Source organism: Puma concolor, chromosome A3, assembly GCF_028749965.1.
Source record: "Puma concolor isolate L17-30 chromosome A3, mPumCon1.1.hap2, whole genome shotgun sequence".
NCBI lineage: Eukaryota > Metazoa > Chordata > Mammalia > Carnivora > Felidae > Puma > Puma concolor.
Genome location: NC_141669.1, coordinates 38,769,857 through 38,891,752, shown reverse-complemented (window position 1 = coordinate 38,891,752; position 121,896 = coordinate 38,769,857). Strand labels below are relative to the sequence as shown.

Sequence of the window (121,896 nt, the reverse complement as noted above, 5' to 3'; positions counted from 1 at the left end):
AGAGAGAGAGAATCCCAAGCAGGCTCTGTGCTGTCAGCACAGTGCCTGATGCGTGGCTCGAACCCACAAAACCATGAGATCATGCCCTCAGCCCAAACCCAAGAATGGAATGCCCAACCGACTGAGCCAGCCAGGTGCACCTTAGAACTTGCCCAACATTTTAATGAACATTTTTAACCTTGCAGTAAAGTAAGGTTTAAATTAGGTTGTGGAAAGCACTCAGTATGGTTTTTGGCAGATAGAGAGATCACATTCCATTAAGTTAAAGTGCCATAATGGACTTTACCATTTCCCTGTTGCGTGTTCATTTAGATCATTTTCATTGTCTTGTTATTTTATGTAATGTCACAGTGAATGACTCTTTATAGATGTTTCTTTCTTTTGAAAAATTTGCTTTGAGTAAATTCTTAGGTAAGTTCAACTGGATCAGAAGATATGTGACTGTAGAAACTGTCACCCTTAAAAGGACTCTGAGGGTCTGCTGAGGAGGGGAACATGAGGAAGCAAGCCTCTTACACCATGGCCCTGGGAGTGGGCAGGATATGAAGACAGGTCGCTTATGGCTTTCATGGAGTGTCTCGTAGAGGACAAGAAGGTCAGGTAGAATGTGGGATGATGATTTTTATACGTGGTGGTGATTTTATAGCAACTGGGTGTTTAGTTGCTTAGAAATAAACTGGGTAATTGGAAAAAAAACAAACAAACTATACCAACCATTAACAGAGGAGGAAGAGGGAAATCACTGGTGCAAAGATTCACTTTATTTATTCATTTCCCCCCAAATATTATTAGCATGATTAAAGCCAAAGAGGGGGAGGCAGTAAGGTGGGGACAAGGGCCTGCAATAGGTGTGGGTCTCCGATGGGGAAAGGTCCGGAGGCCTGAGGAGGGAGACAGAGAGTCTGGGACTGAGGCGCAGGTGATGAGGCCTGCTAGGCTACTCTCTCTGACACTCGCTCCTGTTGAAACTCTTGACGAGGGTGGAGGCCAGGCTCTTGTGAGTGACCTCGCAGGAGTACTTTTCATGACTTTGGTACTCCGTACTGGACATCGTCAGGGTGCTGCTGAGGCTGTAGGTGCTGTCCTTGCTGTTCTGCTCTGTGGTGCTCTCCTGGATGCCTTTGTTTTGGACAACGCCATCCACTTTCCACTTGACATTGACCTCTTTGGGGTAGAAGTCATTCAACATGCACACGATAGAGGCACTTCCTGTATGTAACTCGTCCAGAGATGGTTGGAAGAGAAAGACAGATGGCTGAGCATCACTCCCTGAGGAAGGAAGCACAGAGAATGGTTGTTAAGTAACAGGGAAGTTCTCCATTTGGGCATATTGTTTGTGGGCAATCCTGGAGCCCGTAAGGGAGACAGAGCAATTTATTCTGTGTAGCAATGAGGGACACCAGGAAGCAGATTTATAATCTCCATGATTTGGAGTGTTTCTGTAGCCCCTATCTCTTAAGAAAGTTTTACACTGTTTTGTTTGAACTCTTTGCAGCCATTTTAAGGGCTTTTTTGCTTTTCTGACCTCACCTTCTTTCCTTCAGCTGTGTTCCCTGCCCCCTGCCTTACACCCAGTACTTTAGGCAAAGAAACAAAGGCCATTTAGTCTGACTCCCTCAAAGTTAAGAAGAGAAAACAGGTCTTGGACCCCCTTACAGAGATCATTCCTCTGTGCCTCTCCCAGAACTGTGTAGCAATATCGGGCTGCTTTTTCCTTCCTGGGTTTTCTTTGAGTGTGTGAGAGCCAGACCCCCCCCTATAGAGTGACTTTGAGCCCCGAGTCTGTGCCTGGGCTGAGGCACAGCCCTGTTACCTTCTGTGATCAGGCTAACAACTGTCCCACCTCCTTACAAAGGCCTTGAAGGAAGACTGAGCCCTCGTCTGACAGCTGTCATGATATGGGGCGATAACAGACCAGACAATGGGGGTCAACTGTAATTTTGGCCACCTGCCTACAAGGAACTAGCTAGCTTCGGTTCTGACCATGAGCAGCTGCCAGATGGCGTCTGGGAAATCCCCCCCTGTGGGCATTCAAGCTGTCTGGTCAGAGAGCAAGGGCTAAAATAACAAATCAAGAATCCTCTGCTGGGAGAAGACTGCAGATAAGTGAACAGGTTTTTATAAAGCTAACCTCCATTAACGAAGCATTTCAAAGTAAGATACTGAACTTTCTATGTTTTGATTTTTTTTTCTCTTTTCACCTTCATCACTAATTTTTTTCTGAGAATTTTATAAAATAGCATTGGCCGCAAAATAGTGTGAATTCTAGAAAAAAAGGAAGGGAAGTATTCTAGAAAGATACTCCTAGCCGGGTGACTCCTTGATGCCTTTAAAATATCCATCCTGCATTCAAATATTAAACGATTAGCACATTGATATGGAAAGTCTTACAAGACATTTTATTAGCTTTTAATGGAGTTTAAACTTCTAAAATAGGTTTTTAAAAGGCCCTAAAATAGTTTTAAAAAGCTACATAGATTAAATAGTTCTAAAATAGTTCTCAGAGTTTTAAAACAGCTCTAAAATAGTCCTATAAAACTGTTGCAGACCAAAAATAATCTTTCATAAGCATCACTTTTGAAATCAGCTGAAGTAAACAACAAAAAATTACTAAACTATTTTAGAGGGTATGGAATTAAAATACTCAGATTAAAAATTTTCTACTACAGAATGAAAGTATTGGAAAATATATTTATATCAAGTTTTTATTAATGGCATTTGTCTATGATTAGATATTTCATACAACTGAAAAATAGTCCTTCCCAAGCCATTAATTTTTTGAAAATTAAAAACATATCACAAATTTATTTTTTTATCTGATGGTATTTAATGTGAACTCAGTAAAAGTTAATTGACTAAAACTGGAATGGCCAGACGGCCTTAAATTCAGTTTTTGCTGGTAAGGATTTTACTCGGAAAGAATGATATATATTTCTTTCTTTAGGATTGTACTTTTATTATTTAAATATATTTGATGAGAGGATATTGAAATCATTACATGTCACTGAAAACAAAAGTAGCTGTAACTTTTTTACAGTCCTCTAATGGAAATTTTCGTATAAAAATGACTGAATTTTATTTCTGAAATTTCTAATAAATCAGACTTCTCCCTGTTTCTTCTACGTTAGCTCAGTGCCCACTACATTTCTATTCTTTTTCGTTAGTGCCATTATTCGTATCACTGTGTCGGGAGAGCCACCACAGTAGAGTTGAACAGGCGAACGAACGTGGAGTGGCCGTGGCCTTTAGTGGCTAGGCGCACTGCCACACGAGTGCTGTGGCCTGATCACGAAAGTTATTCAGTCATGACAAAAGACCGCCATGAGGTCTATAGACCACGCAAGATGTGCCATGGCTTCCTTGACGGTATAAAGTGGCCAAGTAGTAACGGAGGGAAATAAAAGAACACACTCACTAAAAATATTTACTATTTTTCTACAAGTCCATGGGCATTCAAACATGCAATTATTTTATTTTACTTAATTTAAACGAATGTTTTCAAAACTGAGATTTTCGCGATAACCATCTTTTCACCATTACAATAAGAAATCATCTCACGTTTAGTCTAATATAGAAATTGGATTTTTACAAAGAAGGTAGCTATCAGGATATAGAGCTTCTGTAGAATTTTTGAATATTAACAGTTTATCACTCGTCTTAGGCTCCAAAGATAGCATTGCAGCTGATTCTCAATTAAGCTGCAGGTTTTACATGGCAAACAACTACGCTTTTCTAACTTCTTACCAATTTTTCATGCATTCTATGGATTTTAATTGTTATCTTATAAAATTATTTATCAGGAGAGAAAACAGACTAAGAAATAAATTTCTGTATCACAGAACAAGCAAAACTCGCTATAACATCTGGTAAAACTCAGCGAAAATTAGTTCACTTTTTCTCTCGAGCTTCAAAGATTCCTTTTCATCTACACTAATTTTTTTTTTTCCTTTTGAACAATGAAATTTAGATTAAATTAATCTTTTTGTCTAGAAATCCATTTTTGGAGCTGAGTTTAACTTTTGAAATTGATGACAAATCTGAAATGGTCTCATGTACCCGTCCGCACAAAATTCATACTTCAGTCTCTGAAAGTCATCACTGATATTTAGACCCAAATTTCAACAGGCAACAGAGAAAAATTGATTTTCAGTCCCTTACTCATCTGATTTTCAGAAGAATCCCGGGCTCTTCAGAATTGACCTCAATTCACACTTCACACATGAAAACCCCCAAATTTCACAACGCTACCAGAAAAAGGACTAAAAAGTGTACTTACGTTTGATCTCCAGCTTGGTACCTGGGCCGAAAGTGAGCCACACTGAGGGCTTTGACACTTTAGCCCTCAACAAAAACCTCCTTCTGACGCTGATCATATAAGAAAGTCCAATTCAGAGAAAAATCCAGCTGTCTTTCCCCTTCTCCCCACAAAGCCTACTCTCATCACAAACTCAACGATTTGTTTGCTTAGCTGAAAAGTTGGCTCTTTTCTCATTTTCTGCTATTTTCTTTTGGGGCACCAGGAGTGGCTCATTTTACCAAAATGTCACAAACTTGAACAAATATTACAACAGGACGAAAACCTCACACATAATTGAACAAAAAGGTACTTACGTTTCATCTCCAGTTTGGTCCCCTGGCCGAAAGTGAACCACAGTGATTTCCCTTAACCTCCACCTCTATGAAAACCCGCCCTGAAACGGTAGTCTGTCTCCCCAGTGACCCTATTTTGATTTGGAAATCTTAAAAACCAGCGGTCAGCTAGCCTCCAGTGGAATGATTTTCCCTCCTCTGTACCTGGTCTGGGAGTGAGATTTGTTTTATACCTGACATGTAATTAATTAGAACACGTGAAAAGGCAGGGGGGTGGGGAGAGAAAAAGCAAACCAATTAGACAAAAACAGTGAAGAATTAGTTGAAAAAAATACTTACGTTTTATCTCCAGCTTCGTCCCCTGGCCGAAATTGTACACACAGTAGTTCCTCCTAATCTCCTTCCTATACAAAAACTGAATTTCCTTTTCTGACAACTGAGCGAGGCTCTGTGTAGAACATATAATTACACTCCCCCATAGATTTCTGAAACTATCACTTAGACAAGTTATTCTCACCCAATGACTGAATCCCATTCCTCACAGAAAGTGTGTAATCCACTTTTGAGTTTGTTTATAGACTTTATCTTTGCCTTAGAGGATGTCAGATCCTGGTTGCAAAACGTCAGCTTATACAGATCGCTTCATAGACCCGGGAATCACGAGACACGAACAACCGAAGAAGGAAGGTTTGGGTTTTACTCACGTTTGATTTCCAGCTTGGTTCCTTGGCCAAACGTCCACCACAGTGATAGCTCCCCATTGTGTCAATGTACAAAAACCCTTCTCACTAAAGGGGGCCAGAGGCCCTGGGTCAGCTGCTGAAGCTTTACTCTGTTTTCCAGCAGGTGTCGAACCCTCAGGGCTTCCCTGATAGAGAATGTTTTTTAGGTAAGATCTAAAATCTTGAAAGAGGATATATTTGTGTCTACGGGCTGATGATCCCTCTCTTTAGCCATCTACCCTATCTGGACTGCCTATGTATTTATTTGAAGGTAGGCTGAATGGAAATGACAAAGAAAACAAGTAAGTTTTAAAATTTTCACTCTTTTATACCTTCTCCTGGGGCAGGGGGCTTTTGCAAGTGATAAAGCTCATTCAGTAGAATTATGGGATTCTAGTTTCTCTCAGTTAAGGATAATTAAAGAGTGTCTTCGTATTTGACCTCTCCTTTGCCATGATGTTTCAAAAACGGTAGGCTAAATGCATATCAGATCAGATCAAGGCCCATGTTTTACTTTGAAACATACTTTGGCATCAAGCTGTAGAGGACATCTGAGCCCAAAACAAAGATCAAAGATCAATAGAGTAGAAAGTAGACTTTACTTAGTTGATCGTCTGTTGTCAGAGGGGTACCCACCACGTTCAATGAGATGAACCATGTACAGAATGTCTTTGGAGCTGCCGGGGAATTGTGCCATGCCATGGTGTTTCCGTGGTAACCCCATCAAAGTGTGTGTGTGTGTGTGTGTGTGTGTGTGTGTGTGATTTTGAGAGACAGCGTGAGGGAGGGGCAGAGAGAGAGGGAGAGAGAGAATTCCAAGCAGGCTCTGTACTGTCAGTGCAGAGTCCAATGAATTTTTTCAAAACTCAGTTCAAGAGAGACCTTCTCTTGGATTATCCCCCAGCCAAGTGACTCTGCTTTGCAGAGTACAGAGACAGATCTAGAACACCTAGTTGTTCTTATCTGCTGTCAGATTCTTTCTACCCTACTGGATTGTAAATTGTTTGATGTTTCATTGTCTTGTATCTGGAAGGCCCAGTCTAGTACCTTCACTTGGCAAATGTTCAACAAACATTTGCAGAATGAATGAATGAAAAAAAAAAAAAGACATTCCACAATGAAGAGTTGAAAATCAATAATGAACCAGAGCTAATAAATTATAATAAACCAAAGACTAATACTAACCACTGAAATAGTATGTTTCAGGGGCACCTGGGTGGCTCAGTTGGCCAAGCGTCTGACTTTAGCTCAGGTCATGATCTCAAGGTTCATGGGTTCGAGCCCCATGTGGGGCTCTGTGCTGGCAGCTCAGAGCCTGGAGCCTGCTTCGGATTCTGTGTCTCCCACCCCCCCTGCCCCTCCCCCGCTTGCACTCTGTCTCTCAAAAGTAACTAAACATTAATTAAAAAAAAAAAAAAAGAAAAGAAAATATTTGGAGCTCCCGGCTGGCTCAGTCAGTTAAGTGTCCAACTTTGGCTCAGGTCCTGATCCCATGTTTCATGAGTTCCAGCCCCACATCAGGCTCTGTGCTGACAGCTCAGAGCCCCCGGAGCCTGCTTCAGATTCTGTATCTTCTTCTTTCTCTACCCCTCCCCTTCCCTCTCTCACACTCTGTCTCTGTCTCTCAAAAATAAATAAATGTTAAAAAAATTAAAGAAATAGTAAGTTTCATAAGAGAAATTGTAACTGTAATTCTGAAAGGTAGGGGTAGGTTTCCTTGATTCTGTCAGCAAGAGCTTTGCCATTGTCTTTAATAGCAAAATCAGCAGTGGATCTCACCAGAAGATGAGGAAAGAGAGGAATCATGGAGGTAGACAGAAGAGAGAAACTGCCCAGTGGACATTTAGTGTGCAAAATAGTTGACTGAGGACATAGTCAACATAGATCCTAAAGAGGACAGAGTGATTTTTCTCTGCAGAGATACAAGCAATACTAGCCATATTACTTGACATTTATTGAGCACTTACAAAGTGTCAGACATTTTACATGAATCATCCACATTTCATTATTCCCCCAGAATCTAGGAACAAGAAGCTGATATTACCCCTGTTCTATAGATGAGGAAAATTGAGTTCAGAGATGTTAAGTAACTTCACCCTAATAGTGAGTGGCAGCGCTGGGAGCTCATGCACTTAATTGGCCCTGGGAGTAGAAACACCCAATGGAAGCAGCATGGATGGCCGATGACATTGGGGTGGGAGAAGGAAAAGGGATCTCCTTAGACTGTCCTAGGGATGGAAGTGAGTAGATGACTGTGCTCAAATGTATATACAAGACTGATCATTGAAATGTTTAGAAGTTGAAGAAATGGAAAATAACTGAAATTTTCACCAATAGGAGTTTGGTTAAATGGATTATGATAGAACTTTGCAATGGTGCACTAAGCAACCAATAAGAGGATGAGGTCGGTTTCTATATAGTCACAAGGAAGGTGTTTGTGAAAACACAGGCCATGGAATGATATGTTTTTGTGTGATATTGATTCCATTTTAATGGATATATATGGATATAAATACAGGATAATTCCTGAAAGAAATACAACAAGTTTTACTCAGTAGTTATCTCCTGGGCTTACAGAGGTATGTTGTTTGGGAAGAGGAGAGCAATGACGCTTCCTTTTCCCCCTTCTGTATGTTGTAGATTATCTGATTTTTAAAAATTAGGTGAATACATTCATTTTGTGGTGTTCAGAAACAATAAGGCTGCAGCAATTTTGATAAAAAGTAAACTCTGACATTGCCTACTAGGATTCTCAATATTCATGTACAATGTATAAATATAATTTTAAATGATATATACACGTGCATGAGGGTTTTTTGGTCAATTAGTGTTTTTCTGTAATCTTTAAATCAAGAATTAATCTGGTTCTGTATAGGAGATACAAATGTAGGATATGTGGGCGTGATGTAGGCGCTGGAAAGTGGGAATGATAAAGATGATATGGCTCTACTGGGGATTATGTTCCTCGGTGAATAATGTGAAATTGGGAACTAATGTGAAGTTGGGATCTACTGTGAAGAGTGCGTCTAAATTATTGTACTAATATAGCATTTGCTACAGTATTTGCTTATCATAAGAACTATCGTGACAGAAACTATTTTACCGATCCCATATAGTCGTGATCAGTAAGAATGGCTGCTGTGATGTTGTAACATAACACAGATCACTGAGAAATGGTTGAGATCCTTAATATGTGTATGGTTCATCATTTGAAGGTAAAGGTTGTCTTCAAAGCATCTGTGAGGTTCTGCCAGGGTCTACCATTCTACAAAACGCCCATGATGGACCTTGATAATACTGATTTACTGAGGAAAGGCACACTGTCAGTACACTAGTCTGACAGGTTCTTGGATTTGTGTATAAGAGTGATGGAAATAAAAATTTGGGGAGAGCATTCCAACAAACTCATCACTGAAGCTGTTTCCCATTTGACCCCCAGCAAAGTTAGATTCTTAGAATAAATTCTAAACTGCTTGTGGAAGAGAGAGAGAAAGCAAGGGAAAGAGAGTGAAACGAGAGAGACCAAATGCCCACCTGTAAGTCATCCTGAAAACTATTGCTAAACTGTCTAATCAATGTTTTTCACATCTACCATTTCAAGAAACACTACTTTTGGGGCGCCTGGGTGGCGCAGTCGGTTAAGCGTCCGACTTCAGCCAGGTCACGATCTCGCGGTCCGTGAGTTCGAGCCCCGCGTCAGGCTCTGGGCTGATGGCTCAGAGCCTGGAGCCTGTTTCCGATTCTGTGTCTCCCTCTCTCTCTGCCCCTCCCCCGTTCATGCTCTGTCTCTCTCTCTGTCCCAAAAATAAATAAATAAATTTAAAAAAAAAAAAAAAGAAACACTACTTTTGCCCTTTAGTTGGCATAATTGACCAGGCTATTTGGAGACATCCGCTTCACTCACACCGGTAACATACAGTAAATCAGCTAACTTGTCCGGGACACTATGGCATAGTTTTGCTTTTTGCAAGGTTTGAGGATGGTGGTTTCCTTACCTGGCTCTGGAATATTTGTGTCTGATAATCCATCTTGAAGTCTGTGGTTCAGTATTTTTTTCTAGCTCATCAATCACAGTGGAGTCCAAGATAGGTGCTTCTTTTTACATCAGCTTTACTCCTCCTTAGGATTGTAATGGCTATCATTTATACTTGATTCAAGTTGATATCCCATAAGGTAAGGATGAAATTCTTGAGTCCACATTCACTGGTGCCTAGAACTTGATCAATTGGTGGTCTTCCAGCTAGAGTGCCACAAATTGACACCTATCCTGAATTCCTAAGGGCAAGGTGGCCCCATAGTGAGAAGAAGGGAGGCAGAGGAGGTTACTTGAGAAATTGCTGCTTCCTTAGTCCTTTGGAGCTGTATCTGTTTCCACTCATCTCTGAAGGAAGAGGTGCTGAAAGAAGCAAAATCCTTTGTTCTAACATGTGCACATGCTTGTGCCGTAAACATGACCCAAGATTTTGGACCTGCTCTGGAAAATGTAGATGTTCATCATGTTTCCAAGAAGACATTAAGGCTGCGGGTATTTTCTGACTTCCTAGAGTGAAAAAGAAAACAGCAGTAACAGTGCAGGGTTTATTACCCTTGGAGAGGCTTGCCACCCAGATTTACATGTCAAGTGTTGTGGTTTCTGGTTGGTTATACACAAGCGATGAGTCCCTCGAACTCTGCTCTGGAGTTCCCTGCCCCCCTTTGTTTGTCCTCTTGGCATCTAGCCCTAGCCCTGTGTCCTCTTTTATCCTACTACTGAGAAACCTATCATGGACAACTACTTTGATTGGGCTAGCTCTGGACGCAGTTGTGAAATTGATGATTTCAGGCTTGATTCTTCATACTTGTTTTCTTCCCCACTGTCAGATCTTCAGGTCCCTCATGGGCACTCTGCTTTGCTCCCTGCTGGCTCAGGACCCAGCCCGGAGTGCCCTCCACCCCCCACCTAGTCTTGCTCATCTTGGGTAAGGACCTGGGCTCTGGATCTTTTCTGCCCACAGTCCCAAACTGCCTTATACCTTCAATGTGTATAATCCCGATCCCATGCAGAAGGATTCTGATCTGTCACTGCTTTCTGTTCCCATTAGCTTTTCTTTTCAGCTCTGTGGGTCTTGGTTACCACTTGACCTAATATTGTATTGTTTTTGCCTCTTGCCCTATTCTTCCTGTTCTTGTGGGTTTATTTCTTTAAAATAATATTCTTAAAAATCTTTTTTTTTTTTTTTGTATTTTAGGGTGTTTTTTTTTTTTAATTTTTTAATGTTTATTCATTTTTTGATAGAGAGAGACAGTGTGAGTGGGGGAGGGGCAGAGAGAGGGAGACACAGAATCCCAAGTAGGCTCCAGGCTCCGAACAGGAACAGCACAGAGCCTGACACGGGGCTCGAACTCAGGGACTGTGAGATCATGACCTGAACCGAAGTCTGTCAGAAGCCCAACCGACTGAGCCACCCAGGTGCCCTTGTTTGTTTGTTTTTAACAAGCAGGTATTGTGATGGAATGTATGTGTTTAATCCATCATCTTAACCTGGATCCTCTCTTAATTGACTCCTTTGAGTTCTAAATGGGGTTACTAGGCCAGGTCCTGGCTCTCTCTCCCACCCTAATCAGCATACACATTCTAGGGCTATTAGTCTATTGTTGGTGAAAGAGGAAGCACAGATTACTCCTTTCTCCATCACTGCCACCCCCCCAACACCCCAAGTATCCTGATTATCCTGGCTGATAACACAGAGTTACAAACAAGGCAGAAGGATGGGAAGAGGGCAGGCCTACAGGAAAACGAATGCACTTACACACAAAAGCAAAACCGAAACCCAACAGATTGAAACAAGGAATAATTTGGACTTAAAAAAAAAAAAAAAGTTTATTTATTTATTTTGAGAGGGAGTTGGGGAGGAGAGGAGGGAAAGGGGGAGAGAGAATCCTAAGCAGGCAGGCTCTGCATTGTCAGAGCAGAGCCCAATATGCTGGTGCTCAATCTCACGAATCTTGAGACAATCTCACAAACCTTGAGATCATGACCTGAGCCAAAACAAGAGTCAGATGCTTAACCAACTGAGCCACACAGGTGCTCCTGATTTGGACTTTTAAGTCGAGTATAATGGACCTGTCCACCACTTGTTCAAAATCCCCCTTGCAATGACAGAAGGAATATCAAAATGAGAATAAAGTTATTTTGTGACTGGAGAATCATGCAGGATCCCATTAGCAGAAAAAAAGTTGTGGAAAATCACAAAGATTTAAATTTTGTGATTCAATCGATGGAGAAACTGAAATCTAGAATCTTCCATTCCATTGCAAAAATAGAAGGGGTCTTTGAGTAGCCAGTACTAATTTTCCCTCAGAAAATCGTGGAAAACACGTACCTCAGAGTTATTAGGGACTGGGCCTGTGTGTGGGATGGGAATAACACCTGGGCTGCCTCCATTGAGTTTGCACTCACCCACCCTTCAGGCTATGGTGATAGTGATAGAAAGAAAAAGAGGCCAAGTTACAGGCATTCAAAAGCAATGGGATAAAAATCTTCCAGGCCACTAGAAGAAACAAAATATGGACAAAGCAAATTAATCCAGTCTGGCAAAATTCAGGAAAAGGAAATAAAAAATCAAGAGAAAAATGTTAGGTAAATAGAATTACAAAATAAGATGGAGAGACTAAGTCCAAACAGAACAGTCATAAACTGTAATAAATGCTGTTAAGTTATTCAAAACTTGAAAATGAGGCACAAAGATGACTGTCAGTGAAGACTCTTTCCTTGACCAAACTGTACTCTGGCTCCTCTGAGCTCTCTTCTCAAGTGGACCCCGAATTTTGGGCTTCTGTGTTCATCTTTGCATTGTCCAATTTTAGCAAGAACCCTGTTAAGTCAGTTTAACCAGAACCCGCCTCCTTGATATCTGATCACTGATGAGAAAGCATAAGGCAAGCTGAGGACAAAGCACAAGCTTACAACAGCCCCCCAACCCTGCCCTCCCTCCCCCCCCCACCTCCCACCCCAGGTAGGATATGTGTGGTATTCCTCAGGTACCCTGGCCCCTGACTGCCCACCAACAAAGGAAAGGACAGAAAACAAATGGTTAAAGGATAGAGTCTCCATCAGTTTACAAATATCTCATCCCGAGGGCCTAATCTCCAGGAACTCCCTACTGGTTTAATGATAATGCTTTGCTAGAGGGAAAACCACTTTAGCTTGACAATAGCTAGGCCTCCAGTAATCCTGAATCTTCTTCAGCATATGGAAATCCCTTCAAGAAACTTCCTCTTGACTTTATCTCCCCCAACTCCACTGTGTATAAGCAGTCACTCTTCACAACCCCAGTGCAGCTCTTTTCTGCCCACTGGTCCTGTCCCCGTGCTTTAACAAAATCATCTTTTTACACTAAAAGATGTCTTCAAGAATTCTTAATTGGCCGTAGGCTCCGAACCCCACCAACACTCCAAAACCCAATCGATCACCATCAACATCTGATGGGCTCCTCACCTTCACTGTTCCCAGGCGATGTCTGATCACCCCGGCACGCCTTCAGCAAGAGTCCCATTAGGTCGATTTTACCAGATCCTCCCTTGAACTGGATGTTTTCTCTTAGTCATTTTTCCATCCGCTGACCCCCACTCTGCTCCTTGGCTATAAACTCCCACTTTTCCTTGTAGATGGAGTGGGGCCCAATCTCTCCTTCCCACCGTGCGGTGTTTCCTACACATTATCTTGATGATCCTAAGCCTGCCTTACTTTTCTTCAACAAATGTCTTGAGTAATTGTTTCTTTAACACTATGTGTCCTTTCAGGGTCATTTGACTTGCTAGAGAAATGAAGTTTTTAAAAATTTCTAATTATACCTAATTAAAAACTAGATTTCAAAGAGTTGCATGTTAACCTAGAGAAAACTGATATCATGAAAATGATAAATTATTTTTGTCTGGGGAGACAAAAGCATCTGACTCTTGGTTTCAGCTCAGGTCATGATCTCATGATCTTAACGATCTCATGGTTCATGAGTCTGAGCCCACATCGGGCTGTGCTGCCAGTGTGAGCCTGCTTGGGATTCCCTGTCTCTTGTCTGCCTCTCTCTCTGTTCTTCCTCGCTCATACTCTCTTTCCAAAAAAAAAAAAAAAAAAAAAATTGTATCCAATCAGAAAGGAGAAATTCCTTAAAAGGTGAGGTCAGTGTGTTCTTAGAAAATGTAGGGATGCAGTTAGGAAATGGAACGTCCATAGTTCTCTGTTCCTTCTATGTATTTTGAACCCAAAGTCTGTGAATTATGGTATTTTGATGATAGATCAGAGTTCTTACTCACCATTGTGCTTTCAGTGACTAACAAGTGTCTGGCCTCCAGTTGGTGCCCAATACATATTTATTGAATAAATGAATGAAATGAACAAGTATTGTTGAGGAGTCACGGGAAATCCTTGTTGTTTTCTCTTTGTTTGCTATGGTCCCCTCTGGTGTTTGTCTTTGGTAGTTTCTGAAGCCCTGGAAACTGGACAGTGGTGCCTTAAACCAGGATTGTCTTCATGACAGCAGACCCAGAAACCATGTTAGACTGAATAGAAAATAGACTGGGTGCCTCCTTGGAGGGGTTTTGTAGGTTTGTGGACTGCTTGAACTGGCAGAGACAAACTGTGTCTCTCCCCATTGGTAACAAATAGGAGGAGGCTAGGTGTCTAAGAGAGGAAGTGATTCACTCAAGGCTACACAGGTAGGGAAGGACTGGGGGAAGAACCAGATGTTTTGCCTCCCAGTTAAAGCACTTCTATTACATTTCCTGAGGCACTTGGAAAAATATTTGCAGACCAGGAAAATTCTCTGCACAGTTGCCACCTGGTCCAAGTCTGACGGGACATTTTTAATGCACTTTCTGAAATCCAGTGAAAGAATGAAAAATGACCCTGAGCAACATGAATGTATGTGTCTTTCTTCAGCATGCCGGCTGCTGTAGGACTCAGGATACCAAACAGTTTTTAAAACTGGAAAGAGCTGCAAAGTTATATTGCAAAAAGCATGGGTAGAGGGAGGGGTAAAGATTTTGGTCTCAAGGCTATCCTCGTCCCGTGACATGATTTATATTTCTAAATAATGGTGGTCCGCACTCTTTTACTATTTCCTGGACAGGTTTTGTAAAATAGAGGGTTTTTTTTTTTTTTTTTTTTTTTTGAGGTTTTGGTAAAACTTAATTAACCATACATTTACCTGGACCTGGACCATGATTCAAACAAACTTACTGAAACAACAGTGTGTAGAGATGATCAAGGTGGTTTGAATAAAAACTGGGAATTAGATAATATTAGAGAATTATGTACCATAGTAGCATAGCACTTAATTTTTTTAAAGTCCTTTTCGGTGAGCGATGTACTAAAATTCTTAACAGATCAGCTTCAAAATACTCCAGTGTGTGTGTGTGTGTGTGTGTGTGTGTGTGTGTGTGTGCGCGCGCGCGCGTGCGCACGTGTGGACATGTATATGATCTATCTTTGTATATGATTGGCCATTGCTGTAAACATTAAAAATGAAAATAAAAAGAAAGTGTCACATTTCCTAGAGCGACTCACCACACACTAGTCAGGGTGCAGTTGTGAAGTTATGCCAGTAGATGGCAGTGTTGTATAAGCCAACAAACCTACATAGGTCTAATGGGATGATTGAGGTTTCTGGGTAACAAAACTATTACAAGCCAGGTCAGATTTTATTGTTTTTAAGCAAAAAGTCATGGAAATATTTGAAGAGAGAAAAAAAAAGGCAGGTATAGAGCAATCTTAAATTATTTTTAAAATAAGTGATTTATAAGTCTTACTGAGAATTTAGATAGGATAGTAAAATAAAACCCCCTGTAAACTTACTACCCCTGTATAAACATTTGGTCCACCCCCGTCCCCTCTTTCTGTTTCTCTACCTCCAGCTCTATTTCTTAGTGCATATTGATTTTCAGTGGTCAGCCCCACTTACAGGGGAAGCAAATTTACAGATAAGTGGTTGATGAGCAACAAGCCTTTTGGCTGATTCTCTTTTGGAACCAGCGTGATCCTTAAAAAAAAAAAAAAAAAAAGGAAACTAGATGTAATGATTTCCCTGTTTAAAACTCTTCAAAGGTTTCTCATTGCAGTTACAAACCCCTTGTCACATCCTCCTAGGCCTACACCCGTGGTTCTGGCTTTTGGCCGTTGTGATTGGGACCTCCTGGGGAACTTTAAAAACTACTGATGCCTGGTTTCCACCCCTGGAGATTCTGATGGAACCAGTCTTGGTGGTCACTGGCCACCGGGATTTTCTTGAACTCTCCAGATCATTCCAGGGTGACTTGACCTGACCCCTGGCTACTGTCTAACTGTGTTTCTTACTCCGCCCCCTCTCCTTTTGCTCCATTCCCCAGGCCTTCTTTCTGATCTTTGGGTTGAGTTCTTTCTCCCCTCAGGGGGACCCAGAGCCTCCTCACTGCTGAGCCCGATGCCAGGAGCCCTTCAAGGCCAACCCCAGATTCCATCTCTGTTATGGTCCTGGCCCCTGGGGTCCTCTTTCCTATCAAGAATCTGGAACTTTGGAGGGTGGGGAGTTTAGCAGCTAGAATCTTTCATCCCTGGTTGTACTTGGGAACGTGTGCATCTTTAGGTATCAATTACAATATTCACAAGGCTAATTTTGTCTTCACAGTGAAGATGTGTAAGTCTGAGGTGTTGAAAGTCATCCAGGCTCTTTGGAGTCCTTTATGCAGGATCAGAACCAGAGTGAGGCAGGAGACGTACTCGCCTCAGGCACAAAACTTAGGGAGATACACACACACACACACACACACACACACACACACACACTGCTCAGTAATTCAGATAAAATAATCTTTTAATGCAATATTTAAAGATCAAAATTTATGCAAAAATCCATGATAAAAAATATGAGAATTGGAAGTAAAGACTGGATCTAGCTTGTGAATAAAGAAATATCAATGGAGGGGGCACCTGGGTGGCTCATTCAGTTAAGCCTCCAATTCGGCTCAGGTCATGATCTCATGGTTTGTGGGTTCGAGCCCCACTTCAGGCTCTGTGCTGACAGTTCAGAGCCTGGAGCCTGCTTCAGAGCCTGCTTCTCTCTCTGCCCCTCCCCTGCTCGCACTCTGTCTCTCAACAATAAGTAAATTTTTTTTTTTTTTTAAAAAACAGAAGTATCAGTGGGGACTGTTTAATTTGTGGCTGTAGTATACTTGAGAGAATTTGAATCTGTGCCCTTTCTTGGGCGTTGTGTCTCAAGCTAGGGTGATAGGGATTTTCAGAGGTATAACATTTGTGATGAGAATATTTTATAGTAAAACGCAAATGGACCAATCGTGGGAAAGAATGCAAAATTTCTCTGAAGGTTTAAAAGAAATAAATTTAAAAAAAAAGAACCGAAGGAATGTTTCCTCAGAAAGCTTTAGGGTAAGTCCTCAGAATCCTAGAAGATAGCCATTTTGTTTATTCTGCCACTAGGTGTGGTCAGCGAGTGTGAGAGGCAGTCATAAAGCTTGTAATTCCAGAACATCAGGGGGCACCTGGGTGGCTCAGTAGGTTAAGCATCTGACTTAGGCTCAGGTCATGATCTCAGGATTCCTGGGTTTGAGCCCCCTGTCAGGCTCTACACTGACAGTGTGGAGCCTGCTTGGTATTCTCCCTCTCCCTCCCTCTCTCTCTCTCTCTCTCTCTCTCTCTCTCTGCCCCTCCCCGGCTTGTGCTCTCTCTCAAAATAAATAAATAAACTTAAAAGAAAAGAAATACAATTGGATTTTCCCTTAAAAATTTTCCCCCCAGGGGGAGAGAATTGGAGAGTACAGACATGTCCCACACTGTCTTGCCTGGATTTCCCATATATACAGCCCAGCAGTTGAGTCCTACCCCGTGAGAGCTTTGTAAAGTAAGAGAAGGAATAAGAATGGTCTATGGAAGGAACAGTGGGGAGGCAGAAACGAATGCTATGCCTGGCATTCTTACAGGTGGGACCTGAGGGATGTGAAGAGTGTTATCAGTCAGGGTTCTCCAGAGAAACGGAACCAATAAGATATCCATGGAGAGAGAGATTTTGAGAATTGAGAGTGTGGGGGTTGGTGAGTCCAGAATCTGTAGAGCAGGCTGGCAGCCTGGAAATTCAGGTCAGTGTTGATCTTGCAGCCTTGAGTTGGAAATCTGTAGGCAGGAAACTCAGGCTGAGTTTCTATGTTGCATCTTAAGGAAGAATCACTTCTCCTTTAGGAAACTTCAGTCTTGCTTCTTAAAGCCTTCAACTGATTGGATGAGGCCCCCACCCTCATTAGGGAGAGTGATCTGTGTTATGCAGGGTCTACTAATTTAAATGTTAATCACACCAAAAGCTACCTTCAATGAGAAAGATTGAAATATGGCCCTTTGTAGCAACATGGATGGAACTGCAGAGTGTGATGCTAAGTGAAATAAGCCATACTGAGACAGACAGATACCATATGTTTTCACTCTTATGTGGATCCTGAGAAACTTAACAGGAACCCATGGGGGAGGGGAAGAAAAAAAAAAGAGGTTAGAGTGGGAGAGAGCCAAAGCATAAGAGACTCTTAAAAACTGAGAACAAACTGAGGGTTGATGGGGGGTGGGAGGGAGGGGAGGGTGGGCGATGGGCATTGAGGAGGGCACCTTTTGGGATGAGCACTGGGTGTTGTATGGAAACCAATTTGACAATAAATTTCATATATTGAAAAAAAAAAAAAAAGCTACCTTCAGGACCACATCTAAACTGGCAATTAACCAAACAACTGGGCACCATAGCCTAGCTAAGTTGACACGTAAAATCAACCATCACTAGGGGCGGATTGGGGGGCTGAATGATGGGAGAATTGACCCTTTGTCAGGGTGAGGTATGGATCCCCAGCTTGGATTACTTGATACAGAGTATAGCTGGGTCTTAGGAAATTTCTCACGTCAAGGAGCAGTGCAGAGGCCACGTGGATGCCCACAGAACAGCCAACGGACCACCTCACGGAGTGGGCACCAGGCATCTGCCGCACTCAGAGACAAGATTGGAAGAGTTTCAGGAGCTGGATACCTGAAGCCACAGAAACCTATGCCGTCCTTATGGGGATGCTCGCTCAGTTTCTTAAGGGAATTGCACACCCCCCACCCCCACTCTTCCCTCTGCTGGAGAATCAACAGCAGGACCAGGAACAGGCAACCGTGAACTGACTTCTCAAACCATTGGATGGAACTAAATTTTTCTTTTCTTTTCTTTTCTTTTCTTTTCTTTTCTTTTCTTTTCTTTTCTTTTCTTTTCTTTTCTTTTCTTTCCTTTCCTTTCCTTTCCTTTCCTTTCCTTTCCTTTCCTTTCCTTTCCTCTCCTTTCCTTTCCTTTTCAATGTTTATTTATTTTTGAAAGAGAGACAGAGACAGAGAGACAGAGAGACAGAGTGTGAACCTGGTAGGGCAGAGAGAGAGGAGGAGAGAGGATCCAAAGCAGGCTCTGTGCTGACAGCAGCAAGCCCACTGTGGGGCTGGAGACAGATACGGGACTGGAACTCATGAACTGCAGCATCATGATCTGAGCCAAAGTCAGATGCTCAACTGACTGAGCCACCCAGGCACCCTGGAACTAAATTTTCTTGAAAGAACCTAGATTTCATTAATTCGCTAATTTAACGCAAAGTGGAAATATTGAATTGAAAAAATAGAATAACTAAAATTCAGGATTCAGACTTCCCTTAGCTCAAATTAGGGTCCTGCTTTTCTCCTTAAGTGAGTAAGTTCTGATCCTGTCTTCCCATCTCTCTGGCCCTTTGTACAGCCCCAAAACTGAGCTCAGGTGTTTGTGGCATCCTTACAGATCTGCAGCATAAAAATGGCTTTAGAGTCCCAATATCTTTGGTCAGAGATTTTATAAAAAGTTGGGCCCAAAGTTCTCCATTTCCTTCTTGTGCCTTCCATTCCTTTCTCCCTCCCTCCCTTCCTTCCTCCCTCTCTCCCTGCCTCCCTTCTTCCCTCCCTTCCTTCCTTCCTTCCTTCCTTCCTTCCTTCCTTCCTTTCCCAGAATATTTTATAATTTTACCAGGATTATTGATATGAAGAGCCTAGCTCATCATTTCTGGAAACACAACCCATTTAAAAACATTCTTGAATTTAAAATAGAAGCTTGGGGCGCCTGGGTGGCTCAGTTGGTTGGCGTTCGGCTCAGATCATGATCTTGCGGTTCACTAGTTCAAGCCCCACATCGGGCTCTGTGCTTACAGCTCAGAGCCTGGAACCTGCTTTGGATTCTGTGTCTCCCTCTCTCTCTGACCCTCCCCAGCTCACACTCTGTCTCTCCCTTTCTCTCAAAAATAAATAAGCATTAAAATTTAAAAAATAAAATAAAATAGAAACTCATCATTAGATCTTGTAGCAGTTTGTCCTTTTAGAACTTCTGAGTTGTTCTAAGAGCTTCTAAGTTGACTTCTGTGTCTCTAGTCCTACAACTATATTTTTGGTGATATTTTTGGCTCTTTAGATTTACATTGGATACTTTCATAACCCACTGCTCATGCAGTTTGCTTCTTTACTCACCAGCTGCTTTGCATAGGCCCCTCCAGGCCCAGACCAGCTGCTCAGGTTTGATAAAAGGGGCCTTTGCCATGTGAGCTCATCTGCATCGGGCAGGCAGGGACAGCACGATGGTGACCCAGAGGCAGGTCCTCATATCCTTGTTGCTGTGGGTCTCAGGTGAGAAATTTAAAATTTGCCACAATCCTTTTGGAGTAGTATCAGTTTAGAGTTAAAAACATTTTTATAAGGTATAATGGGAAATACTGGCGATTTTCAAAATAGACCCAATTATGCACTGACACGTACAACGCTTTTCAGACGACGTATTTCAGTGTCACGATAAAGTGCGTATGTATCATCATTATCTACTGGTGCTTGCAGGTGCCTGTGGGGCGATCACGATGACGCAGTCTCCAGGCTCCCTGGCTGGGTCTCCAGGTCAGCAGGTCACCATGAACTGCAGGGCCAGTCAGAGTGTTAGCAGCTACTTAGCCTGGTACCAGCAGAAATCAGGGCAGCATCCTAAGCTGCTCATCTACTCAGCTTCCACCCGGGCATCTGGAGTCTCCGACCGATTCAGTGGCAGTGGGTCTGGGACGGATTTCACCCTCACCATCAGCAACCTCCAGGCTGAAGACCTGGCGAGTTACTACTGTCAGCAGTATTCTAGCTCTCCTCCCACAGTGCTTCAGCCTCGCACACAAACCTCTTCTCCTGGGGCCGAGGGTCAGGGAGGCTTGGCTGCACCTGCTGCTTCCTCCCTGCTCGGCCCTGAACATGCACATTCCTGTATCTGCCTGAGAAGCCACCTCTCCCGACTTATTCCTTGGAGGGTTGTTCAGGGCCCAGGGGAAAATTAAGGGGGTTGGCTTTTTCTGGATCCCTTTTGGGGGGAGATTAGTGAAGACAAATGCTGTAAAGATGTCTCAGAGAAGCTGTCAGGAGTTTTTGTGTCACAGGAACCTGTGCGTTTCCCACAGACGGACGGCATAATTGACCCAGTAAGGTTGTCTCTACCCTTTGGGGAAGGGTCCGGTGAATTTTACACCCTGATGGATGAATTCTCTCTTCCCTGTGCCTCCTTGACTCTGGAACATTTCTCTTTTATTTCCTTATTCTCTTGGTCTCCTTTCTTCACCCGCAATCACCTTCCAACTCAGGACCTTCCCAATATTAAACCTTTGACCTCTCCTATTCAGAACCTCCTACGTGGAAGGTAGCATCCCTCTCTCACTTTTTCCTTCCGTGGACCCTATTTTCCAGCTTTCCTGAGCAATGGCCCTGACGTCTGTTTCTGCTCTGTCTCCTTCCGTACCTCCCTTCTCTCTCCTCTCCATTTCTTCCAGGTGTGCTCTTTCTCACAAAGGCAATTCTCTAATTCTTTCACCCCGTCACTCTAGAAATATGAGCTAGTGTCCCTCAGCACCTCGTTCTCGTCATTTGTCACCTCTTTCTTTAAAGTCGTCCCTTAGGCATTCAGGTCGAACCTTGTGACTGAAGGAAATCATGGCTGTAAGTGTTGCATAACCTGAGTCCCTTGGAAAACATTTAATTGACATGCCCATTTCATTGTAAAAACAAAAAAATCCCAAGCCTTTTAAGTATGATTTCTTTACCTCCTTCTGAGATACATGGGTTCAGGAAAAGACCACAACAAACCTGATCAGGGTGCTCTGAACACTCTTACCTACAGAACAGCTTCTCATAATGATTAGAAATATTGTTAAAGTACCCATATTAAGGAATCCATATAATTCATTCCAGATGTGTTTTCTTTAAAAAAAAAATTTTTTTTAATGTTTGTTTTTGAGGGAGAATCAGAGTGTGAATGGGGGAGGGGCAGAGAGAGAGAGAGGGAGACACAGAATCCAAAGCAGGCTCCGGGCTCTGAGCTGTCAGCATGGAACCCGACCTGGGGCTCGAACACAAGAACTGTGAGATCATGATCTGAGCTGAAGTCGGACACTTAACCAACTGAGCCCCCCAGGTGCCCCCCCCCCCCAGGTATGTTTTCTGAGTGCTTACTATGTGTCAAGAGCAGAGATATTTGCTTTCACCCCAGCCAGGGGAGACAGACAATAAATAACCTGCATCAGTGAACACTTACTATGTTGTTTTGGAAGTGCTATAAAGAAAAATGAAGGGGATCAAAGCTTGCTGGGGTAAGAGTGAGTAGAAATTTAAGATCAGATGATGTATCGGTTAGCTATTCTCATGTAATAAATCACCCCTAAAATGTAGTGACTTAAAATGGTAGCATTTTTATTGCCAACATGTTTACTGGTTGGCTGAGTAGTTCAGTTGCTATGGGCCAGGCCTGATTGATCCTGATAGGTCTTGGCTGGCTTGCTCGTGTGTTTCAAGTTAGCTGACAGGTCAACTAGGTGCTCCGGTTATAGAAAGGCTCACATTTCTTTCCTGTCTTTCACATTGCCGTGGTTGGCTATCAGCTGGGGCTGTCTGGGCGACTGGGCGTCATGTCTCTCATCGTGCGGCGGATTAATCCCAACTTTCTGTGGCAGGTGGCAGGGTCTGAAGTGAGGAAGTAAAAGTACATGAGGCATCTTGATGCCTAACCTTAGTGCTGACACAATTCCCTGTCTGATGCGTTCTAAAGGTCGATACAGTTGATCCTGTTGAAGAAGAAGGTGAATAGTCCCCAGCTCTTGACAGGAGGAGCTGCAAAGTTATACTGCAAAAAAGCATGGGTAGAGGGAGGGGTAGAGAGTGGGGGATCTGTATTTGCAGTCAATCTACTATAGACGGTCATAGAAGGCTGCACTGAGAAGGTGTGACTTAATCAATGTTTCAATGTGGTGAGGAAAGGAACCATAGGAATACTCCAGGCATTAGAGTTGTAGTTGGTTCTAAGTAGAGGAAACAGCACATTTCCGAGGCAGGAACGTGATCAGAATGTTGGGGAAGTAGAAGGAAACCAATGTTGCCAAAGTGGAGTGTACAAGGGGGAGAGGAGTAGAAATGAGATCAAAGAAATCACAAGGAGGCCACCTGATACAGGTCTTTGTAGGCTCCTCTAAGGATTTGGCTTTTATTTTGAATGATGTGGTAAGTGGGAGAGTTTTGAATAGAACAGGGCATACTTTGGTACATAGTTTAACAGGATCTCTCTGGGAGGCAAGACTGGAAAGATAACAGTTGGGAGGCCGCTGAGATCTTCCAAGCTGGAGAGGATGACAGCTCGGGTCTGTGGCAGTGGCAGTGGAGGAGGTGAGAAGTGGTATATTTTGAAGACACAGATAACAATATGCTGATGGTTTTGACAGGGAGTGTGAGAGAAAGAGAGCTCTCAGGGTGACTCCAGAGTTTTTCTCTGAGTACTAGTAGGAGGGCGTTGCCATCTGTTCCAATAGAGAAGACTGTGGGAGAGTGGATTTGGGGAAGGAGATCAGGAATTTGGTGTTGGACATTTTAAGTTTGAGATGCGTATTAGATCTCCACGTGCAGCTGTCAAGTATCCATTGGATATACGAGTCTAGAGTTCAGGGAGAGAATCGGACCGGAGCTTGGAATATGATAAGCAATGGCATGAGTGTTGCCTAGATCAGAGGCCCAGCAAGATGGTGCAATGCTCTGGAGTCCAGAGCAAAAGGCGTATCAAGGAGGAAGGTGTTGTCAGTGTGTTAAATGCTGCTGATGGGTCTAGCGAGATGAGGACTGGCATGTGGCCATTGGACTTGGCAATATGGAGGTCACTGGGGACCTTGAGACGTTTCGATGAGATGGTGGAAGTAAGAACTTGAATGTGGAAAGCTCGAGAAAGAATGAGGGTAGAACATCTGGGGACGGCGGCTGTAGATAGCTCTGTCAGTGAGCTTTATAGTGAAGGAGAAGAGTGAAATAGGCCATAACTGGAGGGAGATGTGATGTCAGAGAGGTTTTTTTGTTTTTTGTTTTTTAATGTTTATTTATTTTTGAGACAGAGACAGAGCAGGAGCAGGGAAGGGGCAGAGAGAGAGGGAGACACAGAATGTGAAGCAGGCTCCAGGCTCCGAGCTGTCAGCACAGAGCCCGACGCGGGGCTCGAACTCATGAACTGTGAGATCATGACCTGGGCCGAAGTTGGACGCTTAACCGACTGAGCCACCCAGGCGCCCCCCCAGAGAGTTTTTTTTTCAACGTTTTTATTTTTATTTTTTTATTTTTGGGACAGAGAGAGACAGAGCATGAACGGGGGAGGGGCAGAGAGAGAGGGAGACACAGAATCGGAAGCAGGCTCCAGGCTCTGAGCCATCAGCCCAGAGCCTGACGCGGGGCTCGAACTCACGGACCGCGAGATCGTGACCTGGCTGAAGTCGGACGCTTAACCGACTACGCCACCCAGGCGCCCCCAGAGAGTTTTTTAAAAGATGTTCACATACTGAGGGGAATGATGCCAGAGAGGGGAGAACGCTGACAATTCAGGAAAGGAGAAGTGCCAAGCAATTCAGTCGAGGAGGCGAGGGATGTGGGTTCTGAGGGAGTGGCCTCAGATGGGAGGGCTGTCTGCCTCCCCACAGTGCTGGGAAGAAAGGCGGAGTGTGGCAACACCCAAACCAGCAGGTCAGAAGATGGACAGGCAGCCCATGGATGTTCTCCTTGGATCCCCTTCTTGACCTAGGAAATAGGAAATGGGGTATTTGGCTTTAAGATAGGATGGGGGAGGAGCTGTTAGGACTTGAAGAAAGAAGGAGAGAGAAAGAGTGGAGACCGAATAGATCAGGGAAATGAGATATGATTGTGGGGCAGGATCAAGGGCCCTCAGGAAGTGATTGGTCATGAATCTGAAGCTGGCAGAAGTCAGAATTTGCTGTGTGTTTTTCTCCAGCAGGCCTGTGGGATTTTGTTGCACGAAGTGAAAGAATGGAAGGCTGAGGAGGTTCTTGTGTATAAGGGAGTCGTTATAAAGAAGGATCGTGGAATTTAAGCTGAGTAAAGAGGGAAATGAGAATATGAAGGGCGTAGGGATAGAGAAAATGTAGAAAGGTCAATAGATATGTTAAAAGATAATTTTCAGAGAACAGTAAAATTATGACTCTCACGGAGATACAATATTATTGAACGAATGTTAAATTATTTTACTCACATGATGAATGTGGAACTACGAAGATGTTCTAACTGGGTCAAAGGAAAAATGGAGGCAAACTGGTTTTCCAAGGTGAGGTAAGAAGTCAATGAAATTACTACTAGACAGGACAGAATCATGCATCTATCAGTTACCAACAGTTTACAAAGAGTTGCAGGATAGCTCAAAGACAACGAATAGGGGTAGAATCTGATAACCCGGACAGGTACACCACAGACACGCCGAATTTTCCATGGAAAGACAACATATGTTTTCCTAGAGATGTCAGGTCTCAGTCTAATGAAAGCGAGAAATTATTGGCTATGGCCACGCCAGGTGGAGTGAGCTGCAGAGCCCTTAGAAGTGGGCAAGCCTTGGGGTGCCTGGGTGGCGCAGTCGGTTAAGCGTCTGACTTCAGCCAGGTCACGATCTTGCGGTCCGTGAGTTCGAGCCCCGCGTCAGGCTCTGGGCTGATGGCTCAGAGCCTGGAGCCTGTTTCCGATTCTGTGTCTTCCTCTCTCTCTGTCTCTCTCTGTCCCAAAAATACACATGATCTTAGCCAAAAGGCCGAGAAGCGATCTCTCTGTCCCAAAAATAAATAAATGTTGAAAAAAAAAAATTTAAAAAAAAAAAAAAAAAAAAGAAGTGGGCAAGCCTGAGATGCTTAACATTTTAATGATGGAGAAGCTGCTGTTGTTTTCTAACGATGTGTCTGAGGTGGGGCCATGAGAGTGAGTGATCAAGATTGGGTGGGGAAGAGCCAATTGGAAGAGAATCAGTCAAACAACTGAGAGAGCAGGATAATGGAAGGCTCATACACGAATGTATTGAAACCAGCAGGCACGTGACAGGGTCTATGAGCCAGGAACTAAAACACCGCAGAAGTGAAGACAGACTTTGGGCCTGGTGTTTGCGTGCACTAAGGAGTGATACTGGGTGACATAGTCTACCTATATTGGTTTCAAAGACTGTGTTTTCACTTTTTAGGTAGGAGGTCTAGAAGTGGCAAATGAAGGGGGCAATAGGAGCTCCTGAGACGTCTGCCGAGGAAGCACAAAAGCTGAGGGAGCTTTTAGAAGAGACAGAGGCTACGGAGCATGTCAGCGGTTCAGAGGGTGTGAGTTGGGAGAAGGTTTTAAAGCATCAAGTCCTGGTGGCTCAGTTGGTTAAGCGTCCAACTCTTGATCTCGGCTCAGGTCATGATTTCATGGCTCATGAGATCGAGCCCCATGTCAGGCTCCGTGCTGAACCTGCTAGGCATTCTCTCTCCCACTCTCCCTCTCTCTCACTTTTGAGCACATACTCGGTCTCTCTAAGTAAATAAATAAAACAAAAAACCAACAACCACTCTTCTTCAGGAGCACAAGGACTTGTCTCCACTTGGGGACGTTCTTTCACCTGGAATGCAGGAGCAGGGGCCCGAGGGTCTGGGATGGTGGCACCACCTTGCTACCTCTCACCTTCCCCAGGCTGCTCAGACCCTGTCCCTGGAAAAGACCCATTTATCAGCATCTGGCTACAGGGCCGGACCTGTGGCAGAGGCATTTGGGCCGAGGTTGATGCAAATCCCTACGGAGGACGAAGGTAGAGAGGTGGAGCTACCAGAGTCAAGGCTTGTGGTGGCCCCTGTGCTGCTGCCTTCCAGCCCCTCCCCTGGGCTGCCTGCCCTTGCCTGGCCCAACCCCTGACAGATGACAAGCAGCTAGAATTATGGGTTAGGAGATGATGAATCACGTGTGGTTGAGCCCGCTCCTGTTTGTGGGAAGGTACTTGGGAGGGCATCTTGCAGAAGACAAAGAATTAGCCCATGGGAGAGAAAGCATTTAGGTGGTAGGTAGAGCCTGTCCTCTTGACCTGTGAGCTTGAGTTCGCATGGGTTTTTCTTCTGTGCTTGGTCCCAGTGCCTGTACATGACAACATTAATGTTAGATACGGGGTGAACAGGAAGTTGGGGACTGGTTGTTCTCCACTCTGAGTAGGAGTGACCCGTCCACCTGTGAGGGCTTGCGGGGGACATGACATTGGTTTTCAGGACTGAGCAACTGGAGAGTCCCAGTCTTACCCAATGGAAGCAAGTTCACTGATTAGTGTAGGTCTCTAGCCTTCACCAAGCTTCCATGCTCACCCCTCCCACCCTTTCCAGGTCCTCATGACATTTCAGGACTTGGTTTCAAGGCCATCTACTCAGTGGAGTGGACTTCCCCTCCCCATCTGAAAGAGGCCCCCCTGTTTCCATCTTTTATAATCCCACAGCTTCCTCTTCCTGATAATAATCACAACTTGAAATACATCATTGTGCTTATATGAACTTTTAATTGTAGGGATTAAGAGAAACAACTTCTATCCTAACGTTAAGACAGCCGCAGGTCACTCCCACACAGGGTTTCTCAGACAGACTAGAAGACAGAGATTCAGGAAACTGGTCACAGAGTCCCTTGGGACATGCTTGAGCTCCACTTGGAAATTTCTGGTGACCCCAAGTCCCACAGGGTGCTGTGAGAGCAGGTGTCCCCCTTGAGCACAACCTCAAGGTCTTCTGAGCTGATTTGCATGTTGTGTCAGTAGACAAAGCTCCAGGCTGCTCTCGACATCCTTAAAGGCAGAGCTGGTCAGGGACCTTGAGGAGCAGCCTCTAGTCCAGCTGTCAGAGACGGGGTCCGGGGCTCCCCTGATCTTCATCCTGCAGTTCTGTGTTCCAGGTGAGAAGGGGCACATGGAGAAATGTTGGGCAAACTTACTGTGGCCATGATGCTTTCGGTGTCTTTGGGCTCCTGCTGGCTAGAGCATGAAAGCTGCATACACACACACACACACACACACACACACACACGAGCATGAAAGCTGCATACACACACACACACACACACACACACACACACACACACACACACACTACATCTTCCTTATCCATTCATCTATCAATGGACATTTAGTTTTTTTGCCTATCTTGGCTATTGTAAATAATGCTGCAGTAAACATAGGGGTGTATATATCTTTTAAAATTAGTTTTTGTTTCTTTGGAATAAATAGAATTTATTTGTGGAATTATTGGACCATATACTATTTGGATTTTTAATTTTTTTTTGAGGAAACTCCATACTGTTTTCCATAGTGGTTGTGCCCATTTGTATTCCCACCAACAGTGTTAGAGCATTAATTTGGGGGTAGATTATTTTTTTAAATTATTATTATTTTTTAATTATTTGTAATTAAATTCAAATGGGTGTAATTGGCTGCACAGCATCCTTCCCATTAAAGGAATATGACTGGGGGCAGGCAGAACACAGGTCCTAGGTCTTTTGTGTTATTTGATTGGAATGATGTGTTCACCTATGAAGGATTAATGAATGAAAACCAATGCCTCTTCTTCTTCTCCTATTATGAATGTCATATTGAAATTATTTTTGGAATACTTGATTAAATCCTAACTCCTGTAGTAGCTGACAGAGTTAGACAGAAAATTATGATGTTACAAAATGTCCAGACTAACGAATTTCTTATAATATTATGTCTGGTTTATTTTTCTTTTTTTTTATTAAAAAAATTTTTTTTAAGTTTATTTATTTTTGAGACAGAGAGAGACAGAGCATGAACGGGGGAGGGTCAGAGAGAGAGGGAGACACAGAATTGGAAGCAGGCTCCAGGCTCTGAGCCATCAGCCCAGAGCCCGACGCGGGGCTTGAACTCACAGACCGCGAGATCGTGACCTGAGCCGAAGTTGGACGCTCAACCGACTGAGCCACCCAGGCGCCCCATGTCTGGTTTATTTTTCATGCCTCCTTCTGAGATGATAAAATCCAGTGATAGCAAGTGGGGTAACATTCATTGACTATGGACCCTTTGGTTTGGTCTAATCAAGATCTGGCTGTCTGTCTCCAGTGTGTTCTTTAAGCATAAGACTAGAATACAAGTGTCCCCTCTGAACATTTTTTACTATCCTTGGTAATGAGGTGCAGTAGATTAGGTGGATAGGTAGCTAGCTAGATGCTATTCTTTTTTTTTTTTTTTAATTTTTTAAAAACGTTTTTATTTTGATTTTTATTAAAAACATTTTTTAATGTTTTATTTACTTTTAAGACAGAGAGACAGAGCATGAGTGGGGAGGGGCAGAGAGAGGGAGACACAGATTCCGAAGCAGGCTCCAGGCTCTGAGCTGTCAGTAACCAACTGAGCCACCCAGGTGCCCCCAAAAATGTTTTTATTTTTGAGAGAGAGAGAGAGAGAGAGAGAACGAATGTGAGCAGGGGAGGGGCAGAAAGAGAGGGAGGTACAGATCTGAAACAGACTCTGGGCTCTGAGCTGTCAGCACAGAGCCCAATGCAGGGCTCAAACTCACGGACCACAAGATCATGACCTGAGCCAAAGTCGGATGCTTAACCGACTGGGCCACCCAGGTGCCCCTAGCTGCTATTCGTATAATGCTACTGTAGTAACAGTGTGGGAGACCCAGGGGATGTCTGACAGATACATACACTTGCCCACATAAACAACCTCATCTGTGCTATCTACTTTAATAGCTACCTCTCATCAGAAACCACTGGTGGTTGTGTATATGGTGCAAGGCAGTGATTCAGTGAGGAGACAGCTTGCAGGCATGCACTAGATGAATCTATATAAAGAAACACTAACCAAGGTTTCCTATGCATTCCCCTGAGGTAGAAATGCATTTATGTGTCCCCTGTGTGAGCACATGTATACGGGAGCACAGACTCACAAAAATTGGTAGTTTTATTTTGATCTAAATACTTCATAATCCCCACCCTGACATGTGTATTTGTATATATGTATATAGATATATGTATAGTTTATATATATACCACCTTTGAGATGAACCATACTATTTATTGGTCTTATTGATGTTAATTCCAGAAAGAGGAAGAGAGATTACTTTAGGCAAGAGAGGCTTAAGTCATTTCTAAAAACTGACAAACACCAACGTTTCTACTTACTCCTCAAGGGTAGAAATTAATATTTATGTCACCTTTATATTGTGTTGACTGCTGTTATCAATGAATGTCTTCAGAAGAGGATGAGAAATTACTGTAGAAAAGAGCTGTCAGAGAAAATGAGATCCCAACTTGGGTTTTTTGGTTTCTGCTCTTTAAAAAAAAAAAAAAAAAAAGGAAACATTTCTTTCTTTCTTTTTTTTTGGAAAGTTTTATTAAAATTTTTTTAGTGTTTATTTTTGAGAGAGAGAGAGAGAGAGAGAGAATGAGCGGGGGAGGGGCAGAGAGAGAGGGAAACACAGAATCCAAAGCAGGCTCTAGGCTCTGAGCTGCTAGCACAGAGCCCAACGTGGGGCTTGAACTGGTGAACCATGAGATCATGACCTGAGCTAAAGTTGGTCGCTCATCAGACTGAGCCACCCAGGTGCCCCAAGTTTTATTTATTTTGAGAGAGAGAGCATGTGCAGGAGCATGCGAGTGGGGGAGGGGCAGAGAGAGAGAGAGAGATTGAGAATGAATGAGAATCCCAAGCAGGCTCCATACTGTCAGTGCAAAGCCTGATGCAGGGCTCGAACTCACGAATCGTGAGATCGTCCCTCGTGAGATCATCCCTCTACCGTTGGCCTCCAGGATTTCAGCCCCGTTGAATGGTGGTTAATTTAGGAATGTGCTTTTACTTTGGAGCTTATTATGGAGCACATCATTACTGGGTACAGTGGCTCTTGCTGGCCTTCAGCACACCACGAACATAAACGAAATCATCATTATTATCTACCGAGTTCCTTCCTGGGCAATATTGTTGCCACCACTGCTTTCCTTGTTTGGTGGTTATGAACTACTAAGCTGAGTACTCAGTAAACAGTCGCAGAGTCGGGTGTAACTTCAGCAGTATAAAGTCCAGCAGTAAACGCAATCTCCCCTCTCTCTCGAAGCACACTCACACTTAGCCACACGCTCATTTAAACTCTTCCCTCACTGGGGCACCTGGGTGGCTCGGTCGGTTGAGCGTCCATGAGCTCCATGAGGAGCCATAAGCTTCATAGTCACACGCGAAGCTTTTCCTGGTAGTGGCCTGTAATGGTACGATAGCATGAAAGCCGCCATAGGCTGGGAATGATGGGGTCAACACATGGGTATTACTTTGGTGCCGTTATTGCTTTCTCATCAGATCCAAGCAAAGTGCCTTTAAGCAACCGATACTCGATGAAATAGCATTGTCCCCATGCTAGAGGGAGAAGGTACACAGATCTGTGGCTCCCAGGTACTCGGAGTTCACAAATTTAAGGTAATCTCTTTGATGTTTATGTATGTAGTCTTTGGTTTGGAAAAGTATTTGGGATTTCAGATGAAATTTAGGCAGCGGCACAAAGGCGTTAAGCCCAAAGTCAGCAGATGATACTATTCGGGGAGGATGTAGGGGACAGCTGTTCAATCTTGGAATTATGGAACTGAGCTGTTTCCAAAAGGAACAAAGATCTAAGAAATAATAATAATTGACATTCTAGTGGTCATCATAGCAAGAGCAAACCAAGAGAGAGAGAGAGAGAGAGAGAAAGAGAGAGGGATAAGGGGCAGAGAGAGGGAGACAGAAGATCTGAAGCAGGCTCTGCACTGACAGCGGAGAGTGCGATGTGGGGCTCAAACTCACCAACTATGAGATCATGACCTGAGCGGAAGCCGGACGCTCAACCGACTGGACACCCAGGCACCCGTTAGGGAAGAGTTTAAATGAGCGTGTGGATGAGTGTGAGTGTGCTTAGAGAGAGAGGGAAGATTGCATTCACTGCCGCAATTCGGAACCTAACCTGGATCCATTGGTGCCTTTGACTTTTTGCGGGGTGGAAACGATAGGTATGGCAGAAGACAGGGACGCAGCCACGTGAATTTGTCTCTGCTTCAACATGAGATCATCGGCTCAGCTGGACAATGTCGTGGAAAGTTGTAATAGTCTCTCCCTTATCGAGTGTGTCAGGTCCAGCCTGGCAAACAGAGAAAGGAGGCGAATGTGCATTCACACACCGGAACTTTGCAGGTACCAATGGGTCACAGAGTTCCACGTACTGAACATTCTCACTGGCAGCCAAGGCCGTCCCACTGATGGCTTCGGAGGTTTTTGTAACAGAGTATATCACCGTGAGAGGTGCGTGATCATCTCGTTGACAGAAATAATATGCAGCATCTTCAGATTTCACCTTATCAGCTCTCAGGATAAGTCTGTTCTATACCCACTGCCACTGAACCAGGATGAAATCCCAGAGACAAGAGTGGAAACACATTTAAGAATAAGTGTAGGAGCTTGTCCTGGTTTGTGTTGATGCCCATGTACATCATCATCAATGTTTTGGCTCGGCCGGCTTTGCCGTTGATGGTGACTCTGTTTCCTGGAGCCATTGACAAACGTGGGAGACCACGGGGCACCTGGGTGGCTCAGTCGGTGAAGCGTCTGATTCTTGATTTCGGCTCAGGTCGATTGAGCCCTGTGTCCAGCTCCATGCTGAGCATGAAGCCTGCTTGGGATATTCTCTCTCTCTCTCTCTCTCTCTTTCTGCCCTCCCCCCCCCCCACTTGTGCTCTCTCTCTCTCTCTTTCAAAAATAAACAAACTAACTAAAAAGTTGTTGGAGACTGTGTGAGTATTGTGTCTGCCCTGATGTCCGTTTAGGGAAGAAAATAAGAAAGATACACTGAAAGCGTCATGCTTGGAGAAAATGACAAAGATCAGTTTCTTTCTTTTTTTTGAATTATTACTTTTTTTTGGAGAGAGAGAGAGTGCATGAGCGGGGGAGAAGGGCAGAGGGAGGGAGGGAGGGAGAGAGAGAGAGAGGAAGAAAAAGAGAAAGAGAAAAAGAGAAAGGGAGGAGAATCCCAAGCAGCCTTCATGCTCAGCCTGGAGCTGGACAGGGGCTCAATCCCACAACTTAGAATCATGACCTGACCTGAGATCAAGAGTTGGACACTCAACCATCAGAGCAACCCAGGCACCCCAGGCAAATCAGTTTCTTATGAAGATGTAATATTTTTTATAATTTTTTAAAGTTTTTACTTAATTTTGAGAGAGAGAGACAGAGCACGAGCAGGAGAGGGGCAGAGAGGGAGGGAGACAATCTGAAGCAGGCTCCAGGCTCCGAGCTGTCAGCACAGAGCCCGATGCAGGGCCCAAGCTCATGGACCGTGAGATTATGACCTGAGCCGAAGTCAACACTTAACCACCTGAGCCACCCAGGTGTCCCTCTGATAACCAACTGGCTTTTATGAAAATTCATATTGACACTTAAATATTAGACAAACTTGGAGACCTTACATGGCTGGGAAAATGTGGGTATTTTCCTTTCTCTAGTTCACATTTGCTTTGAGGAAGTTATCCTGAGTTCCTCTCAGAAAATATTGAAGCAAATGTTCTCCAAACATCTGTGGCTAAATTTCAGGGTCGTTTCTCAAGAGGATGTGGCCTCAGCTTCAAGCAGTGCTCTCTGGCACATGAACTGGCTTAGATCCAGGGACTGAGTCAGAAGATGTGAGTGCGGGCTTCAGCTCACCTGACCTAGAGTTTTCCAGTCATATGCATGAAATTCTCCAAGGGTCTGCACATCAATTTAATCCCCAATAACCCATGGTTGATTAGTCACTGCTACAGATCCCTATGTCTGACGTCACTCGGCACCTGCTGTCCCTTTTGGTAATTATACACACGCCACCTGTGAAGGTTATCACTACAACCTGGCCTGTGCTGCTCCCTGATTCCATTTGTCACAGGGTGACAATGGGAAATCCATTCCCCATAGGAATCCCAAGATTCCCTGAGAAACCAACTCTGAGAGAGAGTTTAGACTGTTTATTAAAGAGTGTTCTTGAGATGAGCATCCCTGGAGAGACAGGAAGCAGGATTGGACAGAGTGAAATTGAGCTGTGAGTCTTGAGAAAAGCCACGGCCAACGCCATAGGGAGGTCTAGAGAGGCAGTGGCTCTACAGAATTGATTTGGATTGGCGTAAGAGGGCTGGGCCTTTGTACCCTTGCATCGAGTAGTTATTGTCTTTCCTGGAAAAGAAGTGTAACCTTAGGCTAGGCGGTCTTCTTCCGCCAAGGTGATCTCCTCGGAGGGCGAACAATGGAGGGTGGCCTGCAGGAAGGCCTCACAGCACCTGCAGCAATCCTTTATCTTGAAGGGGAATCTAAGCAACACACCACAGGCCCGCCTCTCTGTCCATTCCCATTAAATCAGTGAACACATGTCATTGGAGGCATCTCATGCCAATATCCCCTGGGTAAATGGACCAATGTCAATCCAGGCGTGCACAACTAAGAAATTATTATCATTTGTGGTTATATCCATAGGCACCGAGAGGTATGTTGGTGAGGATAAGCTACCTCCCCTCAATCTGATGACCAGAAAACAGCGCAAGCAAGTTTCAGACATTCTGAGCCCGCATAAAGCCGCTTGCTAACAAGAGGGAGCAAAATAGACATCAGATCTGTTACACAGACCCACCTGCCCCCACACCAAATGGCAGGAGAAAGAAATGAGAAAAGATTAGGTCTCATTAGAGTTAATAATTCCTTTTCAAATGTGTCATTAAGGAAGTAAATAGAGAAACCGTAAGATGGGAGAAGATATTCTCATGCACATTTCTGGCAAAAGATTCATTTTCAGAACATAAAGTACTCTCCAAAAAAGACCCAACTATGTGTGTGTCTGACTAGAACAGGCACTGCCCAAGAAACAAACTGTCTAAATAGCAACTCAGTAGTAAATATGGTAAGTTACTTAAAATCATTAGTCATCAAGGAGATGTAAATTTTAACAATACTCCTTCAGGATCCACCAATATGGGTATAATAAAAAGTCTGACAATAGCAACTATTGGGAAAGGATCTACAGCAAGTGGAAATGTTATACATGGTCGGTGGAGCGTGAAGACGTTCCCCGTTTCAGAAAGTTGTTTCATACTATCTACCAAAACCAACCTTAGGCTAACGCTGTGACTCAGCACTTCCGTGCCTAGGAACACACCCATGGGAAGTGAGTGCATAAATCCACCAGACTTTGAAAGAGTGTTCTTCACAACTGTATTGATAACCCATTGAAATCTGAAACAATTCATTAATTGAAAAATGCAGCCGTCGTGACGTATTCTTGTAACAACAAACTATTCTGCAGTGAGAAGGAACAAGTTACTGCCCCGCTGACAACATAGAGGAAGTTCAAAGAACGTGTTGGGGCCAATGAAGCAAGGCACCAGAAAGGACATACCTTACGATTCCGTTTGTATGAAGTACAAGAACAGGGAAAGTCTGCTCTACACGGTTAGGAAACAGAAAGGTGGTGGTGGCCTCTGGTGGCGGGGGGGGGGGGGGGGGGGGGGGGGGGAGGGGGGAACGGAGCATGGAATTGACCGGACGGAGCATGAGGGAAGAGTGTGACGCTGGAGACCGTCTCTGTCTGAGTCCTCGTGCGAGGGGGGATGCATATGGTCACGTTCATCCAGGTGTACGCTTTAAATTCACGTTATACACAGCAAATGCACTTTCTTTTTTAAATGAATGAGTTCACCAATGAGTAGGCATTACAGACTCAAGGATCAGATTGTTTTTTCCATCTTCTTCCCTACAAGCACTGGTACCTGAGCCCTGAGCCCTGAGCCCCTCTGATTTCTCATCTCTAGAGGATTATTGTGCGACTGATTACTCGAGATGGGTAAGGCCTTAGTGCATCGTTGAACGCGTAGCAGGTCTTCAAGACTTCGGCAAATGGCAATAGACTGTGTAGTTATTGCTGTTTAGTAGTGGTAGTAACATTTTCTTGGATATAGGCTCCCTTCCCCCCCCCCCCCCCCGCCTCGTTCTCAGAGTGGATCTCAGAGATGGGATTCAAAGACCATGGACCATGGACAAATTTCTTTGCAGGCTCCCCTAGAGATCTCAATATTAGATTAATTGAAGGTTTGAGGGTTTGGGGTTGTCAAGAAAGAAAGCTTTGGAAGGACAAAGTCCCTTGCAGGCCATCACCCTTGAGCCCCGCAAGCCCTTCCCCAGAGCACACCCCGCCCCGACCAACAGACCGCAGGGCACAGTGCAGCTGCTGGAACCCCGGCCACCTGACAACCGTCGCCGCAGGAGCAGCCCCAGCCCGGGAGGAGGGTTTATGCTCGGGGCTGCAGCACGGTGGGAGGAAGCGCATAACCCTGCTGGCAGTAATAAACGGCGGCGTCATCAGCCTCGACTGTGCTGATTTTGAGGATGAATTCTGTGCCAGACTGAATCCCAGAGAAGCGGTCTGAGACTCCAGACTCTAGGTTATCGGCATCATAGATGATAAGCTTGGGAGGCTGGCCTGGTTTCTGCTGATACCAGCTTAAGTGATCACTAACGTTCTCATTGGCCCTGCAGATGACGGACACGCTGTCTCTCAGGGACACAGAGAGATGGGTGGGAGACTGGGTCAACTCAGCGGTCCCGCCGGCAGCTGGCAAGGAAACAAAACACAAAGTCACCGTTGTTTACGAGATCCCACTCCCTTTCCTCCCAGAAGGTTCTGGCGTCCTGGTCTCCTAAGCTGAGAGCACCTGGGTCTCCGAGGGGAGGGGAGACCCCGGGTCAGAGATCCACGGAGCCCTGGGGAGACCCCCCAGTCAGGAGGAGAGAACGGCCACCATCTCGGGGATGTCCCCTGCGCCGCCCTCCTCACCTGGGAGGCAGGCCAGCAGAAGGCAGAGGAGCTGGGTCAGGACCTCCATGTTCAATCCAGGGCCTGCCTCAGGTTCTTTTTTTGCCCCGAATCACTGAGCAGCCTATTTATGGGGATCCCGAAGAGCAGAAATGTGGATTCTCTGGGGGAAACATGCAAATCAGTGAGGGGTTGGGCGGGTCTGGCTGCAGCCGCAGAACCAGGGCCCCTGTAGGGCCCAGTGCCAACTGGGGGTTCTCATCGGACGCAGGATTCACATCCAGTCCCAGAGGAGTTCCTCCAGCGTGTTTGTAAGAAGAAAGCATCTCTAATTTTTCTGATCCTCTTTTGTCCACAAGGTTTAAGAGTTTGTAACTGGAAGCAAGGAGGTACCTTCTTCTTCTTCTTTTTTTTTTTTAATATAATTTCTTGTCAAGCTGGCTCACATACAATGTATATGGTGTGCTCTTGGTTTTGGGGGTAGATTCCCGTGATTCATCGCTTAGACACAACACCCAGTGCACATCCCAACAAGTGCCCTCCTCAGTGCCCATCCATCACCCACTTTCAAGGATGCACCTTCCAAGAATGAGAAGAAAAGTTAGATGGCCATTCTAAGTTTTAAGCTTTAATATGAATATATTAAAACCATCTTCTGGAGATGGGTGTGAAATACCAGTTCTGGTTCGATACGTTCCCTAGAATAGATACCATGAGCTATGGGGGAAAAGAAGAAGGGAGACAGCTGACGTGTTTGGAGGAAGCCTGGGCTCTGCCTCTGGAGGCCTGCACAGTGAAGCAGGCTCACAGCCTCCTAGCACTTATTTCCATGGACGCTATCATTCTTTAGTGTGGAGGTGAATTTATTTCGTATATTACCTTTTTCTCATTTTGTGTATTAACTTTCTCTCTTTGCATAATCATGGCTGAGGTAATTGTGTCTTCTTTTTTGCCTGATACAGCTCCAGAGTTCTCATCCGGAGCATCTTCTCTTTATTTTCATAAATGAGTCCGTTTGAAAAGGTATATGCATTCTAACTCTTGCTATTCCTAGTATACTAAGAGACTTCGGAATTAAAAATTAGAAATATATGTGAAAGTTTATCAGCTATCTTCCGATCATTTATCCATATGATTGAATTAGTTTTTTTATGTAACTCATTATTGTGTTCAATTACATTGACAAATCATCTGGGCTCACTGGAGCTCCAGGATCATCGTCCTGCTTAAACATACAATGCTTTGGAGATGCCCTTCTTCTTCTTCTTTTTTTTTTTTTAATTTATTTATCTATTTTGAGAGAGAGAGTGAGTAGGGGAGGGGCAGAGAGAGCGTGAGAGAGAGAGCATCCCAAGCAAGCTCGGTGCTCGAACTCATGAACCAGGAGGTCATGACCTGAGCGGAAACCAAGAGTTGGGCCCTTAACCCACTGAGTCACCCAGACAAATTTCTTACAATACCGTGCCTGATATATGCTTCCTACTTCCTCTCCTGAGATGATAAAACTCATTGATAGCAGGGGGGGTAGTATCCTGGACTGTGGACCCTTTGGTTTGGTCTAATTAAGGCCTGGCTGTCCCTGGCGTCTTTTCTAGGCACAAGGCCTGAACACGAGTGTCCCCTCTGAGCGATTTTCACTTTCCTTGGCAAGAGGTGCCTGAATCTAAGGGAAGGCTGCCAGAAAGTATGTGATTCAGACAGCTCTATGCGTCATTTTGAGTCACTATATGTGATAGAGGACCTAGGACCACCAACGATGAGAATGCAGTGGTAGAAACAGAAAAAAGAGAATGATTACGGAACAGTTATAGCCTACATTGTACCATTATTGTGCTCGTGAATGCCTGACAACCAGATCTCCAGAAAAATAAAATTCTGGTTTGTAGCATTTGCCGATTTCCATAAAAGTAGTCAAATACCTGACACACTTCTTTCAGCTCATGATAGAACAAGACTAAAACTATTAGGGAAGAGAAGATGTAAGCAACATTACCAACCAACTTGAAATAATTGCTAAAGAACGGTCTAGCACAAGTGGAAAAATGTGTATCCTGGTGTAGAGTGCATGGAGCGTGCACCAAGATGAAAAACTAAGTAAACGTAAAAGTGTGGAGAGCAGACAGAAAATGTTCTTTGGCAACAAAATAATTAAGTTAGAAGCAGTTACAATAAATTATTCAGAAAATCCTCAAATATGAAGCAATACCTTTCTATATCACTTACGTGTAAAAGCATAAATTGTAGTAATGGTAAGTGAGTATTAGATGATACTAAGTATCCCTAAATGATGAGAAAAGCACAGCACATCAAAATTAGCGGGATGTTGTTAAACAATACCTAGAAGGAAATTAATAGCACTAAATTCCTGTATTTAGAAACAGGAAATGTTTATTTACTTATACTTACTTATTTAATATTTTTGCAGCATAAAGCATATAGTCAGTGATATTGTAATAGCATTGTATGGTGACAGCTGTGAGCATAGCATAATGTATAAACTTGTTGAATCAGTATGTTGTACACCTGAAATAGTATAACGTTGTGCGTCACGTATGCTCAGAGAAAAAAGAGGAAACATTGAATATCAATGATCCAAACTTCTACCTTGAACATGCAGAGAGAAAGAAGTTCTGGTCCAAGACAGTGGTGTAGGAGGCTCCTGAACTCACCTTCTCCCAGGGACACCGGGAATCTACAGCTACACGTGGGACAACTCCCACTGCAAGAAATCCAGAAACGAGCGGAGGGACTCCTACACATGGGGTTAAGCAGGAAACACCCAGATTGAAACAGGTGCACAAAGCTGGGACACATTCTTGCCATAAACTCCACCCTCAATACAATAACATACGATCGGGAGGGGACTTGTAACTTCCTGCTTTTCCCTGAAGAGTTAAGAGTTTGGACCCAACGTCTAGGTCCCCAATTTGTTAGACTTCTACCTGAGGAAACCCCCCTCCCCCCCACACCACCAAAACACTGTGATCTGGAAGCCAGCGGGGCTTGCAGGAGACCCACAAGACAACAGTAAACAAAGAAACCGATCTCAGGGCTCAGCACAGAGGGAGCAGACAGAAATGCCCACCTGCCAGCTTTACCCTCAGAGAAGCCTATTTCATATCTTAAAAGCTGCTGCCCGAAGGTTAGGCTTTCTAATATAGAACACGTCTAGGGGCTGACTGCATTCCTCGCTGGAAATCAGGGAAACCCTTGTTTGCACTGTCTTCCCATTCTCTCCCTGCCCAGCTCCAGGTGCCTGGGGTCTCCCTGGAAAGAGCCTCTGCACTTGTCTGGCGCCTCTGCTTATACAGCGGTCATCCAGGGGATGTGCCCCTTGATCTCCTGGCTCTGGTGGCCAGCGAGGACATACAGGACTGCAGCAAACAAAGACAAATAAATATTAGCAAAAATAATATTCGTGTGTTATAACTTGCAAAATAATACTGGGAATAAACTCGCAAATATTACAATAAACCTGCAGTAAGTTTACAGATAAACTTGCAAAAATAATATTTGTGTTATAATTTTATAAATACAACAAATATGTACATATAATAGGTGATAATACTTGATTAATGTGACATTTTGACTGGTTATAAGATTTTTCTGGATTGCTTTTCTGCAATTTCATTTATTATGGCATCAAAATTTGTACTTTTAGCAAATTCAATTTCCATATATGATTGAAAATGACATGAGTCTTTCTTGGCAAATACAAGACCACAATTGTCTTTTGATCATTTTTAATTCTGATAGGGAATATTTTTTGCTGTTGCAACTGTCACTTGAACTTTGAGGAATACTTTATAGTTTATGACAACATTACAATACATTTCTGATGAATCATTTTGAAATATAAATTTTAATATATCTAGACCTGATGATGCTTATAGAACCATGTTTAAAAATGATTTAGCTCTTCACACAAATAGTTTTGTGTAAATCTGAGTTTAATTAAAAAAATTTTTAATGTTTATTTATTTTGAGAGAGAGAGAGAGCAGGGGAGGGACAGAGAGAGAGGGAGAGAGGGAGATTCCCAAGCAGTCTCCAAAGGTCAGCACAGAGCCTGATGCAGGGCTCGATCTCCTGAACCCTGAGGTCATGACCTGAGCCCCAACCAAGTGTCGGATGGTTAACCGAATGTGCCACCCAGGCGTCCTGATCTATACATTTTCAACGGAATATACAATTCAGATTCATTTTCAGATAAGACCATGTCCTATAAAACTAATGCCATTGTCTATTGCATGAAACCTTTGTTGGCATTATAGTACCAAATTTGTTGCTTCAAAAATAATATTTAGGCTAAATGGTCTTAAAATGTTACTTTTTGGGAAAAAAATTTCGTATCATTTTGCATCCTTTTTGTGTTATATGAAGTACATTCTCTGCTCTGCCTCTTTTAGGTTATTTTGAATGCTTAGAACCCACTCTGAAATTCCAAGAACTCCATTTTTCTCTCGGAAAAAGGGAATTGAGACACAAATAAAAACTTCTAGGATTAGGTTCTTTTGTGTGTGCGCCCATGCGTGTGTGTGTGTGTGTAGTTGTTGTTTTACTGCAGTATAGTTGATACTCAGTGTTCTAGTGGTTTCTGATGTACAACATAGAGATGTGACAAGTCCATATGCAACGCTAAGCTCACCCCGAGTGTAGCTACCGTCTGTTTCCCTACACTGCTATTACGATATCAATGACTATATTCTCTGTGAAACTTATTCATCCCATGATTGGAAGCCTGTACCTTCCACTCCCATTCGGCCATTTTGCCCTTCCCTCCTGTCTCCTTCCCCTGTGGCAACGACCAGATTGTTCTCTGTATTCATGGGTCGGTTCCGCTTTTGTTTGGTTGGTTTGTGGGTTTTGTTTTTTAGATGTCACATATAAATGAAATCCCATGGTGTTTGTTAGTCTCTGTCTGGCTTATTTCACATCGCATAAAACCCTCATGGTCCATCCATGCTGTCACAGATGGCAAGATTCCATTCTTCTTTGTTGCTTAGTAAAATCCCATCGTATACACAGACCGCATCTTGTTTATCGGATTAGGGGCGTATATGCGCTAGGAGTTTACAAAAGTCTATTTTGATGCTTGAACATCAAATCCTTTTTTTTTTTTTAATTTTTTTAAATGTTTATTTATTTTTGAGACAGACAGAGACAGAGCATGAACGGGGGAGGGTCAGAGAGAGAGAGGGAGACACAGAATAGGAAGCAGGCTCCAGGCTCTGAGCCATCAGCCCAGAGTCCGACGTGGGGCTCGAACTCACGGACCGTGAGATCGTGACCTGAGCTGAAGTCAGAGGCTTAACTGACTGAGCCACCCAGGTGCCCCTCAAATCCTTTTATTAATCATTCTCAGCCACGTTTGCTGTGGGGATAGTGTGTATGTAATGCTGTCTAAGGAACACAGTAAAAGAGGGGTTAGTGTAACTTGTAAAGTAGAAGTTCAGAAAGTGGGAAAATAAAAATAATGCTGAACAATACCAAATATTATTGTATCCTAATATATCCAAATATGGCAAAATTTATTATCTCCAAAATGTACTCAACTTGTGTTGTCACCAATATGCCTCCATTGCTGACCCTTCAGTGATGAAATGTACTTGACCCAGGCACACAGCGGGGAGCGTCTGGATGGGGTGCAGGTCTGCTCTCCCTTTCGTCTTACTGCTCAGAGGGCACTGTGATCACCTCCGTTCCCGTGCGGGTCATGCCGCACTGGGCTGTCGCAGCTGAGGGGCCACGGCATGGTCCAGAGCCCGCAGCTGCACGTTATGCCCTGACTTCTCCAGCGTCTGCCTCGTAGGGCCACTGAGAGCCTCTGCTGTGTCTGCTCCCCACTCAGGCCACACATGTGGAGGGAGGTGACGCACCAGACAGGAGGTTTGTGTTCGGGGCTGAACCACTGTGCGAGGAGCATGTGTACCTTGGTAGCAGTAATAAACTCCAAAGTCGTCAGCCTCCATCCTGCTGATTCTCAGGGTGAAATCTGTCCCTGACCCGCTGCCACTGAACCTGTCTGGGACCCCAGAGGCCCGGTTGGAAACCTTATAGATCAGGAGCCGTGGAGACTGGCCTGGCTTCTGCAGGTACCAATGTAAATAGGTGTTTCCATTACTGTGCAGGAGGCTCTGACTGGCCCTGCAGGAGATTGAGGCCGGCTCTCCAGGGGTGACGGGCAGGGACAGAGGGGTCTGCGTCATCACGACATCCCCACTGGATCCTAAAATAATGAGAGAGAAGCACAACGTTATGCAGAAACCTTAGAAGCCACTTTTATGATTTAAAATGTTTTTGTATTTAAGGCTAAGTCATATTTTGTGATTTGATTCATCCTCTAAATGTATCCAGTTTCCAAAGAATTGCAGGCACAAAGTGGCCTCTTCCTTTCCAGCATCTCACTAAAGCACTGTTCTTTGTTCCTTTCAGTTTCTTCTTGATTTCCCAGGCCCCCAAATTAAATTCCCCTGCCGGAGGGCAGTCCCACCCGTGGGCAGAACACACGTGGGGAGCAGTAGCGCCCCCAGAGCTCTCCCTCCACACCCCGCTCTCCTTTCTCATCCCCCCTCTGCCCTCACCTGGGATCCAGAGCATCAGCAGCCCCAGCAGCTGAGCAGGGAACCTCATTTTGAGAAGCTGAACTGATGAGTCCTAACAGGTAAAGAGAAGGTCAGAGCTGGCCTTTATGTCAGAGGGAAGGTCCTCCCCAGGGCACAAGATGCAAATTCCCTGGTGGGTGTGGCAGAGTGGAAAGAGCCAAAGGCAGGGGGCACAGGTGCCTCTCCTGTGAGCAAAATAACTTCAAATGTCTTCTGTGTTGGGAGGAAAACCAACAGACAAATTCCTTACTGCCTGACTGGAGAGAAGGCTCTAACTGTGAAGGTCAGGATCTCTGGGAGGACACGGTGCCCATAGCCCCACGGCTCTGAGAAAGCTCCAGATACCCTGAAGATGGAGACTTGAGTGTCCAGAGGCAGTTGCTGGCAGATGAATGGCCGTCCTGCTTGGATTCCTCTCAGCTAATGTCCGGGACAAAACAGTGTCACCCCAATCCAGCTGACTGGCAGAGTATCTCCAAACCACAGGATGAGCTGGAGAGCGTTCTAGAGCCTCTGGTATCTGGTGTTTCCAGGTTAATGGTTTAAGATAATTTAATCATGATTAAATAATGATTTAAACTCACCCTGGGACCTCGGGAATTATACTGTATGAGAAGATGAAAGTGAAAAGAACTTGACATATAGACAAGAATCTCTCACTCACAGGTAGAAAACTAATAGCCCTACCTAGGAGACTAGGAAAGGAGAAAGAATTTTATGCTTCAGGCAGTGAGTATGCAATTTGTGGTAACCATTTGTTACAACATGGTGTGTATCCTGTCATTCTTCTCTCTTTCCCCCTAGATATTTAAGTAGACAGATAGTATAGACAGATAACACACAAACCATATGGTATATATGAAATATTTACACCCAAATCAAAGAGATTTCTTAAGGTAAGCACTTTCTAAGTGGATTGGACAGAGTGAACAATGTTTCATTTTGAAATATTTTACTATATTGTCATTTTCTTTTTTAAAAATATTTATCTACTTTTGAGAGAGAGAGAGAGAGAGACAGAATCCGAAGCAGACTCCAGGCTGTGAGCTCTCAGCACAGAGCCCGACGTGGGGTTCGAACTTGGGAATGGCAAGATCATGACCTGAGCTGAAGTCAGACGCTTAACCGACTGAGCCACCCAGGCACCCCTTCATTTTCGTTTTGATGCTTATAAAATCCCTTCCTATACAGAGACTTTCTCATCATGTATAACCAGTTTCTGTCAGAGGCTCTGGTCTCTTGTTAGTGCTGTCTGAGAAGCTAAGTCTCGCACTGGTTTATGTCAGGCAGCAACAACCATGAGTCAATGAGTTCAAAAAGAGATTCTGTATGTGAGAATAGCAAAACGTGGGATAATTATTTAATGTCTGGGTATAACTTGTATCCATGACTGACATTTTCTTGAATCTTCATTTCAGGACAGTCACAGTGGAATCGGGCACGGTTCAGAGCCACTGGGGGGCATCAGTTTACCAACCACCCTTCGTTAAATAGGGACATGATCTGATGTTTCTAACTGTGTCAGCCTGACTTATGGCATATTGACTCGTTTGTGAGAATTGTGTCAGCCTCAAATGATCTGACAACAAAAGTCACTGTCCTATAAACAAAATCCTGGAGAAACTGAAAGTATAGAGTTTGTGGTTTTATTAGATCTCAGGCAAATTAACCCCAAATCATACTGAACTGAAAAAAAAAGCTGAATACGTACAATTGTGGACATGATTACACAACGTAGGTCAGTGTGAATACCTTCTAGAAATCCTCCAGGAATAAGATTTTCAAACCAAGGTTTGAAGAGATACTGTGTAACAGTGATATTCAGAGTGAACCCTGGGGCCCTTGGGTGACGCAGTCAGTTAAGTGCTGGAGTCTTGACTTTGGCTCAGGTCATGATCCCAGGGTTGTGGGCTTGAGTCCTGCGGCGGGCTCTGCACTGAGTGTGGATCCTGCTTGGGATTCCCTATCTCTCCTTATGCCTCTCCCCCACTCGCGTGTGCTCTCTCTCTCTCTCTCTCAAAAAAAAAAAAAAAAAAAAGGAAAGCCTGAACTCCGTGGAGGGACCCAGTTGCTGATGACATATTGTGATAGAAGTAAGAGTATAATAGACCGTGTCCCATATTATACTAGTTGACATTTTATTTACCCTTTTGTGTGTTTTCTTCATTGATCTTTATAGTGGTACCCAATACAATCCTGAATTTTATTCTTGACAATTCTAGCCCTCTTAATCAATCCTGCTAGTGAATGAATTAGAAAGCTAAGCAATTGAAAATGAAAAGAATAAAGACAAAAAAAAGGAAAATTACAACACAAGATTATAAACCTTAAGATGAGTTTGAAGAACTACTCATTATGGGTGTTAGATTATGAATCCCATTATATAACACTGTCAATATACAAAAAAAAAAAGAATCACATTACACATTATCATATATGAAACCTCAAAGTGTGGAAAATCGCTGAAACTTATTCATGTATCATGTTTCTTTTTTGTGTGTTTCAGTTTTGAAAATGTTTGTTTTACAAAGTAGTCTTTAGAATGCTTGAATTTCAAAGAGTATCACTATTTCCTACACAACTGAACATGAAAACTTTAAAGGTTTCCTTTCCCGTTTGGTTTTGGTTATCTCAAAATGTCTTGCCTGAAAATATCCAGGAAATGTGAAATCTGATAAAAATTCTTTCTTGATCAGGAAAAGGCTTTGAAATTTTCCTATACTACCTGTAGACTGAGGGAAGAGGGCTCCTAATTCCAAAGAAGAATCTTTCTGTCCTGTGTGTTTATAAACTACGTCGTACCCTGGGCAATAAAACGGACCCCATCAAACCTTGTCACTGCACATTCGTGCAAAGAAGAAGCATTTGTAAGTGGTGTAAGAAGAATCTCCGTGGGGTCTGGGTAGGGAACAGGGCTCCAGGCGTCTCAGTCTTGGCCACCATCCACCAAACGAGCAAGGACTTACCCAGGTGGCTTTCACTGCAGTTTTGTTTCTGTGCCGCAGGGTGTTCACTGGGACCCGTGACACTGGAAGCCAGGGTGGGATTTGTGTACCTCGGGAAGATGTCTTGTGGGTGTAACCATGTGCGTTCATTATCCCCGGGGCCAGAGTGTGGGGGGTGGGGAGTGTGATGCTGTTGTACGTCCTGTCGACTTGGATCTATACATTTTATCTACCCGAACAGCTCAAACTCATCCTGCCTTGGCTAAGATGAGAGACAGAAGCCTGTGTTCTGAGTTCCAGTGCAAGTTCTTTCTGATAAAAGGGGAGCTTTCTTGCCTGAGAACTGATGCAAACCATCCAGCAGAGGGAGCTTCTGCAGTTTCAGGCCTGTTGAGTAGATTCTTGGGACCTGCGTGAAACTGGTCACCTTTTCTAAGTAACTGCAAATTGTCACCCACTAGAGGACAAACTCACGGATAAATATTCTGGTCACAGGCAGCTCACATACACCTACGAATGCGTCGATCTTCTGACTTTATACGTGACGTCTCGGCCATGTGAAGCAGGTCACTTAGGAGCTTCAGTGATCTAGAACCTTCACTTCCCTGGCTCTACCTGCGTAATCTGAATTACTTCCCAATATGGTAATTTCTTTTTTTTTTTTTCCTTGGAATAAATAAATAAGGAAATACATGTTGTCGAGATACCTGAGATTCATCTGGGTCCTGTGGAGAAATGGTTGCAATGTCTTACGTCGCCTGTGAAGGTTATTCTTATAAGGATGCTACTCCCTCGGGAGGCCCAAATCACCACAGTCTAATAGGGAAAAGTGAGACAGAAGTTTCCTTTGACCATATGCCACCTCGTCATCTCTCTACTTTTATGAACTCTTTACTCTCTGTAGAAATTTTTATTCTGAACCCCAAAGCCTCTCCCGTGAGGGCTGGAACTTCTGCTCTGAGAAGTCTGATGAAATCCCACAACTTTCTTGTCATTTAAAAAATATTCTTCCACTGTTTTTTTTTTTGTTTTTTGTTTTTGTTTTTTATTTTTTTCAACATATGAAATTTATTGTCAAATTGGTTTCCATCCAACACCCAGTGCTCATCCCAACAGGTGCCCTCCTCAATACCCATCACCCACCCTCCCCTCCCTCCTACCCCCCATCAACCCTCAGTTTGTTCTCAGTTTTTAAGAGTCTCTTATGCTTTGGCTCTCTCCCACTCTAACCTCTTTTTTTTTTTCCTTCCCCTCCTCCATGGGTTTCTGTTAAGTTTCTCAGGATCCACATAAGAGTGAAAACATATGGTATCTGTCTGTCTCAATATGGCTTATTTCACTTAGCATCACACTGTCCAGTTCCATCCACGTTGCTGCAAAGGGCCATATTTCATTCTTTCTCATTGCCACGTAGTATCCCATTGTGTATATAAACCACAATTTCTTTATCCATTCATCAGTTGATGGACATTTAGGCTCTTTCCATAATTTGGCTATTGTTGGCTGTAAACATTAGGGTACAAGTGCCCCTATGCATCAGTACTCCTGTATACCTTGGGTAAATTCCTAGCAGTGCTACTGCTGGGTCATAGGGTAGATCTATTTTTAATTTTTTGAGGAACCTCCACACTGTTTTCCAGAGTGGCTGCACCAATTTGCATTCCCACCAACAGTGCAAGAGGGTTCCCGTTTCTCCACATCCTCTCCAGCATCTATAGTCTCCTGATTTGTTCATTTTGGCCACTCTGACTGGCGTGAGGTGATATCTGAGTGTGGTTTTGATTTGTATTTCCCTGATGAGGAGCGACGTTGAGCATCTTTTCATGTGCCTGTTGGCCATCTGGATGTCTTCTTTAGAGAAGTGTCTATTCATGTCTTCTGCCCATTTCTTCACTGGGTTATTTGTTTTTCGGGTGTGGAGTTTGGTGAGCTCTTTCTAGATTTTGGGTACTAGCCCTTTGTCCGATATGTCATTTGCAAATATCTTTTCCCATTCCGTTGGTTGCCTTTTAGTTTTGTTGGTTGTTTCCTTTGCTGTGCAGAAGCTTTTTATCTTCGTGAGGTCCCAGTAGTTCATTTTTGCTTTTAATTCCCTTGCCTTTGGGGATGTGTCAAGTAAGAAATTGCTACGACTGAGGTCAGAGAGGTCTTTTCCTGCTTTCTCTTCTAGGGTTTGGATGGTTTCCTGTCTCACATTCAGGTCCTTTATCCATTTTGAGTTTATTTTTGTGAATGGTGTCAGAAAGTTTCTGACATTCTAGTTTCAACCTTCTTCATGTTGCTGTCCAGTTCTCCCAGCACCATTTGTTAAAGAGACTGTCTTTTTTCCATTGGAAAAGACTGTCTTCTTTCCTGCTTTGTCAAAGATTGGTTGGCCATACTTTTGTGGGTCTAGTTCTGGGGTTTCTATTCTATTCCATTGGTCTATGTGTCTGTTTTGGTGCCATCTTCCACTGTTTGAATGTGAGATACATAGATTTTTTTTTTATTTGTATGCTCGCTTTTTGTCTCCAGGAAAGTTTGATTCAACGGAGAGAGCATGAGCGAGAGAGAGGAAAGAATACTTGAAGAGGACACTAATCTGTTTGATCTTTATGTGATTTATTGAAACTGTCTATTCTGTAAATAAGAGAGGTATGATTTGAGTGCAGAATGCCACAGCAGTAGCATATCCTGTCAATGCAACACTCCAGAAGAAAATTCTGGCACCATTAAGACAACTATTTACATTAGAACCGTCAGTTTTGTCCCTTCTAATTTCTCAAACACTAAACACTAAACACTAAGCACAGAGGAATGTTTCCTTCTCCACCCACTGGAGCATGGCCTTCCCCCTTGTCTCCTCCGAGCAGAGAGCTCCCTCATCAGTGCAGAGAAAGAACATTCTGAGCTCAGCCCTGAGCTCTTAGTTCCTTAGAGAAAATAAGGAAACAAAATTTGCTCAATATATCTCTCTCAGCACTTCAGGGTCCTTCTTCCAAGACCTGGCCTTGCCCTCAATCAGTGAGCTTGAGACGTTGAACTGGCTGAGGTCGAGGACCTGAGTCAGAAGCAGTGACTTTTTAGGCTTCAGCCCACCTGACCTAGAGTTTTCCAGTAAGAGAGACAAAATTCTCTAAGTGTCTGCACATTGATTTAATATCCTAGAATATGTGATCAATTGTCTATTGCCACAGATCCCTATTTCTGCCATATTCTGCCCCTGCTCATTTTGGAAAATGAACACCTTTTGTGTATGAAGGTCATTATGACAATCTGGCCTGTGTCACTCTCTGACGTCCTTGGTCACGGGCATTATTCCCTGGACAGCAGACTCACATCGAATTTAGCACATGGGACGCTGATTGGGGAATATTCTTGGGATGAACATCTCCGGAGGGAGGAAGGAGGACTGGGGAGAGGAGGAAGTTGGGCTGTGATGCAGGTGGACAAAAGCCGAAGCCGTCTCCACAGGCAGGTGCAGAGCTATGATGGCTCTCCAGAGTTGACGTGAATTGGAACCCATGGGCCAGACCCTTGTCTGTGGTATCATCTCTTTCTCTTCATCCTGTACCTTTTTTATGCCTCTTTGATCCACTTGTCAGAGAAGCAGGCCCTTTAATATTGGTTCCTAATTTCCTCTCAGGTTGCCTCATATTCACTTTTATTTTTGCTTTTTATTGAAAGCAAGAAGAGTTTATACTATTATTTTTGCCATCACTCTAGCATTTTGTTTATATATTAGGGCAAGTTTTGAACTTTGTGATGGGAAAGAAAAATGACTTTCAACTTGGTTTCAGGGAAGACCTCAAATTTGGTTCCAGGTCCATCCTATGTGAATATTTAGGGAGGAGGCAGAGTGCCCCTGCACATTGTGGGGAAGGTGTCACAACTCACAGACACAGGGCACTGATAACCACCCGGTGGTGGAGACGCTCCAGTCCATAAAAGCCAGGTGGCTGTGTGTGACCTGCTGTGTAGACGACACCAAGCACATACATGATGAAGTCTCGCAAGGAGCACAGGCTCCCGGGTCCGGGTCTGCTCTTGGGCGGCTTGTGTGTCCGTACTTCACCTGCTACAGCAGCTGCCTGTGGCTCCTCAAGGCGGGTTAGAGACCAGCTTGAGAAGGACCAGCCCATAAGGAGTCTCAGCGTCTACCAGTAGGTGAAGAAGAAACTCCTGCCGCTCACCAGCCGTGGATGGGGGCGGGGGCGGTTCCACCATCTCTCCCTGAGGTGATTAATTTGCTAGAGCAGCTCACGGAACTCAGAGAACACCTACCTATGTTTCCAAGTTTAGTAAAGGATATGATAAAGGTTACAGATGAACAGCTAGATGGAGAGACACACAGGTGAGCTCTAGGCAGGTCCTGCGGGCAGCAGCTTCTGTCCCCATGGTTTGGGTACATCACCCTCCAGGGTGGATGCGTTCACCAACCTGGGATCTCTTGGAGCCCCGCACTGTTGGGATTTTATGGAGGCTTTGCTCACATTGACAGGATCCGTTATTATCTCTGTGTCCCGCCCCTCTCTCCTCTCTAGAGGATGGGGGAGGGTGCTGTAAATTCCATGCTTCTAATCATGGCTCGGTGTTTCTGATGAGCAGCACCCATCTAGGAGCCCACTCAGGGTCATCTTCCCAGAATAAGACGTGCTCCTAGTGCCCTTATCACTTAGGAAATTAGAAGGGGGTTAGGACCTCTGTGCCAGGGATGGGGCACAGAGACAAATACATGTATGTTCCATTATCTCTCAGGCATAAGTCAGGAATTCTGTAAGGTCACCATCATTTCAGAGGTCGGGTGGCCTCACCTGGCTGCTCTACCACAGTCTCCAGGGCACCAGAGCAGAGATCCGGACTGTGGTTCTTTAGCCCTCCTTCCTTGTGCACTGCCGGGAGGGACAGCGCTGCCTGAGGTCCTTTCCTCACTTGGAGCGCTTTTTGGTAGCACAGATGTATTTGTGTATTAAAAAAATGAAATATGGAATACAGGTATTGTATCTAAAAGAAAGTATGCTAAGTAAACAAAAAAGGTTCTCGTTAGGAAAGGAATGAGTTCTGCTTGGAAGAGAACTCCAAGTCCCCTTTCCCTCTAAAACTTCTGCTTATGAAGTCCAATTAAGAGAGAGAAAAGGGAGGATCAAAAGTTATTTGTATGCTCTCTTTTGTGGGAGAGCAGAGAAACTTTACACGGGTTTCTGCTTTTATGGGGTTCAACTAAAAACAGCAACAATCATTTAGAAGATTTTGTCCTTTTACTCCAGTTTCCGTTGCTTTTACCTAATGACCCATGGCAAGGCATTCTCCGAACCCCAGATATTTTTTTCCCGTGTGAAATGTTGGAGCATCCCCACCTGAAGCTGGAGGGAGCAGGAGAACAAACAGAGGTGGAAGGGACAGAGAGGTGATTGGCGGAAAGAGTTTGTAATCTTTACTAGGTAATGTAGGTGACTGATCATTAAGGGAATTCCAGATGGAATGGAGTCAAATGGAGACAAACTGGAGCACCTTAAAGGGTCCGCAGCCCAGCTCTCCCTTCCACTCCTATTCCAGCAAGTAAGTTGGATAAAAGACTCATGAATCACAAGCTATGAGCAAACTTAGGCTCCATTCTGGGTGGTAATTGGGGGAAGGTAATGATACAATGTACCCAGATAGGTTGAGAGAAATCGAGAAGAACTCAACTATTCAATGTGTTGGCAAATGAAAGACTTAGTTGATCACCTCCATCAAAAATAAATAACCTTGGGGCTCCTGTGTGGCTCAGTCGGTCAGGCCTCAGACTCGGTTTCGGCTCAGGTCATGATCTCAGGGTTTTGTGAGTTCGAGCCCCACATCACGTCTGAACTACCAGCACAGAGCCTCTTGGGATTCTCTCTCTCTCTCTCTCTCTCTCTCTCCCTCCCTCCCTCCCTCCCTCTCTGTCTCTGTTCCTCCCCCACTCACACTGTCTCTTTTGCTCTCAAAATAAATAAATGAATAAACTTTAAAAATAAGTAAATAAATAACCTCTAAGGAAATGGCATTTCAATGAATTGCTGTGTTTACTGACAATAGCCAAGGAGAAGAGGCAGCAATCTGCAACACACTAGGGTTTTATAGAAGTGACTTCTGTCAGGTGATCCAGCCAGCAACCTTCTGTTTTTCATGTGTCCCAACCTTTTTGGGAGAGTGTCTTCTCTTCACTATTTAGTCACACACGAAGTGAGATCTCCCTCTGTGTAGTCAGATTTAATCTATGATGCCTACTCACAAAAAAAAGGTTTTTTGGGGCGCCTGGGTGGCGCAGTCGGTTAAGCGTCCGACTTCAGCCAGGTCACGATCTCTCGGTCCGTGAGTTCGAGCCCCGCGTCAGGCTCTGGGCTGATGGCTCAGAGCCTGGAGCCAGTTTCCGATTCTGTGTCTCCCTCTCTCTCTGCCCCTCCCCCGTTCATGCTCTGTCTCTCTCTGTCCCAAAAATAAATAAACGTTGAAAAAAAAAATTAAAAAAAAAAAAAAAAAAAGGTTTTTTTAAAAAAATGTTTGTGTATTTTGAGACAGAGAGAGAGAGAGAGACAAAGGTGAGGAGGGGCAGAGAGAGAAAGAGCAAGATAGAGAATCCCAAGTAGGCTCCACCCCCATTAGCACAGAGCCCAATTTGGAACCGATCTCACAGACCACACGATCATGACCTGAGCTGAAATCAAGAGTTGCATCCTTAACCGACCTAGTCACATCGGTGCCCTTCACAGAAATGTTTTTAAAAGCAAAAGCAAAAACAAAACAAAACGAAACAAAAAACGCATAAGATTACAAAGAAACTAATTATATTTAAATACTGATATCAAAATGTTTCAAAAATTAGCAATGTAGTGATATATTCTTTATCAATGTATGAAATAACAAGGTCCAGTTGCAATAAGAAAAATTACTCTGTAAAAGGCATTCTCCAGAGTATAAGGAAACAAGTCACAGACTGGGAGAATATACTTGCAAAAACACATCTGGCAAAGAATTGTTATCTAAATTTACAAAGAATACTTAAAACAACAAAAAGAAACAATCCAATTCAAAAAGGGGGAAAAGGTCTGAACACATACCTCACGCAAAAAGATATACAGATATCAAACAGTAATCGGAAAGATAACCAACATTATGTGTCATTAGGAAATGTAATTAGAGACGCTACTATACACCCATTTATTTTTATTTGCATATATATTTTAAATAATTTATTGTCAAGTTAGCTAACATACAATGGAGTCTTGGCTTCAGGAGGAGATTCTTGTGATTCATCACTTGCACACAATACCCAGTGCTTATCCCAACAAGACTATACGCCTATTTAAATATCCAAAATCTAGAACACAGACAGCTCCAAATGCTGGTGAGAATGAGGAGAAGCAGACTAGCATTCATTGCTGGTGGAAATGCACAAATGGAACAGCCATTTTGGAACACAGTTTGGCAGGTTCTTACAGAGTAAACATACTCTTACCAAACAATTTGGCAGTCAAATTTTTTGGTATTTACCCAAAGGAGCTGAACACTTATGGCCACAGAAAAACCTGTACACCGATGTATATAGGAGATTTGGTCATAATTCCAAAACTCGTATGCAACCAAGGTGTCTTTCCAAAGGTGAATGGATAAATAAACTATGGTGCGTTAAGCAATGAAACGTGATTCAGCTGAAAAGGCATAATCTGCTGTCCATGGAAACAGTAAAAAGTTCAGCGGTTGCCAAAGCTTAGAGGGGAGTGAGGGGTGAATAAGCAGAGTACAGAGGAGTTTTAGGGCAGTGAGATTATTCTGTGTGATACTGTATTGGATACACAACATGGTACATTTGTCCAAATCCTTCAAATTGTCAACATCAAGAGTGAACTCTAATGGGAACTGTACATTTGAGGTGATAATGATGTGTCAGTGTAGCTTCATTGACAGTAACGAATGTGTCACTCTGGAAAGGGATATTGATGGCGTTGGGGCTGTGCATATGTGGAGGCAGGGAGTATATGCGAATCCCTGAATGTTAATTACATAGGCCATGGAGTCCAGTATCTTGGAATAGGCAGTTATAGGCAATAGAGAAGCTTTATTTACTCACCCAGAATCAGGATCATGTTATTGTGGTGATTTAATCGTTCTTTTACTTCTAGTGCACCGTGCTATGACAGGAAATTGACATGAGCCCAACTTAGGTCAGATAGAATTTTTGAGCACTGTTTTAATTGAGATCTACTCAAAGCATATAATTTATATATTTTTTTCAATGGAACATACAATACGGGTTCATTTTTAGGTAAGACCATGTTCTGGAAAACTAATGTATTTATCTATTGCACGAAATCTTTTTTGGCAATATCGCACCAAATTTGTCATCTCCAAAATAATATTTAGGCTAGGTGATCTTAAAATGGTCCCTTTTGGGAAACAAAGTTCGTATCATTCTGTACACTTCCTGTGGTATACAAGGGACATTCTCTGCTCTACATCTTCCCGATTGTTTTGTTTTCTCAGAACTTACTTTGGAATTCCAAGAACTCCCTTTTTCTCTCAGAGAAAGGTCATTGAGACAAATACAGTCTTTTAGAATAGGTTCTTCTGTGTGTGCGCACAGGCATGCGTGCATGTGCGTGTTGTTGTTGTTGTTGTTTTATTCAACTATGGAGATACACAATGCTACATTGGTTTCCGGTGTACGACATAGAGACTAGACAAGTCTGTACGCTACGCTGTGGTCACCACAAGAGTAGCTCCCGTCTGTCCCCACAGACACCATGACAAGAGCACTGACTGTATTCCCTATGCTTTCATCATAGTGACTTATTCGTTCCTTAACTGGGAACCTGTCCCTCTCATTCCTCTTCGCCTGTTTTTTCCATCCCCTTTGCCCACCTCCTGCCTGGCGACCACCAGTTTGTTCTCTGCATTCACGTGTCTGTTTATGCTTTTGTTGTTTGTTGTTTGTTTTGTTTTTCAGGTTCCATACATAAATGAAGTCCTCGTCATATGGCCTTGGTCTTTCTGCGTCTGACTTAGTTCACCTACACAATACCATCACGGTTCACCCATGTTGTTGCAAATGGCAATATTTCCTTCTCTTCAATGGCTGAGTAAAATTTCATTGTATATGTAGACCACATCTTCTTTACAGAATTAGAAGCTCATATGTGCTGTGAATTTACAAAAGTCTATTTGGTGCTCGAACCCCAGACACTTTTAAGAATTCTTCTCAGTCATATTTGCTGTGGGGGTAGGGCGTATGTAATGCCATCTAGAGAATATTGTACAAGAGGGATTAGTGTAACTGGTAATGAAGAAGTTCAGAAAGTACAAAAACAAAAAATATTTCTACACGATACCAAATATTACCGTATTGAAAAACAGCAAAATTTGTTGGCTCCAAAATGTATTCAACTTGTGTTGTCACCAATATGCCTCCATTGCTGACCCTTCAGTGACGAAATGTACTTGACCCAGGCACACAGCGGGGAGTGTCTGGACGGGGTGCAGGTCTGCTCTCCCTTTCGTCTTACTGCTCAGAGGGCACTGTGATCACCTCCGTTCCCGTGCGGGTCATGCCGCGCTGGGCTGTCGCAGCTGAGGGGCCACGGCATGGTCCAGAGCCCGCAGCTGCACGTTATGCCCTGACTTCTCCAGCATCTGCCTCGTAGGGCCACTGAGAGCCTCTGCTGTGTCTGCTCCCCACTCAGGCCACACATGTGGAGGGAGGTGACGCGCCAGACAGAAGGTTTGTGTTCGGGGCTGAACCACTGTGCGAGGAGCATGTGTACCTTGCTGGCAGTAATAAACTCCGAAGTCGTCAGCCTCCATCCTGCTGATTCTCAGGGTGAAATCTGTCCCTGACCCGCTGCCACTGAACCTGTCTGGGACCCCAGAGGCCCGGTTGGAAACCTTATAGATCAGGAGCCGTGGAGACTGGCCTGGCTTCTGCAGGTACCAATGTAAATAGGTGTTTCCATTACTGTGCAGGAGGCTCTGACTGGCCCTGCAGGAGATTGAGGCCGGCTCTCCAGGGGTGACGGGCAGGGACAGAGGGGTCTGCGTCATCACGACATCCCCACTGGATCCTAAAATAATGAGAGAGAAGCACAACGTTATGCAGAAACCTTAGAAGCCACTTTTATGATTTAAAATGTTTTTGTATTTAAGGCTAAATCACTTTTGGTGATTTGATTCCTACTCTAGAGATATCCAGTTTCCAAAGATAACCCAAGAATTGCAGGCACAAAGTGGCCTCTTCCTTTCCAGCATCTCACTAAATGTCTCACTTCTTTGTTCCTTTCAGTTTCTTCTTGATTTCCCAGGCCCCCAAATTAAATTCCCCTGCCGGAGGGCAGTCCCACCCGTGGGCAGAACACACGTGGGGAGCAGTAGCGCCCCCAGAGCTCTCCCTCCACACCCCGCTCTCCTTTCTCATCCCCCCTCTGCCCTCACCTGGGATCCAGAGCATCAGCAGCCCCAGCAGCTGAGCAGGGAACCTCATTTTGAGAAGCTGAACTGATGAGTCCTAACAGGTAAAGAGAAGGTCAGAGCTGGCCTTTATGTCAGAGGGAAGGTCCTCCCCAGGGCACAAGATGCAAATTCCCTGGTGGGTGTGGCAGAGTGGAAAGAGCCAAAGGCAGGGGGCACAGGTGCCTCTCCTGTGAGCAAAATAACTTCAAATGTCTTCTGTGTTGGGAGGAAAACCAACAGACAAATTCCTTACTGCCTGAGTGGGCAGAAGGCTCTAACTGTGAAGGTCAGGATCTCTGGGAGGACACGGTGCCCATAGCCCCACGGCTCTGAGAAAGCTCCAGATACCCTGAAGATGGAGACTTGAGTGTCCAGAGGCAGTTGCTGGCAGGTGAATGGCCGTCCTGCTTGGATTCCTCTCAGCTAATGTCCGGGACAAAACAGTGTCACCCCAATCCAGCTGATTGGCAGAGTATCTCCAAACCACAGGATGAGCTGGAGAGCGTTCTAGAGCCTCTGGTATCTGGTGTTTCCAGGTTAATGGTTTAAGATAATTTAATCATGATTAAATAATGATTTAAACTCACCCTGGGACCTCGGCAATTATACTGTATGAGAAGACGAAAGTGAAAAGAACTTGACATATAGACAAGAATCTCTCACTCACAGGTAGAAAACTAATAGCCCTACCTAGGAGACTAGGAAAGGAGAAAGAATTTTATGCTTCAGGCAGTGAGTATGCAATTTGTGGTAACCATTTGTTACAACATGGTGTGTATCCTGTCATTCTTCTCTCTTTCCCCCTAGATATTTAGGTAGGTAGGTAGATAGATAGATAGACAGAAAGACCGACAACACACACACCATATGGTATATGTGAGATATGGATACACACACAGAAACACACAAACCCCAAATCAAAGAGATTTCTTTTATTTAAAAAAATGTTTTTTAACGTTTATTTATTTTTGAGACAGAGACAGAGCATGAATGGGAGAGGGTCAGAGAGAGAGGGAGACACAGAATCAGAAGCAGGCTCTGGGCTCTGAGCTGTCAGCACAGAGCCTGACATGGGGATTGAACCCATGAACTGCGAGATGATGACCTGAGCCGAAGTCGGACGCTTAACCGACAGAGCCACCCAGGAGCCCCTCAAAGAGATTTCTTAAGGGAAGTAAAATCTAAGTAGATTGGACAGAATGAACAATGTTTTGTTTTGTAATGTATCATTTTCTTCATTTGATGCTTAGAAAATCCCTTCCTATATGGAGGCTTCTCATCACACATAACCAGTTTCTGTCAGAGGCTCTGGTTTCTTGTTAGCACTGTCTGAGAAGCTGAGTCTCACACGGGTATGTTAGGCAGCAAAAACCATGAGTCAATGAGTTCAAAAAGAGATTGTGTATGTGAGAATAGCAAAACCTGGGATAACTATTTAATGTCCGGGTGTCACCTGTACCTATGACTGACATTTCCTGGGTCTTCATTTAAGGACAGTCACTGTGGAATCGGGTGCATGTTCAGAGCTGCTGGGGGGCATCGGTTTACCAACCATCCTTCATTAAATAGGGACACGACCTGATGATTCTTCCTGTGTCAGCCGGACGTATGTCATATTGAATTGTGACAATTGTGGCAGCTTCAAGTGACGTCACAATGAGAGTCACTGTCCTATGACCAAAATGCTGGAGCTACAGGAAGAATAGATTTGTTGTTTTATTAGATCACAGGTAATTTAAACTTAAAGTCATACTGAACTGAAAAAAACACAAATACATACAATCGTAGGCATGATTACAGAAATAAGGTCAGTGTGAATATCTTCCAGAAATCCTCCAGGAAAAAGATTTTGTACCAAGGTTTGAGAGATATTGTGTAAAAGTGATATGGAGAGTGAACCCTGGGACACATGGGTGGCTCAGTCCATTAAGTGTTGGAGTCTTGAATTGGGCTCAGGTCATGATCCCAGGGTCGTGGGATTGAGCCCCATGTCCAGTTCTGTGCTGAGTGTAAAACCTGCTTAGGATTCTCTGTCCTCCTGCTCTCCCCTTGTTGAGTGTGCTTTGTCATTTCTCTCTCTCTCTCTCTCTCTCTCTCTCTCTCTGCCTCTCTCTCTTCTCTCCACCAAAAAAAAAAAAAAGTAAACTCTGTGGAGGGAGTTGGTTGCTGATGACATATTGTGATAGAAATAAGAGTATAATATCCCATGTTCCATATTTTGCTGGTTGACATTTTTTTTACCCTTTTGTGTGTTTCCTTCCTTGATCTTATTTACAGCCCTAGCCAAGGCATGCTGAATTTTATTCTTGGCAGTTCTAGCGCTCCTAAAGAATCCTGGTAGTGAATTCGTTCAGAAAGTTATGCAGTTGAAAATGGAAAAAAACAAAGACAAAAACAGAGAGGAAAGATACAAGACCATCTTAGACATCCTAGCTGAGTTGGAAGAACTATCCAGTACAGATGTTAGATTACGAGTCACATTATAGAACAGTGTGTCAACTATACCGAGAGAAAAATCACACTCCACATTATTGTGTGTGAAACCTCCAAGCGTGGAAATATGGCTGAGAATTATTCATCTGTCGAGTTTCTTTTACTGTGTATCCATTTGGAAATGTTATTTTTACAAAGTATTCTTCAGAATGCTTGATTTTTCTTTTTTTTTTAATGTTTATTTATTTTTGAGACCGAGAAAGAGCATGAATGGGGGAGGGTCAGAGAGAGGGAGACACAGAATCTGAAACAGGCTCCAGGCTCCGAGCTGTCAGCACAGAGCCCGACGCGGGGCTCGAACTCATGAGATCATGACCTGAGCTGAAGTCGGATGCTTAACCGACTGAGCTACCCAGGCGCCCCAAGAATGCTTGATTTTTCAAAGAGTATTACTATTGCCTATGAAACTTAACATGAAAACTTTAAAAGTCTCCTGTGTGGTGGCTTATCTCTAATTTTCTTGCCTGAACACATCCAGGAAATATATAATCTTTTAAAAATTCTTTCTTGATCAGGAAAAGGCTTTGTAATTTTCCTACACTACCTGTAGACTGAAGAAGAGGGCTCCTAATCCCAAAAAAGAACCCTTCTCTCCTGCGTGTTTACAAACTCTGTTGTACCCTGGACAATAAAATGGATGCCATCAAAGCGGGTCGCTGCACATTACACTCAAATAATAAACATTCGTGAGCCGTGTAAGAAGAACTTCCATGAGATCCAAGTAGGGAGCAGGACTCCAGGGATCTCTAATCTTGATGACCATCTACTGAGACCAAGGACTTAGGCAGGTGACTTTTATTGCAGTCTTGCTTCTGTGTCACAGGCTGTTCATTGGGATCCGTGAAACTGGAAGCCAAGGTGTGATTTGTGTTCTGTGGGAAGAGGTCTTTTTAGTGAAAGTGTGTGAGTCCGTTATCTGGGAGCCAGAGTGCGAGGGGTGAGTGTGTGAGGCTGGTATACATCCTGTAGACTTTGACCTATAAATTTTATCAGCCTGAACGGCTCAAACTCATTCTGCTTTGGCCAGGATGAGAGACACACAGAAGCCTGTGTCCTGACTGAGCCCAAATGCAAGGTCTTTCTGATAAAAGGTGAGCTTTCCTGCATGAGAACTGAGATCAAGCCATCCAGCAGAGGGAGCTTCCCCAACTTTAGGTCTATTAAGTAGATTGTTGGGACCAATGATTGAAACTGTTCAACCTTTCTAAGTAATTGCAAATTGTCACCCACTAGAGGATAAACTCACGGGTAAATATTCTGGTCACAGGTTACATACACCTACGAAACTCTGAATCCAGCGGTGGAACCAGGACGCCCAACACTTAAAGCTGGAAAATTGTCACCAGTAGAGTTTTTTTAACCCTCATGAGAAAACCCAGCTAATCCCATAGTGACCCATGATTCCTTATGAGAAATGCCTAGATCCAGGTTTCTCTGCTGTTCCAGAAATTCATGCAGTGGTTTCTAACTGAGGCAGAGATTGCAGGAGTCTCCAAACAGCTAACAGTGGTTAGTATATCAATGGTTTCAAAAGGCCAACCTGAATTTCCTCATACTGATGACAAACCTGTAATCAACAGAGTTGCAAAATATCTAAGTTTCTTTGTTTTATTTGGAATTCTATTTATTTATTTATTTATTTATTTATTATTTTTTTTTTTTTAAAGAAACTTTTTTTTTTTTTTTTTTAATTTTTTTTTTTTCAACGTTTATTTATTTTTGGGACAGAGAGAGACAGAGCATGAACGGGGGAGGGGCAGAGAGAGAGGGAGACACAGAATCGGAAACAGGCTCCAGGCTCCGAGCCATCAGCCCAGAGCCCGACGCGGGGCTCGAACTCACGGACCGCGAGATCGTGACCTGGCTGAAGTCGGACGCTTAACCGACTGCGCCACCCAGGCGCCCCGATGGAATTCTATTTAAAGAGTGTCATGATTTACATTTTTTTTTTTAATTAAAAAAAAATGTTTATTATTGAGAGACACAGACAGAGACAGAGCATGAGCACGGGAGGGGCAGAGACAGGAGGAGACACGAATCCGAAGCAGGCTCCAGGCTCTGACCTGTCAGCACAGAGCCCGATGCGGGGCTCAAACTCGCAAAGTGTGAGATCATGACCTGAGCCGAGTGGACTGCTTAACTGACTGAGCCACCCAGGCGCCCCTCGTGATTCACATTTCTGATGCAAGGCATAGGCCATTTGTTGACAAGGGAATAAGGGAATGAGAAAGTGTTCTGTAAAGAAAATCATTAGAACATGTAGTTCAACAGGAAAAATCATAACTGAGGTAACCTTTGAGGGAGAAAGCATCTGGGACCACGAAGCGGCCTTCAGGAGTGGAAGCGAGGCGTGCCTCGGGGAAACACGGCCTGTTCCGAGCGCCCTACACGACAGGTGCCAGAAGAAAGAAGTGGGCTGTGTTCAGGTTCAACTGATGAGCTTCACACTCCTTCACTCACGCTTTACACTCTCATTTCTTTCAAATGAGGCACAAAGGCACGAGATGCTGCGTGAATCTTGTGTTCTGACGCCTCTTTAGGGACATTCCTTGTTCACTGTGCCCTCACGCCTCTAGGGTTTTCCCCCTCTGGCCCCTAGGACAGCTGTGGCTTCGTGTGCAGCACGAATAGGGCAGGGGAGGCATCGTGTCCGTGTCCCGCTCAGGTTGGCCTCGGTAGTCCCTGCACAGGGCACCACTACACGTGTTTTCAACCACCTCCAATACTATGGCTGACGTGTAAGAATGGGAAAAGAGCATCTCTGCGTGGTGACTGCGGTTTCTGCTCTAACTGAGTCTATCTGCACAGTCACCCTGAGTTCTCATCTTGCTGAGCTGCTATTAATGGATCCCCGAGGGAGGAGACAGCCGGAGTCCGTCAGATCTCAGAGCCAGATGGCATCTCTGTCCCTGCTCTTGTATTTCCTGCTGCTCTGTGTCCCCGCTGAGAAGAGGAAGAGGACAGCGGAAATGTTACTCTGAGTATCCTTGCCATGGGAGCTGGGATTGGGAGTCCCGGAGGGTCTCATCACATTAGGTATGTGCCTGAGAGAATTTTTCTCCAAGGAAACGGATCCTTCGTCCAAAAGTGTGTCCTTTGAGAATTCAAATATATGCGCGTATTCATATGGACCAAGTCAGGGTCTGTATTTGTGTTGAGTTGTGGATATCTTAGAAATTGCAGCTTTAAAAATAGGCAATAGTATGATGCATTCTCCAGCCGCCCAATTACACATCCCAATTACAAAAGCAAGGTTGCTTGGTACCCATAGAAACGAGGCAGGATTCCTCAGGTCCTGCTATATGACACTTCCACAGGGGCCTCAGGTGTCCCAACACCCTTGAGTGGTTGTAGCTCCTTTACTCTCACTCTCAGCAGTGTGGGGACAGCTGATGCTGCTACCTATGACAGTCATGAGTGGCCAGGACCCCACAGTGTGACCTTCATAAACAAAAGTCTGCAGTGCTTCGGGGCACAGCAGTTTCCTGCATAATGCATGGGTCCCAGCTTCCTAGGTATGACTGCCATTCTCCTGCGGGACCTCCTTGGTCTTGCATCGGGGGATGAATTCCTTCCTTATCAATGAGGTTATAGTCCTTCTTTATCTAAAGACCTCACACTACTGTCACAGAGGAAAGATAGTAAAGCATAATGAGCTTCCTGAATAAGTCTAGTGATTCGGTCAATCATAGACTAGAAGAATACATATCGACCTACCACCTAATGTTCACAAGGAGACACTTTCTTACGGCCTGAGGCCACAACGATTATCAAGGCTGCAAGGTTCCTGTCCAAATGGAAAACTGAATTTTCGTAATGGAGACGGACATTCAAAGCAAAAGTTTTCAAGGATAATTGATTACGTTGGCAATTAGAAATAAACTGTAAGCTGAATGTACAATTTTTTTTTCAACGTTTATTTATTTTTGGGACAGAGAGAGACAGAGCATGAACGGGGGAGGGGCAGAGAGAGAGGGAGACACAGAATCGGAAACAGGCTCCAGGCTCTGAGCCATCAGCCCAGAGCCTGACGCGGGGCTCGAACTCCCGGACCGCGAGATCGTGACCTGGCTGAAGTCGGACGCTTAACCGACTGCGCCACCCAGGCGCCCCTGAATGTACAATTGAGAGGAAATGCATTCTTACGTGCCAGGGACCAGGCACCATACAGACCTGAGGGTAATAAAACTTTGCTAAGAGAGAGTCAAGGAGACCTGAATGAACAGAGAGATAAAACACATTCATGCATCTCAAGACCCAATATATCTATCTCAACAAAGTGATCTGTGGCTTCAACGTATTCCCAATAAAAACCCAGTTATTATGTATTCCGTACAGCAAATTCTAAAATGTATAGGGAATTCAGAGAACTAAAAAGAATCCAGGCAATTTTGAAGAGGAAGAAAGAATGTGGGGAGAATACTCTAGTGACTATTAAGACTGATTTAAAGACTCAGTAATGAGGACTCTATACTTGTCACAAAGATATTCAAAGAGACCAGGGGAATAAAACATAGTCCACAGATTTATATCTCTTGAGATACTTAATTTGCGATCAACGTGGCTCCTCAGGCAACTGGCAAAAGAACATTCTTCCTCACGTAGTGTGATGGCTCAAGTGGGTATTCATACCGAAAGAAAAATTAAATCTGACCCCCTACTTTATACCATATCAAACAATCCAGCCAGATTATAAATCTAAAGTACAGTAATAAAGCTTCATAAAAAAATAAGTAGTAATGTATTCATCAATTTGGTGTATGAAACGGCTTTTCAGATAAACCTTGAAGAGCACCACACATAAAAGACTGATAATTTGGGCTGCATTGAAATGGTCACAGGTTTCAAAACTATTGATAAGATTAAGTACAGAGAGGAGAAGGAAATTTGCAAGGATCATAATTTAGGTGTCCATTCCATGCTTTTCTTTGTGTTTATTTATTTATTTTGGGAGAGAGAGGGAGCTGGTGAGCAAACGAGGGAGGGGCAGAGAGAGAGAGAGAGAGAGGGAGAGAGAGAATCCCAGCAGTCTTCATGTCACCAGCGCAGAGCCCCGACGCAGGGCTCGATCTCACAAATGGCGAGATCATGACCTCAGCCAAAATCCAGAGTCAGTAGCTTATTGTTATTCTCTCTGTGAATTACAGGAGCTGTGACCTATGTCATGAGGGCATTAATAGATTTCGCCATAATGAAAAAAATGATTTGTTAATATCTCGTACCTGGAACTCATAGCATGAATGAGGACATAGAGACCATGGGACTTTCATAGGCTGTGATGTTTACTTTCTCACAGTAGGAAAAAAATACCTCCATTCATACCTCTTGGATCTCCACAGAGTTAGAAAACATATATTCAGGTAAGTATGCCAACTGGTGTATTATTTAGAAACAAAGATCACAAAGTTTCTTTTAAGTCAGGTTAGGTACTATTCCTAGTCCTAGTCAGTAACGAGGACTCTATACTTGTCACAAAGATATTCAAAGAGACCAGGGGAATAAAACATAGTCCACAGATTTATATCTCTTGAGATACTTAAGAGATTGGTGGAGATACTCCCCACCAATTTTTGACGGGGAGTTACTGGAGTCATATTAACCCATTTGATTCCTAAGATAACTGTATACACACATCAAAAATATGTATCCCCATGTGTGTATATTATATACAATTACACATACATGCATATGGACACGTGTTTGCATATGTAATTTTATTTATAAAATTTAGACTTAATCACTTAAGTCTGAATGATCTATAAAACTTGTCATTATTATTACTCTATGTAACCTTAGTTAGATGTTTCTACCAAGGGATAGATTTTACCCTTTTAATTCAAATATTTAATTTTATAAACATTTCTTTATGTTTTTATATCCTCTTATGAAGGGATTCACAAGTATTCATTTTTATGCCATTGGTTTCAATAAAACCTGTTGATCTCCATGCAAAGATGCGTAAAAATTGTATTAGTCAGATTTTACACAGGATTTTAACAAATCGGCCAAAAACTCAATGGCTTATAATACTAAGCATTTGTTTCAACAGTCACGGGTGTTCGTGTTAACAGTGGTTTGGATGATGGACACAGGGCTCAGTGTGTGGTTCTTCTGCAGGCAGACGAATTGTTCTTCAGCCTATAGATTGTGTTTGATCTGGCTAAGACGGAGGGTGTGGTGATTACCCATGGTACATCATTCTCATGGCAAGTTGTAGGAAGGTACAGAATCCCAAGCCCAGCAAATTTAAGTCCAATCATGGCCAACACAATCGCATATAATTTTGATTTATTCTTAAGTCTTCATAATTCTTTAAGTAGTTAAAACACATTATGCTATTTAATTTTTAAGTCATACGGTCATGCTATTTCCAAATAATTATATGTTTCAGTGCTTATGATCTAAATAGAAGCTTATGGGACACCTGGGTGGCTCAGTAGGTCAAGCTTCCGACTCTTGGTGTCAGCTCAGATCGTGATCTTGCTGTCGTGAGATTGAGTCCCACGTGGTCCCCGCAATAAGCAGGGAGCCAGCTTAAGATTCTCTCTCTCCCTCTTTCTCTCTCCCCTTCCTCTGCTTATGCATACTTGCTCTCTCTCAAAAATAAATAAGCATTAAAAAAATAAAATAAAAACAGGTGTGAGATTTAATTTTGTGTGAATTAGAAAATAAAATCGGATATGTTGTTAACATGTGGTTTTTAAAAAAAATTTTTTTTAACGTTTATTCATTTTTGAGACAGAGAGTGAAAGAGCATGAACGGGGGAAGGTCAGAGAGAGAGGGAGACACAGAATCTGAAACAGGCTCCAGGCTCTGAGCTGTCAGCACAGAGCCCGACGCGGGGCTCGAACTCACGGACCGCGAGATCATGACCTGAGCTGAAGTCGGACGCCCAACCTTCTGAGCCACCCACACGCCCCTAACATGTGGTTTTAAACAGAAACTTCATAAATGAAAATAGAAAAGACTGCTTAGCGGAAGGAAATGTGCTCTAAAGTGGGGCATCTTACACCTTATACACGTCTCCTGTATCTTGATAGATGAAGCTCCGTGTAAGTAGTGTCAGCCAGAGCCTGCTAGTTTGCATCTGTGACGGCTTCCACGGGTGTCCATGATGCTCTGGCTTCTGGAAAATTTTGAGCAAGGAGATATTTTCATATTAAGGAAACACAATGCTTCATCCACATTTAGTTTGCTTTTTAATCAAGAAAGTCTTTCACGGTGTGTCAAATTATTCTTATACCATGTGGTGCGATTTCCTCTTTTCTCTGTTTTCTGGGCCGCTTGACAAAATTTTCTTGTTATGAATTCACACCTGCTGATGGTAGCTAGAAGCATGTCCCAATGTATCTGGGCCCTTCCCCTGACTGGGAGAATGCTGAGGGGATGTGACAATGGCGGCCATCCAGGCTGTCTGCTGTCACCACCCACCCCTCCCCCTGCCCCCCATCACCACCATCACTTCCGGAAGCACGTTTCCCAGAGCCAGCCCCTTCCCTCCGTGGTTTCCTACGGGGCTGCTCGCGGAGAGGCCCTACCTTAGATGGACGTCAGCAGAGGAGGATTCAGGACCGTCCATCAGCACCTGCAGGCAGAGGCGAGGACAAGGGAGGGTCGGAGAATCACCTGGGGGGTGCTGCAGAGACTACGGCATCAGCACCCCCATCCCTGGCCTTCCTAGACAGTCCTGAGGACCACGTAGTTAGGCAGCCTCTTCCACCTCATACAGTGTATAAGGCAGTGGCATATGTTCTCTGGCTTATGGGGGACCACGGAGGAATCACCTATTTTTAGTATCTGCTTCCCTTATTATTATATACCCAGGCCTTTGAAAGAGTGAAGTTTAGCTATTACTTCCCTATATTAAGCAATTCCTGGTTGGAATATCTAGAGTGGCTTCTCTTTTGCCGTGTGAACCCTGATGGATGCCATTGCCCACATCTCCATCTGGATTACATCGGAAGAGACATTGTCGTGTCTGTGCCGCTGGACTGAGGAGGGGGAAGGGCAGTCAGGGGCCCGAGGCGCCTCCCTGCCCTTCTCCCAAGCCTCCCAGTGACCCCCCAGAGCGGGACTGCGTCTGACAAACTCTCTGAGCAGATGCAGCCACAGGAGGAGCGGCGGGGGCAGCCCGGCCTCTCGCATCTGCGTCCCTGGTGGTTTATGGTCTGGTGTGTAACACTGTGCGAGGGAGATTGTTACTTTGCTGGCAGTAGTAAGTGGCAGCGTCTTCAGGCTCCAGGCTGCTGATGGTGAGGGTGAAATCTGTCCCAGACCCACTGCCGCTGAACCGCGACGGCGCTCCCGAGACGGACTGGGAAGCATACTTCACAAGGAGCTTCGGAGCCTGATTTGGTTTCTGCTGATACCAGTGCAAGTTGGTGCTGATGCCCTGATTGGCTCGGCAGGTGATGGTGGCTTTTTCTTTTAGATTCCTGGACAGGAAGGCTGGGGACTGGGTCAGCACAACCTCACCACTGGAGGCTGAAACCACACATGAAAAACATTAGCAGAGCCTAGAAGCCCACATTCTCTAGTTAGGGAGGAGAAAGAATGCTATTTATTTCAAAATTTTTCAGACTTAGTCAGTACACCACATTCGTTGTCAAAAGAGTCTCAGGAAGAAAGAAAATTGGTGATTGAAAATAATCCCCCCACTTTTACCTCGGTCCGAATATTCTCACCTGGAACCCAGAGGAGCAGAAGCCCAAGAAGCTGTGATGGAGACACCATCTTGCTGTTTTCACTGGGTCTACTTTGCTCGGGCCACTTACCCAGAGAGAGACTCTCTCTCTTATAAGCTCCCGAGAGGCAGAAACACTTCATTCAGATCTAAGGGGAAGAGTATATGCAAATTATGGGCCTTTTGTATTGTTCCAAGGCTCAAAAGTTATGTTGGGTCCACAGAAGCCCTTGCCCTTCTCTGGCTGTATCAAGGCTCCCTCTTCTGGCCTGTGGGGGTTTTGAAAGAGCTTACCCCATGCTGGACCAAATGCAAGATCCCCCAGCAGGGTAATGACACCTCATCTAACGCAGTCCTCTGTTGGAGTCTCCATGCATCCGCGGTGAGCAGCAGGTCACATCCTGAGTCCTGGCCCGGGGCTATGTGAACTCTCTGCTCTCTGTCACAGTGCACTGTGTGAACACAACGTGAAGCGTCCCACCGTACCGCACTCTTTTGATAACATCATGGTCATTAGACCCGATGGGCAAGAAACGGCGAGGACGTAGATATCCTGCAAAAACACATGTGGGGTGCAGATCCTACAAAAACCCCTGGGCCCGCCTCGCTGGTGGCTGTGTCAGGGGTCCAGACGTCCGAGTGTGGCAGGCACATCCTCTTCAAGGTAAAGGAATAGAAATTGCATCTTGTACCTCCGGCCACTGAGAAGGAAGAACAATATTTTGTAGGCATCTCTGGAGTGTTGAAGCAACACATTGGGGAAACTACACCGTTCTGCATGTCAGCCAACTTTGAGGTCACCAGGTTAGAGTGGGCGCAGAGCCGGGAGGGAACCTCTGTCAGGTTTAGGTCACGATGCAGGTGGCTCTAGCATTTGGGCCCATTGCCTGGTGGCACGTGCATCTGTGTTAGATGAGGACACCGTGTGGACGCTCTGGCCGGCCCAGACAAAGAGTCGTAGCATAGACGTCAAGGGTTCTACAGCAGGACTTGGCCCTTCGCAAAATCAACTCTTCACTGTTCACAAAGCGGTTCCCAGAATGGCACGGGCCCCAGTGGACATGTCTGTGGTTCATCAAGTGACCGTGTGTCTCAGCTGCCCAGCATAAACTGGAAATGTCAGAGACCCCAAATGGATGGTAAGATTGGGTGGAGCTCAGCAGCAGTCAGTCCCAGGAAGGCGACAGCACTGTCTTTAGTTTTGGACCCAAGCCGGTTCAGTGGACACACTCAACTCACAGGACAGGAGTTTCAGCTCTCTACAGTACTTACCACTCTTGCCCCAACACCTCTGCCTCAGCTCATGGTTTTAGCCTCACGGGGGTTTATATCAAATGTATGTTCGTATTTCTGCATTCTTGGTGCCTCGGCCATGAAGGAACCGCCTCTCCCCAGGTTAGCGCATTCCCCCAAACAGTAAACGTCTTGCCCAAGCGCACACCTTTGATACGCAGGCCGGACAATCCCCACATCCTCCCGTGCCTCCTTTCAGTCAGACCTGCGGTCTGTGAAGTGTCCCCTGCCCTAATCGCCCCAGGTACCCGGCGGCAGGGGACACTCCTGTGGTGTGCAGCCTGCTGCAACTTTCAAACTGTCCAATCTTAGGCCTAAGAGGCTTGCTTACTTTGCGTCCCTATTTCTTCTCACGAAATACACAGTAAAGTACACGGCCTACGGTTCCTCTCTCTGCCCACCCCTCTCACCTCCGTGCTGCCGTGTCGCCTTGGGACCCTGCTGTGTGTTCCGTTTCTGTGCGTATAGTAAAAACTACTTACTGCATTATAGTAACCTTCCTGTCTTTGTTTCTTAAAATATCGGGTCAAAGACGCAGGGCTTCCCAACCGGCTGACGCCAGAGAAAGAACTCCAGGCTCCGTCCGGGTTGGCATCATACGCTGGTGTAAGTAAAATCGGACAGTTCCCATACCGGAGCTGTAACCACAGAGTGTGAAGTAAGATGCTGACGTAGTAGATACTCAAAGAGTGTGAAGAGTCGTCGACGTAATGGGGCTGGAGAAGTGGCCTGAAGGACGTGCACGCACTACTGGGCGGTGGCCAGTAAGGGCCTGGAAGGAGAAGGCTGGAATGATAAAGGAGGAAAGATCAGAGACAGGAAACTACCCGGTCTAAACGAAAAGGAGAAACTAAGCCAAAAAGAAAAGAAGAGACAAGACAAGAACAGAGTCTCTGGGATACACGGGACCAAACGGAAGATCTAACATTTGTGCCACTGGAATCCCAGAAGGAGGGGGGAGAGAGGATGGAGATGAAAAATATTTTGAACAAAAATCGCTGAAAGGTTTCCACATTTGGCGAGCCCTCGGCAAGATAAACCTGAAGAAATCTATGTGAAGACACATTACATTTTAATTTCTGAGCACCAAAGGAAAAGAAAAAAATCTGAAAGTCGGAAGGAGTGAGATCGCGCTTAGCCATAGGAGAAAACCAGTTGAATGACAGGAATTCAATTCAGAAACCATAGAGGCCAGGAGGAAATGATGCGGCATTTTTTTTTTTCTGGATTTAATTGACATACGACATTGTGTAAGTTTAAGTTTTACCAAATGTGATAATTTGATATACGTTTACATTGTGAAATGATCATCACAATAAGGATAGTTAATGCGACCATCTCCTCACATAGTTTTCCTTTTAACGTTTATTTATTTTTGGGACAGAGAGAGACAGAGCATGAACAGGGGAGGGGCAGAGAGAGAGAGGGAGACACAGAATCGGAAACAGGCTCCAGGCTCTGAGCCATCAGCCCAGAGCCCGACGCGGGGCTCGAACTCACGGACCGCGAGATCGTGACCTGGCTGAAGTCGGACGCTTAACCGGCTGCGCCACCCAGGCGTCCCCATAGTTTTCCTTTTAATTTTGTGTGCGTGTGTGTGTGTGTGTGTGTGTGCATGTGGTGAGAACATGTTCAGTTAGCCTCTTGTAACCTTCAAGTGCAATACAATACTATTAACTACAGTCACCATGCTGTCCATTAGATCCTCAGAAATTATTTATTTTATATATGGAAGTTTGTACTTTTTGATCAGCACTTAAACTTCCCCATTTATCTCACCAGCCAGCCCCTGGCCACCACAAATCTACTCTCTGTTTCCACGTACTTGGCTTTTTTAGATTCCACATCAATAAGTGATTATTATACAGGAATGTCTTTGTCTTGCTTATTTTGCTTGGCATATTACCGTCAAGTTTCATCCACGTTGTCACAAGTGGCAAGATTTGCTTCCCTTTCATAGCTGAGTAGTATTTCATTGTGTGTGTATGTGTGTGTATCACATCTCCTTTATCCATTTATCCATCGATGGACGCTTAGGTTGTTTCCATAGCATGGCTATTTTAAATAAGGTGGCAACGGACACGGTGATGCATATATCTTTTTGAATTACTGTTTTTGTTTTCTTCAGATAAATACCCAGAAATGGAATAGCTGGGTCACATGGTAGTTCTATTTTTAAGTTTTTGAGGAAACTCCATACTGTTTTCCATAGTGGCTGCACCCATTTACATTCCCACCAATTTACATTCTCCACCTCCCTCTCTAACGCTTGTTATTTCTTGTCTTTTTGATCAGTGGCTACTGAATTTTATCAAATGCTCTTTTTGCATCTATTGGGACAATCCTATGTTTTTACTCTTGATTTTGTTAATATGATACAACGTATTGATTGATTGATGGCTGGTGAGCCATCCTTGCATCCTGGAATAGTCCTACCTGATCGTGGTGTATGATCATTTTAATGTATTGTTGAATCTGGTTTGCTATTATTTTGTTGAGACTTTTTGTATCTATGTTCGTCCAGGATATTGGCATGTAATTTTTTTTTTCTTGCGGTATCCTTGTCTGGTTTTGGTATCAGGGAGATGCTGGCTTCATAAAACAAATTTGAAGCATTTTTCCTCTTCAACTTTTTGGAATTTTGAGAATAGATAAATTTTATTAAATGTTTATTTTTGAGAGAGATACAGAGACAGAGCATGAGCAGAGGAGGGGCAGAGAGAGAGAGGGAGACACAGAATCTGAAGCAGGCACCAGGCTCTCAGCACAGAGCCTGACACGGGGCTCGAACTCACAAACCATGAGGTCATGACCTGAACCAAATTCAGACACTTAACTGACTGAGCCACCCAGGCGCCTTAAGAAGAACAGATCTTAAATCTTTGAATGTTTGGTAGAATTTACCAGTGAATCTGTCTGGTCCTGGACTTTTGTTTACTTGGAGGTTTTTGATTACTGATTTAAAAGATGGTATAATTTATGATGAGGAATAGTTCATGGAATGCATGTGAACATATACAGCTAGTATAAATGGATAAACCATACCTTCTATCAAGTTGGCTATGATTATTTTATGACAACGTGTAGATATGTGTGTGTGCAGGTGAGCGCATGTGTGTATATGGTCCGATCCTTCCCATGTGCTGTGCTCATTCCTGAAGGAGATCATGCTCTCTTTCAGGATTGTAACTACGATAAAAATAACTGAATTTATACTTTAAGTAAAGGATTTTTAATGGCTTAAAAAACAAGTTTTGACAATCTAAAGAAAATAACGATCTTTTCCCTGGAAAAGGCTGATATCACCATATTGGCTTGCATTTTTCATGGTTTTCCAGGTTAGGAACAGACCATTGGAAACAATGCTTCTTTCGTATTTTCTGTGGTGACACTTTGCAGGCCAAAAAGTAAAATGGAGATATTTCCAATTTCATTACCTTATTAGGTTGGTCCCGAGTACAAAATCGTTTGGCAAATTTTCAGTTGCAATTAGCAGGAACCTCAAATTGCACTGTATTAAATAGTAAAGGGAATCTGGGCACTTAAGCTAATGAAAAGTCCAGAGTGGAAGGCTTCAGGAAAGGTTTGATCCTGTCACTTATTTATGTCACTACCAGCTCCCTCCTACCATTCCACGTTCACTGCCGTGGTGCTAGTTCCATACTAAGGGAAGCTTTAGCATGGATGCCAACGGATTCTGGTGTTGTATGCTTCTTCTACATACAATATTCATTCCTCACATCCTATCGGGAATTCTGAGATTCTCTGCAGATGGGCAAGCTTCAGTAATGACCATTCTTGACAGATTTCTACAGACCACTGCAGTCAAGGAGGAGAACTTGCTGAAAGAAAAATCTACTGTCCTGCATTTCATCCTTGGAATCAGGTTGGAATCAGCATTACCCAAACCAAGCTTACCAAAGAGTCACAGGGAGTCTTGAGCAGAGAAGCTAGACGGTTTGGAGGAAAGAATACAAATGTCCACTCTTCTATCTGTACCCAATGCTCTGAATTAAGGATTATAGGAAGAAACAGTGAGCGCTTCAAAGGGGAAGTCACTATAACCGGAGGCAAATTAAGAATCAATGCTTACTTCTTCTATGCAGATAAAGTTCATGTTTCAAGAAAAAATGGAAAAGATGAAAGGTAGTTCTCTTCGCTAGAAATGAGTATTAACCATACCAAGTGCTCTGATGAAACCGGGTCTAGTTCATTTTTCTATACAGTGTTAGGGTATTGATTTTTGTCATTGGCCTGTGTCCGGGGTAGTTTCAGGCTGTAGGGAAGTGGTGAATTGAAAGACTACTGTCCGTGATCAAGAGATGATTTAGATACGTGACAATATGTGAGACTACAGTTGACTTTATTTTTCCAGAACAAAAGTGTTAGCTTGCACAGACGCGTCCTCTCTTCTTCTGACTCTGTTCATGCTGAAGGATGAGGTTACACCAAATGGACTTGGACATCCACTGCCCCATTCACCCTGAGTGATGACACTGCTCCAAGGCAGGGACCTCATAGGGTAGGAGAGGCAGCAGCAGACATGGTATCTGTTTCTTTGTTATCTGTCCCTCCCACTGAAAGGAGAGAGCTAGGAGGTCGGAGGTTCTATTTGATTTGTTCTAACTGCTCTATGCCCAGGAGAGTTCCTGATGCTGTTCCTCATGCAATTCTGGAAGTATTGTTGATCTGGAGTCTGAATAAATGAAAACTGCCCCACAGAACTGGGAGCTGAAGCTATTTCACCTACCGCCCCCAGAGGAGCGATGACCCCATAGGTCAGTCAGTGAATGGGGGGTGGGGAGGATCTGAGATGTTGTTTCAGACACTGGTTGACCTGCGGAGCAGCGACAGGGGTGATTCATAAGTATGTGGTGACACATTTTCTGAGATGGTGTTTGTGCAGAGGGACCTATAAGAGGTCTGCTTTGGATGAACCGAGGCGCCTTTGAGTTGTCCAAAAGCAACTTCAAATATGTATTTAAAATTTGGAAGAGAGCCAGAGATAGAGACATAAACGTGTGTGCTGTATCGTGTGTGCTGTATCTTCATCGTATCCAACAGCATGAGTATATTCCATGTCCTGACATCGTATTTACATTGTTTCCATTAGGTTGTGAAAATTGTATACTCATAAACATACATTTTACTACAAAGAGTGATTTATGTTTTTAGGCTGACTTCAGCTGATTTGAAATAGAACAGTTGGTGCTGACAAGCATTTACATTTGGGGATTTGGCTGGATACCACTGCGAATCATAGTTTGAGGTGATTTCTGGACCTCTTGTGGCAGACAGTCACATTCCCTCCGGTCGTGGTATTTTGTCTCTTTCTTTCCATTCTGTGCTTCACAAGTCACCGAGCAGACCCTTTCATACTCTCTGATGCTTTGCATAGGCTCCTGACGCCCTAGGCTGGCTGCTCTGAGCTCTATTAATAGGGTTTCCTGGGGATGGGGCCTGGGTGCATCAGATGGGTGACCAACAGCAAGATGACGCCACAGCCCAACTGCTCCTCTTCCTGGTGCTCTGCGTCTCAGGTGAGAGGCCGAGAGGAGAAAGATCTTTATAAAATTGGCCGATGACTTTCCCATGTGGCGTGGATAAAACATTTCATTAGAACGGTCTGATTTCCTATGAGAAATAAGAAAACGTACATTTTTCGAATACGTATTTTACTATATTAGTGATGCTGTGTACGGCCACTGTCCATTTGTGACTGCAGGTGTGTCTGGGGGCATCGTGATGACCCAGTCTCCCAGCTCCGTGACTACGTCTACAAGAGAGAACGTCACCATCAACTGTAAGTCGGAGCCAGAGCCTTCTATACAGCTCCAACCAGAAGAACTACTCAGCCTGGTACCAGCAGAAACTGGGACACGCTCCCAAACGGCTCATTTCCTGGGCTTCCACCCGGGCATCTGGAGTCCCCGACCGATTCAGTGGCAGTGGGTCCGGGACGGATTTCACCCTCACCATCAGCAACCTCCAGGCTGAAGACGTGGCGGGTTACCACTGTCAGCAGTATCCTAGCTCTCCTCCCACAGTGCTTCAGCCTCGCACACAACCCTCTTCTCCCGGGGCCAAGGGTCAGGGAGGCTTGGCTGCACCTGCTGCTTCCTCCCTGCTCAGCCCTGTTTCTCCCTAAGCTGTATGAGTTGCAGGTCTTCTGGCTTCATCGTGGAAGAACGTGCAAGGCTCGAGGGAAGATTGAGTAGCCTCTTCTATGTCTCTTGGGCAAGGAAGTCATTCTGTGAAGGCTGTAATGACTTCCCATGGACCCTTGTCTACCTTTCCCAAGAGTTTTTGTATCTCCTGAATCTGAGTTGTTCTCACAGATAGATTTACATCACTGGCCCGCTCATGGCTTCGGCTGCATCTCGTGGAGAGGGGACCAGTGTGCTTTCGCGACAGGATATGCTCTCCGGGAATGTGGCACGTCAGCGTTCCCTGTAACCATCCCATCACCTGCATCACTGCCCAACTCAAGAAACCATTACTCAGTGAGCTCAGAAGACTGCCCTTCGCTCAGCTTTTCTTCTCTCTTCTGGCAAGAGGCTATCAGGAAAAGGGAAAATGGAAATGGAAAAATAATATCTCACTGGATCTCAGCTAAAGACTTGCAAAAGCATTTAAGGTCACACTGAGAAGGGGCGGGACTATGTGAGTTTTAGGGAAGCTGCGTAGACCTCACAGGGAGGGCTGGAGGTGACTTCATAGTTCGATCTCTGACAATGAGTCTGGATTTAGGTTCCAGGATCTCTAGGGCATCTCTGCGTTTCCTGTTTCTGCAGTGTGAAAATACTTGCATATTCTTCTGGACTCTTGGGGCTGTGTCTCCTCTCTGCCACCGGGTCTCTGTTATGAAGACTCACCCATTCTCACTACCCTGATCTCAAGGCATACATGAGTGTGGAAGGAGGATCGAATGCTTACTGAGCATATAGATAGGCTTCATTCTTTTTTTTTTTTTTTATTAAATTTTTTTTTTCAACGTTTATTTATTTTTGGGACAGAGAGAGACAGAGCATGAATGGGGGAGGGGCAGAGAGAGAGGGAGACACAGAATCGGAAACAGGCTCCAGGCTCTGAGCCATCAGCCCAGAGCCCGACGCGGGGCTCGAACTCACGGACCGCGAGATCGTGACCTGGCTGAAGTCGGACGCTTAACTGACTGCGCCACCCAGGCGCCCCCAGACAGGCTTCATTCTTAAACATCTCAGTACCTTATGCTTTCAGCTTCTACCTTTTCTCTGGATTCGTGGCAAGCTGACATAACCCCAACCTTCACTGCCTGAAGAGAAGCAGTATATGCAGTTACTGCTGTTGTTCTGGGTTGCTCCATAGGACTTAAATACAGACTCAAAAATTGTATTTGACGTTTCAGTGAACAGACAGTGTTTTTCTCCTGTGGTTTGGACACAAAGTGGCATGTCAGCCACTTTCCCATCATGGGTGCCTGTTATTAATAGGCTGAGGACAGCAGCGCAATGATGTGGAAACTGTTTGATCTTTATTTATTTTTGAGAGAGGCAGAGACAGAATGCGAGTGGGTTAGGGGGAGAGAGGGAGGGAGACACAGAATCCGAGGCAGGCTCCAGGTCCCGAGCTGTCAGCACAGAGCCCGACGTGGGGCTCGAACCCACGAGCTGTGAGATCACGACCTGAGCCGAAGTCGGCCGCTCAACCGACTGAGCCACCCAGGCGCCCCGAAACTGTTTGATCTTTAAGTCATTGACTCAGTCCGCTCTGGAACCCACACTTTCTCTAACCCTCTGTTACTTGTACTGACAGCATCCTATGTGATATTTAAAATTTGGTTCTCCATCGTGAAATATTCTACAGTAGATGCTAGATAAACAGGCCTTATTTATAAGAGCCCCAAAGTAGAAACAGCACAAATGTCCATCAACCTATAAATGGATAAACAAAATGTGATCTGTCTATTCGATGCCATGGTAACTAGCAGTAAAAGGAATGAACTCCTGATACACCACCACCCTGACCTCCACTATAATCACTCCCTCATTTTGCTTTACAGCTTTGCCCCCGAAGGACATCTCACAAACGGTTCAATGTTTTTTTGGACTTTACACGAATGAAACTTCTTTCACCAACCACATATTAGGTTCATACGCTGTTGGCGTTCGTTGAAGTTGATTGTCGTTGCTCTGCGCACACATATTATTGTATGAGGAACACCATTCTTTATTTAGTCTCTTTCCTGATGACATAGAAAAAAATCTTAACAAACCTGAAAGAAAATCCTCCCATTTCGAAGGAACAAGAAGACTGACAGTTAATTTCTCAAACAGAAACAGAGGGAAGCAGAGACGGAGACATCTTCAAAATGACAAGAAAAAGAAGCCACATACTAGAGTTCAGTTCTCAGCAAAACGTCCTTCAAGAATTTATGTAAACTTGGGGCGCCCGGGTGGCTCAGCCGGTTAAGCGTCTGACTTCGGCTCAGGTCATGATGTCGCGGTCCGTGAGTTCGAGCCCCGCGTCAGGCTCTGTGCCGACGGCTCAGGGCCTGGAGCCTGCTTCCGGTTCTGTGTCTCCCTCTCTCTCTGCCCCTCCCCCGTTCATGCTCTGTCTCTGTCTCAAAAATAAACGTTAAAAAAAAAAAAAGAATTTATGTAAACTCAAGACAACTTGGGAAATGAGTATCTCTGGACATGGGGCCTTTACTCACAAATACCCTAAGTAATTTTTATTAATAATCTTTAAGAATCAATGACCAACAAAGGGAGATTGTTTCCGGAGAGAATCAGTGAGGCAGTTCCTCATCCCCGGAAAGCAGGGGAGGTATTTCCTTCCACGTTTCCTCACGGTCCCTTCATGATACCTCTTTAGTATACACAGGGATAGATCCACATTTGCTGTGAGACAAAATAATATCTCTTATCACCTTGCCTTGAACAAATCCTTACATAAAATCTCTCGCTTCTAGTATTTTCACTTACTCTTTGATAAGTGATAATGTGACTTTTTGAAAACTGCTCTAACATTCATAGATACAGACGTGACTTTCAGCTAAACGTTCCAGTAACAGAACAGCGTTCCTCTTGTGACTAAAAAAGATGACTTCAATGTGTAGTTATTTAATATGAGCCCCAGTTCTAGGTCCTCAAAGCATAGGAGGCTTTTAAACCCAGAATGAGTTAGAGTGCTGGATAAATTTCTGTGCTAATGAATCAATAGCTGAGTGTCCTTCAGTTTCTGACAGAAAGATCTATTTTGCCCTGCCTGCTGGTGGGTTCTCTTCTCTGGATGGAACCAGTGCCTTTTATGGAAACTCATACTGAGGATAATTAGATGCCAGGTCACACACTGGGATGCTCTTTTTCCCAGTGCTTTGAGGGTTCAGGGGTGTTTGAAGAGAACTCAACAGATAGGCAAGGTCTTAGTTGAGCAACTGCCGAGGAAACGGGAGGCAGATCTGTGGGGCTGGGATTTTCTGATACAAATTACACCAATGTTTCCTTGACAGATTCTTATCGCCAAGGAAATTCACTTCACATAACTGGTCCATGGAGCTTTCCTTCCTAAGAAGTTCAAATTAAGCCTGTCTGGACAGGGACAGACAGGTGATACCCCGGACCAGGTGGATGCCCATTTTGTAAAAGCACCGAGAACCTTCCCTCTCGGAGATCCACTTCACTTACACAAGGAAGCAGATGGACCACGTGATTTACAAGCCAGGACCTCCTCCCCTACGCGCAGAGGACTTGCATCTCTCTTCCTCTGAAACCACACGATTCTCAGAGTTGCTTTTAAGGGGCCTTCGGCAAAGAAAACGTGTACTTCTCCTTGAAAGGACTTGGCCAACAATAGATTTTCAGGCCCCAGACCTTACTGCTGTGATTGAGAGAAAATATCCCCTGAGGGGCCCTGGGGAACATTTCTGGAACCATTTTGTCAGGGACTGCACATTGACAGATGAGGCCATCATTTGTTCAGGTCAAACTAGAAGTACTTGGAGAATCTGAGAGAGGAGGTTCCCCTTAATATATTCACCATTAACCGTCTGCACAACCTTGGGATATTGATGACCTTCCCCGAGCCTCAGTTTCCTCCTGATAAAAAGTGTAGATGTGAACATGGTGTTCTCCATGTTTCTTTAACATCTGATATTTTGTGAGGGGGAGCAAAAGAGAGTCTGAAAGCCCAGGGAATTCAATAAGACCTGAATGAAGTACGGTTCTAACTCTCACAACCTCCTCTTTGGGGTGACGAAGGGAACAGAGAAAACTGCCGAAGATCTATGTCCCTGTCTCTGGAGGAAACAGCTGTTCACTAGGGGCGAAAGAGGGTGAAGGCAGATGAGGCTGCTAAGGGCTGTGGTAGAGACGGCATCACTGTGGTTCTCACTGGGGTCTGGCTGACTGTGGCAAACCGGCACATCCTCCGCTTCCGGGCTGCCCGTGGCGAGAGTAAAATCAGTTCAGATCTACCGGCCCTGAACTGGGCTCGGGTGCCTATGACCTTGGGGGTTGCCCCATAGATGAGGAGCCTGGAGGTCTGCCCACGTTTCTGCTGGTACCAAACTAGCCTCTAGGGCTAGGTCAGGATTGTCCTGTCACCTGGGGACAGAGAAAGGGAGGCTGCAGACTACATCATCATGGTTTCTCTGGCGGTAGCCGAGGTTGGACATGAAACACAAAAGTCGTCCATGTAATCTAGACCTTAACTGTTGTCTTCCCAGCAGAGCTAGGATGGTTGGTCTCTGTGGAGCTTTAATTATTGGGCTGACTGTGCATAGGCGCACAGGACTCAACAACATCGAGAAACTTTTCATTGACATGCAGAATAATCCCATGTTCCTCTCCCCGGGGAGCCAGAGTAATAGGAGGCAAAGAAAATGAGCTGGGGCTTCCAGGGTTAACTCTGTGTCCCCAGTGAGGAAGATGTCCCCCCAGAGCACTCACCCGGGCATTGATATGCATCATATATGTTCAAATTACTATTTTTGAGAGTGTTCAATCTTATAAGAATTCTTTCTTGGTTACAAAGAGGCTTTGAAACGTCCTTATATGTCTATATACAGAGACCATAATATTCCTAATTCTAAAAAAGAATGTCTCCTGTCTGATAACCAACCATGCTGTGGCCTGGTCAACGAAACTGACCGTGAGTCCACACACATGATAAGTAAAGGGGTGCAAGGCATCCTCGTGGAGAACAGAGCAGTTCTGTGAGTCTCTCTATACTTGACCATCATCAGCTGAATGAGGAAGGACTTACACAGGTGGATTTTAATGTAGATTTGTCTCTGTTGTCAGACGATCTTAGTTGGGGTTCCATAAGATGGGAAGACAGTGTGTGATGTGGGTGGGAAGACAGGTTTGGTGAAACAGTCTGAATCTGTTTTTTTAGAATCAGGGTTTGTGAACGGAGAATGTGATACTCTTCTATGATGACCTATAGACTTTGTCAGCTCAGATATTCCAAACCCACACTGCTTTGGCCACCATGAGAGATATGCAGAGCCTGTTCCCTGATCGGCCCAAAAGGGACTTCTCTCTGATTTAAAGGGAGACTTTCTATTTGCATGAGTACTGAGGTCAAGCCATCCAGCAGAAGGACCTTCCCCAACGCAGGTCCCTGGAGTGGATTCCTAGGCCCTGAGGCACCTGTGATTGAAGTTGGTCATCTTTCCTAAGTATCTGCTCTCACTAGAAAGTATACCCAGCAAGTGAAACTTGGGCCCAACAAGAAATGAAAAGAGAAATTAGATATTGTTTTAAAACTAAAGAAAACAGTGTGTCGAAATTGGTGGATTGTGGGGTGCCTGTTGACTCAGTTGGTTCTGACTCTTGACTTTGGCCCAGTTCATGATCCCAGGGTCATAGGATCAAGCCTTGCATCAGGCTCTGAGCTGGGCATGGAACCTGCTTAAGATTCTCTCACTCTCTCCCTCTGCCCCTCTCCCTTACTTGCGTGCACCCTCTCTCTAAAAATAAAAAAAAAAAAATTTTTTTAACAAAGAAAAAACCCAAAATTGGTCGTTTGCCAGAAACAGGGACTTCGTCACACTGAATTTATAGCATTAAATGTGTTGATTATTTGTAAAAGTCACACATCAGTCACCTCTCACAATATCATACCTGCTCTGAAATTACGGAAGATTCTTTGCACACTCAGAATCCAACACTTTTACTGATTGTTCTCGGTTCATCCCCCCTGACACCAGCTTGTTTAGAATGTGCCCTTAAACATGTCAATGGAGTGGGAACATAAGTACTAAGAGGAGAAATAGGAAAGTGGGTAAATATCAATTTCATAATATTACCAGATCTGATCTTCTTAAAGATAGACCCAGATTGCTGAACTCCAACATGTATTTAACTTGTGTTCCACAAATCTGACCCACTTGTCTGCCTGTCATGCGGACTGAGTCGACACCCGTAGGCCAGGCAGGGCGAATTGCGATGAGTTTTCAGTCACCTCTCCCTTTTTCTCATGACTGCTGGCTCCAAGGGCTCTCGGGCCCCTCCATGCCCCTGCTGCCTCCACCCAGCAAGGACATGCCGTTTCCAGGGCCTCGGTGTGGGGTGCCTGAGCTGCAGCCGAGGCCCTTGTGGCCCAGAGCCCTCAGCTGCAACCTAGTCCCCTGAGTTCTCTAGCATCTTCTTACACACGCTCAGAATCTGCTCTGCCTGCTCCCCAGACAAACAGCACATGTGGGCAGCTGGGCAGTGACAGGCAGGGAGGTTTGTGTTTGGGGCTGAACCATTGTGGGAGGTCTGTGTGTACCTTGCAGGCAGTAATAAACTCCAAAGTCGTCAGCCTCCACCCTGCTGATTCTCAGGGTGAAATCTGTCCCTGACCCGCTGCCACTGAACCTGTCTGGGACCCCAGAGGCCCGGTTGGAAACCTTATAGATCAGGAGCCGTGGAGACTGGCCTGGCTTCTGCAGGTACCAATGTAAATAGGTGTTTCCATTACTGTGCAGGAGGCTCTGACTGGCCCTGCAGGAGATTGAGGCCGGCTCTCCAGGGGTGACGGGCAGGGACAGAGGGGTCTGCGTCATCACGACATCCCCACTGGATCCTAAAATAATGAGAGAGAAGCACAACGTTATGCAGAAACCTTAGAAGCCACTTTTATGATTTAAAATGTTTTTGTATTTAAGGCTAAATCATATTTTGTGATTTGATTCATCCTCTAAATGTATCCAGTTTCCAAAGAATTGCAGGCACAAAGTGGCCTCTTCCTTTCCAGCATCTCACTAAAGCACTGTTCTTTGTTCCTTTCAGTTTCTTCTTGATTTCCCAGGCCCCCAAATTAAATTCCCCTGCCGGAGGGCAGTCCCACCCGTGGACAGAACACACGTGGGGAGCAGTAGCGCCCCCAGAGCTCTCCCTCCACACCCCGCTCTCCTTTCTCATCCCCCCTCTGCCCTCACCTGGGATCCAGAGCATCAGCAGCCCCAGCAGCTGAGCAGGGAACCTCATTTTGAGAAGCGGAACTGGTGAGTCCTGGTTAATCAAAGCAAGATTAGAGCTGATCTTTTATGTCAGGTGCAAAGGTTTTATCTGAGACTGTGTACGTTAGCCCTCCCTTAGGGAACGATATGCAAATCTCCTGTGGGCACAGCAGCTGGGAGGAGGCAGTGGGGGTGGGGGGGGGCACTCCCACGTGAGCAAAGTAATATAACATGTCTGTGTTCGAAGGGAAATTGAGAGATAAAATCGATGCTGCCTAAAGAGTACAGGCACACACTGGGGCACCTGGGTGGCTCAGTCGGTTGAGCGCCCGACTTCAGCTCGGGTCATGATCTCAAGGTTCATGCGTTCGAGCCCCAGAACCTGCTTCAGATCCTCTGTCCCCTTCTCTCTGCCCCTCCCCACCTGCACCCACCCCCCCCAAAAATAAATACATATTTAAAAAAATAGTAACTTGTGTTAAATGTTTCCTTCTTTTCCTCGACCAGTTTTGTCGTTCTCTAGAACTTTCCCAGTCACCTTTATACTTCTAAATAAGGCTGAATTCCATACATATTTGGTGAATCTTAAGCTTTTTTCATGTTTATTTAAAGAATTATTTTAATGTGTATTATTTTTTGAGAGAGAGAGAAAGAGAACAGGGGAGGGGAAGAAAGCAAGAGAGAGAGAGAGAGAGAGAATCCTAAGCAGGCTCCGTGCTGTCCGTGCAGAGCCCAGTTCGAGGCTCGATCTCATGAACCGTGAGACCATGGCCTGAGCTGAAATCAACAGTCGGATGATTAAACGACTGAGCCACCCAGGTGCCACAAAAAGAAATGGAATTCTAAGCAAACATTGAACTCTGGTCACTTGGAGTTTTATTCTCAGAAGTAGGCACTAGCAGGTTTTGATCACCTTCTACGTTTTTCAAGATTGCTCCAGTAATTGAACACGCTGCAGATGATGGGAGCCGGGCATCACCAGCAGCCGCTGGAATTACAGCCGGAGACTGAAGGAAAAACAGAATGGGGCTTGCGGAATTCTTCAGTAAGACTATGCCCTCTCCTGACTTTGAGTTATTTTTATTTCTATGCCATCATTTACTTCGGGATAATTTAGACTCACCCAAAATTTCACACAAAAGAGAGTTCCTATATACTCCCGCCCTGGCTTCCCCTAACGTATCACCTTGCGTAACCACAGCCTATTTATCAAACCTGAAAATTAACACGAATCCTGTGCTATTAGCTATTAGCTATTAATAATAGCTAATAATAGCTATTATTAATAGCTAATAATAGCTATTAGCTATTAAACCCATATTTCTGCCTCACTGCCCTCCTGCGAGGGCCCCCCACCGTTGTCACCTCCCCCCCCCCCCCAGCTTGGTTTTCCTCTGAGAGGAGCAGCTGCCCTGACTGATCCCTGGAGGAGGCAGCTGTTGGGTTGAGCAGAACCGCCGCCCCCACGCGGGAGGGTGTGTTTAGGGTTGTCACGCTGCGCAGGGTCGTAGTGAGGGTTCTGTGTGCACAGGTGTGCGTGGTGTCCCCACGCTCCATGCTGCCTATTATGTGTGCACAATCTGTCCCTGACCCACTGGCACTGACCTAGGCTGGGCCCCCGGGGGGCCCTGTGGACACCCTCTGCGTCAGTGGTTCCAGAGATCGGTGTGGCTTCTGCTGGAACCGGTGCCATGGATGGGACTGAGACTGGCCCTGTAGGAGATGGAGACACGCCCTCCCACTGCCACCGACAAGAGGGATAGAGCCGGATCCAGCACAGCCACCCATGGGAAACTGGGAAAGGGAAGAAACTTACCATGGAAATGCAAATAGGAAAAAATAGTTCTGAAAGAAAGAAATGATGTACCGGGAGCACCTGGGTGGCTCAGTCTGTGAAGCGTCCAACTCTTGGTTTCTGCACAGGTCATGATCTCAACAGTTCCGTGAGTTCGAGTCCTGCGTGAGGCTCTGGGCTGGCAGTGTGGAGCCTGCTTGGGATTCTCTCTCTCCCTCTCTCTGCCCCTCCCCCTCTCGTGTGCTCTCTCTTTCTGTCACTTTCTCTCAAATAAACAAACATTTTTTTAAAAACGTGAATCTCGGGGCGCCTGGGTGGCTCAGCCGGTTGGTCAAGTGTCCGACTCTTGGTTTCAGCTAGGTCGTGATCTCACGGTTCGTGAGTTCAAGCCCCGCATTGGGCTCTGTGCTGGCAGTGCAGAGCCAGCTTGGGATTCCGCCCCCCCCCCCCCACCCCTCTCCGTCTTGTGTTCTCTCTCTCTCTCAATAATCGAACAACATTAAAAAATATGTGAGTGTGATCTGCAGGTCTCCAAAGCCTGGGGAGAACCAGGTTTCGCACTTTGTCATGCGTGCAGGAAGGGAGAACCTTGAGCTGGGTCGTCTTGACGGTTACTTATAATAGTTTTGGGCTTTCTAACTCTCAATCTTGTCACCTCCTGCATTACCCATGTTACATCCTATTACCTAATATCTGCAAAAGGAGGGGTCTGTTTCTGTTGCCTGTTTTTTTCTCTCCTTGATTTTGTTGGCTTAGAATTGTTGACTGAAAACCATACTGTGCTGTGTGTACTTAATCCTTTTGTCGATTTACACACATAGCGGCCGTGAAACAGTTTAGTGGCGATTTTCAGCTCTGGAATGATTTTTTTCATCCAGAAAGAGATTACATTTGAGTCTCGCAGCCTGAAATGCTAGGGTATGTCACCCTCATCCAGTCAAGGATTGCACTGTGCTTTGAGTCTGGGCTCCATCATGGGTCATACATTGCCCGGTTCTTCCCTCCTCCTAGGGGGTGGGCCTGCCAGGATTCCAACTGGAGTCCTTGAAATTTGTCAGAATCCCTCCTTCTTTATAGTCCTTGAAGATTAATTAAAACAAATTTTTTTAAGTTTATTTGGAGACAGGGAGAGAAAGAGAGAGAGAGCGTGCGCACAAGTGGGCGAGGGGCGGATAGAAGGAGAGACAGAATCCCAACTGGTCTCCTCACCATCAGCGCAGAGCCCGATGTGGGGCTCGACTCACGGGCTGTGACATCATGACCTGAACCAAGATCAAGAGTCAGACACGTAACCAACTGTGCCACCCAGGTGCCCCGAGATTAATATTTATCTATGGCTGTGTGAGATGGCTGAAGGCTTTGCTCAGCTCTGAGGCCTCTTGGCCTGTCCTTTATCTCAGATTCTTGCCGGAAAAGAGAAAAGTGGGGCTCGACTCTGCGAGCTTTCCTTCTTTCCTTATCTCTTTCAATATTTATGTTTTAGGGTTTTTCCGTGGAGGTGGGAAGTACTCCTCTTCCAATTAATAGGCATTTTTTGAGGCTGACGATATGCCACCTACCAAGAGAAGTCGAGAGGGTGTTTATTATCCCTACAAGGGACTCCTGGAGACAGCAGGATGTGCACGAGCAGGTCCAGGCTGGTTTCCACAGGACAGCATATTGAGCATTTATAATCGCTAGGGAGTGGGATTATAGGCACTAGAAGCGCCCTAGCTTGAGCTGGAGACTTGTGAGGGGTGAACGTTCCAGCTTCTACACAGACATGGACAGAAAGGGAAGATAGAATTGACATATTCACAATACGGAGACTTTCAATCCTTGGGCATAATACGGCCTTCCATTTACGTAGATTGTGTGTGTGTGTGTGTGTGTGTGTGTGTGTGTGTGTGTGTTTAAAGGATATTCTGGAACTTTGAGTGTATTTTGTTATTTTTCCTAAATACTGGACGCTTTTGAGGCACTTGGAACTCATGCGCTTTCTAAGTTTAATTTTTAAGCATTTCTTTCAGTTGCATAGAAATCAAACTGACTTTTGCATGTTGATTTGAATCCAATGATGACCTATTTCTCCTATTATTTCTAGTAGCTTCTTTGTAAAAAATTTGGAATTTTCTCTGCATACAATCCTTCCATCTGCGAATTACGTTGATTTCCACTCTTCCCTGCCTGTGTCTGTTTGTTGCAGATGTGGGTGTCCTCTCACGCCGGCCGGGAGCATCGGAGGCGTCCGTTCATATGAATCGGATCTGACGCCCTTAGTGGTGAAATTGTGTTTGAACCTGGTTGTGCAGCGAAGGCTGAGGCACAGCCAGGGATCAGAGTTCAAATCTTGTCATGGACTTGCTTTTCAGAACCTCAGGATTTCCGAACAGAACAGACATGCTGAGCTGAGCACCACAGCAGCTGCTGATAAAGAAGCACCTGGTATAATGAGATAATCACTGAAGGTTATAGAGGTTTTTGTCTCTCGTTAAATCACTGTGGATGCCGCTGTTATGCTGCCGGCAGTAGTAAGTGGCAGCGTCTTCAGGCTCCAGGCTGCTGATGGTGAGGGTGAAATCTGTCCCAGACCCACTGCCGCTGAACCGCGAGGGGACCCCAGTTTGCAACGTGGATGCACGATAGATCAGAAGCTTAGGAACTTTCCCCGGTTTCTGCTGAAACCAGGCTAACCACGTGTTAACGTTCTGACTCGCCCGGCAGGTGATGGTGACTCTGTCTCCTGGAGATGCAGACAGCGAGGATGGAGACTGGGTCATCTGGATTTCGCAGCTGGCTCCTGAGATGGGGCACAGAGAAACAAAGACCCACACGCCGAATCATGTCATAAGAGGACGCGGCTGGCGGGCCAGGCAGTACTGGGCACGCTGGCTGAGTAATTTCCCAGTGTTCTCCTTCCTTACCTGGGAGCCAGAGCAGCAGGAGGCCCAGGAGCTGAGCGGGGGCCTTCATGTCCATGCTGTGTCCTGACCGGGACTGGGTCCTGCACAGGGTGTGACCGGCCCATTAATCAGCGTTCAGGGAAGTGGGCTGTGCTTGAGTAATATGCAAATCAGCAGAGGAAGGGACAGGCTGGGCATAGCTGCGGGGCTGGGTAATCTCAGTAACAAGCCAGGCTCCTGTCCGCCAGATGCCCGAGCCTGACCAGGGTGGCACACACGTGCCTGCAGAGAACGTGTCTCTCCGTGGGGCCATGGCATAGAATCAGTCTACCGTCCTTTGAGGAAAGTGTCTTGTGTTCTCTTCAATGCTCATGATATGCTTTCTTTGCCTCCCCTCCATCTAAGATAGGTTCGATTGAGAATGACACATTTTAAGAAACTGCAAGCCATTTAACAAGCTCTGCATCTGGTACGTTGGGATATTACCGAGGCCAGACAATCTTTCTCTTTGATTTGATTTGCTGATGGCCTCGGGATGGTCCGTTGTCAGCGCGGAGACAGAACCCAGAGTATGTACAGAGTTCCCCTGTACATGTGACCACACAGTGACTGATATACACGTGAAGAATCTGCTGGGTTTGTAGAAAACTCTTTCTGAACTTGGAAAAAAATAAAATGAACAGAGCATCAGTGAACTGTGTGACAGCTTCAAGCAGTCTATTTTGCGTATAATTGGAGATCTAAGAAGGGAATGTGGGGAGGGGAGTACAAAAATATTTGTAACGATATTGGCTAAATTGTTTCCATTTTAAGAAATCATTCCTAGGGCTTATATAATTAAAAATCCAGAGTCAGTTGGACTGTTTGTTTTTTTAGTTTTGAGTTGTGTGAGTTCTTTATATATTTTGGACATGAACCCCTTGTTGGATAAGTCATTTTCAAATACCTTTCTCCATTCATTAGGTTGCCTTTTGGTTTTGTTGATGGTTCCCCTTGCTGTAATAAAGCTTTTTATTTTGGTGTAGATCCAATACTTTATTTTGCTTCCTTTCCCCATGGCTGAGGAGACACGTTTATAAATAGGTTGCTAGGGCCAATGTCCAAGAGATTACTACCTATGTTTTCTTTTAGGCGGTTTATGATTTCAGGTTTCACATTTAGGACTCTAATCCATCTTGAGTTTATTTTTGAGCACGGTACAAGAAAGTGGTCCAGTTTCATTGCTTTGCAAGTAGTTGTCCAGTTTCCCCAGTATCATTGTGTGTGTGTGTGTATGTGTGTGTGTGTGTATAATATTTGTTTGTTTGTTTGTTTGTTTGTGTTTGGGAGGGGGAGGGGCAGAGGGAGAGGGAGAGGGAGAATCTTAAGCAGGTTCCATGCCCAGCTCAGAGCACTACATGATCTGAACTGAAATAAGGAGTCAGATGATTAACTGACTCCCATAACCATTTTTGAAGAGACTGTATTTCCCCCATTGTATATTCTTGCCTCCTTTGTCACAGATCAAATACCATGGCTAAGTATACAAGCCCAAGATAAACCCTACAATTGACCCCTACCTCCCTCATGGTCCTGGTTGTGGTTGTAAGTAAGTTTCTCGTAGTTGAATGATCTGGGGAATATTGAGAAATTGTTTCTAAAATAAAGACATGAATCTCATAACTAAAAGATAGAGTCAACCCCGGGTGGCCGTCCTCTTTGGATCCTGAAGGCAACACGTCCATTTTTGAGAGACTTTTCTCTGACTCATTTATTGATTTGGTAGTAAAGTTGGCTGTGTCAAGTGAGTCCCAGAACAGAAGAGGAGTCCGCACCAAGTTCAGCATGCAGTGGACTTATGATTCAGTAAGCCAATGATGTTTAAAGTGCCTGTGGCACATAGGGACAGTGCTTGGAGGTTCCAGAACCACAGTACAGACCTCTAGGGTATCGAAACAACAATGTTATGGTCTCTCCTAAAGATAACCTATCCCTTGTGGGATAATAGTCCTGACTTCTCATTGAGCCCCGGTAGAGACTACCTGTAGTCTTTAGGACACAAAGAAGCCGTGTGATCTGCATTGTCCTTTATGAATTCAGTGGGATCTGATGCACCCAGATATAAATGCATACGTGCACAACAGCCTCCTATCATCAGGTAGAAGTGGGATACACAGGCTGGTCCTTGACGAAGTCCCCAGGGCACACGCGCTATACATACAGAAGTTGTTCAGACTGTCTTGGAACCTGCACTTGCTGAATTCCTCCTTTACCCTCATCCTATACCCACAGCCTTATGTGAATTTTCTCTACACACTGAATGAGAAAGAAAATAGTTCAGATTTAATTTATGTGGGATATGCTGTCAGCCCTCCAAAGTAGATTTTTAGCTTTAATGACCACTTTAAAAATGGTGGGGGTGGGGGGTGGGGGAGGAGAACACGTGGGAGGAAATTCATCTAGTGGGCAGAGCTTGGGGTTGTGTTTTCCAATCCATGTTACCTCTCAGAGAGAACCCAAATCAGAGATCTACAACATTCAAGGGCACTCATTAACGGTGTGGTCCGATGGTCAGAAGATTGGATAAAACGACCTGGGAGGTTGGTGATGAGAGGCTCCAAAGTAGAGTTTTATGAATGGATCTCTGGACCAGGCACCTACTGTAAGAAAGAGCATTTGTGTCCTATGCAAATGCTCATGACAACACGTGCCCTGTACAGGGAGCTCTCAATCGTCAGGCAGACGAGATGACCAACTCCGTGGAGGTCAGTTAGCCTCTTTCCCAGACACGCCGGTGCCTGTTCGTTGAGCTCAGGCATCCGGTGGCCACGACGAGGAGGATGGAGGTGACGCCCGGGCTCCACAACACAGACATCCCCTAACCGGGACTTACGTGGCCTTTTCCCACCAGGTAATTGCACAACAGTTTAAAGGAAAAGATGAATCCTATCCCTGAACCCTTATCGGGCTTCAGTGCCCAGGGGATCCAGCTACCCGTCTGGTAGTAGCTATATTTTATGCACCCCCTCCACCAAGAAGGGGACAGCCGTTTGTCGCCACTACAATAGACCCTACGTCTGGCTACTGCTTGCCGTCCTTGTCTACCATGCTACTGTCAGCACCTCGGTCTGTGGCTCACAAAATTCTTAGTCGGCGTCATGCTACCTGACCAACAAACCTGTGTCAGCAGAAGATGCGAGGGGATGTTGCCGAGTTGAGAACGGACTGCAGGTGGACCAGGGGAGAAGCTGGCCATCTTTGAGGAGGGTGCAGCCCTGGTCCGGGTGAAAGATGATGGAGGCTTGCTCCAGGTCAGGCAGTGGAGGAGGTGAGAGCTGGTCGGATCTGGGATATATCTGAGGCTTGAGATTATTTATTATGTGACTGGCTACCCCCCAGTGCTAGTGCTTCTCAGGGAATTTTTCCACGGCTAGCTATGCAGAATTCCTCTGGGTGGTGACACCACCCACCCCGTTCTATGATTCAGATTTTCTGATTAGAATCCTGGCTTACTGTCTGAATGACCTCGGACACATTTCATAACCTCTCTCTGCCTCATAGGCTTCTACTGGAAGAGGCAAATAAAACATCTCATATTAAGACTTAGCTCAGGGGCGCCTGGGTGGCGCAGTCGGTTAAGCGTCCGACTTCAGCCAGGTCACGATCTCGCGGTCCGTGAGTTCGAGCCCCGCGTCAGGCTCTGGGCTGTTGGCTCGGAGCCTGGAGCCTGTTTCCGATTCTGTGTCTCCCTCTCTCTCTGCCCCTCCCCCGTTCATGCTCTGTCTCTCTCTGTCCCAAAAATAAATAAAAACGTTGAAAAAAAAAATTAAAAAAAAAAAAGACTTAGCTCAGTTTATGGCACATAATAAGCATTAAGTACATATCTCAGCCATTCTTCTCTTGGCCGTTGTTAAACTTACAATTCAAGGCACTTATGGTAGGTGAGAAGAACACTGCCAACTGCTCCTCCCATCGAGCGTGGAACTGATCTCTCGAATAGGACTGCCGAGACTATTTCTTGATGTCTTGAATCGAAGTGCACCCTTGGGACGTGCTGTGTCAAACAGCATGTGGTGATAGGGGCCCCGGGCCAGTTCTGGAGTCCGGGCCTCGAGAGGCTTTGCAGCTTTCACCTTCCATCTCAGAGTGCAAGAAAGCCGATCTAGCCTCATGGCCGATGAGAGGCCACGTGGGGCCCTGAGGCCCCCGGCCAACAGCCCGCACCAACGACCGGACATGTGAGTGGGCCATCCAGTGGCGTGACAGGGAGTGTGGTGTGCTGGGGGGCGTGGTCCTTCCTGTGGGAGCAAGTGTCTTGTCATTGGCATTGTTCACAGTTGCCAGTGGACGGTGATAATAAAAGTAACATTGCTATCAATTTATAAATTTCTACAGTCAATTCACTCTTTGGAGCCCGCCCCCGCGTCACCAGGTCAGGAGACAGAGACTCTCAGGGTGTGGAATCTCAGAGGCACGTCACACCTCTCACGCCGTGGCCTCCTACAGGAAGCAGGTGTCTTGGTTTGAGAACCGGCATCCACGACCCAGACAGGGGATTTGGGTGTGGGGACGTGTCACCGTGGGAGGCCAGCTGAAGTGCTGCTGACAGTAATATATCCCGATGTCCTCAGCCTCCACTCCGTGGATGGTGAGGGAGAAGTCCAAGCCAGAGCCACTTCCCCGGAACCTGGACGGGGTTCCGGCGGCCCGGGCAGACGCCCCAAAGATGAGCAGCCTGGGAGCCTCATTGGGTTTCTGTTGGTACCACGCCATGGAGGTACCTACCTCCGTGCTGCTTCTGCAGGTGATGGAGACGAAGCTGTCCCGAGATGCTGCCAGGGTCTCTGGGGCCTGAGTCAGGACGTGCCACCCTCTGCTGCCTGCAACGACACCCCACCCGGGCACCGCAGTGTATTATTTCGCTCAAAGCCTTCGAGGAAACGTGGACGCTCAGAAGAGCCATGTCATTCTTAAATGTGGCACAAACCAGAAATCAAGTGCCCCTGGGCCTTCCCACCTTTGTCTGTGTCCAAGAATTCACGTAGTTGTCCATGTGTCCTGGGGCCCGGGACAAGTTATGAAAGGTGACCCTACAGGGCACAGCCCCACCCTGAGAGGCAGATGGACGAGTCCCTCCCTTGTAGCCAAGCTCACAGACAAAACCTCTCCATGGCCTGGTCACAGCCTCGTGTCTGACTCCCTGCCAGGTGTGATCTCCCTGCCCAGCTCTCACTGCCACCCACGGCCTCCAGGACGCGGGTCTCAGTGGGCGGGTCTGTCCCCATGTGCGAGATTCTGAGTGTTTATAGTTTACTTTCTGGTCTCCAAGAACCAGCACTTACCAACAGAGAGTTCTGAGGTGGAGTCAGAACCGCAGGTTAACAAGGGCCCGGATGTATGAGGGAACAAGGCTGTCGTCTGTAGGCGTGAATGGCCTGTGCGGGAAGTAAGGGGACCTGGGGTGGGTGAATCCAGAACAGGAGCTGCACACACACCCTGCACTTCCACTCGGTGACCAAGAGGAGACACACTGGAGGTGCCCGGATGAGGAGCCTGGGAGCCAGTGGCAGGAAGAGGAGGGGGGATGCCATGTCAGAGCTGTCGGCCCTACCCCTGTCATCGACAAGGACCCAGACCTTCAGCAGCCCCAGGGCAGGAGTGACAGCTGGGTGAGGCTTGTGCCCCCAAGAGGCGACAGGAGGACAGGACCTGTGTTCCTGCAAGCATCTCGGTCATTGATGAGAGTGACTTCTGCCCCACCCACTGCCCCTGACCAGGCAGGCATCGCGTCCAGGGGGCAGCGTGAGTGAGCAGGAGCCCAGGAGCCCTTCCTGGTTTCTGCTGATTTCAGGCTACAGCAGTGTTCCTCCGCTGGCTGGCCCTGCAGGGAATGGTGACCCTCTCTCCTGGACCGTAGGGAGGGACGCAGGAGATGTCCACACAGTGTCCCCACTGGCACCTAAGTGGGAAAGCCAACATGGACGTCCCCAAGCGTTAATACTAAGCAGATAGCTCATTCAGTTTGATGTATTACTGGTCCAAGTTTAAATGTCCAAGTTTAATGCCAACAAGCTGAGGATGAAGCCTGAGTCCTCCTTCCTCACCAGAGTCAGTCAGCAAGAAGGAAGGAGCAAAGCCGGGGTCCCCATGTCCTCGAGGTTCCTGCTGAAGCTGACCCTGCCCCAAGAAGGTAGGGAAGTGCTCTGAGACACAGCCATCACAGAGGGGATGGGCCAAGGCCACGTTGGCCTAGGGCACAGCCACACAGAGGGTTTTCTCCACCACCCAGCACAGAGACAGCTCCTCTCAAGTGTCCCCATCGCACCAGAGAACCCGTTCAGCCTTTGGAGCTCCTGGGTCATAACTGGGCAATATCACTCTTGCTCTCTCAGTATTTGAAGATCAGGACTGGGGGGAGGGGGGGGGGGGGGGTCTTCTTTGTTGTTTATCGTGGGGTTTGCCTGCCATCTAATGGCTCTGGTATGATATAGCAACTCAAAGGATTTTTTGATGTGGGGTCCCTTTGAGTCTGGGCTGTGAGACTCTTCACTGTTATTCATGAAGTTGACGCTATGACATCCATCACTAGGCCAGAGTCTGTAGGGAACACAAAATGATTCCTCTCCTCACTAAACCTTTCACCCAGTAACGAAGAAAATACTAACGTGTAGCCGGGTTTGGTTTAAAATGGATAAAATGTGTTTGTCATCCTTCAAGTGTGATTTGCATGTACCTCATCTCTTGACTTCTTTCAAGACAAGAAATTTTTTCTACCTTCATGCGACTGAAAATAACTGTAAGGCATTAATTATTTATTTACAAGAATATTGAAATGGCACTGGATGGTCCTTGACTAAAACTCAGGTGGCTCCTTCTAGACCTGGGGTTTCTGGTTTGGGTTTTGGTTTTCTGTTTCAATTAAATAGCCACAGATTAATCAAGTCACTGATTAAGACCAGACAAGTAGGGGCCTGGGCAGGGGAAGCAACTGAAAGTGAAGTCTCGTGGAGATGTGTTTTGTGGGGTCTCTGTTGAAGACTGCATCACTGTGGGAGGAGGGAAGGAAGATGGCGGCAGCTTCAACCTCCTGGCTGCTGATGGTCAGTGGGAAATCCCTGTCAGACTAACTGCCCCTGAACCATCCCGGGACCCCAGGTTGTAACTGGGAAACATGGTAAATGAAGTGCTTGGGTTTTCCCCTTTTCTGTTGGGACCAGTTCAAAACGGTTTTCCCATCAGTGTCCTTGAGACTTTCATTGGCCTTGGGGGTAATGATAATTCTCCCTCCAGAAGCTCCAGACAGAGACTGGGGACTCAGTCAGACATAATGTCACCATAAATACCTGAGGTTAAAAATGAATCAAAAAAAGACAGGAAATAAGGATGCAGTGTTACCTGCCTCTGTATTTCATCTTCATAATGTAAAACCTTGTAAAATGTGTTCCATTACACTGTCCTTACTTACGATAACAAATTGTGTGATAAATCTTTAAAAATCTAAAAGAAAACACTGGAAATATCTTAGCAAAGGCTTTGGGTTCAGTGTCGATCTCTAAAATACCTAGGGGTGCCGGGGTGGCTCAGTCAGTTAATATCCCACCCTTGATTTCGGCCCTGGTTATGATCTCACGGTTCATAAGAACCTGCCCCACGTCGGGCTCTGCACTGACAGCACAGAGCCTGCTTGGGATTCTCTCTCTCCCTCTTTTTTTGTCCTTCCCCCACTCAGATTCTCTTTCTCTCTCCTTCTCTCTCCAAATAAATAAATAAAAACATATATAACATCTATTGTGGGTTAGAGAAGATTTTGGTATCTAGAGATATTTTCTAGGTTGATAACGTAAAGGAGTCAACATTATTAAGATTAAATTTTTCCCAAATTGATATAAATATTCAATGTAATCCAATTAAAATTCCTAAAGGACTTTTTTTCAAAATTGAAGAAATTGATAAACTAACTTACATGAAATTTATATGATCTACAATCTCCAAGGAACTCCTAAGAAGTAAGATAATGTCAGAAAACTAATAATGAGAGGTTTTGAAACTTATGACAAAGCTGCATAATACAGTGTAGTGTATGCTGGGTATAAAGATAGACAAACAAATAGAACTAAACAAAAAGTCCAAGAAATGACCCACATGTACGCCGTCCCTTGATTTCTAACAAAGGCAGTAAGGTGGATTATTGGTCATTTTTACTTTTTAATAAGTTATGAAAATGTAAATAAAAACCTTGGCCCAACTCATATCAAGCAAAAGCACGAGTTAGTGAAGGATCATATTTCTACATGTAGGCGTTAAAGTAATTATGCTTTAATGAAGAAAGTGTCGGAGGGTATCTTTGGTCCCTAAAGGGGGGGTAAAGATGTTTTAATATATTTTTTAATTTTTAAATGTTTTTATTTATTTTTGAGAGACATAGCGCTAGAAAGAGGGAGACACAGAATCTGAAGCAGGCTCCAGGCTCTGAGCTGTCAGCACAGAGCCGGACAGGTGGCTCAAACTCATGAACTGTGAGATTATGACCTGAGCTGAAATCAGACGTTCAACCGACTGAGTCACCCACCTACCCAGAAAGGGAGGCAAATACATTTTAAACAACCTGGCCATATAATTGTGGGAGGAAAAAATTCGATACATGAGACTTCATCAAATTAAGAATTTCATTTCAAATAATCATTTAAAAGGTGAATAGACGTGTCGTAAAGCATGAGAGGATACTCCAATCTGACAAAAAGATTATTTCTGAATGTATAAAGAACTCCCTACAAGAGAAGAGACAAGCCATATATATTTATGTATAAACATACAAATTACCTATTATATCAATATGATGATAGGTAAGTGTATATATCAGTTAAACAAGCAAAACAAGCACTTCCCAAGAAAAAGAATATCCAAATAGCTAATCGGAAATAAGCATGAAAAATTTCTCGACGTCTTCCTCATCAAGGAAATATAAATGTTTACCACCATACCATTTCAGGATCTAGCAATATGGATATGATAAAAAGTGTGGCATAAGAAGTGTTGCAAAGGATTTATAGCAACTGGAATTTGTACATAGGTGCGGAGTGTACGTTTGACTTGTTGGAAAACCATTCGGCAGTGCTTGCCGGAGCCAAACATATGCCAGCCCTGTGATGCAGACTCCATTGCTAACAATACACCCAAGATAAGCCCATGTCTAAGTCCACAGAAACATCGCGAGACTGGCTCTGCCATTCTTAGCTTGTGGCACCTGATGGGACCTTAACACGTGGAGCCTGAGGGGCAGCCAAAGCCCTCATGGTCTGGGGCCCTCAGCTGCAACCTATTCCCCTGAGTTGTCCAACTTCTTCCGCCCACACAGACTCAGACAATCTGCGGTGGCTTCCCCAGACAGACAAACGACACTTTTGGGCAGTTGAAATATCCCAGACGGGCAGGTTTTTGTTCAAAGTTTAACCACTGTGGGAGGATACTGTAAAGCTTGACCGCAGTAATAAACTCCAAAGTCGTCAGCCTCCATCCTGCTGATTCTCAGGGTGAAATCTGTCCCTGACCCGCTGCCACTGAACCTGTCTGGGACCCCAGGGTCCCTGTTGGAAACCTTATAGATCAGGCGCCGTGGAGACTGGCCTGGCTTCTGCAGGTACCAATTCAGATAAGTATTTCCATCACTGTGCAGGAGGCTCTGACTGGCCCTGCAGGAGATTGAGGCTGGCTCTCCAGGGGTGACGGACAGGGACAGAGGGGTCTGCGTCATCACAATATCCCCACTGGATCCTAAATTAAAGAGAAAGAAGTTCAAGGTTACATACAGACATTATAAGCAATTTTCTTGATTTTCCTTTGTTAATTATTTCAGGTTCATCTGGTTTTTTTTTTTTATTAATGACCCATATCATAATTAAAAAATTAATATTTACAAGGCATAAAAATGATTCTGTCTCAAGGAATTCATCTGACACTAGTCATTGTTTGTTTTAGGTAGTTTCTAATTCTCATAGGCAAAATATCAAGTTCTCTTCCCTGGAGCATGAACATACATGGTCAGAATACACATGGAGAGCAGGGGCACCCTCTCCCCACCCCATTCTCCTTTCTCATCGCCCCCTTTGCACTCACCTGGGATCCAGAGCATGATGAGTCCCAGGAGCTGAGCAGGGAACCTCATTTTGAGAAGCTGAACAGGATGAGCCCTGATAAGTCAAAGCAAGTTTAGAGGTGACCTTTTATCTCAGACTTGCAAGGGAAGGTCCTCCCTAGGGGACAATATGCAAATCTCCTGTGGCTGCAGCAGAGTGGAAAGAGCCAACAAAAGGGCAAAGTCTTTATCATGTAAGCAAATTCATATAAAGCATGCTGTGGTGTCAGAGGAAAAGCAATAAAGATACGGTTCTTGCTGCCTGTGGAAGTGTGAAGATCTGATCGTGGAGATCTGGGTCTGTGGTGAGGACCCAGGGCACCGGCCTTGACACTCTAAGAAAGCATAGGGACACTGACTATGTAGAGATGTGTATCTAGCTAAGTTCAACCACTGGGAAGTGAATGTCCATCTTCTTGGCTTCCTGCCAGCTCATCTGTAGAGCAAATAGTTCCCATCAACTCTGATGGTGACCAAGAGGGTGTCTCCACTGGCAGATGGTATTCTGCTAGTTCAAGTGTCGTCAGCTATCTGCTGTTGCCAGGATAGCTGATTAAGAATGTAAAATGCCAGTGTTAGAAACCGCCATTGTAAGTCATCTGGGGAGTTAAACAGCGTAAAAGCACTCTGTAAGAGGACTTGACAGGGAAAACGAGGTCATCTCCTACATATAGAGAGCTAATAGCCCAATTTAAGAGGAAGACAGGGAAGATTTTATGTATCAGGCAGTGAATGTAGGATTCTTGGACATCAACTGATGGGCTGTATCCCATCATACTTACCCGTCATGTACCAGATTAATCAAAGGAATTTCTTAACAGAAGAGCTGCCTAAGATAATGGCATAACATAAACAAGGACTATTTTTCCTACTTGGTGTTTAGAAAAACTCCTCCCATAGTCTTTCTCATCATGTAGGACAGGTTCTTTCAGGCCTTCCAGGTTCTTGTTCCCTCTGTGTGAAAACCTGAGTCTCTTCCCGACCTGAATGAGTCACAGCCATGGCCATGAGCCTAGAGTTCAAAAGGAGATTTGTATGTGAGAAGAGCAAGAACCGGAGATGCTGTTTTAACATCTTGGGGTAACCCTTTCCTATGACTGATATTTCCCTGCGATTTCCCTCAAAGATAGCCATGGCTCAGGGGCATCAGGTCACCATACCTCGGGTCACTCAAAGAGGACATCCGCCTGAATCTCCTTCCCTCGTCAGTGATGCCAGTCATGATGGATTGAACAACGTGTGAAAAATGGAGCTTATTTTAAATTGTTTCACAAGGGTAGTCACTGTCCTTTGTCACCCAAAACAAAACAAAGAAACCAGCCTAGAGCGATTGAAAAGTCGAGTGTGTGGCTCTGGGTAATCTTGGGTAACTAACCCAAAGTCATACTTAATTGCCAAAGAACAAACAAATAAACACAGTTCTCAATAAGCTTCTCAAAGAGATCTTGGCTTGACTATCTTCAGGGCAATCCTTCAAAATATGAATTTATTTTTATTATTTATTTATTTTTATTTTTTTAAATATGAAATTTATTGTCCAGTTGGTTTCCATACAACACCCGGTGCTCATCCCAACAGGTGCCCTCCTCAATACCCATCTCCCACCCTCTCCTCCCTCCCACCCCCCATCAACCCTCAGTTTATTCTCAGTTTTTAAGAGTCTCTTATGGTTTGCTTCCCTCCCTCTCTAACCTTTTTTTTTCTTCCCCTCCCCCATGGTCTTCTGGTAAGTTTCTCAGGATCCACATAAGAGTGAAAACATATGGTATCTGTCTTTCTCTGTATGACTTATTTCACTTAGCATCACACTCTCCAGTTCCATCCATGTTGCTACAAAAGGCCATAGTTCATTCTTTCTCATCGCCACATAGTATTCCATTGCATATATAAACCACAACTTCTTTATCCATTCATCAGTTGATGGACATACAGGCTCTTTCCATAATTTGGCTATTGTTGAAAGTGCTGCTATAAACATGGGGTACCAGTGCCCCTATGCATCAGCACTCCTGTATCCCTTGGGTAAATTCTTAGCAGTTCTATTGCTGGGTCATAGGGTAGATCTATTTTTAATTTTTTGAGGAACCTCCACACTGTTTTCCAGAGCGCTGCACCAGTTTGCATTCCCACCACCAGTGCAAGTGGGTTCCTGTTTCTCCACATCCTCACCAGCATCTATAATCTCCTGATTTGTTCATTTTGGCCACTCTGACTGGCGTGAGGTGATATCTGAGTGTGGTTTTGATTTGTATTTCCCTGATGATGAGCGACGTTGAGCATCTTTCCATGTGCCTGTTGGCCATCTGGATGTTTTCTTTAGAGAAGTGTCTACTCATGTTTTCTGCCCATTTCTTCACTGGATTATTTGTTTTTTAGGTGTGGAGTTTGGTGAATTCTTTATAGATTTTGGATACTAGCCCTTTGTCCTATATGTCATTTGCAAATATCTTTTCCCATTCCATTGGTTGCCTTTTAGTTTTGTTGATTGTTTCCTTTGCAGTGCAGAAGCTTTTTGTCTTGATGAAGTCCCAATAGCTCATTTTTGCTTTTAATTCTCTTGCCTTTGGGAATGTGTCAAGTAAGAAATTGCTGTGGCTGAGGTCAGAGAGGTTTTTTCCTGCTTTCTCCTCTAGGATTTGGATGGTTTCCTGTCTCACATTCAGGTCCTTTATCCATTTTGAGTTTATTTTTATGAATGGTGTAAGAAAGTGGTTTAGTTTCATCCTTCTGCATGTTGCTGTCCAGTTCTCCCAGCACCATTTGTTAAATAGACTGTCTTTTTTCCATTAGATATTCTTTCCTGCTTTGTCAAAGATTAGTTGGCCATACTTTTGTGGGTCTAATTCTGGGGTTTCTATCCTATTCCATCGGTCTATGTGTCTGTTTTTGTGCCAATACAATGTTGTCTTGATGATTACAGCTTTGTGATAGAAGCTAAAGTCTGGGATTGTGATGCCTCCCACTTTGGTCTTCTTCCAAATTACTTTGGCTATTCGAGGTCTTTGTGGTTCCATACAAATTTTAGGATTGCTTGTTCTAGCTTTGAGAAGAATGCTGGTGCAATTTTGATTGGGATTGCATTGAATGTGTAGATAGCTTTGGGTAGTATTGACATTTAACAATATTTATCCTTCCAATCCATGAGCACGGAATGTTTTTCCATTTTTTTATTCTTCTTCAATTTCCTTCATAAGTTTTCTATAGTTTTCAGCATACAGATCTTTTACATCTTTGCTTAGGTTTATTCCTAGGTATTTTATGCTTCTTGGTGCAATTGTGAATGGGATCAGTTTCTTTATTAGTCTTTCTGTTGCTTCATTATTAGTATATAAGAATGCAACTGATTTCTGTACATTGATTTTGTATCCCGCGACTTTGCTGAATTCATGTATCAGTTCTAGCAGACTTTTGGTGGAGTCTGTTGGGTTTTCCACGTATAATATCATGTCATCTGCAAAAAGTGAAAGCTTGTCTTCATCTTTGCCAATTTTGATGCCTTTGATTACCTTTTGTTGTCTGATTGCTGATGCTAGCACTTCCAAAACTATGTTAAACAATGGCAGTGAGAGTGAACATCTCCATCGTGTTCCTGATCTCAGGGGTAAAGCTCTCAGTTTTTCCCCATTGAGGATGATGTTAGCTGTGGGCTTTTCATAAATGGCTTTTATGATGTTTAAGTATGTTCCTTCTATCCCAACATTCTCAAGGGTTTTTATTAAGAAAGGGTGCTGAATTTTGTCAAATGCTTTTTCTGTATCGATTGACAGGATCATATGGTTCTTATCTTTTCTTTTATTAATGTGATGTATCACATTGATTGATTTGCGAATGTTGAACCAGCCCTGCACCCCAGGAATGAATCCCACTTAACTATGGTGAATAATTCTTTTTATATGCTGTTGAATTTGATTTGCTAGTTATCTTATTGAGAATTTTTGCATCCATATTCATCAGGGATTTTGGCCTGTAGTTAGTTCTCTTTTTTGTTGAGTCTTTGTCTTGTTTAGGAATCAAAGTAATGCTGGCTTCATAGAATGAGTCTGGAAGTTTTCCTTCTCTGTCTATTTTTTGGAACAGCTTGAGAAGGATAGGTATTATCTCTGCTTTAAATGTCTGGTAGAATTCCCCTGAGAAGCCATCTGGTCCTGGACTCTTATTTGTTGGGAGATTTTTGATAACTGATTCAATTTCTTTGCTGGTTATGGGTCTGTTCAAGTATTCCTTTCTTCCTGTTTGAGTTTTGGAAGTGTGTGGGTGCTTAGGAATTTGTCCATTTCTTCCAGGTTGTCCAGTTTGTTGGCATATAATTTTTCATAGTATTCCCTGATAATTGCTTGTATTTATGAGGGATTGGTTGTAATAATTCCATTTTCATTCATGATTTTATCTATTTGGGTCATCTCCCTTTTCTTTTTGAAAACCCTGGCTTGAGGTTTATCAATTTTGTTTATCCATCAGGAAGAGCTAACAATTATAAATATCTATGCGCCAAATACAGGAGCTCCCAAATATATAAAACAATTAACCACAAACATAAGCAACCTTATTGATAAGAATGTGGTAATTGCAGGGGACTTTAATAATCCACTTACAATAATGGATAGATCATTTAGACACAGGATCAATAAAGAAACAAGGGCCCTGAATGATACATTGGATCAGATGGACTTGACAGATATATTTAGAACTCTGCATCCCAAAGCAACAGAATATATACTTTCTTCTCGAGTGCACATGGAACATTTTCCAAGATAGATCACATACTGGGTCACAAAACAGCCCTTCATAAGTATAAAAGAATTGAGATCATACCATGCACACTTTCAGACCACAATGCTATGAAACTTGAAATCAACCACAGGAAAAAGTCTGGAAAACCTCCAAAAGCATGGAGGTTAAAGAACACCCTACTAAAGAATGAATGGGTCAACCAGGCAATTAGAGAAGAAATTTAAAAATATATGGAAACAAACGAAGATGAAAATACAACAATCCAAACACTTTGGGAAGCAGTGAAGGCAGTCCTGAGAGGAAAATACATTGCAATCCAGGCCTATCTCAAGAAACAAGAAAAATCCCAAATACAAACTCTAACAGCACACCTAAAGGAAATAGAAGCAGAACACCAAAGACACCCCAAAGCCAGCAGAAGAAGAGAAATAATAAAGACCAGAGCAGAAATAAACACTATAGAATCTAAACAAACTGTAGAGCAGATCAATGAAACCAAGAGTTGATTTTTTGAAAAAATAAACAAAATAAGAATTTTTAACAAGGTTGGAAAATATCTTGGGTAAAAATGATACAGTTTTTCACTGTTGAGCTCTATGATAAGAATCTGGGTGGCCAGTAACAAATTATGGTAAGGAGACAGGATTACAATAAATGTCTCCTATTTCACTAGCAACAATTTTATTTATCTTTTCTTTCATTACCTTTTGGAACTTCTGTGTTTCTTTGACTTTTATTTATTATGCTACCTACTTCAATTCTGGGTCTTACTTCAGAATATGTCAGACTCCTAATTAACCATCCTGGAGTAAGAAGTCAAAAAGACATGCAGTTGAAAAAGAAAAAAACAATTGAATTGAACATGAAAACAAAGATAAAAACAGAAAAAGAACAATATCATATACCTTAACCTAGTTTTAAAGGATCATTCTGTAAAGGTATAAATTAATCGGTTTTACCTACACTCCAGTATGGACCCCAATTTATGGGAAAATGGGTAACAGCAAGAAACCTGTCATGTTTCCTTTTAATTACACATTGATTCTTAAAATGTTATTTTTACAAAATATTTTCAAGATGCTTGAATGCCATAAAATATCGCTACTTCCTGTGAAAATTAATTGATACCTCCCTTAAAAGTCTGCCATTTTAACTGGTTCTTTCATCTCATAATCTGTTGCCCTTAAGAATTCAGAAAATGCAAAATACTATAAGAATTCTTCTTTGATCAAAAAGAAGGCTTTGTTTTACTTAAAAAATTAAAAAAGTTTTTTTCACATTTTTAAATTTATTTTTGAGAGAGACAGACAGACAGAGCACAAGTGGGGGAGAGGCAGAGAGAGAGAGGGAGACATATAATCCGAAGCAGGCTCCAGGCTCCGAGCTGTCAGCACAGAGCCCAACGCGGGGCTCGAACTCACTAACTGTGAGATCATGACCTGAGCCGGAAGTCAGACGCTTAACCAACTGAACCACCTAGGCGCCCCGACTTATTTTAAAATTTAAATCCCAGTTAGTTAGCATATAGTGTTACTTGGTTCCAGGAGTAGAATTTAGGGAGTCATCCCTTCATATAACACCCAGTGCTCATCCCGACAAGTGCCCTACTTAATACCGATCACCCATTTAGCCTGTCCCTCCATTCAACAACCCTCCAACAACCCTCAGTTTGTTCTCTACATTTAGAAGTCTCTTATGGTTTACCTCCTTCTATGTTTTTATCTTATTTTTCCTTCTCTTCCCCTATGTTCATCTGTTTTGTTTCTTAAATTGCACATATGAGTGAAGTCATATGACATTTGTCTTTCTCTGACTTGACTTATTATGCTTAGCATAATACACTCTAGTTCCATCCACTTTGTTGCAAATGGCAAGATTTCACTCTTTTTGATGTTTGAGTACTATTCCACTGTATATATATACCACATCTTCCTTATCTATTCATCAGTCGAAGGACATTTGGGCTCTTTCCATACTTTGGCTATTGTTGATAGTGCTGCTATAAACACCGGGATGCATGTGCCCCTTCAAATCAGCAGTTTTGTACCCTTTGGATAAATTCCTAGTAGTGTAATTGCTCCCTCTTACAGCAGCTCTATTTTTAATTTTCTGTGGAACCTCCATCCTATTTTCCACAGTGGCTGCACCAGTTTGCATTCCCCCAAAAGTGCAAAAGTGTTTTCCACTGATAGTTCTGTTTAAGGCAAGAGAAAAAGGCAAAAGAAATGTGTTTCTAGCAGTAAATATGATGAAACAAAATGAACAAAGAATCATTTTAAATTATTTTTTTCTGAATAGTTCTAGAAAATGTCTTCCCACATCTACTCTTTCTTGTCATGTATTTTGGGCAGCCACAGCCATGAGTTCCCAGTTTAAAAGGAGATTCCATGATGTTAGGACAAGAGAAATAGCATTCCTTTCAAGTTTCAGTGTATCCTGTACATTTCCATGGACTTTCATGGAAGATGGTCACCAGGGAACTAGGTGCTGGGTCAGAGCTGCTCAACAGCATTAATTTCAGACTTCTTGCCACCAGAGCTCCAACATCAGAGAATGTTGCCCCTTTGACCACCAAATTAGTGGAGCTTTGCTATGGCAGGCTTGGAAACTGATCACCCAAACTGAAGCTTGCATTGTGAGAAAGGTAGTAACTGTGAGAAACGTGTGTTTTCTTTGTTACAAGGCAATTCTTGAAAAGGTTACTTTTATAAAGTATTCTTTGCGATACTTCAGTATCAGAGAGTTTTGTTATTTCCTGTGAAATTAATGTAAAAAAAAAGTCTTTTAAGAGTCTCTGATTCTGGCTGATTGTTTTGTCACATAGTCTGTTGCTCTGAAATACACAACACATGTAACATCCTATAGAATTGGTCACACAGGTTTCACGGTTTTCCTTTACTACCTGTAGACAGAAAGGGTGACACTCTGAGTTCTAACAAACCATTCTGTGCCCTGGACAACAAATCGGCCCTTGAACCAAGTCAGTCATTCCAGCCTGGACAGAAATAATAACATCTGGTGAAGGGACGTATGGGGTCTGAGTGGGGAACAGAGCGGCTCTGTGTATCTCTATACGTGACCATCATCAGCTGAATGAGAAGAAAACTTATATGGGTGGCTTTTACTGTAATTTTGTCTGTGTTGTCGGAGGACATTAGTTTGGGTTCAGTGAAACTGAAAGCTGGTGTGGAGGTGGGGTGATGTGGGAAGGCGGTCTTGCAGATGGAACTTCTGAGTCTGTGGTCCCGTCACAGGTGGGGAGTAAGATACTCCCACACATTGTGGGCACCGTGTTCTGTAGACTTTGTCGGTCCAAACAGTCCAAACCCACACTGTTTTGTCCAAGCTTAGAGATACACAAAGGCCTCTTCCCTCCATGGACACGAATAGAGGTTCTTCCTGATTAAAGACCCAGTGATGTCATTGTCAGAGCACTGAGATCAACCCAGCCATTGAGGAGCACCCCCAACCATAGGTGAACTAGAAGGGATTCCTGCCCCTGAGGCCCCTGGGATTAAATGTGTCCATCTCTTCTGAATAACTACAATGTTTTACCCATGAGAGGACGACTCCCGATGTGCAGGGAGGTCTGGGAAGGCTCAGTGCATGTGCTTAATCCTCTGAGTGTATAGGTTCTCTGAAAGCACTGAGAACCAGATATGTTTACATACCTGACTTTTCTGAATTCTCAAGGTGTCACTTTTCATTGGCTTCATATGAATCTGTATCCAACTATTTGATTTAGTTTTGTTTCCTTTTTCTTGAAATCAATACAAAAATCCTATAGAGGTATACGATTCATCGCTCAGGTGAGAAAATCATGTGCTGGAGATGAAGGCATTTTGTCTGTCAACGTGAAACTCGCTGCCGTGTCCAGACTGATTGGACAAAGTGACACAATAATCCTATTGTCTACTGAGCATCTCTGCCTGATAAGTTTTTCACCTCCTTGAAGACCCTCCCTAGGCTCGCCCTTGCAGAAATGGGAGTCCCTGCTATAACGGTCTCTAGAAGCCACAGCTTGTCTGCAAATTTAATCGCTGTTTTCATAATCTGTTTGACCTTGTAAGAGAGCCTGGTTCTCTTGAGACATGGGCATTCCAGTCTTTTAAGTTTAAATCGACGCTGCCTTTGAACATACAATGTGGGAATTGAAAGAGAGAAACTGAATTTAATATTCCAGGAGAAAAAAGAAAATAATTTTCTTTGGATTTTTTTTTTTTATTTAGAAAAGCTAGTCTACTCGCAGAAAAATGGAGCCTGAGAATCCCAAATTCAATGTTGCTTCCATATTCAGCTATTGCAAGAATCTACAAAATGCTTACACAAAATTTGAACAAGAGAATTTTATACCCTCTGGGAGAAGCAAAATCAGAATTCAATCACTCAAGCTGATTTTTTTAAATTAACTGCAATTCCCTTTGACCCCCTCTTTTTTATTCCAGTTGTTAACACGAATTGTACCAAACAAGAAAGAAGCAAGGGCTGAATGGAGTTGTCAGTGGCCATTCCTGGCCTGATCATAAAGTACAGTCTCTGTCCGCATCTGTAAGTGAAAACAGTAACTTCCTGCCCCAGGGGAGCAACAGCTGCACACTGGTGACCTACACATCCATGTGGCCTTTTCTAGGCAGGAGCCAAGAGTAAGCCAAGGTTCAAGTGCTGTTTGAAACTTCAACTGCCTTCATTCTGCAGGGCTTGCAGAAATCTGCGTATCGACTCTTCTAAAGTACCTCTCGGCCATGCGCAGAATAAGGATCAGAAATACAATAAATGAAATAAAAAATAAAATAAAAATAGAATGAATGAATTCTGAGTCCCCTGGAGCAGTCACATGATGAAAGCATAAGATTTCACAAAAAACTACCAGGTACAATAATTTAGGAGAAACTTCCTCGGGCACATTTCCCCCATATTTCCTATCCTTACCCTAGTAAGTGGGGAACAACCTCAACCCACAGAGTTCTAGATTCCAGCAGAATGTTTATTTTCATAAAATATTTTCCCCCATTGGTGAGAGACCCCGGCCTGGGGACCCCATGAACAGGATTGGAGGGTACCTTCCCTTCCATTGTGTTCAGTGTCTACCTTTGACTTTAAGAAGGAATTGCCTTTGGCATCCCTGACTCTGGGACAAGACCATCCACGTCTAGGAGGACTGGTCTGGCCTGGGGACCAGGTGACATGAAGTCAGGTGGCTTCCAGTGGGGACCACAGCAGGGGACGGGCTTCAGCAGGTCCAGCCCCCAGTGCAGACAGCCCTACCCTGGGGCCAGTGAGGACATAGACGCCCCGAACTGTGACATCACCCACAGGGACATAATTCACACTTGGAGGATGCTGTGCTGAAGGTCATAAAATACATGTTCCCTCAAAGCATTCACTATGATAAACCACAAGTGGGGGCCACAGGTTATGTCAATACAATTAAAATGGATACAAGCCATAAAACGTTATTCTATGAAAACAGGGAAATACATTCAAAGTCAGTAACAGAAAGTTATCAAACAATCCCCAAACATTTAGAAACCAAGTAAGAAATTACCAAGCAAAAGTCGGGTCCAGAGAGAACAAAAAGGGAAACTGGAACGTTTTTTGAGTTGAAAGAATATACCGTATACCAAACTTTGTGGGAGACAAGAACGCAGTGGGTTTATAGGTCTGAACTGATAACGATTAACATGCATACTAGCAAAGGAGTTTCACACCAATCACTCAGGCTGCCATGATGTGTGGCCTCCAGTCAGTTTGATTTCTGTATACATTTTTCCACACCCTGTCAAAGCAACCAGAACTGAAACATTGGCTTTAATTGTACTTGTCATGATATTCATTATCTTGGAAGAGTCGATTATCTCTAGTGCACCTTATTTTCTTAACTAGGCATAGGATTAGATGCTTGTGAATTTAATCTCTCTTGCTTCTGTTGTATGTGCCATGAACTAATGGTATGACCCCGTGATTAGTCAGGATTCACATTGAAGCGCACTATTGAAGGGGATGTATTCAATGCATGAATTTAATACACATTCCCCCAAAATATATCATTCGGGGTCATTTTTGGCTAATGAGCACATCCTATGGAACGATGCGTTCATGTATTGTACAAAACCTTTTCTTATAGCAACAGAGTTCCAAATTCGTCATATGCAAAGCAGTGTTTACGTTCAAGATACTTAACACCCTTACCATTGAGGAGAGAAAGAAAAATCTCATGTATTCTGGATTTTCCTGGGATACAGAAAGGTAACTTTTGTCTCGATCCCTCCTTTTCACTGTTTAGTATCAAAACCCACTTTTGAAATTGCGAGAACCCCCTTTGCACTCCGAAAAATGTAATGGAGGGAAATCAAAGAATCTTGGCACTGGAATCTTATTATATTTACAGAAAATTTTCAAAAGGCTAATTTGATTTTACCAGAATTAAACATCATTACGAACCTTTCTCATCCGTACTCTCGGTGAGGACAGCTTGTGCCGAGTGCTCTCTTGAACATATGAATGCAGGGGACAGGGAGTCACAGAGAAGTAAGAAAAAGAGAAAGTGAGAAAATACCAACATTACCAATATTAGCAACTATGATGCTGTGGAAAACATACCCCACACTGTTCATCTGCAGTATGGATGAATTTGTCACCAAATATCTATGTGACTTGTCTGGTGACTAGACTGGCTGCATTTCATTGAAAACACAGGCGGGGACCGGGGATCAGGTGCAGCTGTCATTGGCTCTTCCCTTCCCCTGACCGGTTCCTCACAGGACAGGACCTCTTGAATTTCCCTTTTGATGCTGCCTGCCAGGCTGTGCAGCTGACGGGGCCGTACTGTGCAGCTGCAGGCTGTTCCCCGGGTTCTACAGCACCTTCCTCTTACACAGACTCAGAGAACGTCCTATGTGTTCCCCAGAGAGGCCACATGCTCTGGCAGCTGGACCCCCAGGAAGGGAGGTTTGTGTTCTGGGCTGAACCACGGTGGGAGGATTCTTTGTACTTTGCTGGCAGTAATAAACTCCGACGTCGTCAGCCTCCACCCTGCTGATTCTCAGGGTGAAATCTGTCCCTGACCCGCTGCCACTGAACCTGTCTGGGACCCCAGAGGCCCGGTTGGAAACCTTATAGATCAGGAGCCGTGGTGACTGGCCTGGCTTCTGCAGGTACCAATGTAAATAGGTGTTTCCATTACTGTGCAGGAGGCTCTGACTGGCCCTGCAGGAGATTGAGGCCGGCTCTCCAGGGGTGACGGGCAGGGACAGAGGGGTCTGTGTCATCACGACATCCGCACCGGATCCTGAGGAACAGAGAGAGAGGTGCCAAGTTACATACAAATATTTTTAGCAAGTTTCATTGTTTCCATCTCATTTATTTTAGCTAAAAAACAACTTTGTTTTTCTCCCATTACTTGTGACTTCCAGCAGGCACTACAAATGCATAATTACAATAATGAACCTGAGATCTGTGAAGTGGAGAAAGTTCTCTAACCATCGCTGACACCATCCCCACCTTCTGTGGCACAGTCCTCACTAGAGCACAGGCCCTTGTTCCTTCTGGAATCTTCCTCACTCTCCCAGATCTAAACCTCACCTGCCCCACCTTGGGGGACAGGTCACACATGTCTGACATGTGCACAGTAAACACCCAGAGACAGTGGTGCCCCCAGAGCTCACCCTCCCCACCTGGTTCTTCTTTCTCATCCCTTCTGTCCTTACCAGGGAACCAAAGCACTAGCAGCCCCAGGAGCTGAGCAGGGAACCTCATTTTGAGATGTTGGCTTGATGAGTCCTCACAAGTCACAGCAGGATTCAAGCTGACCTTTTATCTAGACTTTAAGGGAAAGGTCCTCCAGAGGGGACAACATGCAAATCCCCTTGTGGGTGCAACAGTGTAGACAGGGCTGGAAGGTTGTGGGAGGGGCCTCCCTTTAAGCAAAGTGCTATATAAGGTTTTCTGTGTTTGGGAGAAAACCTATAAAGTCAAGTCCATGCAACTTGCTGGAGTGGGAACATAATCCCACGTGAAAGGGTGAATCACGGCAGGGACTCAGCGCTCACTGGGCCTGCACTAGAGAAAGCACGGAGATGGGAGAAGACATGTGTGCCCTGGGTCCATCTCTGGGAGGTGAATGGCCATCTGCTCACATTCTTCCACCTGGTCTGGATAAGAAAGTGGCTCCCGCCCCATGAGTATGGTCATCAGCACTTCTCCCAATAGCAGTTTGGAGCTGAGCTCTTTCCAGATTGTCTGGTAGCTGCTGTCATCAGGTGAAATGTTGAGAATGGAAGAATCAGGTGTAGAAATGGTGTTTTCCTGAAACCTGGCAATTAAATTTCCCAAATGTGCTCACAACAAATGAATTTGACAGGGACGTAATAACGGGTCTCTTGTAGGGAGAGCTAATAGCCCAGTGTGAGACAAGAGGAAAAGGTAAAAGAATATTATATCTCTGGCTATGAATGCGAAAACATGAAATTCTGGGAAAGCAATTTTTACAATACGGTGTCTAGTCTATCTTGTTTTCTCACTCCACACACACATCTAGATAGTTGGATAGAATTATTCCAAGGATTTCTCAGAGACAAAAATCCCTTGAGATAATGGGAAATAAAGAAAAAGAAATGATTTTACAATAATTGTATTTGAATGGTACCCTTTGATGCCTTTTCATCAAGCAGAACCAGGTCCTATGAGGACATCCCAGTTTCCTTAGCTTTGTGTGGGACCCTGTGGTCTCACCTGCCCTAAAGGTTGGGGATCCAACATCATGAGTCTACAATTCAAAGGGAGATTACATGTGTGAGAAAGGCAATGCCTATATCCAGTATTTTATTCACGGAGCCTCAGCCTATCACTGACAACGTCCTGAGCCTCTGTCTAAATCGGATCACTCGGGGATAGGGTGCTGGGTCAGAGGTGCCCTGGGGCATCCGTCTACCACACCAGCCTTATTAAATAGGAAAATGATGTGATTTTACTTCTCGCGTCAGCCCAACACAGATGGCGTTGAAATGAACAGCTCCTGAACAATAGTGCTCATGTCACATTGCTTTTCCCTGCAAATCAGATTCTGGACCAATTGAAAAAGACACATTTGCCATGTTATTCTATGTTGAATATTAATCGCAAACTCAGCCGTAGTCGATCGGGACAACAGATTAACATGACGGTATTATGTAAGATTCTTTGGGGGTGTTTGGCCTGAACATCTTCCGGGAAATCTTCAGGAATCATATGTTAAAACAAGCTGAGAACACAACTGAGCCCCAATTCTGCGGAGCGTTCAGCTCTGAACTCGGGGCAAGAATCCTGGTTGCAGAGAAAAGTAAGCGTGTGGAGTAGATGTGGAACCATACATGCCTTGTATTTCACTATTTACAATATTGTTTACCATTCAGTGTACTACCTGAGCTCAGGTTTGGAGCTGCCTTGGCCGGGTCATTTCTTATGATTATAAGCAAAGTCATTCTAGGTGTTCCTTCTGGCTCCTGACGATATCTATACAAATACGTATTACCAGTATTATTGTCTGTGTCCTGACAATGGCAGCCTCCTACGAAATATGCCAATGAAAGCAGTCAGAACATTAACAGCTGAAGGGAAGAAAGAAGGAAAGAAAGAGAAAGAAAGAAAGAAAGAAAGAAAGAAAGAAAGATAAAGAAAGGACTCTTTAGAAATTGTAAAGCTAGTTTTGTAGGACTATTTTCAAAAGTTGTGTGGATTGTTTCTACACAATCTTATTGGCTGAATTGTGTCTTCTATCCGCCTTAAAGTAGGGTTAAAGTTTTAGCGCCCAGTTCCTCAGACGTGACATTTGCAAACAAAGGGTCATTGCGAATTTTAATTAGTGAATGAAAATGGTGATTTTCTGCCTTAGGGGAGCAGCAGCCTCTCAGTGTGAACTTCACACGTCCTCAGTCTCTGGTTGACCTGGAGCCAAGGATAACCCCAAGGGCAAATGCTGTTGGAAGTATCACCTGTCATGACGGGGTCGAGGCTTCCAGAAATGTGTGCGTTGACTCCTCTAGATCACCAGTATCCCCAGCTGAGAATAAGGATCACTAGTAAAATAAAATGTTATGACATAACTAAATTCTGAACTGCCTGGAGCAGACACAGGATGAAATCTCAAAGTTGAACAACAAGTTCTAGGCTATGACAATTGTCAGGCACTCACTGGGGCACAGCTTCCTCACATCTCACAATCTTAGACTAGGAAATTGGGAACATCCTCAACCCAGACAGTGGCTCTCTCATATTCTGGAAATCCAGCAGGCCTGGATGGAATTTGAAACCAGTTATGAGGGTGTATATTAATCTAGTATAATGGTAATTCTGTTCCAAGATGATTTACCTAAGGCAAAATAAATGGGAGAAATCTACTGATTTTCAGGAAAAAAATAAAGCAAATATTTGCTAGTCACTGACAACCCTGAGGATGAGCCTGGGCAGACGAGAGCAACAGCTTTTGTTTTTTGCCTTAATTCCAAGGTTTTAACATTTCCGCCAATATCCTTGTTTCCAACTATCCTTGTAGTACTGGTCCCAACAGCAGTTCAACAACAGAACATGAAGGACAAAAGAAAGATCATGCACCAGCCGTTACCAAATTTGTCTCCAGTTAACATTTATAGAGAAAGAGAGACAGGGAGAGAATGAGAGACAATGAGAGAGATATGAGAGGCTTACTTTGAATAAACACCCTCACAGCAATAACCTTCGATGTGATAGGAAAATACAAAACAACTTTGGACCAGGACCTACACCAGGAGAACTGTGTGAGTTGAACCCTTGACTTGGCCGCCCCCTAGTGTTCCGTTGGGGTAAGGACCGGGTGAAAGCAGGTAGCGGACTCTCCAGGAAGACCAGGCAGGCCATTCCCGGGAGGGTCTGTGGGGCATGAACTCTGTATGTGAGGAGGGAGGAAGAGGCTCTGGGAGGCTGTCCTGTGATGGCCTGGCCCCTGTTTACACAGAAGAGGACCCGGTGGTTGTGTCAGAGGCCTCCGTGGTCTTCTCCTCAAAGCCTCCACGGCCAGGCTTCTCAATTCAGCACCGAGCCCAACGTGGGGCTTGAACTCACAAACCGAGAGATCGTGACCGAGCTGAAATCCAGAGTTGGACACCTAACGGACTGAGCCACCCAGGCGCCCCTCTTGTTCTTTATATGTGTTATAAACTCATTAACGTAAAGCATTCCTCTTTTCTTTCGTTCTTTTCTTTTTTCTTTCTTGCTTTCTTGCTTTCTTTCCTTTTTTCCGGTTAACAATACATTTTTATTGCACTCGTTATGGAATCGACATTTTGAAAAGGGAAATAATGTCTAATATGATTTATTTCTGTAACATAAATAAGACCGTATTATCCTTGCTATCCAAACACTGGTTTCCTTTTTTTGTACTATGATATGTAAATGACATGCCAGTATTAGTTCAGAAATAATTTTAGAGCATTTAAATAAATGGTATCCAGCCAAAGTATATATTTTCTATACAAATATTATTACATTAGTATCATATTCAATCATAGGTAATGACTATGATACACGAAAACAGTACATGTTTCTTGTAAAAATCTCTTTTTATGACAAATAGTACCAAGGTTGTAATCTCCAAAACAATTTTTAAATTTTTTAAATGTTTATTTATTTTTGAGAGAGAGAGAGAAACAGAGAGAGAGAGAGAGAGAGAGAGAGTGGGGAGGGGCAAAAAGAGAAAGGGAGACACAGAATCTGAAGCAGGCTCTAGGCTCAGATCCAGATGTGGCACTTGAACTCGAGAACTCGAGAAGTCGAGTAAGTCGAGTAAGTCTATGAGAACTCGAGAAGTCGAGAAGTCGAGTAAGACTATGAGCTGAGCCAAAGTCGGCCGCTTAACTAACTGAGCCACCCAGGCGCCCCCAAAACAATTTTTAGATTAAAAAAATGAAAGGAATCTTCATTCCTAGGTTAAATGTTGAACACTTTAGAGTCCCAACCATTGCAAAAGTTACAAAACAAAACAAAATAAAACAGAAAAGAGGTAAAATGCAGGTTTCATATGTGCCTGACATCACAGAACTGGGGAAACGTGAGGATTCAGTGACCTAGAAACTCAGAGGACCACTTCCGAGTGGAGTCCATGTTTCCTGACTTTAGGAGAGATGGGCTGGAGGTGCTGGAGGCGAGATGGGGATGGAGATGAGAGCAAAAGGCTCCCAGGGAAGGATTCCTGGGAATAGCTTCTGACCTGAGAGGGGACTGGAATTGTAGGTGAGAAATCAGAGCTGTCATGAAAGGACTTTCTTATCCTTGATAAAGACCAGACAGAAAATGAAGCTGTTCCTGGAGGGAAAGGAAGAGTCTTCTCTCCATGATACGTTTCTAGCTGGATTGCACAGACCCACTCCAGATGCTGGCCGTCAATAGCTCCAGAGGAGAACCTCTGTCAGTGAGTGAGGGGCCCTCAAGGGTAAGAGCCATCAGTACAATTAGGAGAAACTTGTTTCCTACTTCAGGTGACTATGAGCCTTCTGAATGGGGACTATGGTGTTTCACCCACAGGCTCCCACCGCGAACCTGCTTCATCCAGTGGGGTCCATCCCACCTCAACCAAGGCACCTGAGAGTCCTTGTTTGGGGGCCTAATGGATGCATTGTTGAAGGTGGGTCCCCAAATGCATGACAGGCTGTGATGGTCATGATAAAATCGGGTATCCTGATAAGACCCCAACTCAGGTGCCTGTGGCTCTTTGATAAGAAGTCCTCACCCTCAGGCTTCCAAGGCTGTGGCCCTAGGTCTGAGGGCCAAGTTCTTGTTTTCCACGTACACAGCCTCTCAAGACCCACTCTGGCCTCTTCTATGCTGGGAATCCAGAGCCATTGTCCTGCATCCTATTTCTTTGTACATCCTCAAAGTGCACCCTCAGGTGACAACCCAGCTGGATGAGACAGCACCTCCCTTTCAAAAACACCTAAACAAGGAAGGAAACCTAAAACCCAGGTTGGGGTTGAGGAGACCCAGGGGATCCCTACTCTCTATGTTGTAGCTGACTTTTCTTGCATGCAATTCTATTTTAAGGTGCTTGGAGGTGAGAAAAATAAAGGAGAATATGTGGCTGCTTTGGCCCTGAGGCTATGACAAGAGAGGTGTTGACAGGAAAAGAGTAGAATTCGTGAATTCTTCCAAGTGTTTGGTTTTCTCTAGCCGAAGGCAGCATGATTACCATGCCAGGAATCCTCCATTACTAAGCATTCTTGTCTTTATGCCCCCGTCTACCACAAACACACACAGAGAACTTAGTCTGGATAGAGAACTGGCTTGAGATAAAGGTTGACATGGATTCCTGGGTGACTGTTTAATGAAGGGCCTAGGAAGAGAAAATCAGAAGGTCACCAATTGTGAGATCTGGAAAAAAGATCGTGGATGTACGGTCATGAGGACTTCATGTCACAGCAAAATTCAGCAGAGGATCCACCACAGATAAGACATAAAACAAACAAACAAACAAACACAGGCTTACACCTCTGAGCAGATGAGCAGGCCTCAGCCTTTGTCTCAAGCTCCAGAGTTCTTGCTCACTCTGTTCAGGAGAGACATAGCCATGGTGACACGGGTGGAGGCTATGCACAGGCCCAAAGGCATGAGCCCACCACCGCCATCTCTACTGGTGTAGAGCTAATTATTGTCACCTCTGGGTATCTGAGCTCTCAGACCCAGGGACTAACACTACCAACCACTTGGTAATTTTACACTTCATACCAGTTCCCCTCAAGAGAGTGTCATGCATCATTCCTGGGATTCGTTGTATTCCAGATACAGTGAAGCCCTCCCTGTCCACTGAGGCTCAGCTGCTATCAACATCCAAGAGTTCATGGGAGAGAGTTGGTTGGGAAGGGAACCCATTTTGTGATGAAGATCGAGTAACAATAGACACAGGACTGTGGCCTCCGTCAATCACACTGTCTACGACAACACACAAAGAGGCCTGCTTGGGTATTAAATCCTATAGACTTCAAAGACTGTCCTTTGAGATGTGCTATCGTGAGATGTGTATTTTGAAATAGTGACCATCAGCCTAAGAATGAATAGGTTTGGGGCTTCTGACTGGATCAGTCAGTAGCTCATACGATTCTTGACCTCAGCCCTATGTTGGGTAAATACGAGCCCTACGTTGGATGTAGAGATTACTTAAAAATAAAAATATATATACATGTAATAAAGAAAAGGAATGAATAGGTTTTGAGGCCAAAGAGTGAAATAAAAAGCAGGGCCACTAATCACTACACACATTGACCAGTTTGGGAAAACCCAAATGACCTAATGGAGCAGAGCCGCTTACGTTACCAAATTAGCCTGCCCACCTGCCCACCTTGGGACTGTTTCATTAGAGACAGAGTCATCTTGCCACATTCAACCATGAGTATTTTGGGATTTCTTTGGAACAGCCAATTAGATTGTCTTCTGATTCTTCTTGGTGGCCCCTTTCAATTGGGGGGGGTTAATTTATTTCTCACTATTGTTTTGAGTATAGCACCTTTGGGATTAGGGCATCATGTGGATTCCTTTAACTATCTCAACACTCGGAGTGAGTCTGGCTTTCTTTACAGTCTGACATCAAAGTAGAACATCCAGATCACAAGTTGCTATGAATCATGCGGAGTAAGATGACTGTGGCATTGCTGAAGTCTGGTCTTCCTGCTCTCACTGCGTTTCCTCCCAGTGCTTTGCATAATCTCTGTCCATCTCAATCATGCATTCATCAATATTCCAAAGTCCCATGATCTGTGGGCTCCTGTTTACTTGATTTCTATATACATTTTCCACACACTATCAAAACTATCAGAATTGACACATCAGACTGAATTGCACTTGTCATGATATTCATTATCTTAGAATAGGCGATCATCCCCAACACACTTTATTTCTTATCTACAATGTTGTGTATTTTGTGAATTTAATCACTCTTGCTTTTATCATGCATGTGATGCCATAAGGGCATGACTAGTAATTACGTCAGGTGTCACTTTGAGGCATTCTTTTGAATGGGATCTATTCAAAGGATGAATTTTGTGTACATTTCCAAAAAACATACTGTTCAGGGTCATGTTCAACCCATGACAATGTCATGTGAAGAAAATGCACTTATTTATTATTTAAGATCTTTGTCACAGCAATAGATTCCAAATTCATCCTATCTAAAGCAATGTCTAGGTTCCGTATACTTAACATCCTTAGCATTGAGGAGAGAAAGGAATACCTCATATATTCTGGATTTTCCTGTGGTGTAGAAATGCAACTTTTGTCTCCATCATTACTTTTCTCTGTTTAGTTCGAAGTCCACTTCTGAAATAGTGAAAACGCCCTTTTCACTCAGAAAAATGTAGCGGAGGCAAATCAAAGGCACTTGGCATCGAAATCTTAGATTTACTAAAAATTTGCAAAGGTCCTGGGATTGAGCAGAATTAAACATTTTTGCTAATCTTTCTCACCCATTCTCTCTGTGAGGGCAGCTTGTGTAGATTGCTCTCTTGTACATATTAACGGAGGGGATAGTGTAAGTAGTAGAGAAATAGGAAAAGGAGAAAATGAGAAAATACCAAGATTAACAAATATGGTCCTGTGAAAAATACATCCCACACTATTCATTTCCAAAAGGTATTAACTTTTTGGCCACACACCTGTGTCACTTGTCTCATTACTACGTTGGCTACGTGTATTTGACAAACACGGGCACGACACGGAGGACCAGGCGGAGCTGTCATTAGCTCTGTCCCCGTAACCGGTCCCTCACAGGACAGGACCCTCCCTGTCCCTGCTGGTTCCGCCTGCCAGACAGTGCAGCTGACGGGCCCTTGACACGTGGAGCCCGATATCCAGCTGCAAGCCGTTCCTCGGGTTCTCCAGCACCTTCCTTTTTCACAGACTCAGAGAACGTCCTCTGTGTTCCCCAGAGAAGCCACATGCTCGGGCAGCTGGACCCGCTCAGACAGAGGTTTATCTTCAAGGCTGAACCACTGTGAGAGGAAGTTGTATATCTTGCAAGCAGTAATAAACTCCCACATCGTCAGCCTCCACTCTGTTGATTTTGAGTGTGAAATCTGTCCCTGACCCGCTGCCACTGAACCTGTCTGGGACCCCAGAGGCCCGGTTGGAAACCTGATAGATTGGGTGCTGTGGAGACTGGCCTGGCTTCTGCAGGTACCAACTTAAATAGGAGTATCCATTGCTGGGCAGGAGGCTCTGACTGGCCCTTCAGGAGATTGAGGCTGGCTGTCCAGGGGCGGCGGGCGGGGACAGAGGGGTCTGGGTCATCATGACATCCCCACTGGATCCTAAATGAAGGAGAGAGAAGTGCTAAGTTACATACAAATATTCTTTGCAACTTTCATTATTTCCTTCTCATTTACTTTAGCTAAAACACTACTTTGTTTTACTCCCAGTACTTGCGATGTCCAGTATCCACCAAAAATGTCCCATCACACTAAGGAACCTGAGATCTATGAAGATGAAGAGGAGAGAGGTCTCTAACCATCGCTAACACCATTGCCACTTTCTGTGTCACAGTCCTCACTACAGCACAGGCCCTTGTTCCTTCTGGAAACTTATTCACTCACAGATCCAAATGTCACCTGCCCCACCCTGGAGGACAAGTCACACATGTCAGACATGCACAAAGAATACACCTGGAGACAGTGGTACCCCTGTAGCTCACCCTCCCCACCTGGTTCTCCTTTTTCTTTCCCCGTCTGTCCTTACCAGGGAACCAAAGCACTAGCAGCCCCAGGAGCTGAGCAGGGAACCTCATTTTGAGAAGTTGAACCTATGAGTCCTGACAAGTCAAAGCCAGATTCAAGCTGACCTTTTATCTAGACTTTAAGGGGAAGGTCCTCCCTAGGGGACAATATGCAAATCCCTTGGTGGGTACAGCAGTGTGCAAAGAGCCAAGGAGAGGGTGGGAGGAGCCTACCTTCAAGCAAGTGAAATAAAAGGTCTTCTGCATTTGGAAGAAAATACAAAGCTAAGGTCCATACTACTTGCAGTAGTGGAAAGACGAATCTCACTCTGCAAGTGTGAATGTATTGTAAGGATACAGCACACAGGGCTCTGCCCCTTGAGAAGGAATCAGAGACCCTGAAATGCACACATGTGTGTCCAGGGTCAGTCTTCTGAGACGAATGGCCATCTCGCTCACGTTCTTCCACATAATCTAGTTAAGGAGACAGCTCCCACCTCACAAGTACTGCTCATTAGAATTTTTTCCCAATAACAACATGGAGTTGAGCTAGTTTGAGAATTTTCTGGTATCTACTCTTGTAGGTTAATTGTTTAAGAATGTTAGAATCACATGGCATAAATGGTCTTTCCCTCGGACTCAGTGAATTGAATTTTATAGAGCACCCAGGTCGAAAGAAGTGGACAGGGAAAAAATGTGTCTGTTGTAGAGATAGCCTATAGCCCAGCACAGAGAATAGTAAGGGTGAAAAAAATTCATGTCTCTGGCTATGAATATGAAATTCCTAGAAACTAGTTGTTACAATGTGGTATACACACACACACACACACACACACACACACACACACATACACATAGCAGGCCAATCAAAGAGTTCTTAAGGAAATAATTCCCTTGGAATGATGGGACCTAATAAAAAAGGAATGATTTTATATTATTTTTTCCTGGATGGAAAACCAGAAAACCTCTTTTCATACTGACTCTTTTCCATCAAATAGAGCAAAGCCCTATCAGGATATTCTGAGTTCTTGTTTGCTCTGTGGGAGAACCTTAGGCTCTCACCTGGCCTGTATGTGGGGAAGCCATAGCTATGATTGTACAATTCAATAGGAGATCCCATACTTGAGAAGAGCAATGACTGCCTCCATTATTTTAATATCTCAGGGCACTGATCCATTCCTGGGCTTTCATTTAAATATGATCACTATGGATTAGGGTGCTGGGTCAGAGCTGCTCTGGGATGTCAATCTATCCCATCACCCTTCACAAACAGGGAAATAACCCATTTTTTTCTTCATGTGTCAACAGATCACGTTGAATTGAACAGTTCCTGATAAACAGTACCTGTGTCAAATTGCTTTTGTCCTGCAAATTAAATTCTGGAGCGGTTGAAAAACTCCGTTTGGCCATCTTATTATAGTTTGGGTAATTTAAATCCAGAGTCAGACTGAACTGACCAAGGAAACAAATTAACAAATACTAATCTAGGTAAGATTCCACAAGAATATTTGGTCTGAACATTGTGAAAGGATTTCAATTTAATATAGAACCGGTGGATGTGAAATGGAGAATCTCACATATGGGCCTTCAGAAGAATGGAAATTGAGAACCGAGAGACTGATTTTCATTAAATGCCTGATTTACAGAAGATCCAGATTTATCTGCTGACCAGTGAACATCCACCAAGAATTTCTCCCCATCCTCAAGCCAATGAATTCACTGCTGGGACTCCGGATGGCCTTACCCCTTCTTCCATTTCTTGCCCATAAATAGAGCTTACCCCAAACCCTCAGCAGACTCACCAGTAGCTTGGTCCAAATTGTGATTTCCCTGTTCTTCCAGAAAAAAACTCAATTTCTGGTCATTTAAGCTTGCCTCAGTTTTTACCTCATTACTTAGGCTGACAATATCTTCTGGGAAATCTACAAGAGTAAGATTTTAACACGGTGCTGAAAAAGATAATGGAGTAACAATTGTGTTGATCATTAACTCTGAACTCTATGGTAGCAATCTCATTTGCTCAGATAAATCATGGTGAGGAGTTAGATGTAGAATTACACATGTCCCATAATCCACTAGTTAAAAGATTATTACCCTTTTATTTTATTCCATTTTGAATTTTTTTTTTTTTTTTTTTTTTTTTTGGTTTCTTGGACCTGGTCATTTCTTTTTTTTTTTTTTTTTTTTTCCAACGTTTTTTTATTTTTTTTATTTTTGGGACAGAGAGAGACAGAGCATGAACGGGGAAGGGGCAGAGAGAGAGGGAGACACAGAATCGGAAACAGGCTCCAGGCTCTGAGCCATCAGCCCAGAGCCCGATGCGGGGCTCGAACTCACGGACCGTGAGATCGTGACCTGGCTGAAGTCGGACGCTTAACCGACTGCGCCACCCAGGCGCCCCAAGACCTGGTCATTTCTTATGATGCTCAACGAAACAATTTTGGGTCTTGCTCCTGGCCTCTGATGGTACCAATACTTGTGTTTCTATTGCTAAGTAACAGGCTGCCGTCCTAAAAATTCCAGATCTCTTCAGGAATCTCACCAGTGAAAGAAAGATAAGCAGCTGAAGGAAAAAAAGTAACAAAGAAACATAGCGTGGTCTCTATTGAAAATCATAAAGCTAGTTTCCTTGGACTATTTTTAAATGTATGAAATTAAAAACTGTTTTTATACACTATTATTGGTTGCATTGTGTCCCCTCAAAAATTATGTTGAAGTTTTAGCCCCTTACTACTTCAGAATGTGACGTTATTTGGAAAAAAAAAAAAAAAGCGTTGCAGATAGAATTAATTTGGATGTGGTCACACTATAGTACGTTGGGCCCTCAATGAATATGATTGGTGGCAGAGGAGAGGAAGAGCCTTTCCTCTGCTCAAGGTTCTTCTAGCTGAACTAAGAAATTTATGTGACACAGATTCACAAAAGAAAAACACAGTAAGCACAAAAATGGGGAAAAGCAGGGGAAAACTTTTGTTACGTGTGCACAGAGGCTCAATAATGAAACTGAGGTCCTAAGAAAGGCCTAAGAAAAAAAGACAGACAGTTTTCATACTCCTTAGACAAAGAAACAACAAGTCTATAAGGAATTGACAGGACAAAGAAAAGTGAACTTTGAGAACTTTGATTAGTAAGGAATTCTAAACAAGATTTGGGCAGTGGTAGTAACTTAGGAAAAAGTAACAAAGGTTGTTTATACAGCCCTCTCAGTTAGAAATTTCCTATATCTGATGATAAGGAGTCTCTTTAGCTCCTGGTCCAGGGAGGATACCTTTCACATGAGATATTTATTTCCTGCTTTCAGGGAAA

At 44.3% G+C, this 121,896-nt stretch overlaps 2 gene segments (V, D, J or C); one reads left to right on the top strand and one right to left on the bottom strand.

Annotated features, from left to right (window-relative positions):
• Nucleotides 1-739: 739 nt before the first annotated feature.
• On the bottom strand, nucleotides 740-87,190 carry LOC112864036 (immunoglobulin kappa light chain-like). The segment is given in 4 exon segments: nucleotides 740-1,269; nucleotides 4,930-4,964; nucleotides 86,649-86,943; nucleotides 87,068-87,190. Coding segments are annotated over 4 exon segments (717 nt in total).
• LOC147582386 (immunoglobulin kappa variable 3-20-like) lies at nucleotides 19,877-20,681 on the top strand. The segment is given in 2 exon segments: nucleotides 19,877-19,983; nucleotides 20,188-20,681. Coding segments are annotated over 2 exon segments (528 nt in total).
• Nucleotides 87,191-121,896: the final 34,706 nt, after the last annotated feature.